At 29.0% G+C, this 121,872-nt stretch overlaps 21 protein-coding genes across 35 annotated transcripts; 11 read left to right on the top strand and 10 right to left on the bottom strand.

Moving 5' to 3' along the window:
- Positions 1-1,116: 1,116 nt before the first annotated feature.
- Positions 1,117-4,152, bottom strand: LOC126841883 (60S ribosomal protein L22-like). The gene is made up of 6 exons (XM_050578633.1): positions 4,010-4,152; positions 3,613-3,855; positions 2,795-3,544; positions 2,603-2,724; positions 2,431-2,536; positions 1,117-1,236 (listed from the first exon to the last, which is right to left on the bottom strand). The coding sequence occupies exons 1-6, from the start codon at positions 4,031-4,033 to the stop codon at positions 1,192-1,194; spliced, it is 1,290 nt and encodes a 429-aa protein (XP_050434590.1). The 5' UTR covers positions 4,034-4,152; the 3' UTR covers positions 1,117-1,191.
- Positions 4,153-5,535: 1,383 nt separating this feature from the next.
- On the bottom strand, positions 5,536-11,773 carry LOC126841703 (paired amphipathic helix protein Sin3b). Of its 2 annotated transcripts, XM_050578293.1 has the most exons (5): positions 11,590-11,773; positions 7,777-11,524; positions 7,623-7,706; positions 6,913-6,973; positions 5,536-6,246 (listed from the first exon to the last, which is right to left on the bottom strand). In XM_050578293.1, exon 2 carries the CDS (start codon positions 11,481-11,483, stop codon positions 7,959-7,961), a length of 3,525 nt encoding a protein of 1,174 aa, XP_050434250.1. In that variant the 5' UTR covers positions 11,484-11,524; positions 11,590-11,773; the 3' UTR covers positions 5,536-6,246; positions 6,913-6,973; positions 7,623-7,706; positions 7,777-7,958. The 2 variants fall into 2 exon arrangements, with proteins under 2 accessions (XP_050434250.1, XP_050434251.1); XM_050578294.1 differs by having other exon boundaries at positions 7,777-11,773.
- A 247-nt stretch (positions 11,774-12,020) lies between these two features.
- LOC126841704 (protein OSCP1) lies at positions 12,021-15,277 on the top strand. 2 transcript variants are annotated; one of them, XM_050578296.1, is made up of 6 exons: positions 12,021-12,139; positions 13,245-13,555; positions 13,630-13,789; positions 13,993-14,146; positions 14,212-14,406; positions 14,886-15,277. In XM_050578296.1, exons 1-6 carry the CDS (start codon positions 12,112-12,114, stop codon positions 15,037-15,039), a joined length of 1,002 nt encoding a protein of 333 aa, XP_050434253.1. In that variant the 5' UTR covers positions 12,021-12,111; the 3' UTR covers positions 15,040-15,277. The 2 variants fall into 2 exon arrangements, with proteins under 2 accessions (XP_050434253.1, XP_050434252.1); XM_050578295.1 differs by lacking the exon at positions 12,021-12,139 and adding an exon at positions 12,846-13,074.
- Positions 13,861-16,993, bottom strand: LOC126841705 (protein aveugle). Of its 4 annotated transcripts, none has more exons than XM_050578299.1 (5): positions 16,949-16,993; positions 16,266-16,332; positions 15,349-15,465; positions 15,044-15,234; positions 13,863-14,414 (listed from the first exon to the last, which is right to left on the bottom strand). In XM_050578299.1, exons 2-4 carry the CDS (start codon positions 16,302-16,304, stop codon positions 15,064-15,066), a joined length of 327 nt encoding a protein of 108 aa, XP_050434256.1. In that variant the 5' UTR covers positions 16,305-16,332; positions 16,949-16,993; the 3' UTR covers positions 13,863-14,414; positions 15,044-15,063. The 4 variants fall into 4 exon arrangements, with proteins under 4 accessions (XP_050434258.1, XP_050434256.1, XP_050434257.1 ...); XM_050578300.1 differs by lacking the exon at positions 16,949-16,993 and adding an exon at positions 16,392-16,518; XM_050578301.1 differs by lacking the exon at positions 16,949-16,993 and having other exon boundaries at positions 13,861-14,414; positions 15,062-15,234; positions 16,266-16,522.
- A 190-nt stretch (positions 16,994-17,183) lies between these two features.
- LOC126841701 (NACHT and WD repeat domain-containing protein 2) lies at positions 17,184-28,883 on the top strand. The gene is made up of 22 exons (XM_050578292.1): positions 17,184-17,441; positions 17,505-17,593; positions 18,500-18,616; positions 18,676-18,879; positions 18,941-19,085; positions 19,173-19,398; positions 20,382-20,580; positions 20,656-21,105; positions 21,175-21,314; positions 21,386-21,841; positions 21,908-22,160; positions 22,962-23,134; positions 23,393-23,612; positions 23,681-23,893; positions 23,953-24,113; positions 24,176-24,462; positions 24,517-24,730; positions 24,802-25,020; positions 25,414-25,966; positions 27,055-27,383; positions 28,143-28,323; positions 28,411-28,883. The coding sequence occupies exons 1-22, from the start codon at positions 17,339-17,341 to the stop codon at positions 28,570-28,572; spliced, it is 5,094 nt and encodes a 1,697-aa protein (XP_050434249.1). The 5' UTR covers positions 17,184-17,338; the 3' UTR covers positions 28,573-28,883.
- A 255-nt stretch (positions 28,884-29,138) lies between these two features.
- On the bottom strand, positions 29,139-33,764 carry LOC126841767 (solute carrier family 25 member 16-like). The gene is made up of 7 exons (XM_050578408.1): positions 33,068-33,764; positions 32,904-32,996; positions 32,060-32,193; positions 31,812-31,997; positions 31,306-31,462; positions 31,107-31,248; positions 29,139-29,991 (listed from the first exon to the last, which is right to left on the bottom strand). Exons 1-7 carry the CDS (start codon positions 33,156-33,158, stop codon positions 29,817-29,819), a joined length of 978 nt encoding a protein of 325 aa, XP_050434365.1. The 5' UTR covers positions 33,159-33,764; the 3' UTR covers positions 29,139-29,816.
- A 2,902-nt stretch (positions 33,765-36,666) lies between these two features.
- LOC126841920 (transcription factor A, mitochondrial) lies at positions 36,667-39,888 on the top strand. The gene is made up of 5 exons (XM_050578722.1): positions 36,667-36,905; positions 36,986-37,103; positions 37,191-37,357; positions 37,943-38,148; positions 38,930-39,888. Exons 1-5 carry the CDS (start codon positions 36,794-36,796, stop codon positions 39,239-39,241), a joined length of 915 nt encoding a protein of 304 aa, XP_050434679.1. The 5' UTR covers positions 36,667-36,793; the 3' UTR covers positions 39,242-39,888.
- A 3,629-nt stretch (positions 39,889-43,517) lies between these two features.
- On the top strand, positions 43,518-46,451 carry LOC126841923 (troponin C). Of its 2 annotated transcripts, none has more exons than XM_050578730.1 (5): positions 43,518-43,834; positions 43,908-43,932; positions 45,751-45,900; positions 45,963-46,214; positions 46,279-46,451. In XM_050578730.1, exons 1-5 carry the CDS (start codon positions 43,832-43,834, stop codon positions 46,305-46,307), a joined length of 459 nt encoding a protein of 152 aa, XP_050434687.1. In that variant the 5' UTR covers positions 43,518-43,831; the 3' UTR covers positions 46,308-46,451. The 2 variants fall into 2 exon arrangements, with proteins under 2 accessions (XP_050434687.1, XP_050434689.1); XM_050578732.1 differs by having other exon boundaries at positions 43,533-43,834; positions 45,751-45,894; positions 46,279-46,430.
- LOC126841918 (proteasomal ubiquitin receptor ADRM1 homolog) lies at positions 46,379-50,129 on the bottom strand. 2 transcript variants are annotated; one of them, XM_050578718.1, is made up of 8 exons: positions 49,728-50,129; positions 49,289-49,405; positions 49,120-49,222; positions 48,868-48,976; positions 48,452-48,612; positions 48,286-48,378; positions 46,890-47,068; positions 46,379-46,751 (listed from the first exon to the last, which is right to left on the bottom strand). In XM_050578718.1, the coding sequence occupies exons 1-8, from the start codon at positions 49,929-49,931 to the stop codon at positions 46,530-46,532; spliced, it is 1,188 nt and encodes a 395-aa protein (XP_050434675.1). In that variant the 5' UTR covers positions 49,932-50,129; the 3' UTR covers positions 46,379-46,529. The 2 variants fall into 2 exon arrangements, with proteins under 2 accessions (XP_050434675.1, XP_050434674.1); XM_050578717.1 differs by having other exon boundaries at positions 48,286-48,381; positions 49,728-50,127.
- Positions 50,130-51,283: 1,154 nt separating this feature from the next.
- LOC126841924 (probable DNA-directed RNA polymerases I and III subunit RPAC2) lies at positions 51,284-52,662 on the bottom strand. Of its 2 annotated transcripts, none has more exons than XM_050578733.1 (3): positions 52,562-52,662; positions 51,457-51,726; positions 51,284-51,390 (listed from the first exon to the last, which is right to left on the bottom strand). In XM_050578733.1, the coding sequence occupies exons 1-3, from the start codon at positions 52,643-52,645 to the stop codon at positions 51,346-51,348; spliced, it is 399 nt and encodes a 132-aa protein (XP_050434690.1). In that variant the 5' UTR covers positions 52,646-52,662; the 3' UTR covers positions 51,284-51,345. The 2 variants fall into 2 exon arrangements, with proteins under 2 accessions (XP_050434690.1, XP_050434691.1); XM_050578734.1 differs by having other exon boundaries at positions 52,438-52,632.
- A 312-nt stretch (positions 52,663-52,974) lies between these two features.
- Positions 52,975-55,301, top strand: LOC126841919 (uncharacterized). The gene is made up of 2 exons (XM_050578719.1): positions 52,975-53,213; positions 53,853-55,301. The coding sequence occupies exon 2, from the start codon at positions 53,880-53,882 to the stop codon at positions 54,957-54,959; it is 1,080 nt and encodes a 359-aa protein (XP_050434676.1). The 5' UTR covers positions 52,975-53,213; positions 53,853-53,879; the 3' UTR covers positions 54,960-55,301.
- Positions 55,302-55,594: 293 nt separating this feature from the next.
- Positions 55,595-57,896, bottom strand: LOC126841921 (uncharacterized). Its single transcript, XM_050578723.1, has 6 exons — positions 57,525-57,896; positions 57,247-57,430; positions 56,991-57,182; positions 56,849-56,914; positions 56,545-56,725; positions 55,595-56,478 (listed from the first exon to the last, which is right to left on the bottom strand). The coding sequence occupies exons 1-6, from the start codon at positions 57,587-57,589 to the stop codon at positions 56,255-56,257; spliced, it is 912 nt and encodes a 303-aa protein (XP_050434680.1). The 5' UTR covers positions 57,590-57,896; the 3' UTR covers positions 55,595-56,254.
- A 48-nt stretch (positions 57,897-57,944) lies between these two features.
- Positions 57,945-61,973, top strand: LOC126841917 (chitinase-3-like protein 2). The gene is made up of 7 exons (XM_050578716.1): positions 57,945-58,185; positions 58,272-58,438; positions 59,260-59,531; positions 59,602-59,738; positions 59,811-60,035; positions 60,106-60,321; positions 61,063-61,973. The coding sequence occupies exons 1-7, from the start codon at positions 58,133-58,135 to the stop codon at positions 61,415-61,417; spliced, it is 1,425 nt and encodes a 474-aa protein (XP_050434673.1). The 5' UTR covers positions 57,945-58,132; the 3' UTR covers positions 61,418-61,973.
- Positions 61,974-64,596: 2,623 nt separating this feature from the next.
- LOC126841922 (transmembrane ascorbate-dependent reductase CYB561-like) lies at positions 64,597-71,028 on the top strand. 6 transcript variants are annotated; one of them, XM_050578724.1, is made up of 7 exons: positions 65,889-66,111; positions 67,329-67,504; positions 68,184-68,329; positions 68,741-68,882; positions 69,295-69,503; positions 69,645-69,799; positions 70,645-71,028. In XM_050578724.1, exons 2-7 carry the CDS (start codon positions 67,480-67,482, stop codon positions 70,808-70,810), a joined length of 843 nt encoding a protein of 280 aa, XP_050434681.1. In that variant the 5' UTR covers positions 65,889-66,111; positions 67,329-67,479; the 3' UTR covers positions 70,811-71,028. The 6 variants fall into 6 exon arrangements, with proteins under 6 accessions (XP_050434686.1, XP_050434681.1, XP_050434683.1 ...); XM_050578729.1 differs by lacking the exons at positions 65,889-66,111; positions 67,329-67,504 and adding an exon at positions 64,597-64,828; XM_050578726.1 differs by lacking the exon at positions 67,329-67,504 and having other exon boundaries at positions 65,892-66,111.
- A 1,024-nt stretch (positions 71,029-72,052) lies between these two features.
- LOC126841892 (protein Fer3-like) lies at positions 72,053-76,800 on the bottom strand. The gene is made up of 3 exons (XM_050578657.1): positions 76,701-76,800; positions 76,386-76,552; positions 72,053-72,580 (listed from the first exon to the last, which is right to left on the bottom strand). The coding sequence occupies exons 1-3, from the start codon at positions 76,761-76,763 to the stop codon at positions 72,241-72,243; spliced, it is 570 nt and encodes a 189-aa protein (XP_050434614.1). The 5' UTR covers positions 76,764-76,800; the 3' UTR covers positions 72,053-72,240.
- An 11,056-nt stretch (positions 76,801-87,856) lies between these two features.
- LOC126842006 (uncharacterized) lies at positions 87,857-91,538 on the top strand. The gene is made up of 6 exons (XM_050578852.1): positions 87,857-88,599; positions 89,312-89,675; positions 89,956-90,154; positions 90,418-90,595; positions 90,655-90,998; positions 91,092-91,538. Exons 2-6 carry the CDS (start codon positions 89,569-89,571, stop codon positions 91,308-91,310), a joined length of 1,047 nt encoding a protein of 348 aa, XP_050434809.1. The 5' UTR covers positions 87,857-88,599; positions 89,312-89,568; the 3' UTR covers positions 91,311-91,538.
- Positions 91,539-91,632: 94 nt separating this feature from the next.
- On the bottom strand, positions 91,633-97,817 carry LOC126842007 (myeloid leukemia factor). Of its 2 annotated transcripts, XM_050578853.1 has the most exons (7): positions 97,676-97,817; positions 97,376-97,595; positions 96,076-96,328; positions 95,368-95,569; positions 94,683-94,770; positions 92,998-93,069; positions 91,644-92,078 (listed from the first exon to the last, which is right to left on the bottom strand). In XM_050578853.1, exons 2-7 carry the CDS (start codon positions 97,417-97,419, stop codon positions 91,985-91,987), a joined length of 753 nt encoding a protein of 250 aa, XP_050434810.1. In that variant the 5' UTR covers positions 97,420-97,595; positions 97,676-97,817; the 3' UTR covers positions 91,644-91,984. The 2 variants fall into 2 exon arrangements, with proteins under 2 accessions (XP_050434811.1, XP_050434810.1); XM_050578854.1 differs by lacking the exon at positions 92,998-93,069 and having other exon boundaries at positions 91,633-92,078.
- Positions 97,818-99,190: 1,373 nt separating this feature from the next.
- LOC126842008 (mitochondrial coenzyme A diphosphatase NUDT8) lies at positions 99,191-100,413 on the top strand. The gene has a single exon (XM_050578855.1). It carries the CDS (start codon positions 99,639-99,641, stop codon positions 100,332-100,334), a length of 696 nt encoding a protein of 231 aa, XP_050434812.1. The 5' UTR covers positions 99,191-99,638; the 3' UTR covers positions 100,335-100,413.
- A 1,126-nt stretch (positions 100,414-101,539) lies between these two features.
- On the top strand, positions 101,540-108,987 carry LOC126842005 (DNA-directed RNA polymerase I subunit RPA2). Its single transcript, XM_050578851.1, has 22 exons — positions 101,540-101,747; positions 101,836-101,973; positions 102,552-102,746; positions 102,826-103,065; positions 103,139-103,311; positions 103,374-103,523; positions 103,590-103,752; positions 103,821-104,019; positions 104,601-104,803; positions 104,926-105,138; positions 105,212-105,415; positions 105,480-105,587; positions 106,267-106,443; positions 106,517-106,615; positions 106,680-106,792; positions 106,868-107,012; positions 107,075-107,231; positions 107,305-107,430; positions 107,586-107,713; positions 107,798-107,962; positions 108,237-108,430; positions 108,498-108,987. The coding sequence occupies exons 1-22, from the start codon at positions 101,673-101,675 to the stop codon at positions 108,502-108,504; spliced, it is 3,372 nt and encodes a 1,123-aa protein (XP_050434808.1). The 5' UTR covers positions 101,540-101,672; the 3' UTR covers positions 108,505-108,987.
- Positions 108,988-111,368: 2,381 nt separating this feature from the next.
- Positions 111,369-112,342, bottom strand: LOC126841700 (cytochrome c-like). Its single transcript, XM_050578291.1, has 4 exons — positions 112,243-112,342; positions 111,997-112,050; positions 111,769-111,910; positions 111,369-111,571 (listed from the first exon to the last, which is right to left on the bottom strand). The coding sequence occupies exons 2-4, from the start codon at positions 112,021-112,023 to the stop codon at positions 111,426-111,428; spliced, it is 315 nt and encodes a 104-aa protein (XP_050434248.1). The 5' UTR covers positions 112,024-112,050; positions 112,243-112,342; the 3' UTR covers positions 111,369-111,425.
- Positions 112,343-112,523: 181 nt separating this feature from the next.
- On the top strand, positions 112,524-118,945 carry LOC126841699 (succinate dehydrogenase [ubiquinone] flavoprotein subunit, mitochondrial). Its single transcript, XM_050578290.1, has 12 exons — positions 112,524-112,775; positions 114,750-114,818; positions 115,006-115,223; positions 115,904-116,004; positions 116,113-116,399; positions 116,472-116,779; positions 117,369-117,564; positions 117,634-117,831; positions 117,903-118,094; positions 118,354-118,497; positions 118,557-118,670; positions 118,752-118,945. Exons 1-12 carry the CDS (start codon positions 112,719-112,721, stop codon positions 118,836-118,838), a joined length of 1,971 nt encoding a protein of 656 aa, XP_050434247.1. The 5' UTR covers positions 112,524-112,718; the 3' UTR covers positions 118,839-118,945.
- Positions 118,946-121,872: the final 2,927 nt, after the last annotated feature.

Raw genomic sequence — 121,872 nt, 5'->3', positions numbered from 1 at the left:
ATGATGAAAAGCTTGTAACGTCAACAAGCCGTTATAGTTTGTATATATTTGTTGTTGTACCCTTTAAACATTAGTACATACATAAATAAAAAAAAAATAATATTGTAAAAGTGGGAAATTTGCATAATTTGAGTAATAATATTGAGAATTAAGAACATTTCTGGGCAACGACAAAAAAAAAATACACACGTAATTACACATATTATTTACGATTACTGATGGGTATCTAGGTAAATAAATATGCTTTAAACGATGCGATGATATAATTAAATCATTGGTCAAATTACACATTAACGTTTTATATAGAAAATTGGAAAAAATAATATTTTATAGCTCATTTTCACATAACATTTAGTTTCTTTGTAAAATTAAATATTTTTTTAAAAATAAGAACTATTGTCTCTTGAAAATTAATGTGCATATTCAATCCATTAAAAAAAAAATTGTATTAAAATAACTTTTCAAAACTTTAATATTATGTTAAAAACACCTACTACATTCTAACAAAAAAAATTATTATACTATTAGATTTAAAACAAAATTAGTTTCAAACAAAAGTGAATTATTTTTTATTTTAGTTAACTGTTTATTCAAAAAAGGACACATCTAATTTAAATTTAAGTATACTGTATCGTATAATTAATTACTTATTATTATAAATCTAACCAAAATTAAAAAAATTACTATAATTTTTCAAATGAAAAAAAGGTACACAAACTTTTCAGTTCATCAGTTATGCATTTGATTTTAAAATATTTGTTTTTTACTTAGCCCATACAGCGACATAAAGACGAGTTATTCCCTCTGAACCAAATAAAATAAATTTTTCCCAAGAGGTCATCCAATTTAGTAAATATATTTTAAGACATTTTTATTAAAATTAATTTTACCCTGAATTTGTTTTGTCATGTAACATTTTACACAGATCTAAATAGTGATCACCTAAAAACAATTAGACATGCTCTACAACAAAATCTAAGGCCAAATTTTAATTCACTGGGAAACCACTGGCAAGGAAGTTTTGGGTTCTATCGTGAACCGTTGTTGTACAGTGGTTAAATGCAAATTTAGTGACTATTTCTTACTTAATTTAAAAAAAAAATGTACTTGCAACGGTTTCTTTTCTTTTTTTTTATTTATCAAGATGATTTACAAGGTCAAACACTTAAAAACAAAATAAAAGTTTTATCTTTAATCAGCATTTTCCTCTTCATCATCATCTTCAGCATTATTAATCTGAAAAAAAAATTTAAAACAAAAGTTAAAAAAAGTGTTTAAATGTTGTTTTAAATTACTGAAAATTAGTTAAGCAAATATTTATACATACAACAATAACAATTCTTTAATAACACTATTTTAATTGTGAAAAAACTTTTTTAAAGAATAACAGGGTTATACAACCAGTTTTAAACTAATACTTATTTAAAAGTACAAACAACACGGGAAGAAATATTTTCAAATTTATAAATGACAAGGAAAATTAAAGGATGGTTCCGAAGGATTTATTTATTAGCAATAGACAGCAACTCTTTACGGGGTGCTAAGAAATCTGGTTACTGGAACCACCAACACTGGTTGTAATCAATTCATACGGGAATAAAATTCTATCTTAGACAATAATATTAAAAGTTACTGGAATTTTTTTTCTCTTATAAGTCATAATTTTTCTTTTATATTTATGCTCATTCATTGTAAGATATAATAAATATGAAAAAAATAATCAAACTGTTAAATATAAAAGTTTTGAGAAAAAACGTATTGTTAATAAAGAGAATTATATCAGATTTTTGAATTTTTTTTTCCTAAGAAATATGCAAAAGCATCAACTTGGTAGCCCTTGTCATATCATTTCCTGGAAGAATACTACTGTTCAAAAGATTAGAAACTTATAATAAGAAACGATGTATAAAAAAATCTCGTATCAATGTTTTGTCATATTATACAAGTTAATCTTATTATCAGCAATTGAAATATAGTCGTTTAAGATGTATGTGGAAAATATTTATCCTACACAAAACTATATAATTGTTTATAAATACATGCAATATTTTCGTTAATTTGAAACATGGATAAACTGATGAATCAAATACATATTGTTATATAATGAAGTTTGGAATGTACTTTTAAGTGATTCAACTTATTTCATTGATATAAATATTACAAGTACAAAAATAAACCCACATGATTGATTAAAGTAAAAATATTAAAAACATATTATTAAAATATTAAGATATTAAAAAAAGTTACATAAATAATACAAAAAAAATTAGATGAATTTGATTGTCAGTAATACAAAATGACCTTATATTTTCCAGAACCATTTAAAATACTAAAACTTCACAGAATTTTCTAGATTAAATATATATATTAGGATATATATATATATATAAACATACATACAAGAATTTAACTCTATTATAAATATATTACCTGGAAGTATCTGAGTTCGTAACTGTCTGGTCCACTGTGTACAACCCTCAACCAATCTCTTAAATTGTTCTTTTTCAAGTACTTTTTCGTTAAATATTTCAAATACCTAAAAAAAAAAAGTAATTTTTAGTGCCTCTTGTTTATAGGTATATATAAATTTGCATCTATTTACCGTTTCGTGAAAGGTACGTCAGAATTAACCATAATTTTCGTTTTGGTTTTCTCCAGAGATATAACATTTCCAAAGTTATTTGTCTTTCCGTTATACTTCATTCGCTCTTGGAGGAACTTTTCCTAAACAATTAGTTTAAGACTATTAAATTATATGAATTATAGTTAAAAGAATGAATAAATAATATATTACGAAATTGTTGACATCCATAATACTATCTTCGACTGGATGGGTACAATCAATTGTCATTTTCCGGGTTTCTTTCTTCTTTTTTAAAGCAGCTCCTTTACCTCTAAGTGTAGCTTTTGGCTTCTTAGGTGCTGAATTTGCTTTTTTATTCAATTTGGGTTTTGAAGCAGCACCTGGTGCTTTCTTCAATGCTGGAGGGGCTACAGTTTTCTTAATAACAGCAGCGGTTGTCAATGCTTTTTTAGGTGGAGCAGCAGCAGCTTTTTCAGCCACCGGTTTCTTGTCAGCGGCAGGTTTTTTATCGGCAGCAGGTTTCTTATCAGTAGATTTTTTTTCGGCGACAGGAGCACTCTTGGCAGCTTTCGGTTGTTTCTTAGCTTCAGCAGGTTCAGCTTTCTTTTCAACTTTAGCTGGTTCTTTCTTATCCTTTTTAGTAGCCTTAGGTGCTTCTTCAGCAGCCCGTTTAACAGCTTTACCTTTAGGTTCTTCTTTGACCTTTTTGGGTTCTTCTTTTTTGCCCTTAGCCTGAGGTGCTGCTGCTTGTTGCTGACCTTTTTTAGCCTGTTTTACTTCAGGCTCTTTGGCCTTAGGCTTTTCTGGTTCGGGTTTTTTACCTTTAGCATCTGGTTTTGCAGATTTGGCATTTCCCTTGGTTGGTTCTGGTTTAGCAGACGCTTTAGCTGGTTGTTGAGCAGGAGTTTTTTTGCCGCTTTCCTGACTTTTCTTATCTGCGGCCTTCTTTTGAGCTGGTGCCTTTAAACAAAAATCATATGTTAAATAACATAAACAAAAGTACAAAATTCATTACAATTTTTTATTACAGGTTCTTTTTTAGGTTGTTCCTTGGTTGGTTTTTTTTCTTGGGCCGGTTGAGCTTTAGGAGCTGCTTGTTGTTTGGTGTCCTTCTTGGCTTGCTGCTTAGGTTCCACTACAGGTTCAGCCTTTTTCGGCTGTGCCTTAGGTTCAGCCTTAGGCTTAGGCGCATCTTGTTTTGCCTTGGCAGGTTGTTGAGCCTGCGGCTTTTTCGCCGCAGGCTTTTTATCGCCACCACCAGCTTTTCCACCCTAAACAAATGAAACAATGAAAATAATTTATACAAATAATTATATTAACGGGTAAATCTTAGTATGTATTATGTGGTCGAGAAACATGAGATTGCCACGTTTATAAATTAATAAAAAAAACTCGTCACAAAATAATAAACATATTTTAAATTACCTGTTTTGCAGCGGCTGGAGCCATTTGTCTAGACAATATAATATGTATAAATCTAACAAAAATTAAAATTTAAGAAATACTTTCACGCTAGCTAAATAACGTGGTCGAGTATCACGAAAAAGAGACATGAGATGTTAAAGTTAAACGCCGATAGACGAGAAGGGAACGAGGCGCAATGTAAAATTCATGGAAGAATAAATTAAACGTAAACAGGAGAAAATAACCTTAAAAAAGAACAGTGTAGTACTACGGTACAATTTATTTGTACATTTTTGCCATGCAATTTATGTGTACAATAATGAATATTAGGAATCACAAACTATTATTTTATATTTATTATATTATATATTATATTATTATATATATATATATATATATGGATTATTTATATTATGATATTCTCTAGTTGAAACAAAATTGTTGATGCCGTTTACACTACTTTTATTATTATTATTTTAAAATTTAAATGTAATGTATGTATTTCAAAATATGTACCTACTCATTTTTCCTTATATAATACACAGTATTCTTAATTACTTAGATAACCATTTATGCTTTAAAAACCTAGCACAGAGGTAATAAGCATAGTCAGCCTAATAGTTGGCTTAAGCGGTTTATGAATTGCCACTTGTTTTAATTATTATGGCAAAAAGAAACTTAAGTTTGTTGTTACATATCAAAAGGTTAAAAGAATTTCTTTAGTCTTTTAATATACATGTATGTGACCCATATCTAAATGTTTAATTTAAAAAAAATAATTATTAAATTATTAGACATTTTAAAGATTATTAGACCTACATTTTCAGACTACCACGAAACCGGGTTACATGGTTAACCCGGTTTTACCGGTACATAAAGTAATTTTGTGGTATTCTTTTAAATTTTAACCAACAGCAAAACATTGTCCTACAATTTTATATTTTCCAATATAATCGGTTTCATTTTTCTTGTATGTCTCAGAAATCTACGATGACATATTAAGTTTTATAGTTTTAGGGAGGTCACCGTAATATTAACCCAGACTCCAGAGGTTTGTTAAAAAATCTTAAAGAGGTTTCAGATGTTCCAGAGAGCTACCGACAAAGGTATTATAATATACTTCAGTACAATACAATTAAAATGACATTATTTACTCGTTATTATATAGTGTTACTTTTTAAAAAAATATATTATTTTAAATTCAACAATTTATTAGTAATACAGTTTTTAATTTTTAATCCTAATCATATTTTTTTTATGATCCCACAACACATTTTTCATCAGACGTCAAGTTATCAAAAATAATTTTCTGCAAAACTCACATAGTTCTGTCTAGTGGTTGAATTTAAGTACAATATTAAACAAATAAATGATATGGTATCTAAAATTAAATTCAAAAAGTATAAAATAAAACTTTAATTCTTTCCAAATAAATTAAGAATTATAAACAAACTAAGAATATAATTTAATAATTACAAAGCAAATGATACAATTTAACATAGAAAAATTGAATACATTTTCATATACAAGTTTTAAAAAAAATTCAATTTATTAGTAAAATGGCGATTTTATTGATATTATCATTCATTAATTTAGAACAGTTGGATTTCTCGTCTATTTAATTTATAATGTATTAAAAACCTTCTAAAAATAGTTTACTATTTAAATATTTAACATCAACATTTCAATGGCATTATATTACAATATCCAATTCGATTAATCCTACAATACATTTTACTCATGATGAAAAATATATAAATTATTATTTACATCATTAAAAATAGGCTACATGTACAAAAATTAGTAACAAAATAATTACACATTTTTTTGTTGTCGTTTACATATAATAAAATATCTATGCACAATGGAAGAACCCATTTTTGAACGTCATTTTCTTAGTCTGTATGATATACATATATATATATATATATTATTTAATTATAGTTTAATTTACATAAAATTTACAAAAAAAAACTAATTAGTCTGTAATAGTATTGGTTATTACTCTTTTGTTCTAACAGTGAAACATATTTAATGTTCACAATTTTCACAATTGTTCCTATTGGTGTATTAAAACACATCCATTGGTAACTGATTAAGATTTACCTACATCTAAGACATTTTTTTTAGTAAAATATACATACATACAGCTTTACTATACATATAGATTCTTTTTAAATAAATCTTAATACAAAAACACGAATGCGTTTGAATATCTACAATGTTGTGTTTCATCGTTGTGTTTGGTAATTTGTTACCTGAAAAAAAATATATATATTAAAAAACTTGCAAATTAACTTTAGTTGTGCACTAGTTTTTATAAACTATTTTATAAATACAATATAATATTTATAATACATTTATATATAGTTTATGTATTACATACAATTTATTGTTAAGATTCCCTGGTTACAACTAAACATTATTAGTCACTATAGAATGGTTATTTACTGATTTTAAACAGATACTTTCAAAGTAAATGAAATTTAAAGTTTAGGCGGCAAAAAAAAGGTGTTGGGGTAATGTGCATAGATAAAAAAAATATTAACTCCCCCCACTATCTACTCTTTTTAGCTCTTATAAGCTAGTAATTCTACAAGTACTGAGAATTTCAAATTTTAGACAAAGCACGTTTTTCTGGAGCACTATAGAATTCTTCAATAAAAACTAATTATCGACTAGGAGATTATTCATGATTTAAAAGTTTAATAAAATATATATGTAACTTTTTGAAATTAAAAAAAATGTTGTAATTCAGCACAAAATCGTAAATCTATCATAGATTTTTTTATACAATAGCAAGTTTTTACTATAACAAGAGTAAAGTTATCATATTTTACACCTTTTTTAATTAATCTATAAATAGGATAATTAATACTAGAAAGTTGACACTTTTTTTTATATTATAAACAAGAGTTATTTACCTTTATGATTCCTGAAACAGTCGATCAATGATATTTTCTTAGGAGAATTATTTCTTAGTCTCTAAAACAAACCAGTTAACATAAATTAATATCAAATAATATTTTATTTAACAAATTATAAATAAAAAAACATATATATATATACACAATAGTAATTTGTCAACAATACATTATAATTTAAACATGGTGTAGTTTGTATTTTATTGCTATTACTATTTTACATATGTTATAATATGTATATAATTATCATCTAGTGTTTTTACAAAATATACTAGATGATTGTGTCTAATGTAGATTAAGTAGCTGTGTCCTATGACAACTCAAAAAACTAGCAGCACACTTAAATTTAATACAGTTGTTTTTAACTACATAAAACATTCAATTTTAATAATAATTAAAATAAATAATATATATTTATATAATTTCATTTACTTTGAAAGTATCTGTTTAAAATCAGTAAATAACCATTCTATAGTGACTAATAATGTTGAGTTGTAACCAGGGAATCTTAACAATAAATTGTATGTAATATTAATAAATATATATTATTCATATTTTTAATTTCAAAAAGTTACATATATATTTTATTAAACTTTTAAATCATGAATAATCTCCTAATCGATAATTAGTTTTTAAAATATACATATATTAATTTCTATATTTAGAAATTATATTTTTATTTACGTTGTTTTGATAAAACAATTACTTACTTTTATGAAAGGACACTTGGAAATCCAGTAAATTGTTTCACATCAAATGTCAATTCAATTAGTTATATACATACTTATAGCAAACTGAAACAGAAATACAAAATAATAATTAAGTGATTTTATTTTTTAAAAGAACATATACAACAAATATTACCTTTTAAAGTAGTAGTGCATTTGAGATTTTGGAATCAATGTAGAGAAAGAATAAAATTAGGTTGCGTACTGTAATAGAAACAATTTATACAAAAAAAAAAAAGAAAAAAAATTATAATAAACTATAATAAACTTTGTAGAAAACTTGATTGATATTTTTTTAAATTAGAAATTTAACTGAACTTAATCTTTAGGACTTTGGTTTTCTTCTTGTTTTTCATCATTAGTTTCAGACAATGGTTCATTATCAAAACTCGTCCACTTTCCACTGTCTTGATTGTCGTCCGTATCCGTATCTAGAAGTTCGAAAGTTATTTTACAGTCGTGTTTGTAAATGAATACTTTATAGCAATTGTTGTCAGAACTCAAAGCTGCTTCAGCTCTTCTCTGATACGCCGCTTCTTGAATGATTCTTTGAGGCGCTGTGCTACAAAGGCCTCCAGTACCTCCTTTTTTACTTTCTTTTAAAAATATTTGGTAACAGTCTTGACAGTATTCGTCAGATACCAAATGCTGTAACTGACGAACAGCATATATTACGACTTTATCAAGGGTAAATCCAACATACGCATGGATACCAAACATTTCTCTAAGTGTGTCTTCATAGGTGTTTGAATCCATATTTCCATCTAAAACATTTTTAATCATATCTAGTAAAGCTGGATAATAATCTTCTACTTCAATTTCTGATTTAGGATTGAGACGTAATTTCGCCGCTGCAGATTCTGACCTAGTGACTTTATAAATACATTCTTCGTGCACCAATTGAGTGGCTTTTTTATACATTTGAGATAACCGATCACAAAGGATATGATGAAGTCTGAGGAACAAATACCAATTGTTGTTGCCAAAAAACAACGTATAACATTCATCCGTACTAGGATGCTCAGACACTTTCGATTTATCGCTGTCTGTTATTTTTATTTCAGGTTCTTCTTTTTCTTCAGAAACGCGTAACGATGTTTTAGTAGTTTCGGGTGAATTATTGTTAGAACAGTCATTTTGGCCATCACGCTCATCATCGCTCAACTCTTGTCTTGGATGATGGAACATGTCGGGGATAAACCGTCTAATCAGTGATTTTATTTTTTGTTTGTCTTCTTTATTAATACTAGCTTGTCTCTTTACATGGTGTATTAACAAATTGGCGGCATCATCTAATATTGTTTTATCAATATAAGAAAAAACCAAGTGTGGTCCTGAAATGTTTTCTCCATGATCATTTCTCTCGTCGTATAATGTTTCAATTTCATTTAATAACGATTTTGATCTTAAAAACTTCATATCACTTTGTTTGAAGTTGACACCTTGATGGTCCAACGATTTAAGATAATATTTCTCATTTTGACTTTTCCAAATATCGTTAAACGTATTTCGTGCTTCTTTCCATTCTTCGTCTTTTGCTTTAAGTCTTTTCAAAACTATTGGAATTGCAGTCAACGGACTTTTCTTAAGCCCTTCTAGTATATCTGCTGTCTTATCTCCATACAGTCTTTTGATAGCACGTCTATTGGTAGTCGCTGAACTTGATTCATTACCCAGGCTATCATCAAGTTTAAATTTTATCGTTTCTTCAGGTGTCATTCTACTGAATTTTCTTAATACTTCTTCTAAAGAATAAATTGCTGCCAAATTGATTTCCATCACGAGATCAAGTTCAAACCTTTCATCTTCACATCTATGCATATATTCTTCATATTGGGTTTTTCTACTGGTAACAAATGATGACTCTTCAGACCATGTTGGAAACGAAACCCAAGTATCGTTCAACACTTCATAACACATTTTAGTTCGACCGCTACATTTAGGAGTTCGATAAGCTGTTGGTACGGCACAATAGCTTGCACCTAATCTTTTGCAAGAGGTAAAATCAATATCAGTTGGTAAATCACCGGCCGATCGATCTTGACGATTAGATCCCGGATCAAGTAGTGAAAGATGTGGCAGCCCAGAAAGTTTATTTTCTGCCGGTGCTGTTGCAGTATTATTGCTCTTCTCATTAGTTCCAATAAAATCTTTAAATCTTCTGAATAGTTCTGAATACTTTCCAAGGAAAGGTTGCACTAAATTTAACAGTTCCGATTTAGATATAATTTCATTATAGTATAAAACAAGACATCTCAAAAAGTCATCATAAGCTGAAGCATTATGAATCGATTTACGAACAAGATCAAAAAATGCAAAATCAGTAAGAGTTCCATACTTATATGCCTCTACATAGGAAACATCTCCCAAACTCGGGAAAGGAGATTTAGGTTTCTTTGGTGGAGGCAAATTTTGGGTAGAAGAAAATGATGATGTTCTTTTTATAGCTACGTTTTGGACGTTAGTTTCTCGACTTTCTTTAGTTGTTGGAATATTAATTGGATGTTCTTTTTTCACAGAAGGAACAATATTAGCAGGAGGTGCGCTGGTAACTACGGCAGTCTTCTTAGGAGGTACAATAGGTTCTGTCAGTTTGGCACCAAAAGAATGATGTGAAGTAGCATCTGGTAAAAATTGTCCAAACTCTGCTAATAAATCTTCTTGGTTTTCAAAAAGTTTTGCTACCTGAGCATAAACTTCCGCTTCAGTTAATGTTTTTCCTGTTACTTGAACTACATTATCTTTTTGAGTTTTTTGTTCTTTTTGATAAGTATGTAGTATTTCTAAAAACCGTTTGTATTTTTCTGGCTGCCCTTGAAAACGGTTTTTTATTTTGTTAACATAATTTATTGCATGGTTAAATTCAACTGGTTGATTTTGAGAGTTGGTAGACTCTTGAGTTGTAGGTATCGATACTTGAGGTATAGCAGAAGCCACTTGGCTTAAACTTGCAACCGACAAAGGTATTTGAGTTGGATAGCTACTAGAAGGTGCTGTTGGCGTAATATTATTCTGAGTCGTATGATGATGGTTCATTACGACAGAAGTAGTGTTAACCTGATTGATAGGTAAATGTACAGCTGGTTTTATTACCACCGGTGGTGTAGTAGTTAAAGTGACAGGTGATGTTGTGACTGTAGGTGGTCCAGACATTATATGTTGAGTAGTAGAATGGATAATAGTCTGTGAAGATGTGATTGCAGGACTTTGTGGTATTGAGACAGAAACGTGAAAACCAAGTTCATTGTTCTTAATTTCTATTTTATAACCAGGTGGTAGGAACGTATTAAAGCCTACTATGAGTTCTGGATGACCTTTGAATAGATTTGAGACACGGGTAATTACCCCAGGTGTATCAATACTCTGCGATTTAAATTCTTTCATTATATCTAAGAAGTCATTATATACTTGAGGTTGATTACTGAATTTAAATTTCACCTGGTCCAAATAGGATAAGGCATCTTCGACCTTGAGCCTCTGGAACTGAGTCTGTTGTTGTTGTTGCTGTTGTTGAATGATAGTTGATGGCACAACTTTTTGCCTTATTTGCTGAATCGAATGAGGCGCTTGTATAGTATGAAGAGTAGGCATTGCTGAACCGCCAGGAAGAGAACCTGGAATTTTGTCGTTGATGGCTAGGACTGGCATCGCTGGAGCGCTATAAGGCTGCACAGTGTTGAATTGAATGTTTGGATTATTTATAGCTTGAGATACAAAGCTTGACTGCACAACATTAGATATAGTCACCAGGTTCGGCCTGGACCTAGGTGGTGAACGGTTGGCAGCGGCGTATGCTCCGACTGTGTCCGCGGACGCCATAAGTTCATCCGAATGCCGTTTCATTTCTCGTCACATTAGGCCGTTTGAATAACATCACGTACAAACTAAATCCGTACATAAACGTTAACATGGCATTATTAGGCTTAGGAATTTGACAACGGTTACTTACTGAATATAAACGTTTAGCCAACGCACGATGTATAATCTGAAAACCACGATACGAAGAATGTGGCGAACGATAACAGCCAAACGAGTACACGAACCAAACAGACTTTCCATAAAATAAGATACACCGAATTGCAACGCAAAGTGTAAACAAACGTTACGCTACCGATCAGTGTTAGTGCGGGAGACGGGCCGCTTGTTGAGGTGAACCTTATGGGTGGGAAGTAGCGGGTAGGGGACATATGAGAGAAATCTAGTGGTAGCCACGTTGCCGGAACTAACCGCCATTTCTTTGTAATGGGATTTTAAATATACCAAATACAGTTTTGCAGCAAATTTACATTATGAATAACCATAAAGTCTTAAACCGTTTGTCACTCATTAATTGTCCCAAAAAATCAATTTTATTCAATTTTTTAAAAAAAAAACTGAAATAAAAAATTCTTCTCTTATCAAAGCCTTAGCGGCAACGCTGCTTCAGATGTTTAAACAACAACTGTTGCAAAATGGCTGACTGCTAACGATAATGCATCGCGGTAAAATACAAATAATAGGTATAACGTTTTAAATTTTGAGTAACCGTCATATTGATTTATCAGTTATCTCATTAATAATGAAAAATAATAATAATTTAATTTACTTTTTACAATTCTTATTTCTTATTAATCATGTATTACATAAAAAACTATAATAGCCGTAATGCGCTGGTATCAATAGAATACAGTTTATACTAATTTAACGTTGAATCACAAAATGTATGCAACTAATATTGTGGTGGAAGTTTTTGGATAAAAAAATACAATATTGAATATAGAATAGATAAAACTATAGGTTTAAATTTTTATAAAAAATTATCTAATGGAAATTATACGGTTAAAATTTATTAATACTGTGTTATAATTCTACAGTTTAACAATTAGGTAGACATTTTTAATACAGTTAATGCTGTTTAAATGTTAAAAAAAAAATGTTTTTTACATAGAAACCGTCAACTGATGTTAGATAATAATTTTACATACTTTAAAATTATATTTAGTTTTTAAAAATAAAAATGTTTAATTAGTAAGAGAATACTTAATGAATATATAATATTGACATTATCTATGTATATTATTTAGTTTTTTCTTCTGTTGCTATGATTACTTTAGAATTCAATGTTATAACTTACAGTTAAAAATATTGGTATTTTATATTTTTGTTTTTTATACATTTTATTACTTTAAAACTAACAGTTCAAGGTTATAACTTTATATGATATAACTTACTAGCTATGTTTTTATACATATATTTTTTAGTTGCCATGGTAAATACTGTGTTGCTATTAAACATAAGTTTTCATTTTTTAATAATAATCAAGTGTTCAATATATGTTTTAAAATGTCATTACAAATGTACTCAATTTTATACATAAATTTAGTATGTGAAATGATTTATGTTGTGGCTGAGCGATTAAAATCCCAAAGAGTCCCCCTAGATAAATCTAAATTAGGTAAGTCTTGCCTACCCCAGGGGTCTAGAATATAGTTCTGCAAATTTTTAAATTTTACTGAAGTAAAAAATTGTGACGTTTTAAAATTGATGATAATATACAATTATTTGATACTGAAACTGTATTTATTTTGTTAAATTAATATTTTTTTTGTATGTTTTGCTTTTTAGTTTTAAATGATATAATAGCTGCATCATTCAGTTGTCCCTCTTTATTCACTGTGTTACCAATATTCAGCAGGGAGATCATTAATGGTAAAATATGTACTGCTGCACATTCTTCCATCATGAGATTGAATGAGCCCAGCATGGAAAAATTAATAGGATTGATAGAAACTTCAGTAAAAATGCAAATGTTCTCGGCTAACGGACCGAGGCAAGTATTGTTATTGACGTTAAACCATTTGGATTCAGTTCGTGAAATGACATGTATAAAACAATTGAAACAGACTATTGATCTTGTTCAGCATAACTTTTCCCAAGTAATTTTCTTGTATCAAATAAGCTATAACCTGTACAATTTGATGTCAACAAATTATACATTTTTTGAAAAAAGATTTATGGAAAAATGACAAATGGAGAAATTATAAGAATACGCTATACTATACTTAATTACCTTCAAGACGTACACATTAAAGTGACTACGTTCATTAAAGAAGGACTTCAAAGATACAATGGATCGTTTGTAGCTATTGGAAAATGGACTATTCCACATGGTGATATTTTCAACAAAACAAAATATATATTTCATAAGATATTATTTTATTTTTAAAATATAATTATAATGTCATCATTATACAATTGTTTCTCATAAAATAACTCAATACTCAAATCAAAATAAATCAAATTTATTACACATTTATCAATATTTAACTATACAAATATAATTATTTTAACTAAACAAACTTATTTACTTTAGACTGTGAAGCACCAGGTGTAATACGAATTTTCAACAAAAATGGTACACTCAATGATATAAGTACGTTTCATCCAATATCTTTCTATAAAGTAGAAACAGAAACTGGATCATTGGAGCTTAATAGTCCACGCAAGACAAATCTTGGTCTTTCGTTGTAATTATAAAAAAAAAGTTTAATTAAAAAAACAAAACTAAGTAAAATTCTATTCATATACACAGGTTTAAAATAAATTCAAATGACGATGAGCAATCCGAAAGGTCAGATCCGTTATTTTTCTGTCAAACTATACGCAACGGATACAAACAAGAAATGGATCTTTTTGTCACTCAATTATTAGGAAATGAAATATCCAAAAACAATAATGACGGTTTGGATCTTGAATTGCCCGATCCTTTATTATCCACAACTCGAAAGTAATTTCCTAAACAATAAAAAAAAAAACTATTAATATGTGAATGAGTTAAATTGTACAAACATTTTAGTAATAATAATAAAAAACTATTTTGTATTATACTTTAATATTGTTTTGACTCTTAACACTAAGTTTGTACTTGTATAATGCACTATTATTTACATTTATTTACTAGTTAGGTACTACTAGCAGTTAGTGCTGGGTGGTTTTATGATTAATTGCTTAAAAATAATTTATTAAATATATATATTTTAAAGAAAATTGATTAATCGAACAATTATTGTTTCATATTAAGATTAATACCATTTTTTTTTATATTACATTACTTTGATTGATCAACGATAATTGATATTTAAATAATAATAAATTATAAAATGTAATAATTGCACAACCTTAATGGTAATATTAAAACATATTATTAAATAATACCAATACTAAAATAATTCTTTAGGTAGTTTTAAGGTTTTTTTTTTTTTTTAGGAAAGCAAAAGATGTCAAGATAGAAGAAAATAATACTATACAATTAACTGTTAATGCTCCCACTTTAAAAAATATAAGAATCCAAATGAATGACACTGCTTCAAGAGAAACTGAAGACGTAATGAACATGTTGCAATTATTAGAAATGGAATAATTACATTATTTAATTGTTTTACTGTTAGTCGTAGAGATTGTTACGCTCCAAATCTCTGAATTCCAATATGTATGTTTTTAAACGTAGCTTGAGTATTTCACGACAAATTTCTTGATTATGGTCTGGATTTGTAATGCCCATACAGTACAGTTGATTTTCATTTATTCTTATAAGTGCTCGACCAATGATCTCATGCTAAAAAATAATAAATGTTAAAAATATATTATTTTATTAAATGTTACACGTCATATTATAATAAACTGAAATTTATATAAATATATACATATGTTGATAAAAAAATATAAATACCTGTAAAAATTTGTCACCGTATAAAACGTAATAATCGTAACAATGACGACGAAACCATTTTTGAACATCTTGAACAGTCCATTGGTAAACAACTTTAGGCCGTGCTGCTCGGCTGTTCTGTAAGTCAAATAAATATTTAAAATTAAAAATAATCAACATGTAATTATTTTGTCAAATGATATCCTCTTAATCTACCTAAAACTGTATATATTTATTGGCTAAATACCTAATTATTCAAAACTAATATTAACCAATTAAAGTTCTCAGAACACCAATACTACTTTTATAACCACAAGTATTTACATGAACAAAGTTAGTTAGTTGTACCAATCTCCATTGATTCATTTTTATCTTACATATGAATTTTAGATTCCAAATATGAAGACGAATTTTTATTTTTACAAATATTTATACCTTTCTGAGAAAATTATTTTTTTTATTGAAAATAATTACAAAGTACAAGACCCGCATATCTAAACCCAATATTTTTTATTCCTCAGATTCAACTTGGTCAACCAATACTTCTTTTAGATGAAATATGAACATTTTATGTGGTATCTGTAAATGTTCTGTTGTCTTTGAGTAAAAATTGTATTTTTCCATTTTAATTTGTATTAAGCAAAGTTGACCATTTTCCGAATTTCAATATGAGTTCTGAGTAGACTAGTCCTAACTATATGTGCGCTTGCTTATACCACAGTTTATCATTAATGAAAATTGTTGTTGCAGAACTACGGCACCGCACGATGAGGGTATAGGAATGGCTTATTCATTCTTTATTATGTACGACTGTATCTGTGTTATTTTAATTTTTAGCAGCAAGAGTTATAAGCAAAATGTAAGTCTTGATCAAATAATAACAATATACTAAGTATAAGCCATATCATAACATAGTATTATACCCAGTTACTACTTACCCTCGGTTTAATAACGTTTTGATTATCTTCCAAAATCATATTTTGATTTTGAGAAAATACGTTTTATCTGGAAAATATTAAACGATATTTACAGAACACCAAATAACAAGCTACTGCACGAATTACGTTGTTATTTGTTTTAGCATGAATATTTTGGAATTTGTGTTGTTAGGTAATTAAATTAATATTATCCTTTATCAGTTCTTTATTTTACTGTTGTCATATTATTATTATAGTACCTACTATAATAATAATATACCTACTCTGTCTCACTTATTATGTCAATAAATATTCAATTGATGATAATACGAAAAACTCAATGATACCTACTGTTCATTATAATTGCCTACCTTTAGCCCCTTAAAATAATAATAATCAATACAGCGTGCACCAAATATAATATTGTTTGAAATACTAACATTAAAAGTCCCAACTTAAAAATATTTTAACTTTTAATGCGTAGTTTATGAATAAATTGCTTATTAGTTATTGCATCTTAGCCTTAAATTCCACAAGTGTGTTAAACTAATATTAATTAAAATTAAAATTAATCTATATATTAATAATTATATAATTTGTTAACAATTTTTATGAGCTTTCATGATATTTGAACATTATCAAGGCCAATTATTTTCAATTTGTATAAGTACCAAAAAAAAAGTAATAATTAAATAATTTATTACCGACATCCATATAATTAATTAAGTATTTGAAAATAGTATTGGTTGGAAATAAATATCAATTTCAATTTTTTATTTACATTTATGGTAACAGTCAACAGAGTACAAACCATAACGTTTGTTTGTAACATTGTAACTTAGTAATTTTATCAGTTTCCTGAAAATATTCGTTTTTGTCATTTTTATTATGTTGGTACCCACTGTTACCTTCCTTCAATGATTGATGATACTTTGGCGCGGTAGTTGAAAATTGGCCACGGCTCACGCTATGACGCGCAGTGTGTATTCATCAGCTTTTAAACAACCATACTACTATATTAGGTCCACTCCTGGTGATATTAAAACTGAATAAACGAGAAATAATAATTTAGATACTAACTTTATTGATGAACAATGGATGATAGGACGGTTGACTTGATTTTTGCAGGATCTCTTGAAAACTTGCCTCCAGTCAGTTCAAAAATAGTCAGGATATTTACAAGTTCAACATTTACAGGCATAATAAACATTTTGCCCTTGAATATTTTAATATAACATTTAAAAAAATAATACTTTTCAGATACAACAATGGAAAGAAATACATTAATGGCTCAATGTTATCCAAAACTAAAAGATTTTTGCCGAGAAAAACATGGATTGGAATTTCAGGTTTGTGTGATTAGATCCAAAATTCTTCATTTTTTTTCTTTTTGCTAAATCTGAACCTGGCCTCAAGATTTTCTCTGGGATGTTAAATCGCCTCCAAAGTTGTTAAAACAGAGTTGTTATATTTTCAACGGGTTCTGTACATTTAAATAATCTCCTAAAAATAAATTCAGAAGACTTAAAAAAGATTATATTTTTATGTATTTTCTTTAATAAATTCAGAATTGGTCTCATCATTATTATAGAAAATTAAGTTTTTCGTTAAATACACATTCAAATTAAAACTTTATTTACGAGTATGTGATTTATAAATAATTGTTTAGCACTTTGGATGCTATTTAAAGAACCAATTAACGTGTTGTAAAATATTTTTTTTTTGTTTCTAAAAAAAACATAAACTTTTTTGAATAAGTACTATATTATAAGGCTTAAATCGGCCTTACCACCTCAGACCCGAATTTCGATTTGTTTTTCAAAACTAAGCGTTTCCGCAATTTTTTTTTTCACCATCGTTTTCAGCATTAAAAAACAAATTGATTGAAAAAAAAAACCGAAATTCGGGTCTGGGGTGGTAAAGTCGATTGGTTCCGAGAAGTTATTGAGCTTTTCAATAAAACAAAAAATTGAAATACTTTAGGTGGACTTCCATTTTAAAGTTAACTAAATCAAAGAATTTTGCAAAAAAATAAATAAAACTTAATTACGAATTTTCTTCGATTATTAGTGTTATTAGTCCCTATTTTATTTATAGCGACTCCTTAGGTTTCATGTTTATGGGTATTTAGCATGCACAAGTTTCTAACAAAATAATAAAGGATTTCAATCGATAAGTTTTATGACCTTGACGTACTAACGCGTACCAGTTACCGCCGGTACTCGGTATAATTACTATTCGGTACCTGTTCTCAGGTGGTTGATATGAGATGGGGAGTCCGTGACGAAGCAACTGATGATCACATGACTACTGAACTATGTATGAAAGAAATTGAAAACTGTCAACGGTTATCAATGGGTCCCAATTTTGTGGTAACTCAGTTCGAATTAATTGCATAAATTGTTTTGTAACACTAGCCAACGTCGTTTAGGTATTTCTTGGTCAAAAATATGGGTATCGACCAATACCTACTTACATTGTATCTTCGGAATTGGAGCTGCTGAGAGAAGAGTTGGTAAACGTAGGATCAGACGTCTCTCTTTTAGACATGTGGTACAGGAAAGACAGTAATGCCGTTCCTCCCATATCTGTTCTACAACCGATTTCTTCAATTCTAATCAACTTCAATAATAAAGTAGTTACTTACGGAAAATTAATTTACAGTTGATTATTTATGTAAAATGTTAATTTTATAGCGAATACCAAAACTTCAACAACAAGACCAGGCTATTTGGTGGGATACATTAGCCAAGATGCAAAAGCTCTTTAGGAAAGCTTCAATAAGTTTATACAATAGTGGAAAAATCGATAAAGATACAATGCACAATTATTATATGTCAGGTATTATGACATTAGAAGTTTAAACTTCAAGTTGAAACCAAAATTCTATTTTATAAAATAACTAAAATATGAATACATATTATATAGTTACCGAAAGAGAAGTAATAAACGGAATATTAAAAGTTAAAAATACAAAAAATCATTGTCTCGCATACGTGCGATACATTAACAACATCAACCTCCAAAATCTTAAAAAAGCTTCAAACTTCCTGGATATAGTCAACCGTAGTATTGATACAGAAGCATCTCGTCTGTTGGCCAACTTACGAGATGAACGTCTAGTGCAGAAAATCGAAACTACCAATTTCCAAAAGTAAATTTAATCATGCTCTTACAACTTAAGTAGCGAGTTATGTGTTCTTAATTAGAATTTAGATAAGTAATAATAAAACATATAAAATGTTTGGTAATAAATCATTCATAATATGTGTTATTTACTAAACTTATTCACAAAGCTTTTTGTTTCCTATAACATCGTTTACTTGATATTCGATCATATAATTCTAATTATCTTATTTATTGACATGCAAGACATAAGTCCTTTTCTTTAGAGTATAACTTATATTTTTCAATCTATTTTATTTAATCATAAATGTTATTATAAATGTACTGTAAGCAAGCTGCAACATACAATTAAGATTTGAGTTTATATAATATATGTTTTATGATTTGCTAAAATCATTATTAATAAATACCACCTATTTAGAAATGAAAATGAACAGCACGCAAATACGTCATTAAACTAGAAACCGTTTTAACTTATTAGCTATGTAGCTTAAATTAGGTTTAACTTTACCACACCTTCACTCACTATACCTAACATCATTCGTTCTCGTGCGTAGTATATATGTATATGTCTTTATACTATTTGTCTTTGTTTTGTATACACAAAGCATTTTGACTATTTCATCAATTTATTTTTTTTTATTCCATATGAATATTAATATCACTATGAAGTAATCTATAACATACACCTTATTTCTTAAGTGTCATGATACGTGGTAAATACTAACTTTAAAACGATAGTGAATAGCATGTAAATTGTAATTGACGGATATCCACAGATTAAGTAGCATACGCCATCTAGCTATCAGAACTGAATGTTTTTGAAAATTCCAAAAAATCTAGTTGTTAATGCCAGACAGCGTCTGTAAAAAAAAATAAAAGTTTAGTTATGTACTTATATAACTAAACTTTTTAATAAAATAAAAACTGAAACAACAAAAACAAATTTTTTTTTAAAAATTTATAAAAATAACATACTTTACTTTGTGCTATTTAATAATCTTTGTTTAGGTATTCTGTAGAATGGATTGGTCGGGAAGGTTTAGACAATGAGACTCACCAGGAATATTTGCAAAACTTCATTATGCATTTTTACAAGAATATTACCAAATTAGTTGATAGAGCCATGAGGAAGGAAGATTCTAGTCCTCAAGGCCAAATAGTAACAGAAATATTACAACATTTACATGCGTGTCATAACTCAGTTAAAGTTGGTGTTTCAGTAAACATTGATAATTTACTTATTAAATTTTATAATTTAACGAAATTGTGTGTATACACTAAGGTGTTTTATGGCCGCGAAGACAGTTTAACTCATATTGAACAATACATGAAAAGCGATTGCGAAAAACCAATGATCCTTTTTGGTGAAGGAGGCTGTGGTAAAACATCACTTTTGGCGAAAGCGGCAGATCTTAGCTATTTAACGTGGTTTAACAAAACTGCTACTAAACCACTTTGTGTAGTCAGATTCTTAGGAACAACTCCAGATAGCAGTACACTAACGCCAGCATTAATATCTATATGTCAACAAATATCTTACAATTACATGTTGCCATTTGATGACATACCCGATGATTTGGTTCCATTGACAGCGCATTTCAAACATCTATTAACATACGCAACCCGAGACCAACCCCTAGTTTTATTTTTAGATTCAGTAGATCAACTTACTGGCACGCAAGATACCAACAACGTATCTTGGTTACCAACAAGATTGCCAAATAACTGTAAAGTTAGTAGTTAAGGGTTTTCGTCATTTAATATTTATAATTGGAGTATTTAATGAAATTTGTTTTTCTAGTTATTAGTATCAGTAGCAAAAGAAGAAGGAAATATAGATGTTTCTCGGGACTATCATGTTTTGCGCAGGATGATTGATGACGAGGAACAATTTATTGAAGTTACAGCTCTCGGAGAAGAGCTTGCCGAAGAAGTAATCAGGTATCATTTTTTTTTTTTTTAAATAATTTTACTGAAATTTATTTAGAAATTCACTGTCGATATTGGCGCAGAAAATGGATGGAAACAGCCCACAGAGATCTAACTAATTGCCAATGGAGACTTGTATCGAACGCTATAAATCTGTGTTCTCTCCCAATTTTTGTAAAACTTGTTTTTGCGGAAATATGCCGTTGGCGAAGCTATACTAAATCTCAAGAAACGCACTTGGCTTCAAACGTAATGGACTCGATCATGATGCTGTTTGAACGAATCGAAAAACAACATGGTCGATTATTGGTTTTTCACGCTTTAGCTTATATAACAGCATCTAAAAGTGGTCTTTCAGAATCGGAACTTGAAGACTTAATATCGTTGGATGACAAAGTTTTAGACGATGTTTATCAGTACCATTTACCTCCAGTCAGGAGAATTCCACCTTTATTGTGGACTAGAATTCGTAATGATTTACCAAATTATCTATCGGAAAGAGAAGCTGACGGTGTTAGTGTATTAAATTGGTACCACAGGTGCATATACACAAACTAAAGTGATACAGTCATGTGAATTTGTTCTAACTTTTTCAATATTTATAGACAGTTTAGAGATGCAGCGCGGGAACGATATTTCAAAAATATGAATATGGTTACCTATTTCCATTCTTCTATAGCCGATTATTATTTAGGAATCTGGGGAGGAGGAAATCCAAAACCTTTTAAATATACGGAAATCCAAAGACATAGGTTTAATTTACAAAATAAAGAAGGATCAGCGGATAGGAAAGTTCCTGTGCAACCGCTTGTATTTTATTCGAAGGAAGGAACTGCTACTAGGTACAATTTAAGAAAGGTAAATTCTGTCACGCTGAAAATATAATATGAGTATGACCAAGCGCGCCCGCGGGATAAAATGCCACCCGGGGTAAGATCAAAATTCTAAAGCCAAATCAAAAAGGTTATTTTAAATTTTAATATATTTCTAGTGTCTTCATTCTAAAATAGCATAACCTACATAGAAAAAAAAAACATTATGTCATCACATAAGGTCCTTATATGTGTAGGTTTACAATATAATATTAATATTTTTTAAATACATGTTAATATAGATGTTACAAATTAATTATATTTATATTAATTATCAAATAAAAATTGTATGCGTCTTGGTTGCATACAAAATGATAGTATAACATCTTCAATCATTTTTTTTTTTTTTTGCTTTTTAACAATGTCTTTATGTATGTACAATAAGGCTAAACCATTTAATCTATCTTCAGAGATTGAATTACGCATCCATGTCTTTAACCTTTTTAATGAGCTGTAAAAAAAAGTTATATTGTAAAGATGAATGAAATACCCGAATAGACTTTTTTATTTACAATTATATTTGTACGACATGCAGTCATGTGTAAACATTGTAAACTAATAAATACGTTCAAGATTACATTTTAGATTGTCTAAAAATATAATAATTTTTACTAAACTTCTAAATGGATCTCAATAAAATTATGTTATAATTAATATGCATGGCATTAAATTAACAATAGTTTTAAAAAATTCCCAGTAGGGGCAATGGTCTCTTTGCCCCCCCCCCTGCGGGCGCCCTTGAGTATGGCTTATTATCATAATTACTAAGTATCGCGTTTTGTTTTAGTTTGGAGAACTACCGTACCATCTTGTTCGAGCTCATCGATTTCAAGACTTATACAAACATGTATTATTTAATTATCGTTGGTTACATGCGAAATTATCTTCGTGTCCTTTGCAAGCAGTTCTTAGTGACTTTGAAGATGCATGTGCAAATATTGACGATAGAGATGCGACTAGGTAGAAAACAATTATCTTTTTAAAAAATTACGTTTAAAATTTAAAATTATAATAATTGTTTTAATGATGCCATAACTAGCCAAGATGAATTGAAAGCAAGACAAAGGTCAGGTTTTGGTTTTATTAATTGTATACATCATATGTAGGATATGCCAAAACTGACGTGGCAATGGTCTAGGATACCATAAATATTAATTTCTGAAAAAAATAGTATTATCTTTTTATACTACTATACCTTCTTATGTTTCGAATATTTAGAGAGTTAATTCTGGTAGCTGACGCTTTAAGGCTGGGCGGAGCGATATTGAGCGAATTTCCTGATATGCTTGCTCCTCAGTTGATCGGTAGACTTTTACCCGAAATTGGTCCAAACCCAAATATTAAAAGTTTACTAGCAGAATGTGATCAATATGGTCCTGACAATTGTGCACTTATACCTTACTACCACTGCTTACACACTCCAGGAGGTCCATTAAAAGTAATCCAAATCAAGCTATAACAATATGTACGCATGAATATTAACTAATTATTGTTTATAAACTTCAGTACTCTTTGGAAGGTCACCAGTTTGCCGTGTTCGACTTTCAAGTAACATCAGATTACAGGTACATAGTTTCAATTTCAAACCGATTCATCACTTGGGATTTATCTACTAGCGACATGACCCGTAATGTAAATCCTGGTCTAGAAGGAATCATGCAAGCACTGTGTTTAAGTCCAGACAATCGTTATGCCGCAGCTTATACTAATAATAATCAAGTAGTAAAATATATTTTAACAACTTGAATAATTTGTAAATAAAAACATCGTACGTTTAGACTGTCCTATTAAACTGTCTGACAAGTGAATTCATTGTAATTGAAAATCCATTTGATAATGGTGAAACAGTAACAGGTGTTAACATGCTTAACACACATTTATTTGTCCATGGATCTTCTTTGTTGTGTAGATACGATTTGAGAGGCAATTTAGAATCAAAGTGAATATTAATTTTCATGTAAAAGCTAATAAATATGTTATTAATCTTGTATTCATTTATAGAACTCAAATTAATGAAAATCCTGATGAATGGGTATTAATGTCAATAGAATTTACAACATTAACATTTAGCCATTTTATTTTTTGGTCAGGCAAAATGGATGATACCAGAATAATGATGCGAACAAACAAAGAAAACTTCAACTGCCCTCCATTTATTTTCCATAGTGCTATGGCCATAAACAATCACAAAATGACATTATATTGTTGTTCACTGAATAAATCGTACGATGTATCCCAATTTGATTTTATTGATAATTTGTGGACTTTAACTAAAACTTTACAGCCTGGTATTTCTTACACTTACTGATTTTTTTCATTTTAACTATAACTTCAATTTTTAGTTAGGAATAGTACAATTCTTCAACTAAAACTATCCGAGGACTCATCATCGCTTTTGGGTACAACCTCAAATGGTTTTTGTGTTTGGGATTTAACTTTAGAAGACACTAAAGTGTTACCATTGCCTCATGGAGTCCGAAATATTACTATAAATATGATGCAGTCAAATTCTTGTATGCTGTCGGCCGACAAACGTTTCCTGATCGCTGGAGTTCGGTATAAAATTGATTGATTCGACTCAGTAGCTTCGTTTCTAAATATCGTTGAATAAAATGAATTACTTCCAGGAAAATGCTATACGTTTGGAATATGGAAACCGAAAAGCTAATCAAAGTATTAGATGCACATTTTGGTCGCATTATTTCATTACTGCCATTGACTACGGGAAACTGGAACTCGGCTATAACATCGTCCATCGATAGATCGGTTAAAGTTTGGAATATTAATAACATATTCGAACAAGTACACGTCATAGATCGACACGAACTACAAATTGATTCCATCAGGTAAATATTATTTATTAGTAACTTAGGTCTGACTATGGACGTACAGTAAAAGTGTACAACATAAATGAAGCTATAAAGTACATTATACTTATGATTAATATATCGTGGGAAATTATACGCATATACATATTTCAATATTTGATATTCCTCGACAATGTCCATCCTTAAAGAATATCAACGCTTAGATCATTGACTTTACGTTTTTACGTCTACACTATATGTAATCCCTCCATCCAATCGGGTCTCAGACGGTTTATAGATTTGACAGTGTTGGGGGTTTCATTCCCATAGTTCATCAACAAAGGGGGAATAGGCTCCGCTATATATATATATATATTTGTAATCCCAAATAAATAATATTTTAGCGTTATCAGTTATTATTACTTTTTTAAGTTTATCGCAACAATCCGGTTTAGCTGCGACCGTAACACGAGGTTGTGTAGGCATCTGGGACGTTAACACCGGCAAATTGGTTCAACAGCTTGCCGACAACCTTTTGGGAGCCATAGTTACTCATGCATTGATCACGCCTGATGGTCGGTATATTGTGTGCTCGGAATCGGGAAACTTTATCGTATGGCATCGTATCTTGTGCCGAGTGGTATTCAAACAACAAGAACCGGGCATACAGCAAATATTGCTTTTAGACGAAGCGACTAAATGTCTCGCCGTGTCAAAACCGGAAGACGTAAACGTGGAAACCCAACAAACCGTCGAAGCCACGGTTATCGTCAGATCCATCCCGGACGGCAAAACTATCTATTCGTTTGTTTATCAAATACGCAATGTTACTGGAATGGAGTTCAAAAAACTCGTCGTATCCGCGGACGGTTTGAACTTGATCGCTTTGGTCAGCGACAAAGGACATCGGGAAGCGTTACACGTTTATAATGCAATCAACGGTCAATTTGTTAATAGAATTGTTCTACGGCAATCGGGAATGAAGGTAGGAACTACGAGAGATTTTTTGGGTTGTTTATTGTTTGAGACTGTGCATTGCATTAGGTATACTATAGTCTATAACACAAAATGCGTACACAGGCTCAGACTGGGCCATTAACATTGGTATAGCACAACGGGCCGCCATCGAGAAATGACCACCTCTCCTAAATTTCCCAATGGTAAATAACTCTTCAACGTTTGGCAAAGTACGGGTTTTTAGATAATTTTAAATCCCATACTTTAATATTTTATAAATTTTATATAGGTTTATTTTTTAAATATCCTTTTAAAATACTTCAGATTGTAGGATTATAAGTATTCAATAATTTCCCCCAACTCTTTAGAGTGCAAGGATGCGTCCTGGCAAAAATAATGGGTTGGAAAACCTCCAGTCCGGATTGGGGCATACATTATGAAACTTTATTTACGCGATAATCTGACTTATTCACATACACAGTATGTTATAATTTTGTGAGATCATCGTGATATTTAGAAACTTCAATAAATAATAAATTACTGTATGAAACGTTACTTAAAAAGTGGGGAAGGCGAAGAGGTGATTTATAATTTGTGTGACTCAATAGTATGTGTGTTTATTATTATATTATAATATACGGGTATAAAAAAAATGTGATTTTAATTGTTTTCATAATACCGCTTTCTCCAAAAATAGGTAGGCACATTTGTTAGGTTTGATAGTAATTTTGGTATAACGATATCTTCTTCTCTACTAAAGGCCTTGCCTTGTCGTTGCAAATCTGGTTCTCCTCGTTCTTATGTTTAACCTTCATTGCTTGATGTTTGGGAAAACTAATGCAGTGGTTTCCCGGTGCCTTCTGCATTATAACGATATAATATTGGTATCTCCGATTTCGTGTATCGCCATTTAATTATAATATTAAATAATATATTTACTGTACATGCATTTCATAACCTTTGGCATAAATAAATTCTATATTATTTCTTATATAGTTTATAGTTGACGATTCCCAATATTTTTGGTTTCCATTTTTATTTTAATAATTTAAAAAATTTGATAAAACTTTAAATTGAAATTTGTCGTGCCCAAAATGTGTTTTTGTTTGATTATAGGACATTATGTTTATTGTGGCAATGCCGCACAGGGCTAATTTAGTTGCAGTGATTAATCCCGACAAAGGAATGCTATTTGACGTACGCACCAAGAAACTTTTCAAGTCTATACCAAAATGGGGAGGATTTTGTACTAAAGATGGGAAATACGGTCTGTACGCGCCTACTCGTGGAGGTTTAGAACTTTTGGAGCTGAAAAAAGGAACTTCAATAAAAACGTTTATACCAAGAGTAGCAGAAGGAGTATTCACAGTTATTTGCATGTTTAACAAAACTGACGAATACGTGTTGTACTACCATAGCGGGAAAAAAACGTTGCGAGTATTTCGGTTAGTGGCGAACACCGAATTTACACCATTTGACTTTTGCATTTTTTTATTTGACTAAAATATTTCTCATCGTCAAAAGCGTCCTCGAGGGGTAGAGTCAACTCCCTCCTCCGATAGTTTTTACATTTCTAAATTTTAATTTTAACATAAAGGTTCTCAAAAATGTAGTACAAATTTCAAAAAAATTTCGAATTCTTAGAAAATGCCAAGAAATTTTCTACTTTATGATTTTTATACATCTCTAGTTAACATAAAAACCACTGGAAATTTGTTTTATTATTACTACCAAACTAGTACCCAAAATAGCCAAAAATTAGGGGAGGGGATCTAAAGCCCCCGCCGTATGAAATTAATAAAAATGTGTCCCGCCCCCTTTAAATTGATATAGGGGCGCCTTAAACATAATATTAAATACGAATTTTTGTAATTTTAACTCGTATTTGTTTTTAAATTACGTAAAATTTATAAATTGGTTAACGTTTGTTAATATCGTATGTTACATGGTATGTTCTTTGAGTATTTACAGGGTTTAGTTAAAAACCTATACTAAACCTATACTTACCTTACTTCTTTACTAAACCTTAGTGAAAATGTCAATAAAAATAAATAACAATACGTCAACATTTTACCTATTAACTTGTAGGTATTTTCATTTCAAAAATTGTTGAATTCAATTAATACAAAAGTCAAATGTCGATTTAGTGGAAAACCCTCTCCCCCAATATATATATATATATGATTTAAAAAATGTATTAATAGGCTGGATGACGCTAAAATGTTAGCCAATTATCGAGTACCGGCAGAATTGAGCGCCATTGATACAACAGAAGACGGACGCGCCGTCGTTATAGCTACTGTAGACGGTTGTCTTACTGTGCTGGCTATAGCCGATCCTAACAAAGACATGTTCTTGTCAACATTGCCGTCCCGCGATGAGACGGTAGGTATTTTTTTTTTTTTTTTTTTAATAAACATGACTTAATATACATGACTACATTGGTACACCGGCCCGAAAATAATTATTTAGTGGAAGAAAAAAATGGACAAACAACGTACCGCAAAGTTGTTCAAAGCCGCAGCTGCCATTTCCAAACTGTGCGTATCCGTATGCGAACCGAGTTCACACGAAGAAAGTGGAAACGACAACACTGGCCATCTACAGACATCAAAAATATTATTAAAAGGATAGTAGATTAACTACATAATTAAAAGTTTAAAATTAAAATTTTAAATACAGACTATAATATATTCTACCATTAATATGTGCAATTAGGTACTTGAAATGTGTTTTTTTTTATTTTTAAGTTATACCTTAGACTAATTCAACCAGGGTTTACACCTCATAGGCGAAACTTGGGCACGATTTCAAGGGAACTATACATCTTTGTCAGACTAAGTAGTCGATTTTGCATGCCGCCCCTATATGCCACCTGGTTGGTCACCTTTTTTTAAAGTCATGCTACTTTAAATCATTACCATTACAAGGTAATTTAAATTATTTATAATTAATAAATAATAGTTCTTATTATAAAAGCATTTTTACTTTATTTATATTTTATCAATAGACACGAATGCAGTTTTACTACTTGTAAATGTTTTTGAGATAAATTGAATATATTTTTTACTTAAAATTATTTTTAAAATATCCAATCAAGAATAAATATGAAAACTTCCGCATTTAAAATTGTGATTAAATATTATTTGTCGTCTCTAGAAATTCCGGTTTTGATCTTAGATGATAAATAAACATTATGATAAAAAGTAAAATTTTGAACTTTATTCGATAAATGCATGATGTATCTTTGGTAATAAATATTAACAATAATTTATTAAATATAAAAAAATATTCAAACTTTGTCACAGTCCTCAACATATAATAAGTAATAACAATATTACAATACACAGGGTTATCAAAGTTCCATGTAACAGAAATTTTATCGAAAAAAAAGCAAAACAATTTTCAAATAAAATCATTATTAAATAAGGTTTTTTATCGGCAAGGAAGACGTATTTTAAATGGTAGTTTTTAAAATGGAAACATACTTATTTGATTTGCTTATTAAAATTAGAACAATATAGTAAAACTAATACCTAGTTGATAACCAGTTTGTAACTAGCTAATACATTTATTTTATAGTAAGAATTACTGTAAACCATATCTCATGATGGCAGCGTTGGGCCTTCTCATGGCCTGTTAAGCTACATGATGAGTAAGAATTACTGTAACAAAATTTGGATAGCCCTGTATATTTATATACAGTTATACCTAAATACATCTTATATTTATATATAATATGTACCTTTATAAATAGGTATATATTATTTTAACAAAGTAACAACTAGACAATAAAATTATGTTTATAAGTAAAATAACATAGAATAATATAAAACTGTATAACTATATAATAAAATAGTTGTAAAACAACAGTATGTTCATGAATCAACTCCAGTGTCCAATTCAAGAGTTTGTTTCATTAGTTCATACGTTGAAAAAGACACAGCTACCATAGGCACAGCCCTGAGGAAGTTTATACTCATTCCTCTGTATAATCCATTCACTACACCGTCAACTTTGTACACAGTTATTAGAGTTTTGAACATGCCATGACTGTAAACAAAATATAACAAGTTATAAACATTTTAGTCAACACAAAATCGAAATATCAATTCTACCATTACATAATAATATATTTATTTTGAATTATGTTTTTAACTGTTTGAAAAGCTGAATTTCAAACAAAAAATAATATACATTTAAAATAAATGTAAGCTAGAAATTAATTTATAGTTTATTTTATATTGTTAGCATTAAATATGTGCACTGTGTACAGATGCCAATTGGCAGTCCTATATATATTTTCGGTAGATAAGTTATTATTTGATACGCGTTGCTTAAGGCAATTTTAGGTGGGTAGCATCATTGTTCATATTTTATCAAATATATTTACACAACCCGTGTATATTTATTATTTAAAGTCATAAAATATTAAAATTTAATATAGACACATTTTTTTTTACATTTTATTGCTGTTATTTGTTTGTTATTGACATAAAAGCAACATATATTATTATTTATGATCCATCTGTATCACAAGGGCAGTTGCAGATTACTAGTGAGTGTTTCTATAAATAATATTTTATTAGAAAACATTAATGTAATGGGGAAATATTTAATTATGGATAGTAATCAAATTGGACCATCAAGACTAAAAACAACATGTATTCATAAATTTCCTAATGAACGTGAAATAGAATTTGTATTGGATTTAGATGATGATGAACATTTTCATTTTTATGATTTGGGTAGTGAATACATGGGAAATATTATAAGTGATTTTTGAGAAAGTGAGATTGAAGAATCTAACGTTGTGGAGTTGGTATAGGCTAGGTTAGGTTAGTAAAAATGAATTATTACTGAAAGTAGCATCATCTTTTTAAACCTCAAAAATGTTTTATTAAACACATATGGAAACTTTATTATTAGTAAAAGAATAAAATTTAACGAAAAAAATGGCATGTGCACTGTAGGTAATTCAAAAAATAATACACGCAGTAAAGAAGTTTATTCAAATTCTGAGTATTTTTTGTCTAATTCTGTGTGCAATTGAATTATTGCCAGTTTCCATTTTATAGGCTATATTATGAGCTTTACCCCTTCATAATAAATACTGGTGAAGAAACCCTTTCAATATATAAATATAAATAGTAATAATAATAATTTACCCAAATTTGCCAGTGGCAGGATCCATTTTAGCTAGTTGCATCCGCCGCCTAGTTACATCTAAGGGATACGAAACACATTGAGCAAACGCTCCAGATAATCCTCCACAAACCAATTTCGCCGGTACTGTAAGTACTACACCACCTGAACAAAATAATTTATAACATAATTTAATTTTTATATCAACAATAAATAGCTTACCGGAATCTTTACTAGACGATTTACTGAAAATTAGCGGCAACGTTTTTAAAAAAAACTTTTTAATGGTTTCAAAACAAAAGAATGTTAAACCGGCATACGGGACCATACCACATAATGTTGGCACAAACCCGCGATATAGAGCTTTAATTCCTCCTTCCTTAAAAACAAAAAATAATAGTTTTTTAATTTCTATTGTTACCTATATGTTAATAGATAAGTTTAGCTTACATCATACCACTTTTTGTAAGATTAGGTCGATAAACACACAAATTAAATACAGTAAAACCTGTCTAAGACAGACCTTAAATAAACTGGACCCCTTTAGAAACCAGAATTAGGGCATGATCTCGGTATACGGCTTTGCTTGTACAGTTTACTGAATAAGACAGAAAACTGCTTAACAGAGAAATTTTTTTCAGTCACACGCGATTCTACCATAACCAGGTTTCACTGTAGTATATTGATAATAATTTCAGAGCAACTTAACCAATTGGTAATAAATTTACTTTTTGTACGATAGATTTGGCTGTATGTGCTATTCCATTATATACATGTTCACCGGTAACTTGAAACGCTAATCGAGCTCTAATGGTATCTAAAGGATACGTGAAGGTAACTGCTGTAACACCAGCTAATGAACCAGACATGAATTTTCCAATATGTGATCCCTTGCCAAGTATTGAACCCAACAGCTACAATATTTGTCATACTACTTTAAAAATCATCATTTATTTAGTGAAAATAGTAGTCTTACAGTCTTGTAGAACTCGAAAGAAGTAAATTGAATAGCTGCATATGGAAATACTCTCACCATTTGCGCTCCATTACCTTTATATAATGCAGCAAAACTCTCGCGTTTCACTATTTCTGCCAAACCGCTGAATACTCCTAAAATAATTTTTTTTAAATTATTATATGTTTTAATTATTTTATATTTAGACAATAATAATAGAATTAATTTTATAATTTAAATAAAAAGGTAAAAATGAATAGAAAAAAATTATTTTTTATTTATGAAATTATGTAAAATACTTAAAACCCAAAAGAAGTAGTAGGATTGTATGATAAAATCAGGAATTCTATTATACTATTATAGATGTACGCAATACCTAATATTTTTAAACCAACTGTCACATGCCTTTGATTATACACCTTTAACCCTGACCTTTACAAAGATTTATGTTAAATTCTAATTTAAATAATTATGTAACCAATTGTAATAATCTTATCTTATTTATTATTATTAAGATATAATAAAAACTCGCTTTAAGTGATAAGATTTAAAAGAATATTATTAATTGTACTAAAAACACTATATTAAAAAAAATTTAATTGCTACATTACTAACATGAGTATTAATCTTAGTAAAGCGCAAAAAACAGTTAAATTGGTTTAATTACATATGTATCAATTGAAAAATGCTAGATTATTTAGTACAGCATTACAAATCTACATGATTAAAAGCCTATTCATTTTAAGTGAATTAACTCAACAAATAGAGTTTTAACCCTTTTTAGAGCTTATTAGTCTAACCTTTGCTCTGACCTTGCCTGGCTATAATATTATTAACTCAATGTGAATATGAACTAAATATTTACCAAAACTAGCATAATGTTTATTATGTGCTTGTAACAAGATTTTGATACGATCCAAAGGAGCTACCGTAGTTTTTGAACACATACCAGCAACGCCTAAATTATACAATAAAATAAACATACAATTTCAATTTTGATTGTTGAACAATATTAGAATATATACATACCACCGGCTAGTAAAGATTTCATTACATAAGTAAAATCTTTCTTTTGAGTTTTTAATACTATCACTTCTTTGCTCTCATTAGCTAATGCCATGATGAAGTCGAAAACTTAAATGTTTAATTAACAACAATAACAATGACTCTTTTGATTTTTAAACGTCTGGATAACAATAAACATCTAGCAGTAAACCGGTATTATTGAAAATCGTGGTAACATGAATAACAGGGAACGCCATGGTCCACGGGTTTAATAGCTATGTAGCAGGAATTCAGGATATATCAGCCTGCCACACATGACACAACGATGAGCCTTGAATGTAACTTTCACGACGCTCGATTAACGAGGATTCTCCGTTTACAATTTCTATTATAATTTACAGTTAAAAGGCATACGGTTTACCCACACCACGAGCAAACGTAAACGTATTAGATAACGAGCACAGGACAACATATGCAGCGCACAGTACGGCGCGCCAACGTGTAATGAGTACAAGTAACAAGTAACAACTGCAGTCGGTCGCACGTGACGAGCGATGAACACCGACCAGACAACTGAGAAGTGAAATGTGAATAATACGCTGCTGCCTGCTTTAGTGAAAATGTAAACCCACCTATCTGCGCCCTACCTTGAATATTTTACCTAGACATATCAAAATTCAATAGCGAAAGGAAAAGAGTAAGGATTCACGAGCCATGACCGCGGGAGAAATTTCTTCTGCCTATCTTATGGTCTTATCTATTTTCGATTGACGGCCAGTCGATGCGCGCACGGCGCAGCGAACTTAAACAGGCTGAACTGTGATAATATAGAATCGCTTAGTAATTAGTATACAGCTGCAACTGTATAATATCATTTATTCATATTAAATAAATAATTATCAGGCCCCTTATCCTGATTGCTGTCTATATATTACATACTGTATGATACCCACATATATATTTTCTTTTTCAACTCAAATACTAACTACTATACATAATGTACAGTATTTGGCATACGTTAGTTCCCATTTTCATTTAACAGACTGTATAGTATTTAACCTAACCATGACTAAATAATTTTAGTTTATTTGATCGTGGTGTTTACTATATGATGAGAGGATATGAAATATTAAGAATGTATTTTTCAAAGCTTTTTGTGCGGTTGCGGCGAAGTAGGGGAATGAAATTTCAATTTTTTCAAAAAAAAAACTGTCGAAAATAATATCTACTAATTTTTTTATTAAAAAACATAAAATAGAGTAAATTTGAAGTTTTTGGGGTCGCTAAATTCAAATTTGAAATATTATTTTTAATAATCTCCCTACTTAGGGGTCACGGAAATTTTTTTGAATTTTGAAAACATTTTAAGTTGCATATTAAATTATATGTTTTTGGAGTTAAATTTATTTTTGAAGCCAACTTCCATATTTTTTTATAAATATTTGTATTTGTGTTAATATCTACATTGTAGTAAGTTATAACAAACATATGGAGTAAATACTCCAATCCGATAAGGCAATATTTTTAAATATCAATTTATTTCAGTGTAAGGTAAATATAATATACGTAGAGTATATTTTCAGTATTGGTACCTTATCTTATAAAGTACACTTTCTGAAAATAGACTATAAATAGGGCGTTTATTAGAATAGTGGTCTAACGAACAAATTAAAACATAACTTCAAAATGGTTAACTAATAATATTAACTTATTAAAATTTTTTTTTTTTTAATAATAAAAATATAACTAATTTAATTAAAAATTAATTATTAAATAAGTTAAAATAATAAATGACTAATTAAATCATGAAAATTAATTATATAATAAGTCAAAATAATTATATAGTAATTAAATCATGAAAATTACATCAAATAAATTTAATATAGTTTTTTAATGGTAAAAATAACAGTAGGTGATCTCTCGACTTTAACCCAGCAGTTAGAGTAGTAAAATAAATGTTAAAAATTAAAACTGGATATTTTTATATATTACAGTGTTTAGTTAATAACTACTAAAAATAGGTTTCTACAATAATTAAAAAAAATCTATTTTCGATGGTGTATTTTTAACATTATTCTGGGAAGGTGCAAAACCATATATCTACAAACAAATATCAAATCAAATACACATGTCTTGTATTTATTTTGATATACATTTTTTTTTTATGTCCAGTATACTTCTGGACCCCCTTCCCGTAATCACACCTTTGGCGAATGATATTTTATCATCGGACAACGTATGAGAAGGCTAAAAAAAAAGATTAAGATGATTATATAAATTAATTAACGTGCCAGTTATAATAGTAGAATTTGTATTAAAGTTTAATATAGAAACCGTTTTATTTATTTTTTAATCAGCATAGTTGAGAGTTGCAATGTGCGATTTTTCTCAACGTCAATTTCCATAAGATTTTGCATAGCAAAAAATTAACTAATTAATAACTCATTAAACATTTTTGGGCTTAAAAGTTCGAAGTAAAAAGTATTTTAATAAATAAAAGTATCATTATGTGTTATAAATAATGCATATCATAATGCATACACACGTACAAACAATGTATACATCCGGCGTATTTGTTATTTTCATAATCTCAACACATTTTTTAATTCCTATTTTAGTTATTTAAATGATATAGTATTCCTTAAATAATGTAGGTATACCTATAAATATGTCGTAAAGTACAATAGTATTTATGAAAACCCATTCTGTATTGTATTTTTGTACCTATTAAACGCATAAAATAAAGAATATACAAAAGTAAAATGTATTATGATTGTTGACAAAAAGCAGTTACGTCATGCAAATGTATTCACAGTTTTCACGATCGGATACGAGATAATCGGTGTAAATCGATGTTTACCACATCTATAAAGGTGCTTAGAGCCAGCAACTATTTTTCAGTTTTTAATAATAACAAGCTATGCCTGCGCTTAGTTACTGCTTACAATTTGTGCCTAAAGAATATCCGATAAATTCATTTGCACTTTCAAAATTCACATGTTTAAGAATTGCCCACAAATTAGTCACAGAATTCATATTCAAGCTATTCGAATATAAATCACAATAAATATCTTATATTTTGGCATAAATATGTTTTGTTTAACGCCAGGACTATTACAAGTACCTAAATGTAGGTTGTGATGTCCAATGTCACAATATGTAGATGTAGTAAAAAAATGAATTCAATATTTTCGAAACTCGAATGACTAGTAAATTGAGTGTAAACAATAAATACGAATTATGTTTCAAACTGTAATATGCAAATGTTATTATTTTAATTATTTGTCATTAGAGTGTAGACTAGTTTAATTTTATTTCCTAAAATAATATCTTTTATACCATATAAATTTGTTAATAACAATATAAAAATAAAAATACTAACCTACGCGTTCCCCATACAAATGTATTTAATCTTAAATTTATTTTATAATTGTATTTGTTGATTTATATTTTAAATTAGCATAAATTAACAATTAAGCATAAATTAGTAATTAGCATAAAGATTTTCAAATCTTTTTCGTACAAATGGCATGTAGGTCTAGTGGCATGTTCACGGTTCATAATATTGAACGTTAGACAACGAGACGTTACAGATAGAATAATAAAATGAATACCAAAATCCAAATTTATTGATAACAATATTTTCTGGATAGTTTATTTTATTTTTACCGTTTACCACGATTTTTTTGGTGATATTATCTGGAATCGCGCATTTTACGCATTATTTCTTTTGTATTTGCTGTATGTGGTATGACAACATGCTTACTGTTCGTTGAGATTTGTTGCATTCAACGAGCGTACAAAAATCTGTTTAACTGTTGTCGAGTCCACAATTACTTCTCCATCGGATATTGGCGAATTGGTAATTATTATAAACAATTAATATTTTGCTTAAGAGTAAGTTCTAATGAATTTTAATTGTTGTACTATTACTGATTTTAGTACCCTTACATTTAAAATTGTATTTAATAATTTGTTGGATTTTGTCGAAAATGAAGTTCAAACAGTTCTTAACGAACAGTTGGCGTCTCGTTAACTCCAATGGATCGCTCATTAACAGGTACTTGGAATATTATGTACTTTTTACTATTAACCTGTAATAGACCACTATTTATTTTCTATATTAAATTATATATGCAATGTATAGGTCTACAAATTCAGTTTTGGATTGTTCAAACGCCGGCTATGCACATAAGACTGTTGAAGAAAAGCTGGGATTGCCACCAAGACCTAAAAAGCCTTCCCCACCATTTTTTCAATTTCTACATGAAAAACGGCCTGATATGATGAAGAATAAGAATATGAACCTTATGGGTATAATTCATTTTATAGTTAATAGGAATCCATGATAATGTAGACACATGTAGAATCTACACTGTAGATTTTTAATATTAGTTAATCAAATTAAGTTCATGACTCACATATGCAAAATTGTATAATTAAATGTTTTATAGTTTCTTTAAACAAATTTTTGCTAGAGTTTTGAGTTATTAATTTTATAATCTTCAAATGTATTCATGTCTTTGATTTGTTGCTGATATTTCGGACTTACTGTAGTGTCCATCTTCAGAGCAATAGTCCGCATTCCACTACCTCTTAATTAGTTAAGAAGCAATGAGAGGGGATAATCTTGCTAGGATCTTTTTATGATTTTAAAATCTATATCTTCTCTTAAGTGATGATTTTTCTAGTAAATTGTATTTCCGGAGTACCACCACTGGGTGTCTTCTCTTATCGAGCCATCAAGTGGAAAATTATATTATGTCTATTTTATCATTTACGCCTATTGTACATAAAAATTGTATAGATTGTGTAATAAAAATAATAAAAGAAAAAAAATTATATTTTCTCATTATGCAAACCTCATTAATTTTTTATGATCACTAAATTGTTTTTTAGATGCTGTTCGAAAAGTCAGTGAATTGTGGAAAAATATTGATATCGATATTAAAAATAAAATGATTGAAAACTACAATAAGGAACAGGAACAGTATAAAGAAATTATAGAAGCATATAACCAAGGTTTAACACGTGAACAAAAAAATGAATTGAGTCGAGCCAAATATAAAAAGACACAACTGAAAACTAAACGCAAAATTAAAAAAGTGTGTACAGACTTAACAATTTTACTAGGAAAATTAATACTACTAAACTAAAATATATAAGGATCCCGGTTAAAGTTATTTATTCATGGACAAAATATAGGCAATATTTGACAAAAAAAATGGTTTTAATAAATTTTGACCATGCCTCTTTATTTGTTTTTGCCTTAGGGTATAATTTTTTAACAATTATTTCTACGAGTTTTATCTATATTAGTGATAAAAATTTGTAACGTTTCAAAGAATGTTTGGATTTTCATAATTTTTTTGAAAAAAAAAAAAATATATTTAGTACATAGATCCCCAATTTTTTTAACTTAAATTTTCAAATATTTTTAATTAAAAATATAAGGCTAATCGATTTTTTAACTATATGTTTTTCCTATTATTAGTAATTAACTAAAAAAAATAAAAATCCATGCTAACTATATACTCTGTTCCAAAAGAGAACATACCGATTTTGCGCATGACGGCTGGTGGCCACTGCGTGGCAAATTTCTCCCACTTTTGCCGAAAGTACCTAATGGTCTCCAGACATGGAACCTAACCGAAGCATGTCTTTGTGGGAGATGCGCACTGCTGAATGTAAGCCGGTTGCCGATCAGTGTGTTCTCTTTTAGAACGCACTATAGAAAATTTGATTTAAAAAAAATTTGTAAGGCATGTTTTTGAGCAAAAAATCAGGCTGAAACTGGGCTTATTAAAGCAATTAATTTATATGTCAACAGTATATTATCATGTATTTGAATAAAGTATATTAGTTGATAATATTTTTTTTTTTCAGGAACAAAAAGAACTAGGTAAACCTCACAAACCTCGTTCAGCATATTTGATATTTGTTACTGAGCGCATGAAAGATAGAGGAAACACCCCTGTTCAAATTTTTATGAAAACCGTGGCCAAGGATTGGCAAGAATTGGACACAAGCAGCAAAGAAAAATATAATGCTATAGCTTTAGAAGAAAATAATAACTATGTTTCTGCTCTTAAAGAGTGGGAAAATTCTATGTTAAAAATCGGAAGATTTGATTTGGTAAGAATAAATGTAACTTCTTCCGTTGAAAACAACAATATTAAAAATGTAAGTCAAGACTGAAAATCATTTGCTTTAATTCCTTATACAAATGTGTTTCTGTGTGTTATTATTTTATTAGTTTAGTTTAGTGGTCCATAAATATATATTTTTGAATATTCTCAGTTATAATTTTAATTTTCATTATTCTTATGTATTACGATAAACAATATAACTCATATTTGGTCAATTTCCAAAATAAATATTTTTTCAATTTATGACAACTATTTTTTTGTTGCTTTTTCAATATTTTGTAAAACATTAATCTTCATTTTCGTTTATAACATTGATGATGTTATGTTAACTGTGATTAAGTATCTATTTTCATTTAAAATACATTAAAAATTTGTAACAAGTTAAATCATCATCTATTGAAAAACATTTTCTATGTAAACTTTAATTTTTAGTCAAATTCAGTATGTTTTCTGGCCTTAAGTTCTTGGTTGAGCTGACTAATAAATTTATTGTACATCTCACAATATAAGGACAAGACAATTATTTTTATCTGTGCTCACAACTCTACTGCAACTACCTTTTACCCGCTTATTTAAATGTTAAGCTTCTGAACTCGGAAGAATTTATTCAAATCTTATTGTCAACCATCCTCTAAAGAATTGTTATCCCGATTTTGATTATTAAAAACAATAAAAGGTCATTAGTATTATTTTTAATTTTCACGCAAAATTAAATGTATTAATTAATTAATTAACTATAAACCAATAAACTGTATAGAGAATACAAAATTAAAACAATTGTAGCCAGAAATTTATTTTTGAGGAGAGGAGGACACTAAGTATTAAGGTCAAAGTGATAGTATATATTTTACAACAGTTGACAGTTTGTGTGTCCACCCTTAAATATTATTTAAAAAAAATCGAGGGGGGCACGTGCCCCTGGAATTATATAATCAATGGTAATAATGCTATTTACTAAGATTATGCTAAAAGTTAAATATAAGGAATGTGCATTTTCAAATGGGGCCAACGATTATGGTTGATGTATTGTTGGCATGTCTACAGAATGTTTAAAACCGAATTGTGTTGGATTCAGTAATTTTTTAGGAAACCGCAGTAGGTAAAATCTACCTTGACAGTTTGCAATGAAGCTAAAAATAAATAAAAAGTAAAAATAAAGTGTTTTCCTAATGAACAATTGTTATTTAAATACTAGAATTGTTTTATAAACAGTAACTCGAGTAATAATAACAGTACGTTTTGTAGACTAATAGTATTATAGTTAAAAAAAAAAAAATAGTAACTATTTTTAATATTTTTAATTTCATTTGAAAATTGGGTTTTATGTACATTTTGCTGAACATTTTTTGAAATAAATACATTTAGAGTTATATATAATAATAAGCGTAAAAAAACTATAAAAGGAGAGATGAGTTGATAATCTAAGAAAGTGTACCAATTTTAAATTGGGTAAGATAAATTGACATGAAAGCCTGGGAGTTTAATGCTAGATTTATGAACGTGATATAATACAACTTGTCTAATACTTATTAAAAAAAAAAAAAAATAGAAAAAATTTAACCAATCATCATTATATACTTTTAATTCATAATAATATGTATCATTTATTATATACTTTATTTCCCAACCTCAGCCATCGGAATCATACATGGAAAGTACGGAGGGGGCTTAAGGCTTTAATCCTAGGATACTTTCTCTAAATACGCCACTGAGTAGACACCAGTGGCGTGCACAGGGGGGGGGGGGTGATGAGGGATACATCCCCCCGTGGGCCTTTTTTTTATACTTTTAATGTGACATGTTCATCAACAGACAACATACTAAGTAATTTTTACGTACTTGTTGAAAACAAAATTTATTATCGAAAATATGTGCTGTGGTGATAATTGATACCAAAGACCAAGGGCGCCCGCAGTTGAAAATTCGGGGGGGGGGGCCGCCTATGATTTTGTAATAGATTTTTCAAATTTGGGTTATTGGATATACATTTTTTAACTTGCGGAGAAGCTAGGGGGGGAGTTGTCCCCCCTGCCCCTCTTTGTGGGCACCCTTGCCAAAGACATTAACCACAATTACATGACATTATTTATGACATCCCCCCCCATGCAAAATTCCTGCGCACGCCTCTGGTAGACACTCTGTATAATGTGTTTGTTTCAACGAAAATACACATTAAAAAAAAAAAGAAAAACTATTCTTTTATAATATTTTTTATTGCTTTTTTTTATGTTGCGTGTCAACCTGCCAAAAACTAGTATAACGAAATCACGCTGAATGAAATGTTTCATTTATCATATTGACACTAATGCATAACATAATACACTGCATCAATGAACTTCTGGCACTGATGGAAAAGTGATCAGGATTGTTTAACAAATGCTCATTGGTTGTAAATAACACCGAATAGTTGTAAGATGTAACAAATAGTTTACAATATAGACTGGTGAAAACATATTTTTAAATCTACCCGGTTACCCTTCATCACACACCTGTCTGTCAAAATATTTCAGTGGCCGACTTCAACTCCTTGGACTCTTTCCATGTATTGCTCTTTGACTATTTGCTATTATATATTCGCCCGAAACCTAAATAGACAGTGACAAAAGTAGACGTGTTTATATAATATGTTACATTTCAATAGTGTATTGTTATTATATAGAAAACAATTATCAAGGTACCTAGGATAATAGTATAAACATTTAAAATTTTAATACTCATCATATATAACTACTACTTTGTGTAGTTTCAACTATACAATATTTAATAATGTATAAAATATATAATAAATATTATGTACTAAAAAATTAAACGTTATTGTTTTGTTAATTCTTCTAGTTAGTTTTAAAATAACTCCAGAAACGGTAACAATGAAAACATGGTTAATATAAGAAGCTAATAGTAATTAAATTGTACAACCCGATTTAAGAACAATAACCAAAATTAGTCAATTTCTTTGCGGTTCGCATTTTGCCTTAATTATCTTTGACACGTCTTTTATTAATTATTTAGTCTAGTTGGTTTATTTAAAATTACTTACAAAGCTGTAAAAAATAGTCGTCTTTTGATATTTCCAGTATGTTTTGTACGTTTGAAAAATTGTATACAATTTATTTTGAGTACTATGTTTGTATTATTTTCAATGTTTCTTTGCTGAATTTAGAATTGGCCTTAAAATAAATATAGAACATGTATTTTTTTTTTTTTAGACAAAAGAAAATTAAAACCATTTGTGTGTTGTAAGTTTTTTGCAACTCTAAAGGCGATTTCTAGACGTATTTGACAAAATCTGTAACCAGATGTTAAGATTTGGATTGAGCGGAATAGTAGAAGGGCAGAGAAAGAAGGGTTCATGACAATTTTTTAGGAGAGCAAAAACAAAGTTAGTTTGCGCGTACAAATCTGTACGTCAACCTTTTTAAAGCGCTAAGTTGGCCCCACTTTAACCTCTCTTTCACCAAATGGTTTTCGACGTTTAATAGTAGACCCAATGTTTGGTGTGATTATAGTCTAGAAATTGAAAAAAATGGACTATTACCCTTCTTCCCCTGTGCCCTTCAGTTGTACTTTGGTTCTTGTTCCAAAAATTGTTAAAATGTTGTACAACTTTATTTTATATATGCAATTAATTAATCATTTATGACATATTAAGTACAATAATAGACCGACAATTATTATTTTGTACACATGTATGTCAATTCCACGTGATATATTTTTTTCTTTTTTAAGGTCTACCGGTACCTATATACCTAATTGGATCCTCTGTAATTGAGTCGGTGCTTAGAATATAATGTTTCAAACTTTAGCTATCCCACAATTTATCTACCATTTTTCAATACATTAACGGCTTTGTAAATGATGTCAGTAAACAAATCTGGTATACAGCTTGGATACATCCAAAAGCGATAACCATTGCGAGTAGAGATGTATAAGTGTATAGCTTTTTCTACTAGTCATTTTCAAAACCATATCATCTAGCTGTTGCGGCGCGATTTCTCCTAAAAAGCGAGGGAGGTTATAAACGCCGAAATATTTATTAATTATTTCTCCAGTTACTTAATGTAAGAAACAAATAGATTTGAGGGTGCTACTCTAAAGTATGGGTATTAAGCACATTCAAGCTCCCCTACCGCCAAATTGTGTTTATGGCTACTTACAAAAAATTGGAAACGCTTCGTTATAAAAGTACTTCAACCATACCCGGACGTAATTTCGTTTGTCAAGCGTCACGCTTAATTAATTAAGAAACCGAGTAGTACAAAAAAAAATATGAAGGTTTTTTTTTTAGTTTGACTTTTAAGTACCTATACTAATTTTTAGAGTAATGAGGACGTCAAACACGGGTCGTTTGTTGTAGTTTCAATTTGAGAACATTATTCGATTTATGTGCAAAGTGACGTTACATGTTTTGCCAACATAAAAGGCATTCATAGTAATATATTTTCATATCTGTAGAGGTGTAAGTAATATTAGGCCAGCGACAAGCCTATCTATTTTTACCGTACATTTTCCATGGGTCTTCTAAGCTTTCCCCTCCAATAAGTGCAAAGGACATCAGACAGCTATTACCTAGCTAGGGATTCGGACAGCCATCTTCATCAGTATTACACCGTACTCGACTTGTTAATATAACGCAGAAAAAATGGTAAGTGTAAGATCAAATGTATGACCAAACAATAAAATGGTATAACATTATTGTTTATTTTTTTATCTTTTAGGAAGAAGACGAACAAAAATTAGCAAGTAAGAATTTTGACGTTTTTATATACCTACACCGCATTATTTAAAATACAATCGTTTCAACGTAGGCTGTTCAAATGAGGTAATTGTAATTTGTAAACCAGTGAGGTGCGCTAATGTGAATGCAATTTTTCTTCTAGAAAAACTAAAAATATCTTTATTTACTTTAATTGTGTAATACATTACACAATGTTATAGAATATAAAAAAAATTCAGTTAAAATAAAAAATGGTCGATTATTATTATTTTTTTAAAACCTATTTACATTCGCCTCACGATGTTACAATATTACCGCATTTGAACTTATAATTATAATTGCCTTATAACATTAAAATTAGATTTCAATATTTTATTAAAAATTTCAACCAAACAAACAAGTGTTTCAACTTGCGTTTCATAAAAGTAAAATATGTTGGTACACTTTTTAAACGTATGCGAATTTGTCAACATTATACAGTACATATATTTACTGCAGTATAAAAAATAAACAAAATTATTTTATAGATAATTATGTGTACAGTGTACATTAAAAATAAAGAGCATTTTTAAAGGAAACTGTAGGGACGGACTGGACTGACAATGTCCTCTAGTGGGTAAATTTAAAGGCGGCTAAACCAATTAAACAATTTTTATTTTATTTATTATAGAACCGGCCAACGAGACACGAATATAATAATATAATAAACTGGCCTCGTAATCTTAAACTCGAACGGTTTTATGAGGATTGGTCAATCCTCCCTGGCCCAGTCTAAGAATAGTTTAGTGTCAGTTTAACAATTAAACAATTGAGCCTTTACAGATAATTATTAACATTATAGTTATCTATTGTTGCTAAATTCGAATAATGTGATTATTAAATTAAAAAACTACAGTCTACAACCATTATGGCAATGCAAAAAATAATTGAAACATTTCACTAAATTTGTTTTTACCTCAACATAAGTTTTTACTTACTGTGAAATAAATATAAAATTAAAAAGTAATTTTTTCAAACCTTTTGTTCATTGGTTATTCTCAAATACTGACTCCTGACACCGCTCGAATATTTAAATTATATTTAATTGAAATATATTATATATTTTCAATGTTAATTAACCCTAATTCAAAGTTGTTTTAAAACTACTTTTATGTAGCAATATTTAACTCACAGCGACCAAGCGGCCATAATAACAATTTAAAAACAGATAGCTACGCAGAACCCGTTTTGCTCATTCCATAATATAGTTTTATAGGAAAAACATCTATTATCAAATTAATAGAATATATTTCTGTGAACTAATCGTTTGCAGATTTGTGTAAATTTAAACGGGTTTTTGAACCGTAGAACATATTGTACACAAATGAAAAATCTACTTGTTATATTTTTTTTTAAACAGCTATAACTTTATTAATAAATCAAACATTTTAAAATATACCAGAGTACTGTAGCCATAGGAATTATTATATTTTACAGGGTTGATGATAGGTAAATGTTTTTACTATAATACTACACGTATGTATGTGTTTCACATAAACAAGTTTAGGGGTTACGTCCTCTTAATACTCCTAATTTCGATTTAAAACATAATTATTCTTCAACAGTTCTAGAAGCAATTATTAAAAGTAAAAAAAAATCAGACAAGAGGGTTTATTTTTAGATGACCCCATAATGTAAGAAGACGGTAGTGATGATAAAAAAGGTGGAGAATCAGCGAATTATATACATTATAATAATAATGACATAATGTCGACAGTTAACACTGGGCTATTTAGTAACAATTTTATACAGACACAAACCATTTTCATTTATAATTATTTTGAACAACTGTTATCTATTTTCAGTCATGAGAAAAGCTTTCCAAATGTTTGATACTAGTAAATCTGGATTTATTGATACATTAAAAATCAGTACAATTTTAAATACAATGGGGCAGCTGTTCGATGATTCAGAATTAAATGAACTCATAGAAGAGGTCGATCCTGATGGTAAATGTAAATTAAATTTTAAAAAAATCTATAAAAAATAAATGGAACTGTACAAATTATTTTTATAGCATCAGGAAAAGTCAATTTCGATGGCTTTTGTAAAATAGCAGCACATTTTCTTGAAGAAGATGACGCTGAAGCTATGCAGGAAGAATTAAAGGAAGCTTTTCGGCTTTACGATAGAGAAGGCAACGGATACATAACTACAGCTACGCTCAGGGAGATATTAGCTGCTCTAGACGAAAAACTAGGCCCAGAAGATTTGGATGGTATCATTGCCGAAATTGATACTGATGGTTCAGGCACGGTCGACTTTGATGGTATAACATTCATAAAAATTATATATATATTTTTTCAAATTAATTACATTTTGTTTTGTTTCAGAGTTCATGGAAATGATGACTGGTGAATAGAAGAGACAAAGATATTTTTTCTTAATGGGTGTTTTTTTCAATGGATTAATGTTATTACAAAAATAAATAAATAAATGCAATTGAATTTTTTTATTTATTGGTTTTAAGTAAATTATTATAATGGTATTGTATTGATTACAAAAAAAAATATTAAAAATAATACCTAATCGCCATATTATATTATATTATATATTATATAAATGATAAAGTACACCAATTAATTTACTTAGACCCATCATCGTTGTCTGGCTTCTTACGTTTCTCTGGGTTTACTGGACAATCGTCCGATTCTTCCGCACTAATATTTGCTTGTTGTAACGCTCGCACAAATTCTTCCATATTTCCTTGGTTAGCTGCACTGACTGCACCTTCTCCCAAATCGAATTGCTGTACGACAGATCCAAGTTGACCCGTTTGCAAAGCATTACTGAACATACTAACAGCCTAAATATAAAAAATTATATATCTTTATCAATCGCTTTAGTTTCGTGTTTTACATTAGTTTGTTAAAGCATTGGAACATAAGAAGAGTGACCAACTGTAAATTTTATTTTGAAACTATTAACTGTATTGCTGATCTACCTGTCTAAACTGAGGTGAGGTAATGGTGTCTTTTAATGTATCAGGAGTTGTTTGGCTAGTGGATTGTGAACCAGAAGTGATTTCTGCTACAGGTAAATGTTGGGCTAATTGACTCATGGCACTTGTATTTTCAATGACGCTTTGTAAATTTTCCATATCCATAGCAGCCGACAAATCAACTATATTCAAACAAATAATACATTTCTAATTTTTTATTTTATACAATAAAAAAAAATTACTGCTTAAAACTTAGAGTGTTTAATAGTGGATAGTATAATACAAATTTTTCTTTATTTTGTTTGTCAATCAATGATAAACGTCAGCTTCAGATATTCTTCGAACAACTACATATTTCTTTAAACTGTTTAATTAAAGGACATATAGTTTGATTTGTATGTTTTGATAATATTGTATACTAAATAATTATTTAGATTTTACACTTTAAGTCTTTTAGAAAAATATTTCTGGATGACAAATAGAAATTTATACTATGTAGTTAAAATTTTTAACATTTTACAGGCAACTCATTGCTAAGTAAATTTTTGTTTATCATATCTGTTGATGTTTTTAAATTTGGTCTAAAAAGTTTTTGATTTGTTTTACTGTAGATAATGCTAGATAGCTAATGTTAGTAGTGTACTTCAGTCAATTTTTTTTTATGTAATAAAAAAGTACAAAAATAGCATTCTGATCCGGTAAATGGACTTATTGATCCAGTTATTTTGATCAAGAACTTATGGATTTTTAGGCGTGACATATTGATCCTGCGTGGACAATTTGATTTTTACGTTATCTTTGCACTATACATCGCAACGAATACTGCCGTCGTTCCGTCTTACCTTGTCCTTTTTTTTTTAAATGATGGATTTAAGAATCAAAATGACCTCGGATCAAAACATCACCTTGCCTTCTGATCCATCACTAACACTGACCGAAATTCCAGTTGAATTTCTTGACAAAAAATAAGATTTCATTCCAAATACTTATCAAAAATTTGAACATACAATAAAAATGTATTGTAACTTTAAATAAGTTTTAATTATAAAAATTCCATAGTCTAAATGATTTAAGCATTACCCTATAGGCTATAAGTATAATGAAATTGGTCGTTACTTGAGTTGATTTATTTAAAAAATTAGATGCGTAGTTAATAAATTACACATAAAATAAATAATACTGGTGGGAATTGTTCAAATATTTAAAAATAAGAAAATAAAGTAATCGAATAACCATTATTTCATTTGCTTTAATCAATTATGCGTGTAGTTTTTCTAAGGTAATTCAGTTTGACTTTTGACTTACTCTCTTGTACTCATGCACCTTCCAAATACATAATCGAACACGTAAATCAAGTCTGCTGCCTATCTTTAAAAAATACACAACATTAAATGTATACCTGGAGGTTTTTCAGCAGTTCCTTGAGCACCCGTTAATCCTGATAACATTGATTGAAGATCCCTCAACTGAATGCCAGTAGCAGATCTCTGCTCTTCTAAAAAAAAAAAAAATGATAATACATTTTCTACTGAAATTGTGTAATACATTGTAGACTTGGTCAATACCATTCGGTGTGACTGTACTCGCTGTGTTAGCAGTTGGCGAAGGTGGACTACTGGTATTCGTAGAACGATTGCTACCGCTGTTTGCATTAGAGTTACTGCTAGTATTTGTGGGTTGCGCAGTAGACGATTGGGAAGTCGATGACCGACCCGTCTGGCTAGATCTAATTAATATAAATATGAAACCATTATTAGGTATCGATGAGATAAAATTACAAATACCTTATAAAAAAATTATATTCAATTAACAACATTACGATTTATGTAATTACCTAATAAAAATTTGAAATATTTGTCATTTAACTATTTTATCATTAATTTATGTATTACATTAAAAATGTATTATAAGTTTATAATGCTTGGGTATTTTATCATATTTTTCTTTGAACATATATTCTCTGGATTTGTATTAAACATACCTCATTGTACCGAGTAATGATGACAAGCCTCCAATTTGACCGACGCCACCAAACAATTGCATTAATTGCTGCTGAGACATGTTACTCAACAAATTTTGTAAATCGCCATCTAAAGTAATCAAGGATAGAAAAAATAAGTTTTCGGTATGAAAAACAAACTTACTCCATATCATCTAATATTCAAATAGGATTGAACTATATAAATATTGTTGTAAGATACTTATAAATTTTTAACAAATTCAAACTTCTTACCGGGTGTAGTTCCACCACTGCGGTTTGATCCTGGCGCTGGAGGGTTATTCATAACGTCGTTAATACGTCTACAATTTTCATCATCTTTATCAGTTTTTGCCTCCTAAACACAAAACAAATTATTTAAATAAAATAAAAAAATTATGGAAATACTGTACTTAATACATACTTGTAGCCAAAAGAACGATTTTTTATTCGATGACTTGAATTTTAACAAATAAACCCTTCCAGTTGTACATTGTGGTACATGTTTGAATTCACAATCGTCAGGAAATATGATTAAATCCTATTGCACAAGTGAAATATTAATAATTTGTATCAATGTATTATATTATTATAACATAATGGACTAATTTAAAATATTCTTTCTCATGAATTTAACTTACTATTTCTCACTCAATATTCAGATAAACACCTATTTTTATAAACCTCTAAACTAAAGTATAAATTTAAATTACACATTTTTGGTGAAAACGATAAGAGAAGGCACGTGTATATAGATATGTGTACGGTCTATTGATCGTTAAATCTTGCTCTTTGAGTGTTATTCCAAAACAATTAACATTTACATTTAGGGTCAACTTGTAGATTTCAATAATAATACTTACGTCTTCAACAACGCCAGATGTACGGTCTTTCCAACAGAAATGAATCAAAGAATCATCTGACTGATGAATGTACAAGAGTCCCTTCCTTTTATCCGGATAGACCATTTTACCTCGCATAGACATTTTTCCAGCTTTAAATTCCACAAGATTTTTGGATTGGTTCCTACCAGCAGTGTTTCCAAAAAGTGCTGTTGCTCCTGACATGTTTCTAAACGGTTTTAATATGATTTAAAAATGACAAAATCAATTAACTTAGGTTATGATGTATGTTTTTCGTTCAAATGACACAAAATAAGACTACTAAGGACCGATGATATTAGAATTAATTTAAAGAATACAATTAATCAACCAATAGGAGTAATAATATGTAATAACTATATAATTTACGAATTTTGCATTATCACGATGTCCGACGAAGACGTGACTTCTGACTTTACAGTTTACCAGTGTAGCCTTTTAAACAATTATTTTCAGTGTCACACTTTCTACATTAAAATAAATGCGTATTTTGCAGTCTGTCGAAACGCTACCTCTCACCGTTGTCGCGCGAAAACATCTGCAGACAAAATAACAAAATGGCACTCAACAAATTGTGATTTTACATATACCGAAAATTAGACATAAAGGAACTCAACAAAAAACGGTATAGTAATAGTCTAATATTAGTCTATATAAAAAACCATCTCACAGGGGCACAAACTATACATTATTTATATATAACGCACGATTATCGTTTGTGGAGTGATTATGTATGTCGGTTGGAATTCCCTTCACGCATTTAAAATTACACTCCCTAAAGTGCACTTGTTTTGAGAAAATTGCAATTTTCAGAATTTTACCTTCACTTAGGCTGTGCCCTATTTCACGTTTCTACTTACACGGGAAGTGTCTTATAATTTTGATGAACGAGTCGGTCAGTAACAAAAATGCAAACTTTGAAATTCACCACTTTTGAAAAGGCTTAATATTATTAAGGGCTCAATTTTTTTACAGTGTCCTAAGATACTTAGCTGATTCTATGTTTCAAATTTCAAAAGCCTATCTTAAGAGGAAACAGAGATACGAGAATGAGAAAAACCGGGTGAATTGGCTCATGTAAAGATAGACTGGCATTGCTGGACTTATCCTGGCACACACACATATCTATGCCACTAGGTATAACTCGTGCTGACTGTGTGTGTTAAAGCAGTTGAGCTCAAAATGTAAATTGTCCTTGCTTATTTAAACTTTAGCTAAATGAAGAGTTCTTTGCATCTCCTAATCACATTTTCAACTATGGATTAAAGCTTTTACTTTTTGCTATTATTTAGGCAATAAACAAAAAATTTGTGAGTGTTATGAATTTGGCTTAACTATAAGAGTAGCCTATTAACACCACTCGGATCTCACAGGGAATACAAATTGTATTATTGGCAAAAGATAATACTGCCGAGTTGGCTGTCTAAAGCTGAATCTCATCTAGAATAAAAATCTTTAAAAACAGAAGCCTTTAATATACTTAAGTTTTATACATTTTTAATTAAAAAAAAGTTATATATATATATATATGAAACAAATTCAAACATATACATTTTTATTCACATGATTACTAAAACAATACATAATTACAGTTCTTAGTTTATTCTGGTTTTATAGAAGTACTTTCAAAGGTAGTCACAGCTTTCTGAAAAAAATTATAATAATTTATAGAAATAATTGTTAATTATAATATATTATTTTTGTTAATTACTTTGAAAGTTTTTTTTACATGGCTGAACATTTTGTTCAATTCATCAATACCTTTCTTGAAGACATCTTCAACGCTATTACCGGGTCTTACTTTTAATCGCACATAAATCCTATTTTCGGATGGGTGTCTAATTGAATAAGCACAAAAATCTGTTTCTGGAAAACTTTCTAAAACGTATGTGAGCAATGAGCCAAGAGTATGTCCTTCGTCTTCAAAAACAAAAGTTCTATCCAATTCGGACGGCATTATTTTTACATCATCTTCTAACTCCTAAACAGAAACAAGACTTAAATGATACAGAAGTAACTAGTAGCAATTATAAAATCAAAGATTTTTATGATAAACAGTCATAATATTATACTCTTTTATTTAATATAATTATAATAATACATAATGTTAAAAATATAGTAAATATTAACCCGTTGTTGTTTACACCAATTAGGTGATCATTAACAGCAAAAAATAATTAAATTAAATAAAAAATTAATTAATTAACTAATTTTTATAGTTTATAGACTTGTTGTTTTGGCCAACACGCAATGAACGACGGGTTAATCTAACTATGGCTAAAATGAAATTACACTAATGTTCCATCCTTTTAACTCAGTACAGTAGAATACAAAAGACAACAGTAACTTCTTAAGTAAATAAGTCATACAAATTAAAATTACTAATAACTATTATTAAGGTAATTTTAAAGTAATTAAAACATACTTCAATAACACTAATTAATTAGTTAGTAAGTACTGTAGTAATGTGATGAAAAATAAATTACATGATAGTGGTAAAATCATTATTTTTAAAATTGTTTAATTGGTTACATTTTTTTTTTTTTATGTCAGTTGGCTACATATTGGTTTGTAGCAAATTAACTCGGTACACATGCCAAAATTGTTTTTTCAGTTTTCTCGAAAAACGAAAAAACTATGAATGGCACGTAAATTAGAGCAGTTTTATGTTGCTTATATAGCTTATACTTACAGCCATTAAGAATATGTGGAATGTAACTACAATAGAATTAATATTTTGACATCAACAGTTGAGCTTTCTTAAATCATAACTCGTAAAATAAGCTTTAAAATATAAATTATAATTTATAACGCACCAACAAAAACACATGTAGACCTGAACAAATGAAGATAATGCGTCTCCGCGAAATGCGTCTCCGAATGAGACCGGATGGTCTCATGAGCCGCAGCCCGTATTATCTTTTACCTATTATCTAATATCAACTTAAAATTTGTTCAACATTTTATTGATAAGAGTTATGCGAAGAGATTACAATAATATTATTATTACATTTTTAAGTTGGGCACCTTGGTAACAAAACACTACAGAGTTGACCCTGAACTGGTAAATACCATGGTAGCCTAATAAAGGTATATCCGCAACTCGGTATAATTATAAAATGGCCGGTGAGTGTATACTATATTGCATAGATATATATAATTATATGTATCTGTGCTATCTTATTATTAAAATGAATATCATGTTTGATAATAAAAGTGTTGCCTTACCTTGTGTCCGTGTGTATTTTTTACAGTTAAATTCAAAATACAAGGTGTTGAAACCTACAGCTGTCCAGATTCCAGAGTTCAGCCGTGAGCCGTCAGTCTCCATTCTTCAACGAACATCCGCATAACGTTAAACGTATTAATAATTTATTATCGTGATCTGTGACTAGTCTTGCAACCAGCAAAATAAATTTATACAATACAAAACTAAGAATATATTTGGTCTTTCGGGCAGTATAAATTGTAAGTTACTTTACTTCAATACAAATTAGAAACGAGTCATTAGTTTAATTCAGTTAGTCGTTAACGTTTTAAGCTTGATGAATATGAGCCGCGACCGGCTATAATTATTTTTAGGTTCGGTAAATTACAGTATATTAATAGGCCAATAACATTTTTTGCTTAAATATGATAAATTAATAATTGAATTAATTTGAATCTAACTAATTAACAGATTGTTCTTTAGTAAGAGTTAGTAGACTTGTATAATATGTCCAATTCCCATGAATCTTTACATGGCTTAGGAAAAATAATATTGTAAGTAGTTTATTATGTTATTTATTAGATAGGTAAACTTGGCAAAAATATTAGTATAGTAAACATGCAGGTAATGTTTATTAATTATTATAATAACTAAGTATTCATTTCATTTGTCGGCTTTGTGACCTTCACGTTTAATTAAGAAACGAAAAATGTTTATTGCATAGAAATGAAGAATTAAACGAGGTTTTTACATTTTCATTTATTATTAGTATTAGTTTTTGACAAAATTATATTAGAAGAAGAACTCTATGCTGGATTTTAAAGTTAAAATGTGTATTTTATTTAGCCACAATACTTCATAATTTTCACTCGAAGACCATTTTTTTTTTTTTTTTGCAGGAAAGACCAATCAATCAATTTGACAGTATGGCTCCAAAACTAGTAGTGGGTCAAAATAGACACAAACTCAGTCAACTGCATTCTGACATCTATTTGAAAAAAATGAACCATTACATGCTTCTCAATACAAGATTGCGGAAACGTATTACACAATACTCCATTCAAAATAGACAGCTGTCAGGCACTAGAAATAATTTATTACTACAAAATATGACATTAGAAAAGGAACTTAATACTCTGAAGAACTCCAATGTAGTACTTACCGCTATGTACCAAACTGTTAGTAAAAAATTGAAAGACTTGGAACAAACATTGAAAAGTTGTGTACCAGCTATTGTGACTTTGTCACAGTTTATTCCTAGTATGATGCAAAATGTTCATGAATTACTAAAATTTGATCAATTTGATCAATTTTGTAGCAATGAAAAAACAGAACAGAGTAAAATGGTTAGACCAAACCTAATATCTAAGACAAAGGTGTCAGTATTGTCTAACCATTTGAGCATGTCTCCTATTATTGAGAGTGCTACTCCCGAACAGACTCCAAAGCTACGAAAAAGATCTTCCAGCTTTAGAGGCTCGCCTCAGCAAAAACTAAGTTCGGAATCTTATGTGAGGTTAAAAGATGTTGCCCAATTGTTGAAGAATTCTAAATCTGTTCACAATGAAAGTTCACCAAAACAGTCTGTTAGTTCTTGCGAAGAATTAAGCTGGCTGTTTCAAGAAAGTCAAGAAATCAAAGAGCCTAGAAACTCCATCAATAATAATAGTACAGAAATTCCTAATAGTTCAACTCCGACGAAAAATGAATGCTTCGCAAACGATTTTAATAGCTTAAACGCGTCTGTCAGTAGTACAAGTGATAACCATACAACTAATTTTTCATATGAAAGTGATAATACTTCTAATGGTAAAATACTTACACCAGAAAGTAGCATTTTAAAAAACATTACTTGTCGTAGAAAAATAAATCGAAGGTCTAGTGAATCAAGTACCTGCTCAGAAGTAAACGATTCCATATCACTTCATAGGACAAGAAGAAATGCTACGAGTAACGTGAGTTATAAGGAACCTTTATTAAATAAAAAACTTAGAAGGGCTAAATAAGCAATAATTAAAAGTTGAAATGATTAAATAGACAAGAGAAATTTTTAACATTAAAAATGATATAATATTGTATATAAATTATATAATTTATATTTTTAAAAAAAAGTGTATTTATGTTTTGCAAGTTTAAATAGGTATTGATATCCTTAGGTTTAATTATTTAATAGATAAACTTTGTATACATTTATTTTAAATTATGAGTCTGTAAAAATTGACTATTAATCATTAATTGTAATTTGTGTTTTTTGTAAAATTATATTTGTATTTAAAAATAAAACATTGCAATAGAAATAAATATATATATGTACTACAAAAAAATAAAAATAAAACAGTTATATTTGACTACTTGTGTGCGATTAGTTGGTACTTGAGTTACAAGTTATACTTAGTTGGAGAATTGCTAAATTTGGGAGGGCAACGCTATAAAAGCAAATCCTACAAATTAGACTCATACATGTAAATAATATATGTTATGATAAATTTTTTAAAAAAATTGAACTATTATTTTTAAAGAGTTAGTAGTTGTAGAGTAACCAGTCTATTTTTGTCGTGTAGGTTAATCTCTACACAATACACACCAGCACTCCCAATTCATAAGGAACTTTACTTGTAGATAATTGAACACACACAAAAAGTTAAACATACAGAACTTTTTAATTAAATGCACGCATAGTATAATGAATACAGAACGAAAAACGAATATAACATACTCTAGAATGACACCTATCTGGCTTACTCTGATGTCCACTTCCAAGCACAAATTTAGATAATGAATTATTTGAGTTCAAGGATAATACATTAATTATTAAAATTTTGTTTGACGATTTAAAGACAAACATTTTAAAAGATATAATATAATAATAACATGTATACTGCGACCACGTTAAGATGATGACCGGGTGGCAGACGCGTTTCGGTCAGATCCCTGTCCCGCAATGCCTATACATTGTTTTAATTATGGCACGCGTGGGGTCGCGGTGTTGAAATAGGCTCCTCCTAGTTGCGCGACTGGTCATAGTCTTAACTTGGTCGCAGTATATACATCCATATAGTTGACATTTAGTCACAGAATATAGAACAGATCAAATTATTATTAACCAATTGACTACTCTGTGTTCAAATCGTTTTTTCTTTTAAGAGTGAAGTCTTATTTAAATAATAATGTGACCAGTGAGTAGTGATAATACTCAATAGCCTATGGTCGATGTCCTAAGCAACTTTTACCACGATTAATAACTTCATTCAATGCAGTTGGCATGTTTCCTTCCGTATAACTTGCTATTATTCGATGACTATCACATTTTTTTTGAAGTTTTGAGTAATAATTTAATTTTTTTTAACCGTTCGATACAACGTTTAGATTTTTTAATTGTTTTATTAATTTTTTTTTGCATAGCTTGTTGACGTATTCTGGCAGCATTTAGAGAAGCTTTTAAAGACTTTGGAGATTTTTCGTAACAGTGGTCCAATATGAGAGCTCGCTTGGCATTAGACTTGAGAGTCAAATTTATAGAGGATGCTATTTGTAATAACAATATCATAATTATTACAATGTAAAAACTAATATCAAGTTTTAATAACTCACTATTAGATTCTTGTACAGACGTTAAAGTGTTCATTTTTTCACATTTACAGATAAAAGATAGTCTTATTTCTTCTTCCTTAATATCTGCTAATTTTTTTAAATATAGCTCTCTTGAATTCTGGAGGTTTTGTCTTTTTTTATAAAATTGACAGAGAGTTTGATCACCACAGCAATCTTTAGACTACAAAAAAAAAAAAATTTAATGAATAAATTAGTAAGTAGGTATTTTATTTCTATTCGTAATATTTAAATATTATTAGCAATTTATACTTTGTACTGTTATAATTTACAAAAAAATGGTTACCCGTGAAAACAACTGAACTGGTGAGACACAATTATTGCTAATTGACATTTCAGCAGAATCTATTTCCTGAATAAAAACATTTTATTATAAAAATACTTCTTTCAATATAATTGTATATTAATATATCAATATAAAAAATTACTTTTAAGACCATTGATGAGTCATCCATATTAACAAACATAGAATCAGTGTGGATTTCTTCAATACTTTCATCAAATTTTTCTTCTTTAATACTTTCATCAAATTTTTCTTCTTTAATACTTTCATCAAATTTTTCTTCTTTAATACTTAGTTCATTATCAAATTGTCCTTCCAAATAAATAAATTCAATTTCCTTTAAGTAATAGAAAATGAGTTAGTACTTGTATAATCTTTTCTTTTAAGTTACTTTACAATACCGGTAAAAACACTGAGGGTATAGCTGATGATTTCAACTTTTTTACATTTACCCCTTCTCCGTTATACATTATATCATTTTTCAAAAAATGATTTTGACAGACACTATAAGTTTTCCCTTCCTCAATACTCAATCCTATTTTTTTAATCCATTCGCTTGAGCGAACTTTATCATGAAAAGGTATTCTAAAATAAAACGCAGCGCATTGAAATATGATCATTAAAGACTAGGTTTTAGAAAAATAAAAAATAAGTTTATTTATTATGCTATATTGTATACTTAAACATGGTGAAGCCTTTTTTCTGTTTATGACCACAAAATGGAACACAGCATTTGCGACCCATAATTATATTATAATTATTTAAAACAACACAAAGAATAAAAATAAAATTAATAATTCATCAAGACGTAAAATTCAAAAATGAAATTCACATTAATATTGTGCTAAAGTCGATATTCGATAAGTGAAATCATATTTTATGAACACTTGCATTCAAAACGAGTAAGAGCCAGTAAACATAGATCTATGAAGAAATGGAAATTGGAATTAGAATGGTTATCACTCCTTTCGGCCTTTTCACTTCAATAATCACTATGAAAACATTAAATATATTATAATAACCACGAACTAACATAACATCAATTCGGTTTATCAATATTATCATGCACAAAATCAGTTTAGTTTATCACATAGATAATTGATGTTTGTAACTTGTAATTCTTATTATAAAAGTTTGTAAAAAAACAATATGTAATAACTTGTTAAATGTAATACTAATATAACTATATTATAATAAAAAAAGTAATTTATACTTGTTATAAATGGGCAAGTGAAAAGTAGAAATTATTCATACTACTTATTGTTATTGTTTATTGCCAATTAAGTAATGATGGCGTTTGGAAATACTGGACCGCAATACGAATTATTAAATGGAAAAAAGTAAGGCGCAATAGTTGTTTAAAATAGTTAAATTTTATCTTACTCGACTAAGTAGTAAGTACAATATTTATTTTAATTATTTTCAGGAATTATATTCAGCCAATAGTACATACTTTGGTTCTAATCGGATTAGCTGTCCTTGTGGTTTTTGTTGTAACATTGATGTTTTATGTATCGTGGATGAATTTTGATGATTCCAATGACCAAAATACACCTTTGGATTTTGTAGTTTTTGGTCCGCAAAAATATTCAAGTAAGCCCATTTTTCTATTAAATCTAGCCATAAGGATATGAATTGTAATGATAATTTATACAAATAACATTTCTATATCGGTGATTAAAAAGGGCGTGGTGGACTATTTGTATTGTGGTATTATATATGGCCATGCTCGCCTAACATAGCTTTTGACTGTCAGTAATTGGCTTGTATAGGAGTTCTTTTTTATATAATCATTTAAGACTTAAATTCACATAACTACCTATAACGTTTAAATCTTAATTTATTGTTCAACAACTTGTATAATATACAGAAAACTTAAAATAAAGTTCTACTGATTGTCAAATTTTCCGGGCGAGCAATCGTCCGGTGAAAAGGAACTGCCATCCCCCTCTCCGGTGACGGACTGACGACCCGTCCCGGATAGTAAATTCATCAAGAAACCATATCATGACAGCAGCAATGGGCCTTCATGGCCCGTTAAGCTACATGATGATGAATATGTGTCTAGAAAAATTGAATATAAATAATCGTTTGTTCGATTCGAAAAATTTGCTAAGTGTAAAATTACATGATGTGTATATTACATTTGAGGAGATTAAGTAGCCGATTTGATATGCCGGGTGTAAGGTAAGCAACAGTGTTAGTTAATACTCACTTTCACCAGTGTGACATTGGAGCAGGCAGTTCTTGAGAAATAAATCCACCCTCCCCCTCTTCAACTATTGCCGGCAACCCGTCCTGGATAGTGAATTTGTTAGGAAACCGGCTTTTTCCTAGTAGGAGACAGTGATGGCCCTACAAGGGCTCGTAAAGCTATTTCCGTTCATTATACTTACTTGTGTTTTTCATTCTAGATTTTGATCCAGCTTATCAAAGAGCCAGAGCTTACGCATATGCTGCAAAATCAAGCCATCATGCTCATTGGGCCGCAAAACATTTGGTAGATCTTAATAAACGTATTGATAAAACATATCACTTAGCGTGTTATTATAGTATTCCTACTAATGATTCAAGTGACATTCTTTATCCAAATCAAATCAACGCTACTTTATGCACTCATTTGATAGTTGCTTCAGCTCAAGTGCTAAACAATAGTGTTTATTTCAAAAACCCGTTTGATATTAATGTATGGTATATGATTAAACATTCTATATTAATTAAAAAATAATTGTAATAATTAATTTTATTTTTTTAAGATATTGCAACAAGCTGTACAACTACGTGATGCGAATCCTCAGTTAAAAATCATGCTATCACTTTTAGGTTTTTCAAATGGTACTCATTCTGATGAAGGATTTTCTGGTGTTGTTACTAATACTGAAAATTTAGAAAAGTATGATTGCTAATGTAATAAAACATAATTAAAATAAATAAACAGGTATTAATTGTGTAAAATATCTTCCAGGTTTGTCCATAATGTTGTGACAGTAGTTCAGAATTATGATTTAGACGGTATCGACATCGATTGGGAATTTCCATCGTGGCCTCTATTGAATTTAGAAGAAAAATATGGGTTTGCTAAATTGCTAGAATTATTACGATATCAACTCCCAGATTCACTTTTAAGTGCCGCTGTTGCTGCTCCATTAAGTATTATTGATAATTCATATGAAATTTATGCTTTAGTCAGGTACTTACTATATAAATGATGATAGTTTAATTACTGTTAGCTTATTTTAATATTCTATCGTTTCTTTTAGTTTTTTAGATTTCATTAATGTAATGGCCTATGATTATCATTTTTATCAATGGTATTTTCCAATCACAGGACCAAACTCTCCTCTGTTTTCTTCGGCTAAAGAAACAGGTTATTTTAAAAACCTCAATGTAAATACATCAATACAATATTGGATATCTAAAGGAATGCCAAAAGAAAAGATATTGCTCGGAATGCCAACATATGGTCATTCTTTCAAGTAGGTTTTATCTAGATTAAGCTATAAACAAAACATTTTTATTTTATTTAATAATTTATGATTATGATTTGACTGTTTATAAAAAAATTATTTATGATCTGAGACTAAAGTCTATGAATAAGGCAATACAGTTATATACATATATATATAGTAAGACAATTGTTGAAATGTTTAACAGAAATCTATGCCTTTTTAACTTTAAGATACAATTTTGACATGGATATGTCTTTTAGCTGGGGGTCAATAAGGAAACGTGCATCACGCTGAACGTTACTGAGGAAAATTTGTGCGTGTGGCGTGATCAAAGGTGTGTGATGTAAGTGCACTAACATACTGGCAAACCACGGAAATTAATTTATGAGAAATGTTAAATATTGATAAATACAGCCAGTAAATCGATTAAGGACAGATATTTTAAAATACTAAAAAACGTTTTACCAGAACATATCATTAAGACTATCATCATATATCGCAAGGATCGGAAATAATCATATAATTATCAGGACATATCCATGTATTGATGTATCTGCATGAAGTGTGAATACTAACATTTTTGTATTAAGAAGTCAATTAAAAAATATATATATATGTATAATTTTTTTGTTTAAAAATAAAATAATTTTTTATACGTTATTTATTTTATTAATTAATAAGTTTCTTTTTTAATTTTGGTCAAAAATGATACTAGTCTTATTAATTTATGTACATTTTCTTTAAATAAAAAAAATTTTTTTTTTTTAGGTTAATTAATGAAGACAACCATGATATTGGCTCTCCTGCTTCAGGTTTTGGTATTGGTAAAAACGGCTTTATAACATTTCCTCAGGCTTGTAATTTTATTTCTCACCAAAAAGCTGTTACGATTTTTGATCATGAAACGCGTACACCTTATTCGTATTGTCATAAGGATTGGATATCCTATGATAACGAAAACAGTTTAGCATATAAGGCCGAGTTGGTTGCATCTTTAGGACTAGGAGGCGCCATGGTATTTTCACTGAACACTGATGATTTTCAAGGTTCAAGCCTTTGTTCGTCGACAATGTTTCCGTTAACGTCTAGGATAAAAACCGTGTTAAACGATGACTACTTATAAATAAAAATAACGATGATTTCCTGGCAGCTGTGTAATACAAAACTACACTAGTCACAAATGTGAGGAGTATGAGAAAAGTACCTTCGCTATATTAAAATTATATAATTAATAGTTTTTTTTTATTAACATCACAAATGCGGCTAGTGCGCTTCAAATGACCAATTTATTGTCAAACTATGTATTTTCATTAAGTAAATATTATTTTCCATGAGTTACTCAAATTTGTATATATCACATAACATTCATTTTCCATCAACTACTAACTAAGAACTTATATTATAAAAAAATTATATAATCATATTTGCATTTTTATGAACAATTTTCGGCTGCACCCTATACTTATTATTGTCCATATCATTAGAAAAATAAAGTGCAATTTATATTTTAATATTAATTGTCTGAACGATATACCTATTTTTATTATATTGTATGTTAATGTAATGTGCATCAATCCATTTAAGATGTAACTATGTATTAATCAACATTCCAAGACCCAAGCTATTTTAGTAAATTTTGTTATAATTGTATAAAATGTGTAATTAATTCACCAAGAATTTTTATTTTTGAAAAAAAACACATTTTTAACTAACTTTTTTGTTTATAATGTGAATATATATTTAAAAAAAAAACTTGTGTTATTGAGGTTGTAAACAATTTCTATAGAATATTACTTTGATTTTGGTTGCTATAATTAGCTTCTTATATATTAACTGTTAAATAATTTTAATTGTTTACATTTTTACACAATGATTACATGTTAATTTATTAAGATAATTGTTTATTTTTATTGGTATTGCAAATATTATAATAAACATCTTACTATATTTATATTCTCTATTATGTATATCAATTATAAACTTTCTTTGGTTTATTCTTAAGTCTAAAGACAATTAGAATGTCAAACCTAACGTTAGCCGGTAGGTATACGGAAAATAAAACATTTTTTTTATAAACTAGGTGCTAAAAAAAATGTAATAGATTTTATCGGTTAAATTAATTTTAGCGTACTAAAATTGTATAATAGTTGCAATGACCATAACTATAACCTGAATATTTGTGATAACAAAATTCCAAATGAAATTGTATTTTTATTTAAAAATATTTATAATTATTGTTAAATTAGATTTCATTGCAATTTGTTTCTATTTTGCTTCCTCCAAGAAGAATTTATGGTTTCCTGGAAATGTCTTATCACGGGATTGAAGGGGTTGCTACCACTTTTACCAAATTGCATGAATTACCATTGTCTTGTATTTATAAGGACGGCAGGTCTCAGAGTGTTTTGGCACGAGTTTCTCGGCGCCGTCGCTTCGCTCCGCTAAACTAAAAATATCCTAGGTTTGCAGGTTTAAAATTAAGTTACATGAAGAATTTTTGAAAAGTTAAAAAGACTTGATAAGAAACTGGTCATTAGGAAAAAGTGTCCAATAAGAAATTGTCTTTGGTAAAAGTGGTGTCAACCCGATTGGAGTAGGACAATGATTTGTATTCTTATAAAAATGATAAAACTTGGCATTCTATTTATTTATGCATATATTGCATAATATAGTTTTCTGTTATATTTGTTTAGTAAAATTAAAGTTTGTAATCTTACTTATTACTAAGATATTAGATATTTATATATTCTATATTTAAAGCTATATTAAGACTAAAAAATAAAAAGTTATAAAATAAAATACTGTAGTCTGTATTATTATAATATATTAAATAGATATTAATTATTATAGGTAACACGTGATTATTTTAACGCCCTACACCAGTGTTCTCTTAAATAATTGATATTTTGTTTTTTTTTTGTCTGAAAACACTTTTGTTTATGTTATATTACAATTTTTATCTTTTTTAGTATTTTCTAGGACTCAATTAACTTTTTAAACATAAATGGAAATGTACTTATACATCATTATCAAATGTATACTCACTTAGGAGTTACGTTACGTGGGTGTTAGGTAGGAGATAACTCGGAAGAAAAGAAAAAAAGGTTCAGATCCCCTCCCAAAAATGTCAGCCAATCAAAGTAGTGGTATCTACATTATGACTAAGTCTGTTTTATGCCTCATTCAGACACCGGCCATCTTTTAAGCAATACAAATAAAAGAGCAGTGTTGCTCATGAAAGAATGAATATTAGGTGTGATGTAAGGTTATGAGCTAAAGAAATAGCAGATTTGGTCACAATGTCAATATCACTACTTTAATAGGCTGACTTTTTTGGAAGGTGGTCTAGAACTTGGCCCTTTTTCACTGTTAGGTTTTTGTTGGAGATTCAGATTCAATTATTGCGTTGACCCAACTTTGCTAACTTCTCCTGTACCTACTAATTAATACTGCACAAGTGTAAATCAATATAACCAAGCTTGAACTGTGTTTTCTTTAGTTTTATTCGTTTATATCATATTTATTTATTTTATTTTTGAAATTTAACACAAACGCATAATTAAAATATAGAAAAGTTTTTTTAACACCTCAAAAAAATGTTGACTGGATAACTCGAATATTGTTTTAAAAATAATTTATTTATTAAATAAACATTTCTAAAGTCCCTATCCTACAAATATGTGATTTAAAATCTGCAAGTCTATTTAAATATATTAATATGTGTTATCGTTGGGGTATAGAAAAATCCGTCGCGTCGTATGTTTTATCATTGCAAATAAATTGTATTACAACCAATTTACATACCATGTACCTACCAAGTACAAATCTGTCATCGATTTTGTATTGTGTACTATTTTCTAAAATACCCTAAGTACAAAAATTGTAAAAAAAGATTTAATGTTGAATTTTATGCATATTAAAATTATAATAAAATTAGACTCGCATTAAAGTATTCTTTGTAGACAAAAATGATCCTATTGCATTGATATTTGTACAATATTTTTTTTCTATAACTAATGCTATCAATATAATAATTATGTATTTTTATGATGCGCCCAACTCAGCAATTGTAATGCAATTCCAAAACGTGGATTTCTTAAAAATATATTTACATAATACTGTATACATCCTCGATAAGCCACGTCAAAACCGGTTAAAACCTCTAGTTGAACAGCTAACCTAACGCTTATTGAGCTCTTGCTATAAAGTATATAGTATGTAAATGTTTTTTTACAGTATTGCAATGAGTACAGAAGGTATGTTAATATTTTTAGGCGTTTGTTAAGTATTTATCAAAAGTCTAAACCGGATTTTTTTACACGAAACCGAGTAAAATATGTATTATAAATTTACTACAAAACTACAGTACAGAACGATTTTCCTTTTTGTTGAACATCCTTATGTGAAAACATTTTAATCGCTTCACGTTGACTTAAATTGAAGGTATTTAAGTGTGATTTTTTTTTTAAATATTTTGTTTGCGTGCCGTTCGGATGTTCTTAAATTTACACCTTTCGCCCAATTAATTATACAGGTAATATCATATTAATTATTCTATTTATATATAAAGATATAACTAAATCGTATTTATTTTTCATTGATAAATATAATAATAATATGTGGGTATTTGATGTTTTTAAATTTGACAGCATAATTAAACCTACATAGATAGATCACGTTATATATTTATTTGGCAACCAATATTTGGACTTAATATAACCTATATTAACTATGTATTCGTTGCGTCCATCATAAGGTTTTCCGTAATTCAAGGAGGAAGTGAACTGTGGACCATATGTCGTCGTCGATACTGCATTCTGCAATACCTCTTTAGTCTAAAAGATTAATTTTTTAGAAGATACACAAATCTAATAATATAAAATGTGTTCATAAAATCAATTTGATAGTTGAGAAACGTTTTTGTATTCCAATTTTTATATTCTCTTTGGTTATTAGGCGTAGACCTATTAACAGCTGGTAAATAGGTCTATGATATTATGATACAAGTGATATTATGGTTTTTTTTTTAAGTTTGAAACTAATTTAGGGTTTTTTTGGGGACGTACGAGATATTGCAGTATGGCCGACGCTATATTATTATATATTATTTAATCTACAATAACAGACAAAATACCTGCTATAGCTGCTATTATAATTTAAACGTGGAATTGTGTACTTGACATACCTAAACACCTTTGACCAACGTAAAAAAAAATGAGAGAGGGCAGCGAGACCAATTATTTAATATTTTTTTAGTTATAATATGATTATGCGCGCAGCTGATAACTAACAAATAAGCGATAAACACATATATATATATAATAAACTAGATTGCTAACTAGTGATAAGAATTGAAGCCGACGGTCCGCCATTCTGGTGGGATTTATGTGTGTTATCAATGCATATAATATATATCTGAATATATTATTATATCGATAATATATATATATGTGATTGTTATAAACCTATATTATTCTCGCGTGATAAGGTTCTAATTCCCAACAGGATGGCGGAAAGTGGCTGCTTCAATCTTCTCTATTGGTGGTATATACAGTTAGCTATCTAGTTTATTATATATATCTGTGGCGATAAATAAGTGGGTAATAACTAATGGAGATATAAAGTTGAGTAATCTATATAGTTTAATGTGAGTAATAAAACTCAATGGCCGTATACCAAATTTAAACAATACTCATAACTCAAGTCGTAGTGGTCTTAAGTATATTTGTGTTATATAATAACTACCAATGTGCGAGAAATAAACATAAAAACTGAAAATTGGATTGGTTCTACTTCGTAACGAAAAACTAAAAATGAGTATGAACATTTTTAGCTTTATGTAATATTATTATGTTGTTAGACTACGCTACTACTATTGCCATGTATTATACAGAGTGATCCAAGTAGGTGATCTATACAATTCATATTTATAATCGCATTGTCCGATAGGCAAAAACACCACGAGACACAATAAAATGTTTTGAGATAATGGTAGACAAGTGGTTCTTTCTACCTATTCAAACACAGTGACGGTGAGTGTTCACGACCTGGTCAATATTATTCATTAGTGGTAAACCGTTGTGCTAGTGTTGTAAGAACCGAACGAATATTGATCCTAAATTCGAATATTTGCAACGTCATAGCAAACGAAGAGATTGACGAAAACTTAAACCCTTAATATTTTGAAATTTGTTTATCTACATATTTATAAAATTAAAAACATGTTCCCATTTGAAAAAACGAAGTCCATACTTATTTCACGTACCTACAAGCGATGAAGGTGAACATTTTTTGAGTGTTAAAAAATGTAGTAAAAACTAAAATATACAACCAAAAGTACAGGAAAAAAATAATTTTCAAAATATTAATATTTTCCGAGAAATGGAGTGTCTTACATAAAATGGATCACTCTATACATAGACATAGCCTCATTAATATTATTTTTTTGGCAATCCGATTGGTACCTCCTAATGGATGCAGCGGTCAATATTCGATTGCGTCTAAAATCGGGTTGCCAAAAAAATGTGTGGCGTGATTTTATTTTTTTTACAAATAATAATAAGTACAAATAACGATTCTTTTAAAAGAACTTAATTTCCGATCTCGAAGGAACCTTCTGAATATGAGATTTTATTTAGATTTTTGTACATTTAAATTTCGTTTCTTGTCATATAGATAGGTATTTGACGATGGCTTTGTTTTTGTCATTGAAGGTTACAAATTTATTGTGTTTATGATGTTGAACATTTATTGAAAAACTACAATTTTATATACTTACATACACTGTACATTTTTAATTATTATAAAATATTATAATGTATGGTAAACGTATAATTTGTACATGTTGATAAGTATAGTACTTGTTACTGGTAATATAGATACATGCATTCACAATATTATTTATCATATAAAATAATTAATTACGATTGTTTTGTAATTTGTATTATCGTAAACAAAGTACTCGAGCATTTATACAGTTGTTATTGTATAACACTATAACAGTAATACAAAGTACGTTTATCTGTGTTGTACAGGTGCATTATCACAGAAATAGTTAGATCAAGGGGCGTCAAGTGCGTGTGAATATATTATAATATGCTATTTTTTATAACTAAATGTTTATTCGAGAAAATATCGTAGGTTTCTAATCAATAAAATCAAATATTGATCTAAGAAATTAACAATATGTCGACTAGACGACGGATAAAAGGTGAGTGTTATCCCTATTGATAAATCGTTAATCATCGAATACTGAATAATATGATTTATAACAAGCGCCGCAAATTATGATACGTTATTTTATTTGTTGGTAAGCTATTATAATAGGTACACAGAACTGATAATGATAAACCGATAAATGGACAATGAAAATTTAAACATTGTGATCAATGCGTTTACATTGTAGGTCCGTACTCTATAGCCGTCGTTTTGGTATCTTATCATATCTTATCGTATCGTAGCAAAACCAATTCGGGTGGAATTGGAATATAATGGAATGTGGGTAGGTGTTCTGTCGATCAATATAATTTAGTATAATATCGCCATGACGACCGAGCACTACTTGCGCTTTGCCTGTTGCGTTCCTTCGTCGTATGGTATTTAATTCACCGTTTTACTAAAATAAACCGCAGCGATAATCGCTGTTGTGTTGAAATTACTTCGGACACCGATTCACATTATTTTTAGACAGTGTATTTTGTATGCAACTGTAACATTAAGCACGTTGTAGTTTGCTATCTCAACTCTCAAGTTGTTTTTGTTTTTTCACTTGGCAGTTGGCTGTATGACAAAGATAGCATAAATTGTAATGCTGTTTTGATTGCCATATAATGTAAAAATAATTATATAGGTACATTCATTTTGTTAGTATAATTTGTTATTTGTTATAGTTTCAGGGGAACCCGAAGAGTCTAGTATAGAAAAAGCAGTGGAATTAAATACTGTCGGCCGTACGAATATGGAAGGCGCTCCCAATAGATTGCTTCATAGCGCTGGTAATATTGGTCGTTACAGGTCACTCTGTCAGTTGTCTCAGGTATTGGTCTATATAACCTATATTATTATTATTATTCATTATATTGCTATTGTTAAATGAAAAACATTGAGTCACGTCAATCTGGATGAAACGGAATTTGTTTCTGAAGTGAAACATTAAATTTTTGTTTACAAAATTTGTTGAAAGCAAATTAGTCCATAACAAAATATAGTGTTCTGGCTAGCTTAAACTGTTTCATTTCATCTGGGTTAACCAAACCCATTTACAGTGCAATTTTATATGCCTTCTTATTTACAAACTATAATTAATTTATTTACAGCCTACATTTTCAACAATATGTTTTGAACATGTCGTACAGCTCACTTAGTGTTTTTTAATTTAACGAGGATATCAACATAAGAATATTTTTGTTTTAGTTATTAATCGTATAATAATGTGTGTATTTTTTAGGTTTTTGGAATTGCGATTTTAGTAATGATGTTTTATTGGCTTAATTTTTATCGTGGCGGATTTGGTTTTTCTGAAGCTAAAATAATATTCAACTTCCACCCAATGCTTATGAGCATTGGATTTATATATTTATTTGCCACTAGTAAGTGACATGAAATTAAACAAAAAATAATCGAAATGAATGCATATTAAAATTATGTTTCAACTTGCAATTGCTGTAGACAAATATTTTATAAAACTTGAAAAAAGTAATCAGCATTGCAAACAAAGGGGAATGGTGTATTTTTTTTATTTTTAGCCAACTGAAGTACCTTTTAGTTACAATTTCTGATCTATAGAACCACTATACAAAGAAATTGGCTTAATAATAAAAAAGTTGATGTGGGTTAGACACAAAAAAAAAAATACATCATTGTTTTCAACAATCGACATTGATGGTAACATAATAACTATTTTTAATATGCATATTTTATTATTAATTTTTAAACAGTAATTATAATCATAACCTTATAGGTAATTAACTGTAAGATAATAAATTGCCAAAATGGTTATAGGTATTCTGCATTTTCGGACGTTTCGTAATGAAAAGAAGAATACATTGAAATACCAGCATGCAATTATTCACGGATTTATTATTGTGCTCGTACTCTTTGGATCATGGTCCGCAATAGCATCACATCTGTACGCTAGTCCACCAATTCCAAATTTCTACAGTCTACACAGTTGGATGGGAATTCTAACAATGTTAATGTTTATTTCACAGGTTAGTAAAAATTGTATTCAATATTGTATTACGAATTAGTTTTCGTCTCTTTCAACAGACGTTTGGATACGGCTATGCATTCCTTGTTGTACTGAAATAATAAGAATATATGTGTATTTATAAGAATGTTTTTATTTTTAGTTTGTCGGCGGATTCGTCTCTTTTCTATTTCCAGGCATAGCTGGAGAATATAGAGCTGCAGTCTTGCCCTACCATGTATTTATCGGCGTATTAACTTTTGGATTAGCAATTGCAACGTCGATTCTGGGAGTTAGCGAAAAAACCATATTTGCTTTGTATGTAATATTTTTAAACATTTACGGCTTGTAAACATAAATCCAATGAGTGTTTGCACTTTGTAACAGTTACTATAGTGGCCTCTTAAACATCGAGTAGTGCATATTATACTTTGAATTAGTAAGAATTTCTGTACAACACAGATATACAATTTATTTAGTTTAAAATTGGGTAAAAAATAATTAAGATGTTATACCTCCTTTTTAATAATGAGTTGAGTATAGGTAATTTTTTTTAAAAACTTAATTTAAACGTTAAACTTTGATGTATAATTATTAGTTTAGTAATTAGGACTCTTTAATTGGTAGTTAACTTATTTCTCGTATTATCACAGCATCCTTACTGATTTAAAAAAAAATTTCATCTACGCAGAATAGCTACGCAGAATGTGTTTTACTCGGTCCATAGTATTTTCAGGGCAAAAACACCTATTATTAATTCGAAAGGTAGCAACATTTCGGAAACAATGTCATATCTGAATTTGAAAATAATTACGAAAAATAAAGTTACACTTATTTTAAAAAGTAAAAAAATGTGTTTTTAAACGTTAAATATTAGGTTTATCTAAAAATGGATATGACATTGTCTCCAAAATCTTGTCATTTTTCATTATTTGTCCAAGTATTTTTGCTCTAAAAGTCTTCATGTGACAAATAAAATGCATTCTGTGTAGGTATGTTTTAACGTTAGAAAATTGGGCGTATACGTCATCTTAAGACGGTTTGAAACATAAATAGACATAAACTAACTTTTACTGGAAGTCGAAAAATAAAGAAATGGTTAGGTAAAATGGTAATCAAGTATTATAGAAATGATGTATTTATTTATTTTTGTTATTTTTTAGGGATAGAAAATATAAGGACTTGCCTACTGAAGCACTGCTTTCAAACAGTCTTGGAATTCTAATTGCAATTTACGGCGGGTTAGTAGTATACTTGGTAACCAAACCAGATTACAAACGTGTTCCGAAACCAGAAAATGGAGTTCTACTTACTGGTTCATTAGAATAGATTTAATAATTTAATTGTAATTTTGTATTATTTTGTTATTTTTTTTTAAAAAAATTATTTATTTGCATTTTTATTATTATTTTAAGCTTTAATATTAATTTTGTTTTGTTATATTTCATAATTTACCATTTGTTATAAGACACTTATATTATTATTATTAAATTTATTGTCCAGTAAAAATGTGGCATTTATCAGTAATAAATTATAAAATTTCATTATCGATTGTAATTTTATTATATTTTAGTTTTTTAACTAAAATAGTGCCAACTAGGAAAAACTATTGATATGTCATTAAAATTAAAACTTGATGCTCCGCTTTACAAACATTCATTTTTTTTTTAATAATAAAACAATAATGAATCTATGTGTTAGGGTAAAGTTAGTTGAATGTTAGTTTTAAAACACAACAGTTGTTTAAACTAAAATTTAATTTAATTAAGTTAATTTCTGCTAAAAAAAAAATTGTTGAAAAATAAAAAATGATTATATATTAACTTAAAAAATTTGAAAAAGGTGGGACATGCAAGAACATTTAATTTTGTTTAAGTTTATCAAATGGGAGTTTTTTCTTTTTTCTTTGGAAAAACTACAGAGTTATACATTAAATTATTCAAAGTGCAATGTTTCAAGTATGGATTTATTTGATATAAAATAATTTAAAAATAACAAATAAAATAAAAATAGATACAAGCATAAAAAATAATATACATAAAAAAAACTAACAAATATACATTAGTGAGATCTTATTGATTATAAAGAGAAATAAAAGTATAGTGTTCTAACTTCTAATATGCATTTATCTTGTACCTATAAGGCGTATGCATTTAACTAATATCTAATATGAACAATTATATTAAAATTTTATTTGTAGCGGTTGGAGGTTTCCTAAAATCAAATGTTTATTTTTAAGTTCTGCTCTCATCATATTTTATTAGCTATTGATGAATTTCATATAATTTTTATTGAGTGTAAAATATAGATAATAAAGAAAAAACTTTTACATTCAAACAGTATTGTTTTTATATAATCGACCACGCCAAAGAATAATTTAAAGATCGCCTAGTTGTGTAGATTTCTGAACAAAAGTTATAATGGTGTAATTTTAAAAAAAATGATTAACTATAACAAACTATCCCCGTTTGGAGATTTCGATGAATTTTCTACTCTGTAGGCTACATTTACGATTCTATAATTTATTAGCTAAGTGGCTAAACTTTTTGAAACATTTATAAACCATTTATGCCGTGTTCCTTTTTAAACATTCTGTATATTTTATAATATAGGTACATATTATTAGTTCTGTTTTTTTTTTATCCGTGTCCCGACGAGTTTTACATTAATCGGCTGTATGTTTGTATCGCTTATTATTGTCGTTTTATTTACAGCATCGAAGTGATGCCGTTATTATAATTTTTATTTAATAATGTAGTCTAAACCGGAGGTATTAACGAATAAGGGACGTACGGGATATCGTTCTGTGGTAACGAGTTGTAGGCAGACGACTGTACCGTGTCGCCGGACGGCGGCGTGGATTGAAGTAGCTCGGACATGAAGCTTATGTACGTGATGGCTAACCGGAGGGTCTCGATCCGGGACAGGCGTTTCTCGTACGCGAACGTGGGCACTTTGCGCCTGAGCTTGTCAAACGCCTCGTTTAGGTTGTACATGCGCCTACGCTCGCGGATGTTGGCCGCTCGCCGCTGCGCCAGCGTGGCCACCCGACGTCGAATTTTTTTTGAAGACGCCATCGACGATTTCTGCAGACTGTTTCTAAACGAACAATAAATTGTACATTATTCTATTAATCGTTTGCAATGTTATAATGTATTTCAATTGAAGTACAATTGTTTTATTTTTCTTAAAACATTATTATTTTATATAGACAGACGTAGGCAAATAGTGTCAGAGTGTCAATGAATCCAAGTAGGTATTAGTAAGAAGCAAATAGTAATCTATTGGATAGATCGATTTTTCAACTATAATACCTACATAATATTTCAATTGTAAACGTAATTTATAATGATATCAGAATGTATCAAGAAGTAAACATATATATAATATATATTCAGCATTATTATTTATGAATGCATCAAGATTTTGTATCTTTTTATCGATACAATTGATCAATGCCCACCTCTGCGATTATAGGATAGATCAATTTTTAGACTTAAAAGTATTAAAGTATACTTTTGTACTATTTGAACTCATCTCCCCCTCTCTAGTTACAATGCTAAAACAAATCCGACAAAACCCAGCATAAATTTGTAAATGTCAAATGCCTGATACATACTTAAATGTTTACATAGGTATTCCCCGTTACTAAAATTAAAAAAAAATCTACGATATGTCATAAAAATTTAAGATTTAGAGAAGGTAACCGGGTATTTAGTAACGAAACGACTAAAATAAATATATTTAGAGGTAGAAACCTACCCCTAAAACTACCAAAATCGTATGTAATCTAAAACACAGAAGAAGTCTACATTAACGACGACACGTTTTTTTAAAATGTATTATTAAATATTATTTCTGTATGTTGGTAATAAATTTACAAAAATTCATAATAAATCGTTAATAAACAGGTAAACAAAATTATACCTGATTTGGTTTGTACCTTGAACAAAACTTAGGTTTTGCTACTTTTTTTTTTAACATTTATTTTCTTTGGACTGATTTACTCGAGTAGCACCTCTGTAAATCGTTTGTAATTGGTACTTTAGTTGGTCAAAAGTTGAAAAAGCCAATATTTCTTCATCCCCCCCCCCAATCGAGAAAAAATTGGCTGGTGTTTTAACCATCAATTTTGATTTTTTATAAGTTGGCGAAAAAACTGTCGGATTCAGTTAAAATTTGTATAGTATATTTTTAAGCATGCCCCTATTCACAAATCGCCTCTTATATCAATTTCAATAAACCGAGGGGTTGACGATAATAGTAAGTTATGAAAACAGGTATAAATTGTTCAATACTTACTTGTTGTATATTTTAAATTTTGGTTTTCAATGATATTATTGTAAAAATAAAAATAAGAACTTTAATAATTGTTTTTTTTAAATAGAAATTATGAATTAACCAAATATAATTTTAAAATCGTGCCACTATAGTTAATTTGTTAATGTAACAAAGAATTCAAATGTTTTTTTTTTAAACTAATAGAAATATTTTTAGCAACGTACTGTTCGAAGTAGCAATATATGTTTTTATACAAAAATAGGACTAGTACGCGTTAAAAAAGTAGAAAAAAAAATGTACAAAAATAAATTCCTATTTCTAATATTATATAATATGTATAATATTATCCCAAGAAATATTATATTTACAACTTTTAGCTCAAGAGGATTGAAAGCGGGCGGTTTTTAAGGAGTTCCATATAGGCAATATTTAAGAAAAAATGGATTTTAATTAATTTCGACCATGTGAATTTATTTACAGATTAATTTGTATAATTTTCAAGATATTATGTTGAACTTTTAAAATTTTTTCAATGAGTAAAATTTCTAAAATACTACCTTTTTGGTGGTATTTTAGATTTAAATGACTGACAAAATTACGCTCATTTAAGTTAGTCCGTTCTGTTCTCAATTCAGTAAATAAAGTTTTTTGCCTCATTTACTAGGTTACGTAGGAAATTGATTTTTATTTAAAAATAATCAGTTTATTTAATTAAATAAATTCAATTTGAAAAATGTTTAATACTAAAAACTATTTTTTTTTACATAAAAAAAGCAAAAAACCAAAAATCTGTTTCCTACATTATCTTGTAAAGTAGCCAAAGAACTCGTATCTCTTTAAAAATTTTAAGTCGGACCATCCATAATAGTTGAAATTTTGACAGGATTTTTGGTGTAAAATGTCAAAAAAAACAGACCTCTTTCAATCCCTTAATGTTAATTTTTAGTTAAAAATTGCCTATACGTTGCGCCTTAAAAAATGTTAGAGTAGAGGCCCAGCGAAAATATTTTTTTCTATTTAGAAGCAAAACAAGTGGAATTAGGCACTTCTAGGTATAGTTAATTGGCCAATTGTTATTATAAACAACTATAATACTACAGAAACTGTAAATAATAACATTTTATTATAACTGTATGAATTATTTACATGCTCGAAGAGCAACTATATAATATATTGTGAAGGGTTTACCTCCAGGGTGTGCGTGGAACTATTTATTAGAAAGTTAATTAATATAGTAGGTAGGTATTGAGAATATGTTGATAGTTGAATGTTCTATTAGAATATTACAGTCTTCAATTATGACTTTTATTCAAAAAAATCAAGCCTTGACTTTCTAATAGTGAATCATAGTTTAGTTGCACAGAATTTCGTTGCACGATTCACAGAAGGGACACAAGTCTATCGAGACATATTTTGAGAAAATAAAATAATAACTTTGGTAGGTCGCATGAAATACAAAAACGAGATGTCGCTTTCTAAACAAACGCAGCACTATGTAATGTTTATTCTTGTGTCGGACATTCAAAACTATCTCCCAAAACCTATAAGACTAAATAATAAAGATGCTCAAAAATGGAATTACACCCTTTCTTGTATGATATAATTTACGTATCATACAAGTTTATTAGTACATTTACATATTAGTTTTACAGACAATTTCAAATAGAAAATAGTTTTTTAGCTTTTATGGTCATATATCATTATAGCTATCAATGCAAACTTCCCAATACATAATAGAATTCCTAATTACACTTTTCCGGCCTATCTGAACTTTTAATTATAACCGCTTACATTTGTTCATGGATTCCGGTAACATAGCGAAGGCATATGAAGTAATTTGTGTATTTATAATTTATATTAAGAAATATATGACAATTTTAAGTTCACTATTTTTTTTTTTTTTTAATTTAGCGCCTATCTCAAATGAGATTGTGACCGCAGATTTAAAAAATTAAAGCAACCAGAGGTGGATAGGCTTTTGGTTTTGTTGCAGGGAAAATATACAAAAAGGAGCTAAAGCTACTTAAAAGTACACGAGACCAACTCATGGGAAGTCTGGCTAAGCACGTTAATTTTTATAATCACACAATATGAGGTGTTCCTGTTTATTATTTGTATTATGTACATTTAAAACATTTTTTAAAACTTCAATTGAAACCATAACAAATCCGATTTTTTTTCGAACTTAAGAAAATGTAATCAATAATAAAATGAATATGAAATTTGTCAAAACGTAAACCTATATTTAATAACAATAACAATGAATAATAATAATTCATTGATTATTGTGTGTGTATTTGTAGCTATTGTAATTTTTAGATTTGTCTTTATCTTTATACATTTTTTGAAACTGGGGAAATGTTTTTAATTATTACTTATTAGTGGGTAAGTAATACAATTGGTTGAGCTCTTGTGTATATTTTCACGTGTTAAGTAGCAAACACTGTAGTCTATAAAGTCTAAAGATACTCGTATATAGGAGAGTATACATGCAAAAAAAGGACTGCCCGGGTTTTCCCGGTATCCCGGTGAGCCTATCCACCTATGAAAACAACCCTATCGCTTTATTACGGCTTATTTAATTAAATGTAAGTAAAAGAACGCATTGCATTGTCAAATTTACCTTTGAACCGGATTTTGTGTTAAACTCGACTGTTGCGGATGGTTGGGCGCGATAGGCCACATTTGAGAAACCGTCGACGAGTGTTGGTGAATATGATGATGGTGTAAATGGTGATGATGATGATACAGATGATTGTCTGGCCAACAATCGTCGTAGCTCTGGCTGTCCTGTTATCAAACGTATTTAAAATACATTACTTTGTAAATGTTTACAAGTTGTGTTATACATTTGGATAAAACAAAAATTTAATTACAGATAAAAAATATTATAATATAGATTTATATATATATATATATATATATTTATATTACTAACGTTATTAGCTAAACTTGCGTCCCAGGCGGTGCCGTGGGCCGCAGGCACGAATCCGTTGCTCATCGTTCCAAAAAACAAAACTCTACTAAAGTCAAAAGCAAGTATGTAGTTAGTTTAGTACCGAGATTTTCCGGGGACGATTTTTTCCCCTATAGTCATAGTTTCGGATTGGCTCATGCGTTTGGCCAATGGCGAGCGTCGCAGGTGTTTCACAGTTTCACCGCCCTGCCTTCTTTGCAGGGGCTGGACGTTTTATATTACCTACGCAAAGTGCACAACTAATTCAAGTGCGTTATTGTTTCCGTCGAAATTCATATTTGAAAATATTATTATACAACCCCGAAGACGCAAGTCCTATAGAAACAGCAAATATTGTATATTAATTATTACCTATCCCACTACCAACAATAATTTATTATCTGTATACCTATTATCCTCGGAAATTTGTTTCCATTTTAGTGTTTACACATACATCGTTCAAGTCAATTTCGCAAATAGAATAATTGTGTTATCTATATATCACTACATAGCTAATTTTCTAGTTGAAGTGATGACAAATAGAACGATAATCCCTAGTAATTTGTAAAAATAAACTACATATGAGTAAAATAAAAAATTGTAAAACAAGTAGAAAAAAACCATTAGGAGGTATCATTGACAAATAAAATGTAGGTATGAACAAAAACTCTTTGTATGTATTACCAAAACTATGGTAATATTATAAGTATATATTAATAAAAAAAAACATTTCCAATGACCAATTAAAAAGTGACAGAAATATTGCAATTTTTTTAAATAAAATATTTTTATGTTAAATAAAATATTTTTTTCAATTATTAACTGTATATATGGGGTCATGATATATAGGGTCAATAGTGGGCTAATGCCTTACTGCCTATAATATATTAAATAAAATACACGCATCGTTGGTTCTAATATGACTAAGACATTATTAAAAATTGAACATAAATAATAACGTTCCACCAATAAATGTCCTAAAAACAAATTACTATTTTTTTCTAAAAAAAATAAGCATTGTATGGCGGCTAAAAATACATTTTTTTAAAATTAAAATAAAGACAATATTTACAATCTGTATACAAAATAATACAATAGGTAAATGAGATGAATATAGAAACTAGACAAAAAGACGTGTAGGAAGGGAGCGTCCATTAACACTACTTTTTTTTTTAAAATAAATAATTATATCTGTTCCTTATTGAATCTAAAATAATTAATACTAAGATCTAATACAACAGAGTACATAATTTTTGGTATGTATAGTTGTTAGTTGTTAAATATCTATAAAACATGATCAATAGTCATAACAGCTCATGCCTCATAACAGAATGATGGACAATGTAAGGGAATAATGTATAATAAATTGCCTACACTGAACTTATTTAGGAGATTTAAGTTAAATATTTTTTTATTGGAATAAAATCATTTAATTTAGCGAAAAAAATGTTTTACACCAAGAACATGATTTTTGGCCTACTTTTATTTTAAATATGACTCAGAGAAAATGTGTTTTATTAGAGTAAATATTTAAAAATACTGTTTTTGTTTATGCCAAAACAACTGAATAGTTTATTCAGTGTAATATATAAAATTATCGTTGTTGAAGTACGAAAGATAGATTGGTGTTTAAAAAGCTTAAACACTTTGAAAGTTATAATATTTTATAAAATAATTTTTTGTTGACAATAACTAGGGTAAGAATAGTTTGATTTGATCAATCTCTTATCATTGATAATTTAGTATTAACACATTCAACTCAATATAAGAAAGTATATGTTTAATCCACTCTAGTAATAGATTGTTTTTTATAATTACATATTTATAATTATACTTACAGTTAAAGAGAATAGATAAACCTACAGATAAATATAAATTGTGATTATCGTTTTATGACGCCGCATTAAAAATTGCGTTTGACCATTTGTACAAATATTCATAGTTGTAATACAGTTTGAATACTTTTTTTTGGACTAAAAATTAAAATAAATGTTTCAGCACTAGGTATTATATTGAAACTAACAAACGATGATTTATTATAATAGTTACATAGTTTTTTTTTAATGAAATTACATAGGCAAGCTTAATGTTTAATAAACATATTATGTTTGAAAAGAACAACAAATTCAGGCGCGGAATACGGAGAATGGTGTCAAATAACAATTTTTACTATCCTAATTTCTGACCAAAATTCACTCCGCCGGTCTCCTGTTAGTAATTTCTAGTTAAAGGAATAGTAATAGTTTTAGTAATAAAAACTTCACTCGGAACTGAGCAAATTTGATGATAAATGATGATAATTCGACGAAAAAATAGTTATCTATAAGTTAAATCTACTAGTTTTCAAATTATTTTATCAATAGCTACACACACGTGAATTAAAATCCTTCAATCAATTTAAAACTATAATAATTAAAAAAAACTATAAAAGATAACAAACAAAGAGTATGTATATTTTGGCAAATAATCAATAAATGTGGTCAATGAATAACAAATAATGAATCGATTTTAAACAAATAACGAACAGCAAATTTACTTTTTTGATAAATAACCGACTATAAATGCGATTGTATAAAAAATGGTTTCTTGATAAAAGATAGGTTCTTAATTATTACAGATTACTCAAAGAATATATAATTAGATGATTAACGCCATTTTACTAATTTATAGAAATTATTTAAAATGATCGTCGTTCAAAACATCATTATTAGCTTGGATGCAACGCTGAGAAGGTATTTTTCCTATAGCGTTATAGTGTTTACGAGAGTGTAACTCAAACCGATCATAGAATTATTTTTTGAAAACGCGATACTATCAGACTGTCACTTGCTAATATTCGTTTTTCTCTTGCACCACGGTCTTGCGCTCCGTTTTCAAACTTGAACCGACGGCCATAAAACGCAAGGGAAATTATTTAATTTGTCACGGCTCCATCAGACGTGTGTCGAAACGTATGTCAAATTTAATAAATATTTTGCCAAATGATGGCTTTCTCCCTGCACACGTTGTGTATACACTTTGCCCCTGCTCTCGTATATTTTGATTTGTTCGCAATAACACAGTGTCGCCCTCCGTTTAACCGCGTGTTATGATACGATTAGCATTACACCCCTAGTTGACTCCAGCAAAGCATCTGCCGGCCGCCGCATCCTTTCTATGTCGCTCTCCGGCCAAGTGCATTACAAATTATCCCTCGCACTGTTATTAACGTTTTTACGCAATATTAACTTATACACTAAAGTGAAATCGTATAAAAAAAGTTATATATATATATATATATCTCATGTGTTAAGCTTGATTTCCGAAACTGTTGGTGTACAATGAACGGCGTAACGTCATGATATAATATTGGTTATTAGTGTAATTCTTCCTAAATACCTAGTTTGTTGTCATATAATGACTATGATGTTTCAATCGTCGAAAAGAAAATGTAAATATCTAGGCAAGTGGGTGGGCATTTATTGTTGAAAAATAATAATTATTAAGAATGTATAGTAAAAATTATAGAAAGCCGTGTATGTGTTATATTACTTCATGATTATTATTATTATATCGAATGTAATAAAAAGTATAATAATATAATACAGTTGATATCATGTGGCCATCACGCGTGCTCCTATTAATCCCCCTTGTTTAATCCACCATTGTTGCCATTGTATGTACGACCTTTTATGCATTTCATTAAATTGTACAATGAACCGTATCATAATATTATTGAAATGGATATTTAGTTGAGCATAACGATATTGCTGTAGAGATCCGTAAAAAAATTATTATTAATAATAATAAATATTTATGACTATGGTCAACGTATTGTATAATTTCTATTATTATACATAGTTCACGCCCGAATTATAAATATTATTTTTTTTTTGGCTTTTGGCCATAACAAATCGTAGACTGCGCCGTAATGAATTACTATGTAATATTAAATAATATATAAATTACAAGAACTTTGTCACAGCAAAAAGGTTAAAACGATTTAATTTTGCGAGAACAAGTTTAAGTTCAACAGGTAAGTAGGTATAGTCTATAGGTCTAGACTATGAGAAATATTGGACTCGACAATTCCATGTAAGATGTTATACCACAATATAATAATATTTTTTTTCCATGAACTTATTCAGTATTCGTACTAATAAACAAAAAAGGTCAACATCATTATTACCGATTTAAAATTTGATTATGAGTTTAAAAACCAAGGTAATCTAATTACAAGTTTTTGGTATTGGTACGCAACGACCAAATAAAACAAATATTTATATTTAAGTCTTATTTATATTGAATGTACCCGTTTATCTTTAATACCGACTAGACTATCATAGCTAATTTTTTCAATAGTAGTTGCCTACATACAATTAAGTGCTGAGTGCTCTAATTAAATGTTCTAGTGTTAAACACATGCCCTGTGAGTGTTAAATTTGATTATTATATTATTACATTGAACATTTAATTACACGTTTCCTATACAACTAATCCCTAAATAACGTATTACGTATTTGCCGATATACAAGAATAAGCCTTTGTTAACAAATAACAACACTATTTATTAGTGCCGATCTTCTATCTAAGTAATAGATTATGATAGGTAATGGTCAAACATCGTTCACTAATGTTACGTTAAATAATTGTTAAACTAAAAGTTTAAAACGTTTATTTTCCCTTCAAATCGAGATAAAGTTTTAATTATAACTTACCGACAAACATTCGAATAAGTTCCAAGTTTATTTGAGATATAAAACATCAGATTTACAGTCCAAACCCAAAAAAATATCGTAAGCCCTAAAATATTAACACTTAAGATACTAACGTAGATAACAATGTGTCTTGTATAGATGTTTTCAGTGCTTAGGATGTTTATTTTGTCTAGTAGCATACCATATTTGTTTTATGTTACATACTTAAAGCCGTAAAGGTTAAATTCATACTAAATAATGTTAAATGTAGGTTTCATTGTCATTAGATTGCGTGCCAGATGTTCATCAGTTCATGTATGTTAAGTAAATCAACAGCTACGTAAAATATACACTAAATACAAAACAATATTTTGTTCTTTGTATGGTATTATAAAAAAGAATAACATGAATATGTGTTGATCAACAATATAAAAACAATTTTATATAAATTAAAAAATGTATATTTTACATCAATTTATGAAAACAGTCTTTACACGACCGCGTCACTAAAAATAACGTTTTCATTTTATTAAAACTAATATATATATATTATCTACAATAAATTAACAAACATTATTAATTATTTTATAATAATCAAAAATACCTGAAGATTTGATACCTATTTCATGATAAATCTCAATCATATAAAATCTTAGGCAGGTTACTGTAGGTAATGATTATTATTATTATTATTATTATTTGTATTATAACTACAATTTATAGTAGACCGTGTAGTAGACATTATAAATGAAAATCACACAGACGCGGTGTACAATTTTAGAATAGGAAGTCGCTAAATAAAGAAAATTTCTATAGAATGTCATATTTGTAATTGTATACGTCATGCGAATGGCACGCTGAAAATGTATCTACTTAGATACTATAGTATGTGACGCAAAAACATAAAAGTGGCATCAATTACATCATTAAACAAACATATTTTATATGAAAACAAAAGGTATCTAATGGTTATAGTCAATATAATGTGTATGACTGTTTGTACACAATACACATCAGAACTGTAAACGCTGTTGTATTAAAAAGTCAAAACGGTTTATTTTTCAGTGGCAGATTTAAGTGTAGACCAAGCAGACCTAGGCTTTAATTTTAAACCATATAAGGGGCGCTGACCGTGGCGTTAAGTACTAGTGGCATAACTACGAAATTTGCGCCTCCCTGCAAACATTTGTTAATAATCAGTTAATATATTTTTATTTTTTTCGGCTGTTGGTGTCCCTTTATATATTAGAAATCGTGGCGCCTCGCCCCTATTCATGCAATGCAGAGGTACCTAGTTATGCCACTGTCAAGTACACAGTCTTTAACTCTGCGATAACAGACTTAAATATTAATAGTTTATTATCTTATGCACGTTCCTTGTTTATTCAAGCAACCTGATGTCGAATCAGATATCAGTAAGTGAGAGTTGTAAAAATATTGCATATTTGCATGCCGTTTTTATTCTGAAATTGAACGATGAATGTAACTATTTTAAACTTATGATCTTGATTCTTGACTGAAGATTCCCTTGGTTCGACATAAAAAAATATTTTATTTTATCAAAAAAGAAAAGTTTACTATGATATTTTTCCTAACCTAACTGGTTTTGAGAATGTACTTGTCTACTGCACTCACAAATGTTTGGATTAAAAAAAAAAAAAATATATATATATATAAATATATTGAATGAACAATTATATGAACAAATTGTTTACAAATAGATTATTACTAGAAATTACTCAACACCGAGGTCTTACCTCGTGTCGTAGAGTAAGAGTACTTAATTTATTTAAGTTTAAATTTTGTAATAAATTAAGTACTCTTACTCTACGACACGAGGTTCAGACCTCGGTGTTGAGTAATTTCTAGTAATAATCTATTTGTAAACAATTTGTTCATATAATTGTTCATTCAATATATTTATATATATTTATATATTTTTTTTTTTTTAACTTAAGATACTAACGTAGATAACAATGTGTCTTGTATAGATGTTTTCAGTGCTTAGGATGTTTATTTTGTCTAGTAGCATACCATATTTGTTTTATGTTACATACTTAAAGCCGTAAAGGTTAAATTCATACTAAATAATGTTAAATGTAGGTTTCATTGTCATTAGATTGCGTGCCAGATGTTCATCAGTTCATGTATGTTAAGTAAATCAACAGCTACGTAAAATATACACTAAATACAAAACAATATTTTGTTCTTTGTATGGTATTATAAAAAAGAATAACATGAATATGTGTTGATCAACAATATAAAAACAATTTTATATAAATTAAAAAATGTATATTTTACATCAATTTATGAAAACAGTCTTTACACGACCGCGTCACTAAAAATAACGTTTTCATTTTATTAAAACTAATATATATATATTATCTACAATAAATTAACAAACATTATTAATTATTTTATAATAATTAAAAATACCTGAAGATTTGATACCTATTTCATGATAAATCTCAATCATATAAAATCTTAGGCAGGTTACTGTAGGTAATGATTATTATTATTATTATTATTATTTGTATTATAACTACAATTTATAGTAGACCGTGTAGTAGACATTATAAATGAAAATCACACAGACGCGGTGTACAATTTTAGAATAGGAAGTCGCTAAATAAAGAAAATTTCTATAGAATGTCATATTTGTAATTGTATACGTCATGCGAATGGCACGCTGAAAATGTATCTACTTAGATACTATAGTATGTGACGCAAAAACATAAAAGTGGCATCAATTACATCATTAAACAAACATATTTTATATGAAAACAAAAGGTATCTAATGGTTATAGTCAATATAATGTGTATGACTGTTTGTACACAATACACATCAGAACTGTAAACGCTGTTGTATTAAAAAGTCAAAACGGTTTATTTTTCAGTGGCAGATTAAAGTGTAGACCAAGCAGACCTAGGCCTTAATTTTAAATCATATAAGGGGCGCTGACCGTGGCGTTAAGTACTAGTGGCCTAACTACGAAATTTGCGCCTCCCTGCAAACATTTGTTAATAATCAGTTAATATATTTTTATTTTTTTCGGCTGTTGGTGTCCCTTTATATATTAGAAATCGTGGCGCCTCGCCCCTATTCATGCAATGCAGAGGTACCTAGTTATGCCACTGTCAAGTACACAGTCTTTAACTCTGCGATAACAGACTTAAATATTAATAGTTTATTATCTTATGCACGTTCCTTGTTTATTCAAGCAACCTGATGTCGAATCAGATATCAGTAAGTGAGAGTTGTAAAAATATTGCATATTTGCATGCCGTTTTTATTCTGAAATTGAACGATGAATGTAACTATTTTAAACTTATGATCTTGATTCTTGACTGAAGATTCCCTTGGTTCGACATAAAAACATATTTTATTTTATCAAAAAAGAAAAGTTTACTATGATATTTTTCCTAACCTAACTGGTTTTGAGAATGTACTTGTCTACTGCACTCACAAATGTTTGGATTAAAAAAAAAAAAAATATATATATATATATATATATATTGAATGAACAATTATATGAACAAATTGTTTACAAATAGATTATTACTAGAAATTACTCAACACCGAGGTCTAACCTCGTGTCGTAGAGTAAGAGTACTTAATTTATTACAAAATTTAAACTTAAATAAATTAAGTACTCTTACTCTACGACACGAGGTTCAACCTCGGTGTAGAGTAATTTCTAGTAATAATCTATTTGTAAACAATTTGTTCATTGTATATTTCTTAAACTAGAACTTTAAATAAATAAAAATAAATAAATAAACTATTCATTTTGATAAATTATATAACAAGTTAATATATTCTAAAATCGTTTTAAGTTGGCTTAAAACACATTTGTATTTACCGAGAAAACCCTTGCTGTTTTTACGGGTAATTAATTTCAATTAATTTTACTTATATGTACATAAAACTTAAGATTATTTGATCAGGTAAAATATGCGTGAACATTTTAGCCAAAGCAATTAATTTAATCGTGTCGAAGGACTTTTGACTTTGTATCCAAGAAGGATTAGTAAACAAAAGATTGATAATAATATATGTAATGTTTTTTGTGTATCATTGGTCTATTATCTTTTAAAAAATAATCCATACTTTTGTTTTTAACTAAAAAAAAAAGTAAACAAACAATTTATCATACAGCATACATGTGATATTCATATTATTACAAACTTTTAATTGGCGCAATAATTATTATTCAGAATGGGACAACACGTGGCCTATTTGTTTACCTTACACGTACTTGGTTACGCTATACTGTAGTATCCACTATCCAATTTGACAGTTAGTAAAGCGATTTGTTTAATTTGTATTTTAAACAACACTTCGGTCACGTGCAAAATATTTACACGCAAAATTTAAAACCAAGTCGATCCCAATTCACTCGAAACTCGAGATAAATGTATAACTGTGATTACTGAGTGCCGAGTGGGTCATATATATTTGCATATCAAATATCAATTCATGGTAATCAAATGCGTCGTAATTATATTATTAAAGTGAATCTAGTACAAAACAACTGTTTACAAGGTTAACACACTTGGTATGCTAAGTACTTAATAATATTTATATGCCTACAGACATATATAATTACAGTAATTAGTACATTCACCTTTTTAAGTATACGACTTTACAAATATAACTATTGGTTAATTAATATGATATTGAAAATCTGGGCTTCGCGTCGACACTAAAATATAATAATAAGTACCTTACAATATCGTACAAAGGTAAAATAGTAGTTTTATGTAAGTATGTTATGACATGTAAAAATTAATTCCCAGTCCTGTATGAATGCTACTTGAAACAAATTTCAAAATCAAAATTCTTGCATTCAATTAAAAAAAAAAATTGTATGGGCCACAATAATTTACAATACACTGGATAAAAACAAATGAGGTGTTGGGTGCAACAACCAGACAAATCCAACTATTACCGGCAAAGATATCACAGTTTATTATTATTTTTATTTCTACAATTGAATTATTGTTATTATTATTTTTTTTCTACAATTGAAGTAAATCGTATAAATAGTTGTATTTTTACCACAACACCCTCGAAAATAAGAAAATTGTGACTTGTTTGGTTTTTGAACTAAGTCTTTAAAATTTAACTTCGCCAGTTATATTTTAATTCTAATATTTATAGAAATAGCAAAACAGTTTTAGAATTTTAGTATCAATAAACGTGTATTTTTTTGAATGATGGAAAAAGTGATAAACCGACTTTTTCTTTCCTACCACATATTTGTTATTTAAAATAATATAACTTTTCTGTAAGTTATGACGTGCTGTAGTAGGTGGGTACTTTAAAGTTAAAATATAATATACATTTTAATGGTGATTCTCGATTCTTTCTCGGGGAAAGGGTGCAATGGTAAAAAACCAAAAGTAAAATTCGTTTTTCTCTATGTGAAAAATACGCTATTAGAAACTATGGACTTAACAATAGGTAGGTATAATAATAACATAATCATAAATGCTGTAGGTCAATAAGGCAAGCACGTGAGGGCGAGCGTGGCTATCACAGTCCACCTAAAAAATATTAGCTCTTAAAATCATTATATTTGATAATGGATGTTTGTGCTCTGAAACCTTTGACAAACTGATAAGCTGATCTAAGCAGATAATTTTGATCTCAAACTATTATAGGTATATTGTTATTATTTTTAAACTCGTTTGTTTATAATTGTTTTGTTTGTTTACTCAAAGTGAAATAAATTGTTAACTGTCGTGCGCTTGTTAAAAATGACATCATCCATTCATCAACTTTAATATGAATAATTATCGCCCACGTTAATTATTCTTTATGTCGCCCAGTTATGGGAATTGATATTAATTACATAAAACATCTGCCTAATACTACTGTAACTACTCATTTCCGAGAAAAATACCCATAATATGTAAAATAACATCTAGGGAAATATCAAATGGATTCATTTTTAAATAGATTCAATAGGTACTATATAAAATGTGGAAAATCGTTTATTACGTTATTATATAATATAGGTAATATTATGTAATTATCGAACGCGCGGCCAGCGATCTCGATTGGCTAGACATAGTTAATAAAAAAAAGGCCACGTATAACCATTATTCCGTGCATTGGATAAACTAAGTGGTTTCTTATTGATTTGATTAATAAATCTTATAATTACTAAAGTCGGGTTGAAAATTCTTGAACAAAAAAAATAATAAACCGCGGTTTTTGGCAGTTTTGAATTGGGCACAATGGCTGCACTGCCGTTTTAGACTTTCCGCGCATTGTTTCCCTCGTCGTTTGCGCAAAACGATGGTTTCCGACCTTTTTTTTTCTTATCTACTCCCTACACAGTTTAGTAGAGCACTGAGCAGCAGCAGCAGCTGTTATCAGCAGAGCATAATCTTTGCAAAAACCAGAAGTCGAGCAACGACAGACATGGCGACTGGCCACGGCACTGTTGTACATTTTTAAAAGCGTTTCCGGCGCCCACCGAGCCGCGTCCGCGGTAGTTTAGGGTCGACGTCCAAGACTTTTGATTTTACTATTGTTTTGCGTTCAGCCGACGTGTCGTGTGCGCTCGACACGAAATCGTGTTGCGAAATCGTCGCCCGTCGGTAAATCTGTTTGCCGTGTGTGTGTGTGTGTGTGTGTGCGCGCGTGAGAGTGTGTACTTCTTGTTTTGCGAGCTGTGACTAGCTGTCGATAGTGTGTGCGCGTTTCGTGCGAGCCTAATGTCGAACCGATGCAAATCCGTGCGTGTGCCACGTGAATAAAAAACCGGGACGACGGTATTATGATATCCCCACATGAACGTCCCGCTTCTGTTATATTACAATACAATTGTTACTGTTGGACTTCACGTTTTATCTTATCGCCGTTGTCGTGCCGCCTCCGTGTGTGTTAATTATTATTGTTGTTGAAGTGCGTGCGCTCGATTAACCGCTGCAATTAGTGCGCAATATCTCCGAGTGTTTATTCGCTCTTGACGGTTTCTTAGTTACTATTTTTTTTCGTCTCCCCCCCCCCCTCCTCCCATTTGCCTTAAGTGGAGTCTTAACCGAACCAGTCCCCCCGCAAACGCTGCGTCGGGAATCGTATAAATATTTTTGTTAAACCGTTACTCGCATTAGTGTGAATTTACATTTTAGTGTGATCGAACGCGAGTGAAAAAAAAATATCTTTCAAGTCTTGGGTTTTCATTGTATGGGTAAGCGTTGAAAAGCCTATATTATACTTGATATTGTTAAAATTGAACTGGGTACATAGTTTAAAACATTTACTTATGAATAATTGTTACCACAATTAGTTAACTGGGGTTCCGATGTAAATTTTATAGCTTTGATTTTATTTTTTATACATTAAAAATTATTGTTATAATTGTATCGTTAACCGATTTCAACGATCATAAACAATTTCGTGTCGTTTGGCGTTTGCATTGTCAATGAATCCTTTCGGGATTCAAATGTGTCGCGAGTATATTAATTGTCGGTATTGTAAAATTTAGTTTTTTTTTATACTTTCACTATGCTCAAGATAAATTATTGTGCCATGACTCATAAATAAATTTAGTAACCTTGATGTACACCATAATCATTCTAGGTATTCACTTTTACGTTATCATGCAGTATGTTGATAGGGCTTTTGTTATTGCATTTTGCTTACACGATAAAAAACATATTTTTCTGAAAGATAAATAGTATAATTTATTGAATAATAATTTTAATTAATTTTAGCGCTTTGTGTTTAACACCTATTTTTATTATTTTTAAACATTTACTGGATATAGGTGTGCCCTATTTTTATATAATATCAAAAGTAGAAAATGTGCAAGTTTTTAAGGATTATTATGTTGTCGGTTTTTTATTAGAATATGATATTAATTATATATATGTATATATTTTTAATTTTATGAACATCAGAGCGTGAGAAAAAATTACTAGAAGTAGAAGGGCCTGTTGGAGCTGCTGCAGACAGCTGCTACAGGGATGAATCCAGCTACATACCGACCGTGGGCAGATGGGGAAACGAGTGGCCAAGTTGACTCGAAACTAGGCCCACTCTTAACAACCACACCGATGAAGCTTATGCGTTCTGGCTGAGCTATGGCCGGGAGCCAGACTGGCCAGTTGGTCAGCCAGTGCCCTTGCCGCAATGGGGTAGCTCAAGGCCACCTCATATGGTCAACTCTATCGAGGAATACGAAGAGTTGACCATTCAATTTGAACATGACTTACAAACACTGTTAAACACATACAACTATGATTCAGTGACCAATTTCATTAAGTAAGACTATTGTGTTTTTTAATATTAAAATAGTAATATATATATATATATATCGGGAAATTGAAACTGGTACAAACTTTTGGGGTTTCAGGTAAAGAAACGGTTTTGTAATTTCAAAATAAACTGTTTTTAAAGTATCCATGTTTAAAAACTGTTTCTTTTTGGCTTCGGTTTTTAAAACATTTTACATTTTCTGTGGACACCTGTTTTTGTACCTGTTTTCACTCCTTGATTACAGTTACAATTTTTAAAATGTTTATTGAATGTTAAATGTTTTCAGATTTTATAATGAATATAAAAATGAAAAATCAGAAACTTTGGAGGATTTCTTCAGAGAATACCAACCACCATTGACGAAAGATGCAAATACATGCGTTGGACTTGCTCTACTATTGATTGGAAAGTTAGCACTGCTTAATGACCGATTCCCTGGCGTTAGAGAAAGTTTATACATGGTTTCATGCGAAGAGTCTATAGAGGTGAGTTTTGTTGGGAGGTCGCTGTTCCACTCGTATGATAAAATAATCCTTTTACTGACATTGAAAGCGGATTGGTGAATAGGTGTAAGATTAGTTAGGTGATAGAGTGTTGGTGTATATATGTCGTGGCTTACATTCTCTGTGTACGTTTGTGAGGGATTCACTTTTTTTTCTTGTTATACGAATTAAATAAATAATTCTAATTAATAAATTAGGTGTGACAGCTTTTATAAAAGTTAACATATATTTTATATTTTGTTTAGAGTCATGAGGGATATATAAGCAATGATTACCCAGATCCATGGGTAAGTGACAAAGAACATGTTATGGTTGCCATGCAAATTGAAATAGCTGGACGCTGCGGAGTGATTTTGTTAGACCCGGGTTATCAAATTGGTAGAGTCATTACTGTGATGAATGATCAGCAGTATCCTCATACAGGTAAATATTCCTAATTTTTATCGCCATAATCATACTTATTTATTTATCAATTAATTTAGGCCGTTTTGTACCGTCGTCGTGCCCGCAAAAGGAATACTGTTATCAGACCATGGTCGGTGGAAAGTATGTGCAATGGTCAGTTTGGAATGGCTCTCCAAAACCAGAAACAAACTTAGTTTACGTAGGCGCTTCGTATCATTCTCCAGTTTGCGTCACCGAACGTCGGAACTTAGTTTACAACTTTAGGAGTTTGTTGGCTACTGATAAGAAAGGACATTTGTTGGCCGGTATTTATTTTAAAGTGGCTTATCAGTCAGCATTTACATTATTCTGTGACGATGAAGAAAATCCAGAAATAAAACATCGCATCAAAGTACCATCTACCGTTTTCACTTCATTCAATGTAAATATATATTCGTATATTTTTTTAAAAACTTTATTAAGGTTTTTGTTTTTAGTTACATTGTAGAAATTATTATTTTTTTTTTTTTTTAAGGAAATTGAACCTGCCGTTGAAAAAATATTACATCAATGTAGCAAATATCTTAAATTGACAAAAATTCAATTTTGCAATACTTTATCGGCACTTTCTAAAATATTGGAAAACAAAGAATTTCTGGAACACATGTGCAAGATCAATGACGACATATTCCAACTTGGAGTAGATGAAAACAATAACAAAGAAGGCATTAGTAACTATACTTTATCCGGATAAATCATTTTACACTGTTATTATGTTCAATAACTATTATTTCATAATTTATTTTTTGGGTATTATTTATTGGTTTAATGTTTTTAAATATGTCTTTAACGCATATTAACTATTTCCCACATTTATTAATTTTATTTTAATTAACTTATAAATTATGCTATTAACTACTAAATTTTTAAGGGAATTTAATTAAACATTTATTTAATCATACTCTCATTTAGTGTTCGATGAATTATATTTATTATTTTAACTTATAATTATACAAACATTTATGATTTTCAATAAACAACATATATCCGTGAATAAATTGTAATTTTTTTTCCTTATCCAAATTGTAAACCTATTATAAGAAGCTAATTATATAAAAAAAATGAATAGTCGTACATTTATAGCAGTCATAAAAAAAGCTGTTAAGCCAGCTCAAAACTAAGTACCTAAATTTATGAGTTATCTAAGTACATAAAAATTAAAATGTATACTAATAGATAATAATATTAGAAGTAAAATAATTACATCATTCTTACATTGTTGTAATATCTTGTATAAACATAAAATTATATGAGAAAAACCAAAGCTAATAATACGATTATGAGAAAACACACGTTTGTGACCGTCTGTATATAATTATAATTAACAAGGAGAGAAACCATTTACAAGCCATTCATAAATCTTGCAGATTAATTATTGGATTTTTTCTGAGAACGTTGTTTGGATGACCGTTTCCTTCCAGACTCGATGGGTTTTTGTCCTTCAATAGCCAGTATATCTCCGCTTTAAAAAAATAATAACAATTAATAAATAAATGAAAAACATTAAATATTCACATAAAAAACAAAATAATTATATAATGCAAGAGATGACAGCGAAAAGGAAAAATGGCATAAATTACACAGTGGACCAAAACCGATTTTTATAATAGGCATTATAGTAACACAACTAGCAAGTATACATCATTAAAAAAAGTTATAGACAATGTTATGTCCAATTTGATATTTTATGGCCTATGGAGTATGCCATAACATTTATCGTCGTTTCATAAAAAATAATCATTTGTTCTAATTTTTATAAAACAAATCCATTTTTGATGATTAACACACCTGTTTACGATGAACAATGTAAACGGTTTGGTTTGATTTATGATGATTCACTCTGGATAATTATTTTTAATTAATCATACAGAGTGAACTGAGTAATTCGCGGCATAGTGCATTTGATGGAAAGCCTTCTAAGAAAAGTATCATTATTTCTTTATATTTTGCAGGATTTACTCTACCTAGTTACACTTTTAAATTATGACTAAATTTGTTTATATGTTATAAAGAAAAAATATAAAAAGCTTAATTTAAACTCTTAAATTATATAACGCTAAAATACATTAATTATTATAATTCTTATCATATAATAAATTATTTCACACATTTTATCAGCTAGACTACTAAATGTTAATAAATCTGAGTAGTATTAGTCTATCAATTACTAATTTCTTTAACAAAAAGTAAGGTTAGAACACGAAGTTGTAGTTAAAAAAGTGTTATTTTTTCCGGTTATGTGCCATAGTAGAAAACATAAAATGTCTCAAATATATATTATGACCTTCCTACAGTTCAACAAAACGTCATTATTAGAGGCAATAATAATATTGTCAAAACATCAAAACCAATAATTTGGGTTACAGTAATTTCAAACTTACTTGGTATGTGATGTTGTAGACGGTAAGGCTTTCATTTGTTTTCTACGGGAATGTGATGAAGAATTTTGAATTCTATGAAAAATAAAAGCAAGAATAAAAGAAAAATAAATTATATAATTACAACTAATTTTACCAGATACACCTGTTCAAATTTATTTACATGCATTAGAAAAGTAAAATTATATTCTAAATTGCTAAATAATCAACGAATAGCACAAAAATATAATATTTTCTTGTACTAAATATTGCTACAATTGATACTTCTACAATCTGTAATAATATAGTCCAAACTAAAAAAAAAAAACCCATGCAAATAAAATGTGTGTGAAAATAGAATACAGGTTGTTTCGAAAAAGAGTTTAATGTTTATCTATATGTAATAATGCTTTTGTTTAAAAAAATGAGTATTTTGTGTAAGGCAAAAAACGATTTTTAGAGCTGATAAATCAAAACATAATGTAGACATCGTCTGGGCACAAGTCAATTTTAGCCATTTACAAGTTTAATATCAATTTAATAGGAATTTTTGCGATGCATCAACCGATCATTGGAACTACAATATTGTTGTTTTTATTTTAAGCCAAGTATACGCAATTATGATTGCTTTTTGAAGAATCATTCAAAGTAAAACAATGTCCTGACCCAATTTTGTAGGTTGTTTACAATTGTTACTTTTTTTTCTGCGCCAACAAGATCAAGTCAAATTTGATTTCTATGTAAAAGGGTAATAACTTAAAATTGCATTCAAATTAGTGTTGGGAAACCGAAAATCCAGATTTTCACAAAAATCGCTATTTAAGCCATTTAAAATCTTATGAATACTAAATATTATTACTATAAAAAGCTGTGTACATAAGTAGAATGTTTTGATAAAAAAAAAAAACAAAATGTCTTAACCTTGACAATAAATTGCTTTCGGTTTTAAGAAATCCGAAGTAGCTTTTCGTTTTTTTAATTATTTTTTTATTTACATCAAAACGTTTCACTTGAATAATGTATGTATAAACAGTATTTAGAATACTTTTAAATGGCTAAAATAGGGTTTGTGAAAATCCGAATTTTCAAATTCCCATCACCAGTACAAATAATATTCAATGAAAATATTATGCTTAAAAACATTGTAATAGGAAAACCAGTTTATAAAATTAATTCAAATAACTTAACTAAATTATTCCTTAAAAACATTTTTGGAATTTTCTAAAAAGCCGATAAACCTCTCTAATAAACTCGAGGAGAGTTGTTATAGATTTTTTATTCATATACCCTATTTGTCATACTTATTTTAAACAAAACTGTTGAAGCCTTAAAGTTTTTCTGAGACAAATTGTACCTAATCTGATGTAATTAGTTTCATAGCAACAAGTATACCATTTTATTTAAAACAACTATCACAAAACATAATAACATTTAAGCACTATAAAACATTTAAAATTTAATATTATAATTTTAAATATCTTATATTTATGCAGATCATACTAATTAAATAAAAGCACCATTCCATTTTTCAAACAAGCTCTGACTACGTATTCATTATTATTAACTTACTATACCTGGTTTCTTGGGAACTAAATAACTTTAGCAAAAAGTTAGGGTAATTAAGTAAAATTGTCATAAACTTAACCCCTTAAAAAATTGTCTTATCTCTTAAAATATTTTTGTAAGACTATAACAATATATATATTTACCTTGGAGCATATGGTACATAACGAGTACGATGAGAGTTCACGGATTGTGCTTTTTGGCGCCATTCATTGTTAAATTGTTCAGCTTCATCTAAAAAAAAAATACATATCCATAAACCATACATTTTATAAATTTAACTGTGTATAAAAAATTAAAAAATTCAGTTGAAGGAAATTGGTTTATGTAATTAGCGCTTTTTGCTATAAATATTTTAAGTTTATAATAAAACCATATCAAAGCATATAACTTTGATATAATTACTTATGGTAGCGTAATTGGTTTTCTTTAGGTCGAGAAAAAAAGAAACCAATCATGATGTTAAGCTATTTATTTGCCGGGCAAGCAATCGTCTGGTGAATAGGAGCTACCATTCTCCTCTCCAGCGACAGACTGACGACCCGTCCCAGACAGGGAATCCGTCTAGAAACCATCATTTCATGATGGCAGCATTGAGCCTTAAGGCTCGTTTAGCTGATGAATAAAATAAAATTAATAAAAACAATACATACAAAAAAAAAAAAAAAAAATACATACACACAAAACATAACAAAGATAACAATATTAATATGTTTCATCAAATAACGCTTCACATGGAAGTTATGCATTGAAACTATACAACATACACATATTTCACTCTATGAATACCCAAGAACAGGTAACTAATTAAAAAAGTCCTGGTATACTAACCATCATCTAAATTAATGAGTTCTTGGTTTTCTTCTTGTTCGCCAGAATATAAATTTTGTTGACGCTCTACAATATGTCCACGATCCCCGATGTGGTGTCCAACAGCCAACTTCTTAACACCAGTTCTTGAATCGCTTACTGCTTTTTTGGTTTCTCTAATACCTCCCGGACCTGTACGTGTAGACGTAGATGCTTTGTAAACCTATAAAAACAATATTTAATATCACACACCTAGATCAAAACTGTAACAACTTAAAAGTGGGTATTTTAAGTTATTTATATATTCGGATTCTACAAACTAAGTTACATGAACCAACAATACAAATTTTAATTTATCTTGATTACTCTCCAAAATATGGCGCTTTAGGTACATTTTGTAAAAATGACTAATCCCATAATCCTAACTACCAAAACCGTTTAAAACTTAAGTTTCTGCCCAGACATCAAGCTGAGTGCATGTACGTTTGTTGTACAAAACTGTTATATTAAAATAAACAGTTTAAGTTTAATTAACAAGTTAAAATAATTAAACTTGAAAATAAGTTTTTTGGAATTCCTGAAAAAAGGTGTTTTTTGAAATGCTACAGTTTTGATCTAGGTGTGCGATATGTAAGCAATGTTATAATAAATGTCGCCCTAGCACAAGTTTCTAATTATTTTGAAAGGTAGCCTTAAGTATAATATATAAAAAATAACGTAAGTATAAACCTGAGGTTGGCCGTTAGGTCCGTTTGACGAATATGACATAAACGTTGTGCTGCTGAAGGATTGGCCCATACCGTTACTATTACCCATCATGGACATTGCATTATTCATACCATTCATCATTGGATTAGGAGGCATCATTGAGCCAAAAGGAAAAGTACCTCCAAAAGGCATCATCATACTGCTCATATCATTATGCATTTCTCCGCCAAAAACCGAATTCATTATTGACTCCATTGGATTCATACCACGTTGCCTGTAATTTAAACAGTTCAAGTTGAACAAAATGATAAAATAAAAAGTTCTAATTATTATAAAAAAATAGAAACCCTATATATATATATATATTATCATTAACACAAAACTGAAACTATATTTTTTCACTGTGCCACACAAGCAATTTCTCAAGTCAGAAAAAATGTCTTGTGTTTAAATTTAGTTCCCTAAAAATTGAATTTCTGAACTTTGCAAGTTGTGCCGATACTTTCAAAAGTAAATAGGCTCGAGCGATTATTCTATTTCACCCACTATTTACATGAAAATCAATTCTTCTCGGTTAATTTATATGGCCCCTAAACCTGATCCTCAGGGGTGGTGATAGCCTCCTTGTTAGAGTGGAGGTGGAGGGGTGGGTCATGAAAATAAACTTGACGATACTTTTTTTACCTAACCTAACCTTGACGTGTGTGTCTATATTTTTTTGCCGCTCTTACTAAATTTTAGTTCGGTAACACTGCCCCAAACCTTAGTAGCTATGAAGGCGATCAACCTTTCAGCCTCTTACCTAACCCATTTAATCTAGGTCATATAATTGGTATACAAATGTTCATTGATGTAAGGGTGTGTGACACCAAGTATTTGACATTTAAATACTTTAAACTGCTTTAATTTGATTTTAACATAGGTAGTTTTCAGCATCAAAATATAAATTTTTAATTTATAGCTTTGATATGAATCTGAGAAGGTATTGGATTAACAATTTTTTTTTTATGAGTATCTAAACCCATAAAAACTTTTTAACTAAACCAATTTTTTCATTAACCAATGGGCATATATAACTAAGATATAGATCTTCAAAATCAAGAAAAACACCTTAAGAATACATTTTTTTATTTTAAAAATACAGTACACTATTTTCCCAAAAAAATCTCTTTCTCAATACATACGTGTGGAAAGTTTTGAAAAATCAATTTCATTGACATTACATGACCTAAACACCGTAAGACGCCAATTTGTTTGTGTTTATATGTTAGCTGTAACAACCACTACTTATGTGTCTAAAAAAAAAAAAAAGCGTACATACCCGTATCTATTACCGAACATATCTGACATCAATGAAGGAAACATGTCTAGTTTGTTTTGTTGTAAAGGCCAAGAGAGTAAAGCTGTTCGATTTATTGCTGATTCGTATATTGGAATGTATTTTCTGACGCGTTAAATTTTAGAACGTTCCTTTGAAATGTTCACTTGCAAATTGTTTAGCTTCTATTAACATTGACCATAGAATATGAAAACTCTCAACTCTGTAAACAGAACAATTGATAAAGCGATAATAATATTATGACCATCGCGTTTTAATTATCAACCAACAGACAACAACTACCTTATGAATATAGTGAAGGCTTGGCAAACAAAAGGTTGAGAACTCACACAATCACAAGTCACAACATTGGTTTACGACTTGACGAAATTTCGAGAAAGTTCATTGCACGACGATTGACATTTGACTACTGCAATAGGTATGTTCACAATTTCGTGATACGCATACCCTCCTTCTTGCGCCATCGACCAGCTAGTTCGACGCATTTGATTGGACGTTACATTGTCAAAATTAACATACTATAGCAGTATTTTCATGATATTCACGACCAATGAAAAGCGGCGAACCGGGCGGCGATGCAGTGCGGGGAACGTGTATTTATGGGCACAGTGCGCATATGTCACGAGAATTCGTTCAATGCAATCATACCTATTCATTTACATTCAGTTATCAGTGTGGCCATATTCACAATAGTTTGAAATGTAGCACATAAAATAATATACATTTTTGTAAACCTTTACTACATTTACGTAAAGCCCTCATACTTACATGTACCGCAGAATAATTTGTTCTGTGCATATAATATGTACCTTATATTTTGTAAGGTCTACAATAGTAAAACCTTTACATCTACGGTTGTTGGTAGAGCCGTGTTTTACGGCTTTAAATCTTAATTATAGCTTAAATCGTATACTATGTAATACTATTTAACTTGAGGAATTATTTCAAATATGCTCATTTATTTAAGAATAAATCAATCTTAAGTTGTTCCAGTCATTTAACTTTTAAAAATATTTTTAGCAGTTATACCGAAAATGTAATAAAAAAATACTGTTGTAGAAGTCACTTTTTGGCGTGTATATTGAACGGATAATATTTTTTCTAAAGTTTACAATTTTCTTTATGGGGCTAAATTTTTGATTATTGATAAGAAATGTATTAGTAAAACCATAAAAAAAACATTAAATGCTTATAACATAACGTTAAAAACAAAAATAATTGAACTAAACTATAATCTTAGTTTAATCTAGGTAAATCTCGGCCCATTACCATAACTAGATGAAAACTCATTTGAGTCGGATTTTGATAAAAATTAAAACTAGTAGAAATTGATTTTTCTTGAAAACTACTTTAAAAACCCTCTATTTTAGGAGTAAATATGAGTGGTAAAAATTAAAAAAAATTAAGGTCTCTTTTTAGACAATAAGAAGTTTTAAACAATTTCGAAAAATGTTATATATATATATATATAAAACTAAGGAAAATATATTGCAACTTTTATATAATACTATTTACATTTAGTACCTAGTTAGGAGCTTATAAGTTATAACCTTGTGTGGTGTGTCCAAGGACATGCAATAGACTAGAATTTAAAATACACAGCCTAATTTATAAATATTTATGTTTTATATTGATCCATAATTATTTTATCAAATATTAACTGTTGATTTAGTTTTATTATTTAATATTTATTATTTACAGGTTAAAGTTGACTATTATTGAGGTTAGTTGTTAATAATCCAAATTAAAATGTATTATATTCGAGCTTCGTTTTATGAATTGAAAAATGGTCATGGTGTATAGTGATTTTATGAATAATGATAACAGATAGTATTCATATTTCATTATATTTTTTACTATTTAGATTTTAGGACCATGTGTAAATAACAAAATGTTTATATTATTGTTAGACGAATTTAAAATGTTTTTTTAAATATTTACCTGTGATAATTTAGTTACCAATCAAGTAATATAACTGAGTTATGTTTGTTATTGTTAAAAACGGTTAAGGCCTTTAAAATTGTCAAAACTTTAAATTAACACGAATTTATTACATTGTATTGTTTGTAATATTATATATTTTTAAATAATTTTTAAAAAAACCTGAAAACTTGAAATAAAGTAGTTAGTATGATAAGATTTTGTTAATGTATATTCATTATTTTACCAAATAAGTAGGTCACTTACCTACGTATTTTTTTTTTTTTAATTGTGTTAGAAAATATTACCATTGTTAAAATTTATAATGCAAACAATACATATTAAGTATTTGCCTATATTTTCCAAGTTTTGTTCATTACATTGCATATTATCTAGATGTATGAGTTTTGACTTTAAAGACGTATTGATGAAAGAAAATTCTCTAAAATATGTGAAATCTTTAACATCTATGTGTCCACAACGCAAAATAGATGGTAAACGTCAAGCTGCTGTTCTTATTCCATTATGTTATGTTGACAATGAAGTATCACTACTCTATACATTAAGAACAAATAATTTGAAACGAAACAGTGGGCAAGTGTCATTTCCCGGAGGAATGAGAGAAATGGAAGAAGATCTTCATAATACTGCCTTAAGGGAAACCTGTGAAGAACTTGGAATTAAAGATTCTGATGTTGATATTTGGGGTCATGGTAAATTTTTGATTTCTAGAGATATAGCAATAATGCCATTCTTAGGAAATCTAGGTGTAATTGATCCAAAGAAATTAAATGTTAGTCATGAAGAAGTTCAGTATGCATTTGCTGTTCCTCTTAAACACTTTTGTGAACCAACCAACTGTAAATTTACTTGTTTTAAACAAAATAATAACAAAATAATTGTATTACCTGTATATTTGAATAAATATCAAAGAATTTGGGGGATGACTGGATATATGACATGGTTGGCCTTACGATCTATTATACCAAATCAATTTAATCAGAAACTGTTAACACCTTAAAAGAATATATATAGACATGTTTCTGAGATCATTTATATGTTAAAAATACTTAATTAATAATAAAATTATGTACTGTTATTGTATTTGTATAATTATTTATGTCTTAGGTTTCTTATTAAAAAAAAAAAACATTTAGTCATGGCCTATGACTACAGTTGATGCCTTTACAATTTGTTTTATTCGTTAGGTACAGTTTTAAAAAATGTTCATGTATTGATACTAGATGTGTTGCTTAAAACTAATTTACAGACTACAGTAGATACATAGCTATTTATATGGCTGTAAAAAATGGTGTCCAAGGAAACTAATTTTTTTCTTAAGTTCTCTAGCATTTGGATGACAAACAATTTCATAAAAATTGAAAATTTTATTGTTTGTTTAATTTAATTGTTCCCTAAAGATATTCAAATTCCAACCTTATTTCAAAATACCTATTGTTAATAGAAAAGAACCTCTTTTTAAAACTGGTTTACAAAATATATATTATTTAAAAATTATAAGTTATAACAGAAATTTTCTAATAAAAAAAAAGTAATTTTTTTCTATTTATTATATTATATTTTTTATTGGTGTTATTTTTGGTAAGGTTGTTTTTAACATCAAGGGGCTTCCTTAGCGTACAGATAACACTGAATATTATATAACAATTTGTATTACCGATTACAATTATTTTTGTAAAATCTTAAGCCCGGTCTACAGAGCTGCGTAAAACGTTCGTCAATTACATGGGTTTTTGTGTACTTTTCCACAACATTTCATTGTTGTTTGATGTTTCCCATAGAGTACCTACCAAACATTTTAGCGGACATGTTCGCTAACGTTTTGCGCGGCAGTGTGACTCCGGCTTCACTATAATCATCTAATATTTTTTTATGATGGTAAAATAATAATGTGTACCAGTAGGTTACTGGTTAGTACTCGGTAGGAGCACCTAACAAAAATTTTAAGTTTTATGTTATGAACATGGGCTAATAAAGACCGTCATTTATTATAGCTATATATCACTAATTGCACGGTAGTTATTAAGTTGTTAGTTGTAGTACCTAGAATGTTATAGACCTGCATTTCTATAAAGATTGATATTCTGTAGAATACTGAAAAGTGAAACATAGTTGAAAAAATAGAAAGTATTAGTATTTACTATTTAGTAAAAACCACAGAATTCTGTAGTTTGATAAGGATTGACTGTTATCAGTTAATGCATTTTATCAATCGTTTTTTAAATGTCGAAGTGCACGTGGTTTTTATTATTTATTATTTGAATCGAACATTTAAACTAAGCCGATCCTGTCACCTGGCTGTTTCGTCACTTTCGGATAATTTAAAAAGGAAAAAAAAATGACAATGTACGAGCCAACACTTAAACATTTAACTTGCTCCGATTATGGTAAACCTCCAGAATTTCAAAACCAAGTAAGTATAGTATAGTAATATTATACTATTTATTAAAAAAAATATATCAAGTGTATATTTTTACTTACTTAGTTTATTTTCCACTTAGATTTTACAAAGTTTGGGCAATCCACATATTGACTCATTTAATTATATGTTAGACGAAGGACTGAACTTGGCTGTTAATGACTTATTGCCAGTTGAATTTAATACGAAAGGAAGTTATCGAATTAAGCTTACATTATTGGTAAATCATTTTTAAAATTTCAGCATAAAATAATTAAGGACTATGTATGGTAAACATATTTACTTCTGGACTCGCTTCTTCTTCTGTACAAGCATGCTGCTTTTAAAACTGAAAATACTGTGTAAAACCAAACATTTAGTTAACTTCATTAGTTTCAAATTAAAAATTACTAAGTATTAACTTTTTACAAAATGTAAAATATAGATTTGTACAGAATCAATTATATATCTCAGATTTCTTCAAACTGAATTTGCTGTTGGATGCTTTTTTTTATTTTTATTAAATATAATACATGATATAGAGTATTTTAGTCAAGCTTTTTATATTAACTTTAAAAATCTATTATATATTAATTTATGATTAAATGGGTAAATCTTTGGTTGATTCAATAACAATGTTTTCTTCAATCTGGTTGTGTGTAAACAGGCTTATGATTTAAATTATTTTAAAAATTTTATTTTAATTCCATTTGCTGAACTTGAATAGTTTGTTATATGTTTACTATTAGTTATTGTTTTACTAATTTCTCTTGAATACAAATTGTTAAACGGAATTATTATTCCTTCTTCAATTAATAGGAAGCTATTATACATCCACCTCAAGTACCATCAGGATCATTAGGTGTTAAATCGGCAAATATATACCCTCTAGAATGCCGTCAACGTCATAGTACTTATTCTGGAAAATTAGTAGTGAAACTACGATGGTCAATAAATGGAGAAGAGCAAATGCTGATTACCCGTGACATTGGTCAAGTACCCATTATGTTAAAGGTTACAATTTTTTTTTTATTCAAAAATAATTGTTTATGTTATAGAAAAAACTTTTTTATGATAACCTTTTTATTTGTAGTCAAAACTATGTCATTTATCCGGTATGTCTCCAGAACAATTAATACAAAATGGGGAACATCAAGACGAATGGGGTGGTTATTTTGTAGTCAAAGGTAAAGAACGTTTAATACGTCTATTGTTAGGAACTAGAAGAAATTTTCCAACGGCTGTAAAAAGAAATACTTGGAAAAATCGAGATCAGTCATTTTCTGATTTAGGAATTATGATCAGATCCGTTAAAGATGATTTAACTACTGTTGTAAGACTTCTTTACTAATACTATTTTAGTTTTGTGCAAAAAATTGCCTCTCATTTTTATTTTTACATTTTAGACTAATACGTTGCATTATTTAACTGATGGCACAGCTAAATTAATGATTCCAATTAAAAAGAAAATATTTTATGCACCCGTGTTTTTAATTTTAAAATGTCTTACGAACAATTCAGATGAAAATATTTTTCGCCACATTATTAAAGGACACGAAGATGATCTCTATTTTAAAGGGTAAATAGGTTAAATGATTGTTGTTTCTTAGCACATTGTTTAAAATAAGTATTGTTTTTTAGGTCTGTAATGGAAATGATGAGGTCTTTGCACGAGAGCAACATACATAGCCAAGAAGATGCAAAAGAATATATAGGTACTATGTTCCGCCCAAAATTTTATGAATTACCAGAATGGAAAACCAATAAAGAAGTGTGTGATCATTTGATGAGGTTGAATATTTTTAAATGATTTCCATAAAACCTATAAAATATTATCCATGCATTCTTTTATTTTAGGAGTTATGTTTTAATACATTTGCATACTGATTATGATAAATTCAAACTATTGGTTTTTATGTTACAAAAATTATTTTCTATTGCTCAAAATAAATGTTCATTGGAAGGGGCCGATGCGGTTATGATGCAGGAACTAATGCTCGGAGGTCATCTTTATCTAAAAGTAAAAAATTATATAATATAAATATAAGGATCACAAACATTAATTTATAAATTTGAAATTTTTGATAGATTGTTAAAGAAAAATTACAGTCTTGGATGGGATTAATCAAAAGTAATATGTTGAAGTATGACCAAGGTGGACCACCAGTTGTTGGTGATATAATGTCTGCGTTGAAACGCTGTGATTTTATTGAACATTCGTTAAATAATTTTTTTTCCACGGGCAACCTACAAAGTCCATCAGGTTTAGGAATGCAGCAAGATAAAGGTAATCAAATTATAATTATAATAATTAATTCTAAATTTTTTTTTTGGAGGGATAATTGGGAAAGCTGCTTTATAAAGTCAATATTTTCAAATATTTCTTTTTTTTCTTAATGAGTACAAAAACTACTAAAAAATATGTACTCATTAGGTTTACTTAAAAATTATGATTATTTATTAATGCTTACACAAAAGGTATTTGATCAATCTGCTTTAAATGTATTACAAAATAGTTCAAAAAACTGCAAGAGTGTAGTCGAAAAATTGTATTTTTTTAAAATCATTTTTGGCACTCAATTTGTATTTAAACATTTTTTATTTTTTCTCGTCAAAATCTGGTATAAGTTTGCTTGACTTTTTTTATCAAAAATTGAGTGCTTCACAACGTTTGAAGCAAAATTCTTAATGAAGCAATGGTACAAAGCTTAAAAGTTATATACAACTGACAAAAATGGTTTTATTTAGAAAAACGTGTATAATCTGCATGCATATTTTAAAGTTTAAACTTAAAACTTTAATTTTTTTTCTGATATGATTATAAGTTTTAATTTCATTATTTAAAATGTTTGTGTTTTATACTTTTAGGACTGACTATACTAGTAGAAAATATCAGTAGAATGCGTTATATGGCTCATTTTCGTGCAGTACATAGAGGTGCTATATTTGAAACAATGCGAACAACTGAACCCCGAAGACTTTTGCCGGATGCTTGGGGTTTTATATGCCCAGTACACACCCCTGATGGAACTCCATGTGGGCTACTAAACCATTTAACTAAATCTTGCATGGTTTGTAATGTCGTTGTTAATTAATAACTTATAATTGTTAGTATGAGAAAAACATGTTTATCGGCTAGTATAGTTGTGATTTAATGATTTATTTGTTTTTTAAAATTATATATAAATTATAGGTAACAAAATCAGTCAATAGGAAATTATTACGTGATATGCCTAAGGTATTAATGTCTATCGGTATGTGTGATGCATCATATAAACCTCAAGATGTTAGTATTGAGTACATGTATACTGTAATTCTTGATGGTCGAATAATTGGCTACATACCTGAAAGTTTAATAAGTTGGTTTGTAAAGAAATTAAGAATGCTTAAAGTACAAGGAAAACAGGTAAACAGTAGACTTTATAGGTATAATAAAAGAAATAATAATTATATCTTTAAGTTATAAATGTAATTTTTAGATACCTAATACCACTGAGATTGTGTGGCTACAAAAGAGTGGTAAAAATCTATTAGGCCAGTTTCCCGGTTTATTTTTGTTTACCGGAAATGCCAGAATGATGAGACCAGTTTACAATTTAGAGCTGGAACAAGTAGAACTCATAGGTACTTTTGAGCAAGTTTATCTGGATATAAGCATATCTATTGATGAAATTAGGCCTAATGTTAGTATACTTTCACAATAGTAAAAACATATTGTACTTTAAATATATTATTTTTTAAATTTAGATTACAACTCATAGAGAAATAACAAAAACCGATTTTCTGAGCCACTTGGCATGTCTTATTCCTCTACCAGACTATAACCAAAGTCCACGTAACATGTATCAGTGTCAGGTAACTTATGAAGTAATAATTATTCATTGTAGCTTTGTTGCGCAGCGGAGAAGCTATTGGTTTTACAATTATGTGTTAAGTAATAATATAATATTACACCGTTCATTACAAAAAGTTATACACTTTTCAACAGTAGTCACAACAGACTTTATTTTTTTTAAATTTATATTTGTGTTTGGATATCTTTTTAATTCTTATTGGTAATTATATAGCATTATACATTTGTTACTGTGAGAAAAGTTAAAATTTGTAGTCCCACCATTATTGAGAAACACAAAAACTAACAAAATACATGATTATATACACATTTATTGTCTACAAAACTATTTATTAGTTTTTGTCATCTACAGTTTTGCAACGAAACATTTTACTTTGTTATAATAAATCTGAAAATTTTAGGCCTCTCTGACCCCATTGCTAGGCTCTAATATGTCCTGACACCGTTGTATTAGCTTTTTTCTTAATAACAATAAACGACTAGTATAGTCAATATGATGGGGAAGTATAGGTAAGGCATTGGCGTCAGACGGCATTATGGTAGACCACCCCGCTAATGGTAGACTTGTGTTCAATTCCCTGTCAAGTTGCTAAATATTCTACTTGTTTTCTGCACTGCAATAATTACTGTAATCTAGTTTAACTACTAAATACTAATATAATTGTTTTAACATGCATTCAGATGGGTAAACAAACTATGGGTACTGCTTGTCACAACTGGCATCTGCAATCGGAAACTAAATTGTACAGAATACAAACGCCAGCATCGCCATTGTTTAGACCTGTACATTATGATGAATTGTCGATGGACGACTTTGCAATGGGCACAAACGCTGTAATAGCTGTGATATCATATACTGTAAATTGAATTCTTAAATGTGTGTATATTTATAAATGAATATATTTGTGACATTTTATCTTTTTAATTTAAGGGTTTCGATATGGAAGACGCAATGATAATAAATAAAATGGCATTAGATCGTGGTTTCGCCCATGGTTCTATATTTAAAACTGATTTAATTGAAACGCCGGTAAAAATTTAATATTATTTAGATCTCAAATGATAAACATTTTATTCAATTCCTTTTTTTATAGCCCGATACTTATTTCATGCTTGATCCACACAAGCAAGAGCTTACGGAATTTTTGGGCGAAGATGGTCTTCCTCATGTTGGTTTAATATTAAAAAAAGGAACACCATATTACAGGTAATAGTAAAAATAAATTATTAAAAACAGATTTAATCATCTTGTTTACATTTTGAACTTCAATTGTTTTAAAAGTTATTTTAATGAACAAACACAAGGATTTATGGTTGCTAAATATACAAGTAACGAAGACGTTATTGTTGACTCAGTTCGTCTGTGTGGTGATTTCACAACTGGTCGGAAAATACCAAATAAAGCTACAATTACCATAAGGGTTCAGGTTAGTGTAAATATAATTTATTTACATTTTTTTTTTTTAATTACAATTTATTATGTTTTTAGAGAAATCCTTCAGTTGGAGATAAATTCGCTAGTCGAGCAGGACAAAAAGGTATATTTAGTAAAGGATGGCCGTCGGAAGATTTACCATTTACAGAAAGTGGAATGGTTCCTGATATTGTGTTCAATCCTCATGGATTTCCTTCAAGAATGACAATCGGTAAACATTTTTTCTAAAGAAATAATTTCATGTTTTATTATTACTTAATTTATTGAAATATTGTTCTATCTAGCCATGATGATAGAATGTATGGCAGGTAAATCTGCATCTGTACATGGCTTGGTACACGACGCCACTGCATTTAAGTATAATGAGGAAAATACAGCGATTGATTACTTTGGACAACTTTTACAAGCCGGTATCTACATTTAAAATTTTACTTTTTGTACTAATATTGTTTTATACCTTGGTTAAATTGGCCCATTTCAGTCTGATTGCTATATTGTTATACATTTTTTATTACAATAAAACTCCCAAGTACGGTTTATTTATTATTTTTAAAAAAATGTTTAGGTGGTTATAACTATTTTGGAACAGAAAAAATGTATAGTGGTGTAGACGGCCGAGAAATGAAAGCTGCCATATTCTTTGGAGTTGTTCATTATCAAAGGTTAAGACATATGGTATCAGACAAATGGCAGGTATATTAAAATAAATATAATATTGACTATAATAATAAACGTGCACTGTAAAAATTATAATATTTATCATATATATAATAATAGGTACGTAGCACAGGTCCTGTTGATGCAGTAACAAAACAACCTGTTAAAGGTCGAAAAAGAGGTGGTGGTGGTAGAGTTGGTGAAATGGAAAGGGATGCATTAATCTCGCACGGAACACCATTTTTATTGCAAGATCGTTTTATGGATTGTTCAGATAAATCAACAGTCAGTATTTAAACATTTATTAAGTAATTTTTTTTTCATTCACAATGGAAAGTAGAGCTATTGATTTTAACCAGTTAATTTCAGATATTACTTGGGTACCTGTTATTTTATTTAAAGTAATAATAATGCATACTTTAGTATTACTTGAAATATATGAGTATTTAGAGTTCTAATGGAAAGTTTAAACAAAATTTAAAAAAATATTTAGAGTATTAGTTGTATTTTTATTTTGTACTCAATATTAATATGTTTTGTTTATATTAATTTAATATAGGCACTGTTGTGCATGAAGTGTTATTCAGTTTTGACATCTATGATACACATCGAAGAGAACTATACAAGTAAAACGGCCATGTGTAGAACCTGTGACTCTAACCAAATTCAAGAAATTGGCATTCCAAATGTGTTCAGATATTTATGCTCTGAACTTGCAGCCATAAATATTAAATTACAGTTTAAAATTCAAATGTAACTTGTATGTTTAAATAAAACAATTCATTAATTTTGTTAAATCGTAATTAAATGTTTGTTCAAGTTGTTGAATACTTTGCGGAGTCACAAACTATACTATTGTGTACAATAATTTTATAACACAAGATGAAACTGAAGTTGATGTTGTGGATTATGGACATCATAGAAGAACAATAATTAACCTAAATTTCGCTTCATCATGGGCTAACTCCATTTTCTTTCATACAATACCCCATTTTTAGAACCTTCTTGTATGAGTTAATTTCAGTGTATAGTTAGAAATGTCTGGTGAGAAAAACCAATTTTTAAATATATAATTATTTTGAGTTTGAGGGAAGATTATTTGTTTTTCAAAAGAATAAAAATTGCCATTTCGCAAATAAATTATAAAAGGGACATATATTTTATTGTTAACAAAAATTGAAGGTTATAATTGCTTCACATCTTGGGCAGTTGTTTGCTGATGCTATTGTACTGTACATACTTTTAATTTTAGCTTGTCCTATTGATGCTAAAATTATTGTTATATATATATATATATATATATATATATATATAAATATTTAACAAAAAAAAATTCCATTGCATTGAAGCTGAAACCACCTATTATAAGTATATAATTCCAAATTTATGTTATTTTTCATCAAACTATGATATAAAATATTATGTATTCAAATATAATATAACTGAATACTGTTTAGCAAATAAATGTATTTTTTTAAATAATTAACTTATTTATAATATTAATGAACTTAAGTTCAAACAAATGTAAATTACAGTTTTACTTCTATGTTGTTAAATGTACATTTGTAACATTGTTTTGAGTAGATCAAATAATAACTTTTTATATAATATATACTTTTATAATTATTCTATTTAAACAAGGGTTGTAAAATTAATATTATTTACGCCCTACATCTATAGTAAAAAATGAATATTGTTTTCTTGTCGGCTATTTGGTATATTAAGTGGTTTAACCTGCTATAAAGTATATTATAAGACTTCATAATTTAAATTCATTAAGATAAATCATTTATAATACACATAGAATATATGTGATTATATGTTTCATTGAGTAATTATGTTGTATAATTATAATCCTAAGGTCTATTTCATATTATATTAGTAAAATAATCAAATAATGACAAAATTGATCTATTTTGAAAATAACTAGTGAAGTTATTATCTAAAATTAATAGGTACATCTAGAAGTAGAGAAAATGGATGTCTATTATGTGTAATAAACAAAAATAATAAAAAAATATTAATCGATTTCCCAAACGAGTTAATTTTTTTTCTAATGGCTGTAAAATGAAGGTTGTCCCCAGATATATATTGCTAACTGTACATGCCGCCAATAGAGAAAATTGAAGTTGCCACTTTACCACCTTTATGGGAATTAGAACCTTATCACACAAAAATGGCCGACTGTCGACTTCAATTCTTACTACTAGTCAGCAATCTAGTTCATTATATATATATCTGTTAGGTTGTCTTAAAACCACTGAATTTTATTTTGTGTTCATGTGCTTGAAAGTTGAAGCATTTAAACCATGATTGAAATAATATACAACGATACCTTTAAGCACACAAGTGCTATGTCCACGTTATATTGTATGGACATAGCACTTGTGAGTTGTGTGCTTAAAGGTATCGACAAGGTTATTAAATATGATTAACCCTTGCATATATATTCTTCTTTATCAAATATTCGATGATAAAAACAATTATGTCAGCGTAACGGGCGGCCAATCAAAATCAAGTAGAATCTAATTTAGTAGTATATTAAGGTTATTAGATAATAGATAAAATAATATCTAATAACCTTGGTAATATATAGTAAAATTGATATCTCGTTGCGCTGTCATTATTTCTGAAGATCACAAGTTGGAGACGATGTGCACAGTGCAATAACCTGTATACTTCAACTACGAGTCGAACCAATATTTTGACGGAACTATTTGCAGACTTTACGGTTTCAACTTTCAATTTGGCTAATTTCAGTTTTTTATTTTCTTTAAGGCGTTATTCTACTTAAGCCCCGCAGAGTGCAGAATATGAAGTATTGTTAACAGCCTTCACTACAAATTTCTTCAGAATGAAATTGTTTTGACAAAATATTTTACGCCAACGGTTTTATGCATATTTATCAACAATTTTTATGTATTGCAAGAAGCCAAGAGATTCATAATTTGGTGTCAGAGGTCACAGAAGTTGATACATGTTATTAGGATAGGGCGTAACTTTCATACATTTCCCTTAACAACTTAAAAATTCATACACATGTGCACTTGTTTTAATTATAATAACATGTAATATTTAAAATGAAATTTACTTATTACCAATTTTAATAGTGAATTGAGCTAATTCAGGAATGAAATTTGTTTGATACTAATATGATAAACACATAAATACACCCACATTGAGACATTGCTTCAAGTAAATTTGTAGTCGAATATTAATCTTATTTAACAAGACGTATAAAGTGTAAAACAGTTATAAAAAATTGTAAAATAACTGCCTATCAATGACATGATTGGTAGAATGGGTTGCCAAGAGTTTGACCTAGTTCCTTAAATAAAATACCACTGACCTATTATCAATGCCAAATAAAAGTTACAAGCAATTATAGTTTTTGGATATATTTTAAATAATTATCATTTTTTACTTTTAGATCGTTTTTAATGAAACTATAATAGATAAGATCAATGTCAATCCATATCAGTTATGTTACTTAGAAATAATTTGGTACAATTACTTATATTTCTAGTTGACCTTCAATATAATTTCAAATGTTATAACTCTAAAACATTCAATTTAATCTACTTAAGCACTGTACAACAAATAAATTAAACAGGTAACAAGTTAATTTAGAAATTGTACGTGTACAATAAGGTAAAGATACAATCACAAAAAAAAAAAAATAACAAGTTGGTTTTGCTGATAAATTTATCTATTACATTTAGTCTGCATTTTCCATATAATACTGGTATTACGCGGTGGCTTTTTTCAAATAGGCAATGACATTATTCCTTTCTTCTACTTTCTTAATACCAGCAAATACCATTTTGGTTCCAGGAATATATTTCTTTGGGTTTTCTAGATATTCAAATAGCGTTTGCTCATTCCATGTAATTCCTAAATAACAAATAGTATTAATATTTATTGTAATAACAACAAATGTAGAATGGTAAAAAAATGGGGAGTAGAGGATAGCAATAAAATTGTAAAGTATAGAGGTTAAGTACAAGGGTATCCAATACCAAAAAAATTGGGCAATATGGTGCAAGAGGAATTTACTTGAATCCTTAACAGTAAAAATTAAAAACGCATACCTTTTTGTTTGTTAGCATCGGTGTAGGTGAATCCGGCAGCTTGACCAGTTTTACGACCGAATAGACCATGTAAGTTAGGTCCTACCTTGTGTTTGCCACCAGCTTCGACTGTATGACATTGAGAACACTTGGTTTTAAAAACCTAATAATTTAAAAAAAAAAAAAAAACATTAAAAAATGATTTATAGTAATTTAATTTAATTAACCTAATTAAATATCAATACTTACTGCTGCTCCTTTGTCCGCATCGCCCATTTTTCAGTTGAGTTTTGGTAAGAATAGCTGAAATTAAAAAAAAACGTGCAACTTAAGTAATGCACAGTACAAAATATCCAATTGCACAATATGACTTAAAAAAAAAAACGACAGAAAGATCGTTTTCAACTATGAAATAGCATTGAAAATACAAATAACTTAAAATAGAGAGAGTAACAAATATTTTATAATAAATTAGTAACCAAAAATTTAATTTACCGGTGAAAATGACGATTTCAGGGTGTTCCTGTTCCGGGAGCTTGGCAGTGAAAGAACTATAACGTTTTACTGCAAAAACCACTGTGGGCGACCGCGAATAATTCAGTGCAACGATTTAGGTAGGGATAGAAAGGTCACAAATTATGTCGTCATCCATAATCAATAAAATGAGGTTACTGAGTTTATACACTCCACGAAACCAACCGTGGTCGTGTCCAACCTGACTGGTTAAACGAGTCTTTGGAACCTACAGCACTACTTGACACTTGGTAGACGGTACTCGCCTCGCTAGTCGCCCCGCGCCCGTTCTACAACTGTTGTTTTTCAGCTGATTAGAAAATAAATTAAAATATAATTGCTATTCCAGTACTGCAGTATCTAACGTTTGACTTCTGTAGTTATTTTTTACAATTATTTAAAGTAGAACGTTGCATATGTAATCGAGCTGTGCTTAATAATTAACCTATACAAAAAATATGGCTGGCATATTAAACATTGTAAAACCCATTTCACGAAGTACTTACTCAAAACTTGTGAGTATTCTTATTTTAAAATTCGAAAAACCAATGTGCATTAAAATGTATTGCACAATATGATATAATAATGAAAAAACGATTTACATTGTACTATGAATGTGTTGTACTGAATGATTATATTGCAGAAATCAATTAATTAGTAACGTAATTGAAAATGAAATAGCTAATTTTTTTAATTTGTTACTGTGAAAAAAAAAATGGTTTAGTCTTATTTCTGATATTTCTATATTTTTAATCAACCTATTTACCCATTTAAGGTAATTATCTATTACTTATTACGTAATGAACTTTCATAGTCTTTCCTTAATGTGCAGGCTTATTTTATAGAATTGCTTGTGCATAATGTATATAACAGTTATATGGATCATTATTTTCCTATAATATTGTAATTATGTTATTTACTATAAAAATAAAGTTTACTAATATGTATACATAGTTGCATTAATAGTAAATTTACTAAAAAAATTGTTAAGGTTTAAATTATCATACCTAGGTAACAGCTCTTTAACAAAAAAAATATTTCAAAGCCGAAATAAAATAATTCTTTGTTATTTGTAAATATAAATATTAAAATATGAACTGGTGACTTGTATTCATTTCTTTTATGAAAACTTAATTATTGAACCTGGTTTAAATCAGTTTGTTCACCCCAGACCCAAATATAGATTTTTTTTCAATGCTCAAAACAATGGTGTTAAAAAAAAAGTTTTTAAGTTACAGCTACTTGAACTTAGAGAATTATTGTTGCCCGAGACGCTCGTACCGTCCACGTCATCATGCAGCAGTCAACGACGTGAATCGCGATTAAAGAATACAGTAGTTCGTGGGATTTTTTTATTTTCCATATAATAGTGTTTTTACACTAATTACGAATCCAGTCATAATTAGACGGACTTCTCTAACTCAATAGCTGCCGACGCGACTAGGCCTCTGCCCTTTGTAGTCCTTTTTTTTTGTGCCGCGCATGTGACACGGCTTACAGAGCCTGTGTCCACCGTGCCACGGTCGTCTCGCTCAACGTTAATTCTCTAAGTTTAAGTAGTTGTAACTTCAAAACTAAGCGTTTCCGCAATTTTTTTTGCAGCATTGAAAAACAAATTGATTAAAAAAAAAATTGAAATTCGGGTCTGGGGTGGTAAAGTCAATTTGTTCCTTGAATCTATTTGAATAGAGAGTTAAAATATTTTTTCCCCAATCTTCATTAGGCTATTAGTAATCAAGCTGTCCATGATCTATCATGCTACCTGTGTATTACTTTTTTAGAGTGTCAAAGAATATTTTGGTAATTTAAAAAAGGTATTTTTAATGATGTTGGGTGAGTTTGAATGAAAATATTTATTTCTTAATAAATTTTTGATATTTAATAAATTTATGCCATTATTGAGCAAAATGTTGTGCCTCATGACCACTCAGAAATAGTGTTGTAACTTTATTCGCTGAAACATGTATTTCTAGCCAATTCAATGTGAACGACCCTTAGTCTTTGTACTGTTGTTTTAAAGATAAGAAATATTTTAATTAAAAAATGTGTCAAAATATATATCATATTTGTTACATCATTTTAAATGTATGATATAAGTAATTATGTTATTTAAATGATTAACAGTAAATAGTTAAATCCTACCTAAGGTATTCTGGTGGATAATTAGGTGTTAAAAGGAATTATTTTGTTGAATTGTATTGGTGTATACAAAATAAATATCTAAAGATATATCATACTTTTAAAATTTTTAACTATGATCTTATAACTTTTATGTTTATTTTTTTTTTTATATGCATATTATCAGTTGACTACTTTTTCAACTAATTGTTGTGTTAAAGAAATACTATATTCTCATTCCTTTCTATTTTGTCTTGTTAATGTTTTCTTCAAATAGATTAATATACAGACACCAACAGCCATAAGCAATTAAGACAAGTTATAAATTTAAAAGAAAAATAATAAAGTTTAATTTATCGTTATAATTATAGGATACTTGGAGCCGTCCATTTGTTTCTTCAAAAAAATTTCATCAAACTCAAAATTATTCATCCAAATCAGTAAGTATTTTTATTAAATAATAATAAATTTTAGTCAAAGGCACTAATTAATTTGTTTAATAACTTATTTGTTGAAGCCTTAATCATAATAAAATTTAGTTACATAATTTATAATTGGGTCCAACTCCATTAAGAAAAACTATCATTCCATAACTGATCATTTTATAATTATAATTAAATTTTTTAGGGATCTAATGCATATTCAGTAATTGATCATGAGTATGACGCTGTTGTCGTTGGCGCTGGAGGGGCCGGTCTTCGTGCTGCCTTTGGTTTAGTGCAAGAAGGTTTCAAAACCGCAGTGATAACAAAACTTTTTCCCACACGATCTCATACAGTAGCTGCTCAAGGGGGGATAAATGCTGCTTTAGGCAACATGGAAGACGATGATTGGCGTTGGCATATGTAAATATACATTCTAAATTCTAAATATATTTTTTTAATGGTTTAAAGTTGATTCTTAATCAAAATTTATATTTTAATAGTAAGCACATATAGTTTTACACTTTGTAGTAGCTTACAACTACTGCACACTCTTAAGCTTGATAATATTAAGGAATAATATTCCTTAATATTATTTATTATCATTCATTTTTAAAGATGATTATTTATATATCCTATATAAAGATACAAGACCAATTGAATTTTTAGAAAATCGCCACCATAACCTTCATTTTAGAGGTATATTATTTGTTTCAATTAAAACTTTCAAATCATTGAGTTAACAGATTATTGTTAAAATTAGGTTGCATGAACAAGTAGGTTTTATTTTATTGTAATAATATTAATAATTATAATAAAGTACTATTTAAAAGCCTAAACCATAAAAAATTATATACTCTCCGCATATGCGACGTATTTTGGCAATAAAGTTGTCATCTACAGCGCTAACGACAGACACTCAGTCAGACAACAGTCTGTCGTTACCACTGAAGATGACGACATAGTTGCCGAAATGCGGAGAGTATATAATTTTTTTTGGTTAAGGGTTTTATTTAAATATTATTTTATTATATACAACTATAAGTTGCTCAAGTTTTTTCTAGATTAATAACTATAATTATCATTTTTATTTTTGCATAAAGGTTTGATACAGTAAAAGGTTCAGACTGGTTAGGTGATCAAGATGCTATACATTATTTAACTAGAGAAGCTCCTGCGGCTGTTATTGAACTAGAAAATTATGGTAAATATTAATGTTCTAAAAATAGCATAACTTGCATACATATTGAGTATAATGTGATCATAATATTATATGATCATAATATTATGATCTCAATTTTTTTTTTTTAAGGCATGCCTTTCAGTAGAACTGACGAAGGTAAAATATATCAACGAGCGTTTGGAGGTCAAAGTTTAAAATTTGGAAAGGGTGGTCAAGCTCATCGGACTTGTTGTGTAGCTGATAGAACTGGACATTCTTTATTGCATACACTATATGGATATTCTTTGAAATTTAACTGTAATTATTTTGTGGAATATTTTGCTTTGGATCTAATCATGGACAATGGACAATGTGTTGGTGTTATTGCACTGTGTTTGGAAGACGGCACTATTCATCGTTTTAGAGCTAAGAACACTGTTAGTAAATTATTGTGGTTAAACTAAAATACATCTTATTAAATGTATGTACATGAAATTATGATTTTATAGGTTTTAGCTACGGGAGGTTATGCCAGAGCATACTTTTCATGTACAGCCGCCCATACGTGTACCGGTGACGGTCAAGCTCTAGCTTCCAGAGCTGGAATTCCTATGCAAGATATGGAATTTGTACAGTTCCATCCTACAGGAATTTACGGCGCTGGTTGTCTAATGACCGAGGGTTGTCGTGGGGAAGGTGGTTACTTAATAAATGGTCTGGGAGAAAGATTTATGGAAAAATACGCACCTAATGCAAAAGAGTTAGCGTCAAGAGATGTTGTGTCCCGATCTATGACAATTGAAATCATGGAAGGAAGGTATGGTCAAATCTATTTATTTATTCCTCAAAACTAAACTTTCATGTTCAATGCCATATTAAGTAAAAACCAACGCCATTTACAGTTGCTTTTATTTTTTTCAAAATTAGCTCTTTCATCATTATGTTCTTACAAAAAATAAACATGTTAATTTGCATAGGTTATTATCTGATATATTGATAAGTTTGGTTATCTTATACTTCATGGTAATCAATAATAAAATTGGTTTAAAAAAAACACATGTACGACAGCAAATTTTGTTTTCAATTGATATTGTTCACAATATGGCTGCTACTTTATATAAAAAAAATTAATCATGTAAAACAGCAGCAATTTTGTGGTTAATTTATCAATAATATTAATTCAATATAATCTACAAGAACAAATTGTTTCTAAACACTTGTGTACATGTGATGTGCACCCACCCTCTTGTTTTCTATATATGCATGTACTCGTAACAAAAACGGTTTACTTTATCCGCGGGTAGAACAGTTGGAGTAGGTACATTTAGCGTATACCCTACAACTATACTAGTCTTTGACTATGCTTAGGGACTTAAAATATTATGTTAACCAAATCATTTTTATAGAGGATGTGGTCCAGAAAAAGATCATGTGTACCTCCAGTTGCATCACTTGCCTGCAGAGCAGTTGCACGCTAGATTACCGGGTATATCTGAAACGGCTATGATCTTTGCTGGAGTAGATGTCACTAAAGAACCTATTCCTGTACTCCCGACTGTACATTATAACATGGGAGGAATTCCAACCAATTATCGAGGACAGGTTTGTAGTTTAAATTTGTTAGTTCTATTAATAGTTAAATTCAAAATTATGTCATTTGAAAATGAGCAGGTCATCAATCCCAAAAACAATGAAGATAATGTGGTACCTGGATTATATGCTTGTGGTGAAGCCGCTTGTACTTCTGTGCACGGTGCTAATCGTCTTGGTGCAAATTCATTACTCGAGTTGGTAGTGTTTGGACGATCGTGTGCTTTAGATATAGCCAAATATAATAAACCTGGTGATAAAATACCAAAAATAAGTGATGTAAATATAATTTAATATTTTATTATGTACGTAATTAAATTTAAAAAAATATATATTTTAAAAACTTGTAGAATGCCGGAGAAGAATCCATCGCAAATATTGATCACTTACGTTTTAAGAATGGAACAATACCGACAGCTGATTTACGTTTGGACATGCAAAAAACTATGCAACTTTATGCAGCTGTGTTTAGAACTGGTAAAACATTAGATGAAGGCAGTGTAAAAATGCAAGATATTTATTCAAAGCTCAAGGATATTAAGGTTAGTGTTGTTGTTTTTAAATTAAATTATATGTATACAATTCAGAGTTGACAATAACCCAGTTTTTTTAAAGAAGCCTAACACAGTTAAGTTTTTTTGGGTAAGCATAGACCCAGTAATACCTAAATTTTTAGGTAAAAACCAAATAGTGACTGGTCTTAAAATTAAGATTTTGGGTTTTCTTTTTGCCAACTGAATTTTTTATGTTTAAATAGAAACTTATCAAACTAATTTAAGTAATTGATTGTTGTTGTTTTAGATAAATGATAAAACCATGGTCTGGAATTCTGATCTAGTAGAATCTTTAGAGCTGCAAAATTTAATGATTACAGCCCAACAAACAATAGTATCTGCTGCTGCACGAAAAGAATCTAGAGGCGCACATGCAAGAGACGATTTCAAAGTATTTCAGTTATTTTATTCAAACCCCTACTAACTTTTTAACGATAATTATTTTATTAGGACCGCGTTGACGAGTATGACTATAAAAAACCATTAGATGGTCAAACCAAAGTAAAAATGGAAGACCATTGGAGAAAGCATACGTTAGCACATATCAACCCAGATTCTGGAAAGGTTAGTCTAGTATAATTTGAATTACATAGGGAATAATTAAAAATAAAATGCAATTTAATATGCTTTGATTATTTATTCTAGATCACATTGACCTACAGACCGGTAATTGATCATACATTAGACGACAAAGAAGTACAAACAGTACCCCCTATGATCCGATCCTATTAAGTGCAAAATTATTCGACTAAAGCTCATACGTCTAGTCTATTTACATCAATAAAAAAAAAACAGCTCAAAATAACAGACATTTATTAAAAAAAAAAACAAATTAAGAAGATGGTGAAGTCAAGTATTTGATTATTCATTGACAAGTCACCATTGTTAGTTCATTTTAATAAATGTCTTTTATGAGAGAAAAATGAGAAGCAAGTATTAGTAGTTCATAATGAAAAATCATTACTTAATTCATTGTTATTGTTGTATTATTTGAGCTTGTAAATAATTATTTGTTTTGTATACGTGACAAAATAATAATTGAAAAAGAAATTATACATTGAACTTATAATTATTTGCTTGCTATAGTTGCCATTAAATATTTATTTATTATTACATATATAATTTTAATAGTTAGCTTTTTGGTCTCGAAACAAAATTGAACTGAATGCAGATATGTTATATATTTTTATGCATTTAGATTTCAGTTTACCTGTCAAAAGCAGGCACGTATCCAGTGGTGTAAACGGTCCGTCGAAATTAAACACCAGCATATTTTTTAATTACTCATTAGGGTACCCGTTAAAAGACCTTAAATTAACAAAAATAATGTTTCCTCCTCCCCCTATTCAATAAAAATCCTGACTACGTGCCTGGCAAAATAGTTTTATATATAAAACACTGTAAAATGGTATTGTAATACATGTAATAAATTGACTGATGTTACATAAATGAAGTTGAAAATAAACATTTGTATTTAAAAAAAAAATTGCACAAATTAACAATTGTAAATGTTCAAAATTATTTTTTAATTTTCAGAATATTTTGAGTATTTAAAATTTTATGTTACGGTCTTTTTTCCACAAAAATATAATTCTTGTAATAGAAACATGGTTTGTGTTTTTAGCTTCGATGCAAAGTTTTTTTTACAATTTTTATCTCAAACCCTTCCCAAGGTATAAATTTTTTTTTTATAATTTTGAAAGTACTTTTATGCTAAAGGGTTTTTTTATTGCTGGTAGTTTAAAAAGTGATATTTTCAACATTTTTCTTTTTAAAATATTTATGCTATTTGCAAAAATATTAAATTTTCTAACATTCAAATTTTAATTATTTTAAACTAAAATAATTAAATCAATGAGAAAATGTTTAGCTCACAACCATTTACAAAAATTTTGGTGAAAATTGATTTCTATATATTATACATTGAGAAGACATAATTTAATCTTAAATCAAAAAACCTAGTACATATTACATTTTGAACACTGTTATTAATTACTTATTTTTTTAATAAGTTACAAGGCACTGGAAAAGTTTTATAAAAAATGAATATCTCTAAAAGCTGTTTGAGATGATGAAGAATACAAAAATCAAGGAAACCTTATTTAATGGACTACTGTGCATACACTAGTGTAAAATAATTTTTAGAAATTACAGATTCTGAAGAATCAAAAATGGAGGTTTGGCGTGAATACCCTATACATAAATGTGGTATATTCTTATTGATTTGTTCCAGGGCACAAAACTTATTAAATCTGGTCTTGAACCTACCCAAAAATAATTGATTTTGGGGGTGACTATACTGTATCATAATATTGTAATTTTGATTGCCCGTCTTCGTCTATCCTAACTTATAACATCATGCATTATCTATTATAGATACATGATTTTGACAAGACAGATCTCCGGTCTCTTACGTATTACACTGATGAATAATTTGATCAAAATAAAATACATAAAATGTGCGTTCGTATTAATGTCTTAACTTGTGCTCATTATTGTGTTTTTGCATTAATGCAAATTGACATTTTTAAAATGATTTAAAACTAAAGAAAATACGATATAGCAATCAACTTGCTTCCAGTCAGTGCTCCAAAGCCTTTTTGATCGTGTTAAAATGATACTAATGGAAGCATTAACATTGAAAAAATGTATTTGTTGCGACAACACGAAATATCTCTTATTGTTTATTTAGACGTTTTTTGTACAAAAGTTTTAAATATTTGATTTGTTAGATGTTGAAACATGTAACATACTAACAACAGTAGTGTAATGAGTAATGACCAATGCAAGTGTTTTGCTCATGATCTAAAGTGAACTTTAAGCGATTGGTGGATCTCATAATGTACAATAATTAATTTGATAATTAAACACAATTAGTTTTATCTAATTGTTGGTAATTTAATCGTGTAATAAGCTAGTCTGCTTCCTAAAAAACTGGAATGGAAAATCCTATAAGTTTTAACTATTTATTTATTATTACAACTTGAAAACAAAGTCGGCCTGAAATCATATTCATATTTAATCTATCCTATTTATTAAAAATGAAAATGTATTTAATTCAAAATTTAAATAATGAACACAATTTTATTTGTATTTAAACAAATATCCAATTATTAATTTTAAATACATTTTATATTTTATTTAAATAATTATTAGTATCCTAATAGAAATGGAAAGAATCGTTGAAATAAAAGAATGATTTAAGTAAAATTTAATTTTTCTAACTCAAATAACTTTTTATTTAATTAATTAGTTAAATTTAAAGAAATATTTGAATTGAAATAATAAAATTAATGTTATGGTTATAAAAAACAAGAATTTTAATAAAACAAAAATTAGTTGATTTATCCATATTATGAAATATCAAATAAAAATATACTTAAATATAGTATTTCTTGGAAGTTTTAAATAATAAATTACTTCAAAATGAAGCCTATTTGTTGCCCTAAACAAATAAATATTTCAAAGTACTGCTTACTTGCAATTATTTGTTATCTAAATACAAATTGCCTTGGTTTATTCTCTAGACTATACATTTCAATTTAAGACTATAACTAAGCTACCCAACCTGTGAATTATAAACATGTTTACTAGCATATTTACTAAGGCTTGATTGAAGTCTATAGAATATTATGTGTTTTTGTACCTATTGTATGTGTTAATGCTATTAATTTTGCATGAGTTTTTACTTGAAGAATATCAAGTAAAAGTCGGTTAGAGCCTAAAATTAATAATCCTAAGAATTCCTATGTCTAATATGTATTAA

This window comes from Adelges cooleyi, unplaced genomic scaffold (assembly GCF_023614345.1).
Source record: "Adelges cooleyi isolate 19-005CV unplaced genomic scaffold, UGA_ACOO_1.1 ACOO_flye_CR_arks_rails_tigmint_CR_PRNA_41, whole genome shotgun sequence".
Classification (NCBI taxonomy): Eukaryota; Metazoa; Arthropoda; class Insecta; order Hemiptera; family Adelgidae; genus Adelges; species Adelges cooleyi.
Note: the sequence above shows the minus strand (reverse complement) of the source record. Positions and strands in the feature narration are given on the sequence as shown.

Coding starts and splice junctions, on each gene's coding strand:
- LOC126842006 (XM_050578852.1), top strand. CDS start 89,569: ATGGTCAACTCTATCGAGGAATACGAAGAGTTGACCATTCAATTTGAA. Junction 90,596..90,654: donor TCAGCAGTATCCTCATACAG/GTAAATATTCCT, acceptor CAATTAATTTAG/GCCGTTTTGTACCGTCGTCG. Junction 90,999..91,091: donor CCGTTTTCACTTCATTCAAT/GTAAATATATAT, acceptor TTTTTTTTTAAG/GAAATTGAACCTGCCGTTGA.
- LOC126841917 (XM_050578716.1), top strand. CDS start 58,133: ATGATGGCGTTTGGAAATACTGGACCGCAATACGAATTATTAAATGGA. Junction 60,036..60,105: donor GAAATTTATGCTTTAGTCAG/GTACTTACTATA, acceptor CGTTTCTTTTAG/TTTTTTAGATTTCATTAATG. Junction 60,322..61,062: donor ACATATGGTCATTCTTTCAA/GTAGGTTTTATC, acceptor TTTTTTTTTTAG/GTTAATTAATGAAGACAACC.
- LOC126842007 (XM_050578853.1), bottom strand. CDS start 97,419: ATGTTTCCTTCATTGATGTCAGATATGTTCGGTAATAGATACGG. Junction 95,570..96,075: donor GACCTAACGGCCAACCTCAG/GTTTATACTTAC, acceptor TTGTTTTTATAG/GTTTACAAAGCATCTACGTC. Junction 93,070..94,682: donor TATGTACCATATGCTCCAAG/GTAAATATATAT, acceptor TATTTTTCATAG/AATTCAAAATTCTTCATCAC.
- LOC126841920 (XM_050578722.1), top strand. CDS start 36,794: ATGACAACATGCTTACTGTTCGTTGAGATTTGTTGCATTCAACGAGCG. Junction 37,104..37,190: donor AATGGATCGCTCATTAACAG/GTACTTGGAATA, acceptor TGCAATGTATAG/GTCTACAAATTCAGTTTTGG. Junction 37,358..37,942: donor TAAGAATATGAACCTTATGG/GTATAATTCATT, acceptor ATTGTTTTTTAG/ATGCTGTTCGAAAAGTCAGT.
- LOC126842008 (XM_050578855.1), top strand. CDS start 99,639: ATGCAAACAATACATATTAAGTATTTGCCTATATTTTCCAAGTTTTGT.
- LOC126841921 (XM_050578723.1), bottom strand. CDS start 57,589: ATGGGTCGCAAATGCTGTGTTCCATTTTGTGGTCATAAACAGAAAAAA. Junction 57,431..57,524: donor AAAGGCTTCACCATGTTTAA/GTATACAATATA, acceptor GTTTTATTTTAG/AATACCTTTTCATGATAAAG. Junction 56,479..56,544: donor GTCTGTACAAGAATCTAATA/GTGAGTTATTAA, acceptor TATTACAAATAG/CATCCTCTATAAATTTGACT.
- LOC126841923 (XM_050578730.1), top strand. Junction 43,933..45,750: donor AGACGAACAAAAATTAGCAA/GTAAGAATTTTG, acceptor ATCTATTTTCAG/TCATGAGAAAAGCTTTCCAA. Junction 45,901..45,962: donor GGTCGATCCTGATGGTAAAT/GTAAATTAAATT, acceptor TTATTTTTATAG/CATCAGGAAAAGTCAATTTC.
- LOC126841699 (XM_050578290.1), top strand. CDS start 112,719: ATGGCTGGCATATTAAACATTGTAAAACCCATTTCACGAAGTACTTAC. Junction 116,005..116,112: donor TATTGAACTAGAAAATTATG/GTAAATATTAAT, acceptor TTTTTTTTTAAG/GCATGCCTTTCAGTAGAACT. Junction 118,498..118,556: donor ATGCAAGAGACGATTTCAAA/GTATTTCAGTTA, acceptor TTATTTTATTAG/GACCGCGTTGACGAGTATGA.
- LOC126841883 (XM_050578633.1), bottom strand. CDS start 4,033: ATGGCTCCAGCCGCTGCAAAACAG. Junction 3,545..3,612: donor AACAACCTAAAAAAGAACCT/GTAATAAAAAAT, acceptor TTTTGTTTAAAG/GCACCAGCTCAAAAGAAGGC. Junction 1,237..2,430: donor ACGAACTCAGATACTTCCAG/GTAATATATTTA, acceptor TTTTTTTTTCAG/ATTAATAATGCTGAAGATGA.
- LOC126841701 (XM_050578292.1), top strand. CDS start 17,339: ATGGATGATAGGACGGTTGACTTGATTTTTGCAGGATCTCTTGAAAAC. Junction 21,842..21,907: donor GTATTAAATTGGTACCACAG/GTGCATATACAC, acceptor CAATATTTATAG/ACAGTTTAGAGATGCAGCGC. Junction 23,894..23,952: donor CTTATACTAATAATAATCAA/GTAGTAAAATAT, acceptor TCGTACGTTTAG/ACTGTCCTATTAAACTGTCT.
- LOC126841918 (XM_050578717.1), bottom strand. CDS start 49,931: ATGTCAGGAGCAACAGCACTTTTTGGAAACACTGCTGGTAGGAACCAA. Junction 49,406..49,727: donor CATCTGGCGTTGTTGAAGAC/GTAAGTATTATT, acceptor CTTGTGCAATAG/GATTTAATCATATTTCCTGA. Junction 49,223..49,288: donor AATCGTTCTTTTGGCTACAA/GTATGTATTAAG, acceptor TTTTGTGTTTAG/GAGGCAAAAACTGATAAAGA.
- LOC126841892 (XM_050578657.1), bottom strand. CDS start 76,763: ATGAGCAACGGATTCGTGCCTGCGGCCCACGGCACCGCCTGGGACGCA. Junction 76,553..76,700: donor ACGCAAGTTTAGCTAATAAC/GTTAGTAATATA, acceptor GTTTGATAACAG/GACAGCCAGAGCTACGACGA. Junction 72,581..76,385: donor ACACAAAATCCGGTTCAAAG/GTAAATTTGACA, acceptor TTGTTCGTTTAG/AAACAGTCTGCAGAAATCGT.
- LOC126841700 (XM_050578291.1), bottom strand. CDS start 112,023: ATGGGCGATGCGGACAAAGGAGCAGCA. Junction 111,911..111,996: donor ATGCGGACAAAGGAGCAGCA/GTAAGTATTGAT, acceptor TTAAATTATTAG/GTTTTTAAAACCAAGTGTTC. Junction 111,572..111,768: donor CGATGCTAACAAACAAAAAG/GTATGCGTTTTT, acceptor TTTGTTATTTAG/GAATTACATGGAATGAGCAA.
- LOC126841704 (XM_050578295.1), top strand. CDS start 12,963: ATGTCATTACAAATGTACTCAATTTTATACATAAATTTAGTATGTGAA. Junction 13,556..13,629: donor TTCAGCATAACTTTTCCCAA/GTAATTTTCTTG, acceptor TTTTGAAAAAAG/ATTTATGGAAAAATGACAAA. Junction 13,790..13,992: donor AAAATGGACTATTCCACATG/GTGATATTTTCA, acceptor TATTTACTTTAG/ACTGTGAAGCACCAGGTGTA.
- LOC126841922 (XM_050578724.1), top strand. CDS start 67,480: ATGTCGACTAGACGACGGATAAAAG. Junction 69,504..69,644: donor TGTTAATGTTTATTTCACAG/GTTAGTAAAAAT, acceptor TTTTATTTTTAG/TTTGTCGGCGGATTCGTCTC. Junction 69,800..70,644: donor GAAAAAACCATATTTGCTTT/GTATGTAATATT, acceptor GTTATTTTTTAG/GGATAGAAAATATAAGGACT.
- LOC126841919 (XM_050578719.1), top strand. CDS start 53,880: ATGGCTCCAAAACTAGTAGTGGGTCAAAATAGACACAAACTCAGTCAA.
- LOC126841705 (XM_050578299.1), bottom strand. CDS start 16,304: ATGATTTTGGAAGATAATCAAAACGTTATTAAACCGAGG. Junction 15,466..16,265: donor AAAACGTTATTAAACCGAGG/GTAAGTAGTAAC, acceptor TTTGACTTACAG/AACAGCCGAGCAGCACGGCC. Junction 15,235..15,348: donor ACGGTGACAAATTTTTACAG/GTATTTATATTT, acceptor ATTATTTTTTAG/CATGAGATCATTGGTCGAGC.
- LOC126841767 (XM_050578408.1), bottom strand. CDS start 33,158: ATGGCATTAGCTAATGAGAGCAAAGAAGTGATAGTATTAAAAACTCAA. Junction 32,997..33,067: donor GAAATCTTTACTAGCCGGTG/GTATGTATATAT, acceptor TGTATAATTTAG/GCGTTGCTGGTATGTGTTCA. Junction 31,249..31,305: donor ATCGTCTAGTAAAGATTCCG/GTAAGCTATTTA, acceptor TATTTTGTTCAG/GTGGTGTAGTACTTACAGTA.
- LOC126841703 (XM_050578294.1), bottom strand. CDS start 11,483: ATGAAACGGCATTCGGATGAACTTATGGCGTCCGCGGACACAGTCGGA.
- LOC126842005 (XM_050578851.1), top strand. CDS start 101,673: ATGACAATGTACGAGCCAACACTTAAACATTTAACTTGCTCCGATTAT. Junction 102,747..102,825: donor AAGTACCCATTATGTTAAAG/GTTACAATTTTT, acceptor TTTTATTTGTAG/TCAAAACTATGTCATTTATC. Junction 107,431..107,585: donor TGGACAACTTTTACAAGCCG/GTATCTACATTT, acceptor AAAAATGTTTAG/GTGGTTATAACTATTTTGGA.
- LOC126841924 (XM_050578733.1), bottom strand. CDS start 52,645: ATGAGACCATCCGGTCTCATTCGGAGACGCATTTCGCGGAGACGCATT. Junction 51,727..52,561: donor GTCTACATGTGTTTTTGTTG/GTGCGTTATAAA, acceptor GTTTCTGTTTAG/GAGTTAGAAGATGATGTAAA. Junction 51,391..51,456: donor ATGTAAAAAAAACTTTCAAA/GTAATTAACAAA, acceptor AATTTTTTTCAG/AAAGCTGTGACTACCTTTGA.